This window comes from Artibeus jamaicensis, unplaced genomic scaffold (assembly GCF_021234435.1).
Source record: "Artibeus jamaicensis isolate MK-2021 breed Jamaican fruit bat unplaced genomic scaffold, CSHL_Jam_final contig_540, whole genome shotgun sequence".
In the NCBI taxonomy this organism is placed as follows: Eukaryota; Metazoa; Chordata; class Mammalia; order Chiroptera; family Phyllostomidae; genus Artibeus; species Artibeus jamaicensis.
The window spans coordinates 1,717,594-1,861,772 of NW_026521879.1; the positions used below are offsets into that span (position 1 = coordinate 1,717,594).

The 144,179-nt window shown below is 39.5% G+C and overlaps 3 protein-coding genes across 4 annotated transcripts; 2 read left to right on the top strand and 1 right to left on the bottom strand.

Annotated features, from left to right (window-relative positions):
* Positions 1 to 18,951: 18,951 nt before the first annotated feature.
* WNT16 (Wnt family member 16) lies at positions 18,952 to 29,128 on the top strand. The gene is made up of 4 exons (XM_037139675.2): positions 18,952 to 19,090; positions 19,284 to 19,525; positions 21,366 to 21,652; positions 28,380 to 29,128. Exons 1-4 carry the CDS (start codon positions 18,996 to 18,998, stop codon positions 28,842 to 28,844), a joined length of 1,089 nt encoding a protein of 362 aa, XP_036995570.1. The 5' UTR covers positions 18,952 to 18,995; the 3' UTR covers positions 28,845 to 29,128.
* An 8,497-nt stretch (positions 29,129 to 37,625) lies between these two features.
* FAM3C (FAM3 metabolism regulating signaling molecule C) lies at positions 37,626 to 91,106 on the bottom strand. 2 transcript variants are annotated; one of them, XM_037139678.2, is made up of 10 exons: positions 90,943 to 91,106; positions 78,089 to 78,142; positions 73,078 to 73,182; positions 64,540 to 64,569; positions 63,763 to 63,886; positions 54,818 to 54,876; positions 53,754 to 53,804; positions 52,509 to 52,593; positions 40,291 to 40,417; positions 37,626 to 39,711 (listed from the first exon to the last, which is right to left on the bottom strand). In XM_037139678.2, the coding sequence occupies exons 2-10, from the start codon at positions 78,099 to 78,101 to the stop codon at positions 39,622 to 39,624; spliced, it is 684 nt and encodes a 227-aa protein (XP_036995573.1). In that variant the 5' UTR covers positions 78,102 to 78,142; positions 90,943 to 91,106; the 3' UTR covers positions 37,626 to 39,621. The 2 variants fall into 2 exon arrangements, with proteins under 2 accessions (XP_036995573.1, XP_036995571.1); XM_037139676.2 differs by having other exon boundaries at positions 90,892 to 91,106.
* LOC119045055 (uncharacterized) lies at positions 89,818 to 97,148 on the top strand. The gene is made up of 4 exons (XM_053669971.1): positions 89,818 to 89,832; positions 90,519 to 90,810; positions 93,570 to 93,776; positions 94,825 to 97,148. The coding sequence occupies exons 1-4, from the start codon at positions 89,818 to 89,820 to the stop codon at positions 95,049 to 95,051; spliced, it is 741 nt and encodes a 246-aa protein (XP_053525946.1). The 3' UTR covers positions 95,052 to 97,148.
* Positions 97,149 to 144,179: the final 47,031 nt, after the last annotated feature.

Genomic DNA, 144,179 nt, shown 5'->3' on the forward strand with positions numbered 1-144,179 from the left:
ATAAATAAGAGAAGTACCCAATAGTTTTTAAAACCATTATGTTTCTTTCTTTAAAACACTCCTTCTTTTTGATTTATAGCAGTACGTAAAATCTTTTGAATAACAGGTTCTCTATCTCTGGATGCCTTAGCCAGGTGCTCGTCTGGACATGTGGGGAATGTGGTTGGAAGCCTCTGCCAAGCAGAGCCGTGAGGGCTGTGCTAGGGGAGGTGTCTGGCAGATACTTCTCTTGGGAGGTGACATGTAGCTGAACTGCCAGAAATCATCAGAATGAGAAGATGTTAGGGAAGGTTTGACTGCAGAGTCATAAGAGCTCCCACTATTAAAATTATAGAACTCAGGGAAAGAAAGAAGACTGGGCAGCTTTGCACCCTCATGACAATAAATAGACCAAGTAATGTGGGCATTACTCTTAGTAGGGGTGCCTGCCATACAGTCTGGCTCTTTGCCTTCCTCTCCACATCCCTGCTTTCCTGAGTGGCTCTGATCTCACTGGGCTTTCCCATTAACAACGAGTGACATGGTCAAGGAGTGAGAAGACATCGTTGGGTAAAAGACACTTGGCAAGGTCACAGTTCATCAACTTAGAAGGTTAAAATGCAACTAACCCTCCTCAAGTCAAATTTTTATTTAGCCTCCACTCCCTTGACCAGATTTTTTAAAAAGATTTTATTTATTTTTAGAGACGGGAAGGGAGGGAGAGAAACATCAGTGTGTGGTTGCCTTTTGGTTATTCCCTGCTGGGGACCTGGCCTGCAACCCAGGCAGATGCCCTGACTGAAAATCGAACCAGTGACCCCTTTGGTTCACAGGCCAGCACTCAATCTACTGAGCCACGCCAGCCATAGCCCCATTCACCAGATTTAACTCCCCTTTTTGTTACTTCCAGGTTCCCTGTATCCATCTATGTTATTGCACTACCCTATGTGAATCCTGAGGGGTAAGGAGGGATCCTGGTGGCTACCTGGGCCCAAATAAAACAAGCAACAACAAAGAAGCAGAGCTTAGCAACCATTTCTGTGCAAGAACCTCTCATGCAAACTGCACTTTTATGGAGAAGCCTCTGCACTAAACTGCCTGTCGCCATGCCACTAGACTGCCAGTCTCTGGGCTGCTAAACCACCTGCCTGCACCCTTCTGCCTTGTGAGCCAGCCCTTGTAGAAGAGTTCCTGGAGTCCTCTTTCAAACAAAAGGACTGAGGCATTCCTCGTAGGTCTGACCAATCAACATTGCTCTATTGTAACCAATCAGGGAACCCGGGGTGGGGATCTCTATTTTATTATATAAACCAGTTCCCTCTGGCTCAGGGAGTGGATTTTCCACCAAAGACCCAAGACTGCATCTCCCGGGCTAGAGCTGAAGTGCAGAAAACATCTTGCAGGCCCGTGCAAAACAGACCATCCCAGAGCAGAGCTGCCTAGCTGAAGAGGGCTGTGGCCCCAGGGTGCCACTGTAGCTGTTGACAGCCATGCTGTATTGCAGTCAAGAGGTTTGTACTAAATAAAGTTTGCTTCTTCACCACACCCCAAATGAGGGATTCCTGTTGGCACTGAATTTGTACCAACAGCCATGGGCAGACACCCATTATATAATAATTATCTCTAATCACCTCTTCATATCTTACCCCACTGACCTTAGCCCCTGTAGACCTAGAATTGACTCTTGCTCATCACTTTACCATGCAGCACCTAGTAGGAGCTCAGGAAATATTTGTTTCCTGTGATCTTTCCTTTACCTACTACTTTTCATTTTAGATGCCATCTCTTTTGACAGTCTTTCTCTGATTCCCCAGGTAATGGACAAAGTGTCCTCTCTTTGCCTCTCCTTAGCACTCTCTATTTACCCTATGCTTACCTGTATTTTCATCTGTTTAATAGTCTGCATTCCCTGGAATGGAAACACCATGATGAAGGAACAGAAACTTTTGGTTGCTTACTTGTTTTCATTTATTATTTTGATTGTTTTTTAGGTAAAATTGGCATACCATAAAGTTCACTAATTTCAAATGTACAATTCAATGGTTTTTAGTATATTTACACCCGTTGGCGACCTTCACCATAGTCTTTCAAACATTTGTGTCATGGCCAAAAGAAATATAGTCATTCTTCACCCTCCCCTTTCCCCCTTCAGCCTTAGGCAACCACCGATCTACTTGCTGTTTCTATACATTTACTTATCCTGGACAGTTCATATAAATGGGATCATATAATATGTGGGGTGTTTTACTTTTCAGCTGGCTTCTTTCACTTAGTATTTTAATCTTTGCATCCTTAGTTTAGAAATAAACTGCCTAGCATAGAAAGGACACTCAGTGCATTTTTATAAAATGAAAAATGACTACTCTAACATACACTAGCACTTCTGGAGTTAGAATCTGTGCTCAGAATAGAACTTGTCTAAGAGGCTTTGACAAGCATTATGTCAGAAATGGCATTATGTTTGAAATGGCATGATCGCTTTCAAAACTCTCTAGAGAGCACCAATTGTTTGTTCCTCTTGTGTCCCAAGGACTGAGATGGGCACAAAAAAGGTAGCTGGGGGAGGTGTGAGCCACACATGGGGTGGCCACCCTGACTCTGGGGAGGTTTCTGGGTACTGGGGGGGCTGCCAGCGAGGGGTTCCTGGCCCCGAGTCTTGCAGCACACACGGGTCTAAGCCGCTCCAGGCCTCTGCTTCACCACCCCACACTCATTGCTCATCGCAGTGGTGGCTGATGCTCTCTCTGTCCTTCCCCTGACAAAACTGAAAAGGGTGTGATGAAGTCACACCCAGGTCTAAACGAATCATCAGGCCTTACAATTCAAGGCCTCCCACAGGTACTAAAGTTTTAAGAAAGGACAAAATAAGACATTTTTTGTTGTGGAAATTTAGATAAAAGCTACCCAGAAATGGGGCAGTTGGAAAACTTAGGGAGCATCACATAACATCCAAAAGAGTCTTCCATTCCTGGGAACAGAGGAGACCACAGAGGAACTGTGCTGGTGACCCCATCTGGAGTCGTCCACTAACCAGATCCCGGAATGCGTGGGAAGGAGATGTCCACACGCGTCCTGTGTTTTGAGTGTGCATACCAATGGGTCATAGCTTCTGGTCTGTAGAAATATTTCATTAACTTTACTTTTCTACGATGCTATTGTCAAATGCAATATTAATGTAGCCTCGACATTCATCATTATTATGACATAAATCTTCCTTTAATTTTATGTATAATAGGTACTTACAGATGCAAATTATGCTTAAATGGAAACACATAATGTTAAAAGAAGTATTGGCCATATTGTAGTAATTTTGCAAACAGCTGTTTCAAGTTAACAGATGTGTATTCCCAGTCCTGTATATATGAGATACAAGTTAACGTCAACATACATTAACAATGCAACTGAATTTAATTATGGAATTGAAAATACTATAATTGGAGGGATCGCATTTTTACTGAAATGCATAGGTTGGAAGACATGTGTTTCTGGTGAGTTTCAAATAGGTACTCTCATCTTTTACATTCACCAATTCCCTAATTTTTTGCAACAGTGGATTAACTAGAATATTTCCCCCTGTATTTTTCCCTAAAATAAGATAGCAAATATATTCTTTAGCAATTTGATTTTGCAACTAATATTATACATGCCTTTTAAATGTGAATCTGGAAAGTGTTAAGAGGATTGTCTACAAACCATGGGAAAGATACTTTAACTTTTGCACAAAGTTATATCTGGAATTCAGAACAAAGGGAAAGCTTCCTTGTTTTGTTACCAGATGACTCCCCATTGTGTCCACAATTCTTTATTTTACTAGACTCTTCTGCTTGAAATCCTTTCAATTAGTGAAATCATAACATTAACCTCCAGGGTATCTGAAGGTGCTAATATTCTTGGAAGTTAAGGCTATTGCAGTATGAATGAATTTAATGACATTATTTTTCTCTCAACAGCTGGCTAAACTCAATGCAGTGAGTTAACAGAAGGATGGGCATAATTTTGAGGAAAACCCTGTTGCAAAGAGGATTCCTCTGAGAGAAAAGTAAGCCTAAGAAGCAGAGGAGCACTGGCTACCAGCGGGCCACCAGGACTGAGTTACAGGCTGTGCTAAATTCACCTCTAAAGGCTGGACTTTAAAAACACAGCTGAACAATGAACTTGGAATGTAATATCTCTCAGGAATTGCTAAAGAAATTGGAATTATTCACCTAGGGAGATGAAGAGTTTACAGATGACCTGATTAAGCTACTCAGATTACCCCATTGTCTTGCATTTTATCTGTCTGATTTAGTAAAAAATAAATAAATAAAAATAAACAGGACATTTCTGGCTGCCTGTTTGCTGGTTTTTTCACCACTACCCAAAGCAGCAAAAGTTTGTGCTGTATTGCATTTCACTTTTAAGCAGGAGCCCACTGCATCTAAACTCAAGCCACTTAAAGGGTCACCTTGGATGTAAAGCATTGTTAATGAGGAGACAATCAGTCACTGGCTTAACTTCTGATAGAAACTAAAAGTATGGATTTGCCTTTACTGTTTCCAGGATTTGAATAGAAGTGCAATCTGACTGCAATGCCAACTACCTCAAGGACTGCCAGGATCAATTTAACTGCTCTGGTGAGCTGAGTGACATTGCCATTATATCCATTCTCGTGGTTCCATGCAGGTGCATTTTTCGGGGGGGGGGCAGGGAAACATGGTTATTCCATCACATGTATGAGGATGGTGTTCTCATTCTAGAGCCTCCAAACTATTTGAGACCATTATATGAAAACCTATGTTCATTCAGCTTCTAAGACATGAACGGTCCCTGAATATTTAGAGGGAAAAAGAAAGCTGTGGTGAAATTCTCTCTGGTAAAGGTTTTTAAAGAATTTTTAAAATCTGATGAGATATGGTTATTGTCTCTGGCCTCCACAGAGGTAAGATACTTCAGTGGCCTGAGGGTAAACTATAAAATCTATCCTTCTGTCCTTTTCCTATAAATAAAAAACATGGCTATTACCTGAACAGATCATGCTCTTCTTTGCAATGTTTATTTCTGTGCTGTACTAAACAATCATCTCTGGCAAAGGTTTCTTTCAAGAACAGGATTAAAACACTTAAGTCACCTACTGATCCTAAGATTCCAGCAACATTAGCTATGGGGGCACAGGTTATGGAGCATCACCAATTGGGAAGGTGAGTTTTGTCCATCATGTTATGAAAGGAAAGAAAAAGTAGGAGGCAACAGAACATGAGAAAAAGAAGGGAAGGGAAGGAATGGGAACAAGAGGAATTAAGGGAAGAAAGAAAGGGAGGTTTAGAAAACCTAAGACGGGGGCAGATGTGATTTTATGTCATGCTTATTAGTCAATCAGATGGTCTAGAATTGAACCACAAATTCAGCAAGTAGATTTTAGAGGATATGCCTCAAAACAAGCAACAAAGGGTCGTTGTCTGCTGTTAAAAACTAAAAATTTTAATTATCTGGATCTGTTGGACTATACTGCCATTAAGTAACTACATTGCTGACAAAGATGCTCTTTATTAGAAAGGTGATAATTATAGTCACAAGAGGGAAATTTCTTATTTTATACTGATTAATTTTATTATTTTGGAACTGCCTTTTTAAAGCATATTTTATTGAGTATGCTATTACAGTTGTCCCAAATTCTCCCCCTTTCCTGCTTCTGTCCAGTACCCCCTTCTCTCCAGTAATCACACTTTTGTTCACATCCATGGGTCATGCATGTAACTTCTTTGGTTTCTCTATTTCTTGTTTTTTTCTTGACATCTCTCTGTCTATTTTGTACCTACCCAATTATGATTCCTAATCCTTGTGCCTTTTCCCCTATAATTCCCCTTCCCCTTCCCTGCTGATAACCCTCCAAATATTTAACATTTCATATAACAAGGGCTTGGTGATGATGTACTCTTATACTTTTGCCCTGTCAGGGAAACACTTTATCTGCCATTCAATTCTAAATGATTGCTTTGCTGAATGGAATAATCTTGGTTGTAGGTCATTGCTTTTCATCAGTTTGACTATTTCTTGACAGTCCCTTCTTGCCTGCAAAGTTTCTTTTAAGAAATCAGCTGACAGTCTTATGGGAACTCCTTTGTAGGTAATTCTCTCCTTTTTCTCTTGCTGCTTTTAAGATTCTCTCTTTATCTTTAACATTTGGCATTTTAATTATGATGTGTCTTGGTGTGGTCCTCTTTGGGTTCAACTTGTTTTGGATTCTCTGTGCTTCCTGTCTTTGTATGTTTATTTCCTTCATCAAATGAGGGGAGTTTTCTTCTATTATTTTTTCTAATAAGTTTTCAGTTTCTTGCTCTTCCTCTTCTCCTTCTGGCATTCATTCCTATGATTATACTGGCACTTTTGGAGATGTCCTAGAGTCTTCTCATTCTCTCCTCATTTTTTTTGAATTATCATTTCTTCGTTCTGTTCTGGTTGACTGTTTATTTCTTCCTTATGTTCCAAATCATTGATCTGAGCCCTGGCTGCCTTCCCTTCACTGTTGGTTCCCTGTGGATTTTTCTTTATTTCACTTGCTGTAGCCTTCATTTCTCCCTTCGTGCTTTTGCTGTATTCAGTGAGCTCTCTGAGCATTCTTATCACCTATGTGTTGAACTCTGCATCTGATAAATTGGCTATCTCCAGTTTGCTTAGTTCTTTTTCTGGGGCTTTGTTCTGTTCTTTCATTTTGACCATATTTCTTTTTCTCCTTGATTCAGCAGCATCCCTGTGTTTGTTTCTCTGTATTAGGCAGAGCTGCTTTGACTCCCTGTCTTAATGTACCTGTTAAGTTTTATGGGGCAGAGCCTTAGGTATTTGCCCGGGTGGAGAAACCCACTTCACCATTTTGAGGCTCTGTAGGTAGAGGAGGGCTTAGAGAGGGGACAATGCCACTGAGGCTTGCTCAGCACTTGCCCTGTTTTCAGTCACTTCATCACCATCCTGTATGAGACTGGTGCCCCTATAGCTGCTGCCCTGTGGTGGTTCCCAGAGTGGATGAGTTTATGTTCATCCTAGGACCATGTGGACCCTTTAGATGGCTTCTCCTGAGAGACCAGCAGTTTCTTCTGCCACCCCAACCCCCACTGGTTTTTATAGCCAGGAGTTATGAGGCTTTATTTCCTGATGCTGGAACCCTGGGCTGTGTAGTCTAGCCTGTGGTTGGGGTTGCTTGCTCTCCACTTATACTTCCCAATTTCATCCACCAAATGTGTTGTGGAACTGCCTGTTCTGCCAGCCACCTCACCACAACCGCCTCACTGCTGCCACACTACAGCTTCTCTGCCCCTCCTACCCATCTGTGTGAATATGGCTTCTTTAAATCCTTGGTTATCAGACTTCCTTACTGTTTGATCTTCTGGCAGTTCTGGGTGGTTTTTTTTTTTTTGTTTCGAGGTTAGTTGTGATCCTTCTTATGGTTGTGCAAGGAGGCAAAGCACATCTACCTACACCTCCATCTTGACCAGAAGTCCTTGAAACTGCCTTTTGGAAATGACTAATCCTTTTCTTAGCTAAGTTAGGAATCATGTGTATGTTCTTAGGTTAGGAATAAACCTAATGACTATAACTCACTTGCTAGTTGTGTATCTCACATTTCTCAGCACTACAATAAAAGTTGTCCTTTATTCTGATTCGAATATTGACCATGTCAAAATTAATCCTTTAAGTTATGCAGTTATGCCAGTGAGGACTACATTAGATTTTCATCCCAAGGCTGGCCTTTCTTTACAAAAAAGAAAAAGAAAGAATTATATGAGACAGTGAATGTTAAGACCTCTCAATCCCTCTTTTCTAGACTAAAGAGCTTTCACCAATATCATCAGAACAGGAGACTGACATATTCTTCTCTGGGGAACCTGGCCAGTATAAGAGACAAGACAAATATACTGATGTTGAAGATTAGCCAATAAAATGACCCATCAAAATTACCCTAAAGTAAAACCTGAAGTCAATTAGTCCTGCCCACATGCTCAGAATTTCTAATTGGTTCATAATTATGAGCCACAACTAAAGATGACCAGACATCTGAGGCAAGCTCCTAAAATGACAGAGACAAAGCAAACAAAATAAAGCAAATTGGAAGAAGCCAGGGGGAAAATTGCAAAAAAAAAGTTACTAATATACTATGTTAAACAGTGGCCCCCAAATATGTCCATATCTTTACTGGATTCCCAGGGCTATCATAACAAAGTACCACAAGTTTGGTTGCTTACAACAAGAGATTTATTCTCTAACAGTTCTGGAGGTCAGAAAACTGAAGTGTCAGCAGAGCTGCAAGCCCTCTGGAAGCTCTAAGGAATAAGTCGCCCTGGCCTCTTCCAGCTTCTGGTGGCTCCTGACATTCCTTGAGGCACCGCTCCAATGCCTGCCTCAGTTTTCATATGTTTTCTCTTCCTTCTCCATATCTTTATCTTCTCCTTTTCTATGTATCATAGGGACTCTTACATTCACTTTAAGACCCACCCAGATAATCCAGGATGATCTCCTTTAGAACCCTTAATTTAATTACATCTGCAAAGAAATATAACTAAGAAAAATACAAATGAGATCACATTCAAATAAGAACCAAAATAAGCATTCCAGGTATTAGGAAATAGACATGTAAAAGACAGACAACTTTTAGGGGACCATCACTTGACCCACCACAATGCCCTAACCCCAGAACTTAAAAATATGTTACATTAGATAGCAAAAATGGATTTTACAGATGTGATTAAAGATCTTGTGATGAAGAGATTTTTCTGGATTATCCACAAGATTTCAGTGTAACCACAAGAGTGTTTATGAGAGGGATGCAACAGGGTCCCAGTCAGCAAAGGAGATATGATAATAGAACAGAGGTCAGAGTGATGTGAGGAAAGCAACCACCAGCCAAGGAATGCAGGCAGCCTCTAAAGCTGGACATGGCCAAGTAAAAGATTTTTCTCCAGAGCTTCCAGAAGGGACCCAACCTTGGTGAACCATTGTACACTTCTGACCTCCAGAACTGTAATAGAATAATTGTTTGTTATTTCCAGTCACTAAAATTTGACAATGTTTATAGCAGTAATAAGAAGCTAATATATAATCAAAATGATGAGAAGATAAGTGATATACCTTAAAATTACCTGAAAAATTACAAGATTTTACTTAATTTAAAACAGGAATCTCCAGAGAACACTAAGAAAAATAGTCACAAACATACATACATACACATATACTAGCAGAAATGAAAAACTAAATAGAAACCAATAAAGAAATAATTGAGAAATAACACAGAAATTAGAAGAAAAATGTGGAAAATATGACAATAATTACAAAACTTATAGAATCAGAAAGTTGATTCAACAGTCACAAAATAGTTCTTGTAGAAGGGAGGAAAAAACAGAGGAGAGAAAATCATCAAATAAATATTTTGAAAAAAACTTTTCTACAAGTGGAAAACATGCATTTTCAGTGAGATGGCCTATTGAATATCTAGACCAATTGGTTAAAATATACCCATATGTAGCCACATCATCATGAAATTTCCAAAAATAATGGGGAGAGAGAATATCCTAAAATCTATCAAAGAAAAAAATAAATTTATATACAAAAGAATTGAAATTAGAGCACCAATTTTAATATTAACAATGGAAACTAGAAGACAATGGAGAAATGTCTTAAAAATTCTAAAAGAAAGTTACTCTTAAACTAGAATTTAATATGAAGCCAAAGCCCTAGAATAATATAAAGCTATTTATAAGATAGGCAAATGCTCATAAAATTATTTATGTACACTCTCTCTGAGGGAGCTATATGCTCCACTACAACAGGGGACCAAACCAAAAATGGGAAATATAATAAGACTCAGAAAATGAGGTTTCAACACAGACACAAGGAAAAAGTGACATTGGGGAAGATGGTGAAGCAGACTGCACGTGACACTGGGGCAGGAGACGTGGAAGCAACCATTCTGGACTACAACAGGGCAGGGGACGTCGGAAGATACCGTGTCAACAGATGAAATCGATAGAACTTCTGCTCACCTCAGATTCAGGAAATTGGTGCGGTTTGGGGTTGCATTCATGATAAATACATAGAAACCAAGCAAAGAAAGAAAGAACGCAAGTGAGGAAAAGGAAATCATGGTACACTAGCTTAGCATGAATAACTCTGTGTGTCATAATATAAAAACTGCAGGTCAAACTTTGGTTTTGAGATATCTACATTGGGAATACAAGATACAAAAGCCCATGTATGCAGAGGAAGATGGGAGAGAAACAAAGCAAATCCTCAACTTCCACAGTGGAAAGTCACATACAATGTCCAAAAATGTTAAAAGTTGAGAAGTGAAAGTATTACATTAAATAAATTGGAGCAAAATACCAAAAAAAAATCAGCTAAAAGTTATTACTTCTGGGGAGGGGTAAATGGCAAATGGGTAGGAGGGAATCTGCTGTGTGTGTTTTTTGTTATGATTTAATAGAATTAATTACTTCATACATATGATTTTTAAAAAAATTCTCACCCAAGTGTATGTTTACTGATTTTTAGAGAGAGAGAGGAAGAAAGAGAGAAGGATAGAGAGAGAAACATTGATGTGAGAGAGAAATGTTGATTATTAGCTGCCTCCTGTGTATACCCCAACCATAGATCCAACACACAACCTAGGCATGTGCCCTGACTGGGAATTGAACCCACAACCTTTTGGTGTATGGGACAGTGCTCCAATCAACTGAGCCACCAGGCCAGGGCCACGGCCACATATGTGATTTTTAAAACCTATACTATTGTGAGAATTTTAATGGGAGAAACTTTTGTTTTGCAAAGTTCCATTAATTTATTGTTTACTATGATTAGGTTACTGAAGGCTACAATTCAAATATAGGGAAAAGAAGCAGAGATTCCAAGACTTGCTACTGCATAAGACTAAGCCCAAAAGAGAAACACTGCTGCATGAGCTTCATCTTCCTAAGTGGTTCTTCTGTTTTCTCCAGCTGTGAAATATACTTATAACTTTCAACTCCTTTTTTTTGAATTCCAGGTCAAGACACACCTTAAAGTAAGCCATTAACAGAAATAATCCTCCATCATAAGTGTTAGCAAATGATTTAAAATAGCCTTCAAAATGTAGCATATTTCATTTTATGCAGTCACAAGCAGGGATAACATGTTCTGTCTAGTCTGAAAACATATGCAACCTATCTACAAATAATTATTTGCATACAAAATGAATCAAAATATTTATTCAGCATTTTATGAACATCTGTATTTCTATCAGTATTATAATACATTTCTCAAATTTTTCCTACTGATTGTGAGTCTCCTGTTGATAATCTATTCTGTAATTTATTCTCACATGCCTTTCTAACCTCATATTGATTATGCTGGGCCACCCACCATGTTTCTAGGCCACTTGCCTGAGATGACAACATGTGAGGGACCATGAATTCATTTTAATGTTTCCAAAGGAAACCACAAGCATAAAAATAAAGCAAATAATATGGTCTAAGGTGTAAAAAGTAGAGGAGGACATTATTCAGGAACACCGAATTTTGGTGTTCCTCTGTACCACTCAGGGTGTCTTACCACAGCTTCCAAGTGCATGATGACAAATGGCATCGTACCCTAAATTAACCACTTCCTCCACTAGTGCTAATTATCACCGCACCACTTGTCTTTTCTCAGAATGCAGTCTATAACATTTGCCTCATACTTATCCTTCCTATAGCTTCCATGAAGGCTCTTAATCTACCTGTCCCTCTATCTTCAGGGTTTACAACACCACATTAGCAGGACTGGTTAACTTTCCCTCTCTGGGCAAGGAAGTGAGGGTGCCCCTCTGAATTTCTGTACTCCTACTTCTGTCCTGCTTCTATTGTAAAGAACTCTTTATCTTATTCCCCACCTCATTGGTTCCTTCTTGTTTGTGGAGAAAGAGTGGCCAGCTGGTTAGTCCCTGTCCCCAGTGCATACTTGAAAAGCGAGATGACTCCAACTTCCCTCTTCATAGGCCTGAACATTCTTCATAGGCCTGAATAGAGTGAGCTCCCCTCTCCACTTCCTATTGCATCATCGTAGCCTCTTCCCTGAAGTTTAGCTTTTAAGCCTGAGACTGAGTTGATATATTGGACAGGCTTTGCTGTCTTCAGTTCACGGAGAAAAAAAAGGAAACTTCACTTTGCATAATCCAGCTCTACTAGGAAGACTTTCACTTAATAAAGCTGATACTTTGCCCAAACTGGTTCAGTTCTCTCTGTGCATGCTTTATTCATCAGAACCTCTGGGGCAGGGAGGGGTGGAGTATGAAGGGTAAGATTCCAGCACTGAACCCCACCCTGGACTGCCAACAATTACTATAAAATTAAGATATGCTGAAGGCCAAATCAGTTCCTGAAGGAAAACTCCTTTCAGCCGAAGCCTGCCATAACTCAGTTAACCTACAAGGCAAATATGAGTTCTCTCCCCAAAACAGCATTAAAAAGTGGCTCCGCTGTTATTTGTCTGGTGCTAGTTTCATGAATGTGCCCTGGGGATTCCAGACAATACACTGGTGCTCAAGTAGCAACTGGAATCTTTTACCAAGTCGGCTGGACTCAGGCTTTGTTCTGGCATGTGGCCCAGTATATCAATATTGTGGTTTTCAGCCCATTTTGGAAGCAGCTTCACGAAGCCATGTGACAACCCCAAAAGTTGGTCTGGCACCAGAAGTCTTCATCAGATTGCAAACTTGAGAGCCCTCAAGTTGGCTGTTTTTGTATTGATGCCTCCCTTCCCGTAATCATTAACAGAAGGTGAGAAGGCTGCAGCTGGAACACACCTCACACCTATTATGCAGTTTGTGTTTATGTCTCTGAACCCTCGTAAATCTCCTGGGCTCTGAGCACTTGCCTACTCAAATAAAAGCATTCTCTGGAGGGAACTCCAGTAAGAGTTTGAGTTATTAGCCTCGCTCAACAAACTTACCTGAAACGAGCCTGTGGCCCAGCTACAGATTTGTCAGAAAGATTTAAGAGTATCAGCTTATTTACTGATTGTAACATTAGCAGAAACTGAAGCTGTGAATACTAGGCATAGCCATCTGGTGGTCCCCTTGGAACTGGTGCAAATCATGTGGCACATACTAATGCAATGTACTAGCTACAAGTCATGGCGAATTTCCAATTGAAAAGTGGCCAATTAGTAGATTATGTCAATGCTGACAGCTCTCAACTTAATGCTTCATTGATTCCACTTTCAGGAGAGATTCCTTGTCTGTTAAAACAACAACCACACAATCATTATTGAATGCCTACTACACACTCAGTCTTGCTGTAAACAATGAGGGGAACATGTTCCAGGAGAATTACTCATACTCTTACATTTAAGGGTGTTTAAAATTGAATTGGTGAGAGAAAACAAAAAATCATTAAAGATTTCAATCAAGAAAGTAAAAAAAATAAGGTCAAGTTTAAATGTGATTCACTTTCATGTGATGACTGAGATATGAGTGAATACCAGCTGGTATTTGTTGCTTGGCTGGGCTCAACCAACTCCAGTTTGACATGCTATCCACCCAAAATGAGAACAGTAGCCAATAGTTAACCATATGAAGAACAACCCTGAATACAGAAGAAATTTCAGCAGAAAGAAAATTTCAGAAGAAATTTTGCTGATTTGGGACATTTTATTGGCAGAAGGACAATTATTATGTCACAATAATTAGGTCTAACTGTGCAGACCAACAGTTAGACTAAGAGGGGCACCATCAGTTCTCTCTAAATGACTTTTCCCTCAGAATTTTCTCCTTTAAAATTTCAGATTGTTCAATTTTTGTAAAAGATAAAAAAAGAGAAAACTTTTTTCCACTATAGACATCCCAGTGATTGCTCTATAAATAATACTCTAATAGAATATACATACTAGACTTTTAAAGTTGTTTTCTTGATAGCTTAATAAAATGGATAATAATTCATCAATTTTATGGAGTTGTTTTGTTTTACAACATTCAGAAAAATGTTTTTGAAAAGGACATGGGCGAGACTGAATACTCTCCCTGCATTTTCAGTTGTGTGTTTTTGCTGTGCCCTCGGGCACTGGTGACTGCTCTGGTTTGTAAAAAAGATTGTATACTCTGTAACAATACCACTAGATATAAACCATTTTATATTAACACTTTATGAGGCATTTTCAGTCTGAATTTCTTATATAAGTAAACAAAACAATTACACATTTGTAGCTGTGGAAATTTGAAAATCAAGCCAGCACCCTACTCCTGCCCTTTCTGTCACTGGTATCTCCTCTGTTGTTTCAAGACTGTCATCCCTTTGGGTTTTTCTGGCCGCCAAAGGACGGCATGACATCCAGAATGCATTCTCGCCTTTGCCTGAGAGCCAGTGACTACAAGCTTGTGCTCTGTCACACACTGGTAGCATCCAGGTGGAATTTAAAATAGAATGGATGGGGACCCAGTTATGTAAAAAGTCACCTCTGGTCTTCTGTTCTGTCATGGGAGTTAAGACCAGCTGGGGAGCTTCTGGTATCAGTTTCCAGTACATAAGTCTCTGTGATCTGCAGCAGAAATTCTTACAACAGGGCCTTTAGAAGTCTCGTCCTCTGATGGACTGCCAGAGGCAGAGTCCAAGGCATATCTGTGCAGACAGACTTTTTGCTGAGTTTCCCAGGGACTGAGAGAAAACTACCAGAAAGAACAGGCTCCTCTGAGTTCTACAGCTAACAATCTACAAATGTCCTGAGCAGGAAATATGATTTGTGGCTAGCCTGAACCATACTTACCTGGTTCACTTAGCCCAGCCAATCAGAGATGACCATTGTCATAGATTCAGTCCCTCAAGAGAGCTCCTTTGAGTGAAATTAATATGCGTGAAATCTGGCTCTCCTCCTCCTAAATATCCTTTTCTAGAATATAACTCAAAACACCTCACTTTTGCCAGAAAAACAAGCTCAAATACATGTTATCTTTGTGGAATCAAGAAGCTATAGATGCTTCAGCAACCTATAAAAATGTGGAGTCACATGCTGCTCCTTTAACAGAACCAATCAAGGTAGCTGGATTCATCATGCGATGCCATAATATCAGCTCTCATTTGTGAACAATTAATGTATGATTTCTGTAGCATTTTACAGGCATGGGCACCTGAAGTTTAGAAAGCTTGCACAGCACAGTAAACACCAGGTCATATTCTGTTAGCCAATTCATATTTTTGTCCTCTTTCCAAACTACAAAATCAAAAATGATAAATAGAAAATGAGTCTCTCACTTGTTGTGAAAGAAGTTAACAGTTTGAAATGTGTAGTTGTGTATATGTTTGGATATTACCGATTTTTAATTTCATTTCTTAACTCTAAATAAGGAGCATCACCTAGACTAATGCACTAGAGATGAATCACTTTATATTAAGAGAGTTCAATTCGATTATGAAAGAGCTCCTCACTTTCATATTCCAGGATAAATAAAATATCTGTAACATAACAATTTCTTTTGTCCCCTAAATAAAATTTCATATGACCTGACAATATTATATTTTAAATTTCAACCATTAAAAAAATTCTGCAATTAAAATAATTCATTTTAATGAAAGTCCAGAAGCAAAAGTAGAACTGAAGACAAGATGAGGGGCAGAAAATTCTATCCTGCACCACCCTGGAAACTGTCAATCAATACTTAGGGTTTCCTCTTCCTGGGAATGCAAATCCACTAGCAAATGAAATCCTCTCCACCACACACACACACACACACACACACACACACACACACACAATCAGTTCCCTCCCTCCAACTCTATGGGAACTCCAGTAAGAGATTCAGATCTGAAAGGAAGCTTTTGAAATTTGAGAAAACTAGGGCTCAAAGTTGAAATTAATAGCTGCCCAAGTCATCCCAGTGCTCTTCCCACTGATCCTCGCAGCCCACAGAAACCAGACAGCAAGACTGGGGAAATGGCAGGACGTGCTTGCAGACTGCCATGGACTTCAGGGAGACCTCCTCAGGTGACCCACCCAGGCTGTGACCTCCACTACCATTTAGCTCAGTGTTATCCCTCACTTTATAACTCATAATGGAGGCTCAATATATTTTTTTCAATAAAAAAATATATAGTTTTGGTTTAGCATCAGGGAACAGAACTCTGATGGAGATATCTGTGAACCATGGAATGCAGAAGAGAAATTTAGACCCCGAGGTCCATTGATCAGAGGTCCAATTAGATTAGGAAAAAATAAAGGATTTGAATTAAGTTATTAAGCAGTATGTTATGGTATAAAGAATAAGTCATCTAAAATAAGATTTTTTTTACTCTATTACTTATTAGCTGAGTGACCTTGAGCAAGTTTCTTAATCTCTCCACATTCATTTCCTTAAGTATAACATAAGTATCAATTGTATGAGCTGAAATGTTGCAAGGTGTGAGAGAGAGAAAGAGAGAGAGAGAAGGGAGGGACAGAGATAGAAAGAAAGAAAAAAACACTGGGGGCACATAGTGGGTTCTTGGCGCACAAAAGTTCACACACAAATTGGGCACTCAAATGTCTGTTCATTTAATGAAATGCCTAGTTCAGCTGGATCAGCTACTGGAAACCAGCTACAGCACCACTCAGGCCCTAAAATTGTAGCTTGTATTAGAAAATGGTTGACCTAGCATTCTTAAACTATAAGAACAGAATACTCCAGTTCTCCTCTAAATGCTTTATCCAAATACCTGCCTGGACAGTGCTGGGTCCCTAGAGAGATAATGAAGGCAACTTACCACCCCACTCCCAAACCAGATTAAGTAATCCTCCTATGTGGTTCGTGGCACACAATACTTCCCCCATTTATCACACTGTATTGTACTTGCCTATTCATTTTCAGTCTTGCCAATCAGGCCATGAACATTAGCTTAGTTTTACCCCTCACTTTTCAACTCATAATAGAAGTTCAATATACATTTTTCAATTAAAAATCCAACAACTTTCTTAAAACATCTACCACTAAAATCAGCGTAAAGTATTGATGTCCTCCACTCTCCCAGTTTTGAGATTGGTTTCTCCTGCCTCCTCCATTCCCCTGAAAAATGCAGTCACTTCTCTAGTTTCATCATTTAGCCACTTAGATATCTGCTCAGAATGTTCCTCATTATGTTAATTCACTCAATAAACTGCATTCTCTCCGAACCAGAATCTCATGTACTGGGCCCAGTGGTGGGGGCACAGCAATGCCTCCTGGAGTGGCTCACAGAATAGTGTCCTGGAGGAAGCCTCTGAGTTTCAGAAAGGCCACTAGCCATTCGCTGAAATCGCTGGACCAATAACTACACCCTATCAACTTGACTCTCTAAAAATTACAATGTGGCTTATAGTACAAGGTGTTCACTCAATAACGACTTGTTGAATAAAGGAGTGAATGCGATGATGAGAATCTCAGTGAGCTTTTATTGCTCTGGGCTAATATAGGAGATTTGCAATAAATCAAATCCTTTAGCTCGAGAATAAAGCAAATAATAAGATCTTTTATTTGAGTAAGTCTGGGTTTTGGCGTCCACTAAGCTGATTTGTGCACGTGAGAATCTACAAATATTTCTTAGGTCCTCTGAGGAGCAGTTGATGCCTCTCGGACACATTTCCTGTCACCAACTAGGTGTGCCAGGGCTTTCTGACAGCACAGCTAAGCCAGCCCCACTTGCCTTCAGAGCTCTCCCTGAGGTTGCAGAACACTAGTCAACTAACCTTAAACTGCCAGGCACCGTAACATTCTGCTTCCCAACTCTCTTTGGCTCTAACGAGTACCTGGCTGGATTCCATACTCTCCTTTACGGAGGACCTCACATTACTTTGTGTTAGACTCCTCTCCATGGCTGGTTTGTGTACTCCAGAGAAAGAATCTTGTCTTTATAATTCCTCACAGTACTGGCCATACAGTAAGTGTTTAATAAGTATGTTTTAAAAATCTGTCTTTAGTTGTAGCCTCTGCCAAAGTCTCCCTGCGAGACATAAGGTAGACTGGAAAGAAGGGTAAGGATAGAGCCCCCTCTATTCTAGAACTCTCTGGACAGCTGTCGCTCACATGCCTTTTCTGTGCTCCATCTTCTGACAGTGCTTTCGAGGATGAAGAATGTGACCCGAACTGGGAAAAGGAAATCACACAACATGATGTAAATATGGTAGGTTAGGTGCTAGGCTGGAACCTTCCATTTCGCTAAATATGAATGCTTGCACAGATGACGATGCCTCCAGCCTGACAGCGTTTCACCCGGCCTCTCAATCTTCCTGACACATGAGACCTCAAGCAGAGTGTTGAAAGGTCAACTTGTTTGGTACCAACTATGACTCAAAAAGATTATTCTCCTGTGAGGTGAAGGAGAGGAAAGAAATGGGGACGGTGAGATTTTCCAGCCACTCCACCCAGAGGGTAATTAATCCAAATGCAGCTCGGATGGGTGGAACTCAAACGTCTCCCATTCCCATTTGATCCTCGATTCCACCCAAGGTTACTAGGACAGAAGCGCCCCTATCAGTCTTAGGGTTGAGTCCCTTACTCTCGAGTAGAGACCCGCTCTGGAAACAGTGGCCGCAGGAAAGGTCATGAACACATCGGAGTCTGGAGGGGCTGGACCCAGCTGAGGACCCAGTGCCTCCCGTGGAGACCGCTCTCAGCCAATGAGATCCTGAGATCTGAGGATGATGAGTGCGGGGCAGCGTCTTGGCCAATCAGGCTCCAGGCGCGGCCAGGGGGAGGAGATGGGAGGAGAGGCCCGGGGCGATGGAGACACAGCTACATCAACAGAAGTTTCTCACCTTGGAGTGCGAGGGACTCTCCCGCATCTCCTGTACATCTTCTCCAGCTAGGCGCGGGAGAAGAGGCTCAAGCTATTTCCTCCACCTCCTCATACTGCTCCCTGCCAGCGATGGGAGGCCGCTGAGAACCCCTACCACTGCTGGCCTCCTTTTTATGTTGTCTGCAGTGAGGAAGAGAACGAGGGACATCTTAGTGCTGGGGAACTGACCTCTGGTCTGGCGGGCCTCTGGGCTGGGAGGGCAGAAGAGGAGTGGCTGGGGCTGGGGGAATCCATGCGGGGGCCATGGACAGAGCGGCGCTCCTGGGACTGTCCCGCTTGTGCGCTCTTTGGGCAGCCCTGCTCGCGCTGTTCCCTGGCGGAGCCCAAGGAAACTGGATGTGAGTATGGGGGCAGCGGAGACGCACGGGGTATGAGACGAACGAGGTACCCAGCCTCGGGGAACTTTAAACTAAGGAGGGAGGGGTACAGAGAGGGGACCCCAGGGCGGATAACCTAATCTTGGGGAAAACATTTGGGATTGGGAAGGACAGCAAGCGAGCGACGTGAGACAGGGTCGGCCGTGTCTTACAGGTGGTTGGGCATCGCCTCCTTCGGGGTTCCGGAGAAACTGGGCTGCGCCAACTTGCCGCTGACCAGCCGCCAGAAGGAGCTGTGCAAGAGGAAACCGTACCTGCTGCCCAGCGTCCGAGAGGGCGCCCGGCTGGGCATTCAGGAGTGCAGGAGCCAGTTCAGACACGAGAGATGGAACTGCCAGGTGGCCGCCGCCGCCCCGCCGGGCACCGGCCCGCTCTTTGGCTACGAGCTGAGCAGTGGTGAGTTCCGGGACCCGCGGGGCTGGCGCGGGACGGAGGACGAGGACTCCTCCAATCTCTGTACCTAAAATAGTGCTTGTGTAGTCCCGTCGCTCTCTAAATTCCAATAGAGGTAATTTCGTGGACAAGAATTGGGAGCTACGGACGCCAGACCCCGGGTGCAGGTGCGGTCCCGAGAGGGTGACTCCCCAGGTCCGGAGCCGGCGCTCGGGGACGCAGCTCCTCCTCCCGCCCGCTGTGCCCCGCTGAGTTGGGGAAAAACTCTGGTACTCCACCCCGCCGACCCCTCGGACCCGTAGGGCCCCCCCTACTTGGGTCGCCAGCTGGAGAAACATGATGTCGGCTGCAGGGAATCCTGCTGCCCCATCTGCTTTGATTTAAGCGGCTCCGCTGATCACCAAGCCCGGGACAAGTGGCTAAACGCAGCGAAGCCTCACCGTGTTTACTGGCTCCTCCGAGCACCAGGTACACGGAATAATGGTGACTTTTAAAAGGGGTTGTCCCGTGCAACCCACCGTGCGGCTAAGCGGGGCACGACCGCTTTGGTTGACCCTGGAGTCTCCTCTCTGCCCTGCTCTGCGCGCAGCCGAGGGCGGGAAGCTGCAATAAAACAAAGTTCCGCTTCCACGAGCCTAGTGACTCGGGAAGGTTAAAGGCACACAGACCCACGGTGGCTCCAGGAATCTTAGTAGACTCACAGAGTTTTAGGACCCGGGCTCTGGAAGATTCGTTGCTTTTCGCATTCATTTCCGTTCGCCCTCCACCTTTGACCCTTCCCCACCGGGTCTCTACGCGCACAGCCGCCAAAGCACCGCCTGGGGCCTGCTGGGTTTTGGCCCGCACACCCTTCCGAAGGAGCCCTGACCCCCCCACGGGGCGAGGGGCGTGGAGCGGGGAGGGATGTGTTCTTCACAGTTGCTGAAATGCAAAGACATCAGCTGTTGAAAAGGGTTATTGGACAACGGGCGTGAAATTGTTTCTACTCCAATCTAAACATCTCGAAAGAGAAAAAAGTCGCCTGCGGAGTCGATTCTAGTCCATTTTATTTATGCCTTAATGAGCCTTTAATTTTCCAATATTTTAGCTCAAACGCTATTGCAGGTGTGCTAAATACACATTCAATAATATTCCATAACATTTTTTGGTGACATTTCAATTATCTTTCATTTTAGTTATCTTTAAGACTGTAAAAGGATTAGCCAGTACTATATAAAAAATACCATGGTTTCATGTTATTCAATAATGTCAGGACTGTTTTTCACAATGTCCTACAAAAGAACAGTCTTTAACGTGAAACTAAATTATAATTTATCAACTGAGTGCTTTATGGTTGGTTTAATTTTAATTTGCTTTCTGGTATGTGTTATTTATGTGAACAAAAATTGCACCCAATTCTTCAGATTGTGTTTAGGGAAAGCACATTTTAAATTTAAAAACAAGTGTAATCTGGACTCTTTGGGAGCATTGTATACCATTTACAGTATCCACTCAAAAGGTTTTTTTTTTTTTAATTTGACATGTATTTATTGAGCTTTAATTGTCCATTAGGCACTGAACTAGATATTGACATACATTTTATATTAAATATTTTTAGGTATGAGAACAATGCTATCTAATATATGACAATCCCCTCAAGCAGGATACTCAAAATTAATGCTGCTTTTTTAAAAAGACTAGAACAATAGGAAATCATCCTTTCTAAATACATATTCATTAAAGCACCCATTGTAAGCAATTGAAAAAGTGCTTCCCTGGCAAGAGGATGAGTAGGAGGCTCTATTATAAATATAAACAGAGAGTAATACGGCTCTTTCATTTAGCGACTTATGTTTTATTCTAGGTACCAAGGAAACGGCATTCATTTATGCCGTGATGGCCGCGGGCCTGGTGCATTCAGTGACCAGGTCGTGCAGTGCAGGCAACATGACGGAGTGCTCCTGTGACACCACCTTGCAGAACGGTGGCTCAGCGAGCGAAGGCTGGCACTGGGGGGGCTGCTCCGACGATGTCCAGTACGGCATGTGGTTCAGCCGCAAGTTCCTAGATTCCCCCATCAGAAACACCACGGAAAAAGAAAGCAAAGTACTGTTAGCAATGAACCTTCATAACAATGAAGCTGGAAGGCAGGTACGTATTAGAAAATGAGAAAAAATCCAGTGCTTTTAGGTCAATAACATGAGGGTTACACTTGTGCATGAATCTGTTCAAGTAGTTTAAAAAAATACCTGCAGAAATATATGTGCATGTATGTATATACATATTATTATACATGTGTGTGTTCTATGTGTAACTGCATTTATATATTTTTTTCTTTCATGTGCCTGTACTGACCACATTGATTTAGTTTAAGTTCTCCATCTGACATGAGTTCAATCTTGTTATAGAATGTGTTTGTGACTGTACACTTCATATACCTAAAACATGAATAATAAAATAACCGATGTACAAGTACCTGTTGGGTTATTTGGTTCCACCCTCTTAGCTGGTTAGTGGCAGAGCCTAAATAAGATCGACAGTATCTGCCTTCCTAGTGGGACTGGGTCAAAGTTCATTTCCTTAAATTTGAACTTATTTTAAATGTATTTCTTAGTGGGCAATGTCACCTAGACATGTTATCAGTTTTGCCTTTCTCTAGCAAACATTCTTGAATACGTTCAGAATAGACAATATTTAACTAATTGTTTTCGTAAAACAAAGTCTTTTAAGGGAAATATATATTTTATTATAAAACTATGTAGGTTCATTGTAAAATTGATATAAATGAAAAGAAGCTATAAGTGTATTAAATATATGGTATTTAAAAGTGTAAAGATTCAGCAAGAGAAAATTTGAAATATCATCATCTAATTAACCTCTTTTATGGATACTGGCTTTTTATACTAAATTTTCTTAAAACTGAAAAATTTGTAACTTAATTTAACTTTTATATATTTATCTTAATGAATATTGACACAATAACATTTGACTTCTGTACTGTAGTTGAATTACTTGGTAATTCATAGTGACTTTCCTAAAACAGCCAAAACCTTTTTATGAATATATATTTTCTATCTTACAATCTTTTCAGAACAGGAATATCAGCACATATTATATATCACTGAACATGCCCAGTAACCTGTGAAAGTCCTAAAGTTGTCATTGCAATCTGTCACATCCTCCTGAAATAAAACAAGCTTCAGTATCTCCCAGGAATAGTTAAAGTGTACGTTGCATTTGTTTTACATTTTTTGGAAAATGAATAAATGGAACCTAATCAGAATAGTTGTGAGCTTAAGCCATTTTTTTTTACTTAACTATTTTGGCTTAAAATACAAAAACAGAAATCTCAATAACTATATCACTATAACACATGAAATTCAAATTTTACTCTTCAATTTGAATATTCAGTTAAAAGGTGCAAAATAGAAAAATAGTAAGTAACTATGTAAGCTTTTTATATTTTTGTTTAAAATTTTTTTAATTTATCTTTAAAATTGTATTGACTGTTTTTTTTTTTTATTTATTTTAGAGAAAGACAGGAAGGGCAGTTGGGGGGGAGAAAGAAACATTGATATGTTGTTCCACATATTCATGCATTGGTTACTTCTTGTATGTGCTCTGACCAGGGATGGAACTTGCAAACTTGGTATATTGGAACAATGCTTTAACCAACTGAGCTACCTGGATAGGGCTTGTTTAGAAATTTTAAAAGTTAATTTACATCACTAAAGTAACTTGCCTAACACTATAATTATGCATATGTATCTTCTCCTTAAAGTTTTACATTAAAATAATAAATAAATTAGTTTTTGCTTTAATTTAAATATTATCCAATAAAGGAATTTTAATGATTTCTAATATATAAATATAAAACAGATTAATTATAATTAACATATGTTCTTTAAAACTCCACAGTTAAGCAAGAAAAAGCACCAAGATGAGTGAAAATAATATATTTTTAAAATAAGAAAACAATTAAATGAATATTTATTATTAATTTTAACCTTATATCTTTTGTAAACATTCTTTAAATGTTTTGTGAGAAATTTTTAAATTTTTAACCAGGAAACAAAACTCAGAAACTCATATTATGATTCTCTTGAATGATGTCAACTTCAAACTTATGAAATGTCCTAAAGTCTTCTAAAATGTATTTTATTAATAATGGTAGGCAGCTATTTAGTTTTATTCTTGTTTGAATTTTTAATTAAATAACACTATTTGTCTTTGTAACTATTAACTTGTGTCTTAAACTATTATTTATATTCTAATTTTATTAAAAACAAACAATTACTCAGCATCAATATTAATCCATTGTTGGCAAAACACCATATCATTATATTCTCTGGTTTTTGCTATTATTCTAATTATGCAGAAAAATTAGCCTATACATTTATACACATTTTATGTAAAATTTAAGTTTTCTACTAAGATTTTAGATTCTTTAAAAGATTTTTGACTTAAATTTTTTTCTCACATGAGTCTAGATGATAACTTAAAATATTAAAAAATATTACCTGGGTATTTTGAGGTGTTTTATGGTTCTTTTCTTCTAAGTATTGCAAAGCAAAGCACTTTTGTATTTTTCTTTCTTTTGCTGGCCAAAAATATAAAAACCACCACCACAACAACAAACTAACCAAGTTTCCAGGTTATTATCTAACATGGGAGAATAATCAACTCCGTTTTTGATACTGGCAAATAGAATTTTAATTTAATGGGCATATTCTGAGCAAAGTTCAAGGTCTGCATTCAATTGATTTGATTTTCCCAGTCTCAAAATCCCAAACTCCAAATGTCGAAAAGCATTCAGAGAAATGTGGGTACTGGCGCTTAGTAGTGCTATGAGCAGGATAGATGATTTTCTAACCGCTGACCTTAAATTCCCACTTGGTTTCTGACACCATTCCTAAAGTTATGACTCCAAGAATAATGTTGCTGAATGGTGATTGGCTAACAGAATGATGTGATGTCTTCCAGGGGCAGAACTTCTGGGAATAATGTGACTTGGAATATTTATGGGTATTTCTTTTGGTGTGCTTAAAATATTTCCATTCTTCCCATGTCCACCTCATAAACTTTTAAGTTTTCCTACCCCATAATTTGTTTTATGATGACTAACTCAGAAAAGTGGGAAGGGCCCAACCCCAAATTTTCATTGACCTGTTTCAAGAATATTTATAAGTATTTGAACAACACATAAGTGTTTTTGCTTTTCAGCAGATTCAAATATATTTTTGGACTAAAAGGCACAAAATGGGTCAGAGGAATAGGAATTCCACATGTATCATCCAATCTTATGTCACAGTTTTCCTAAAAACTTAAACAAATCATCTGATAGTTGACAAAATGAAATGCTCATCACAAAATGTTTCACAACAGTGTTTTGGTCATTTCTGAAAAGTTTGGGTTGAATGACACACTGGAAAACAGTCTCTGCCTGCTGTGTTACCTAAGTCAAAGTTGTGGGACCGTCACTCCTTAGCCCACTTCTCAGTTTCCATTTTTTTACCTTTAAGTATTATGATTTGCCTTTCATATTTCACTTCATTAGAAATGCATCAAACCAAAATTTAACACAAAGGAGCCCAGTAGATTAAATGTTCCCCTCCTAATTGCTCTCCCATAGTTTGAAAATATTCCACCCAAATGGGCACATCTGTTTGCAATAGTTAACAAAACATTCCTCTGTTAATATCGTTATAAACCTTAACAACTCAACTAAAGTAGAGAAAGGAATTTTCTCATAACCACATACAACTCATTCAGTTGCTATTCTCTTACTTTTCCCGTCCCCCCAAAATGGCTGTGCTATCACTGGGGTTGGGAAAGGCTATTGAGCATTAATTAAGAATCCTAGCTAAAAATCTCCAGAATATACTTTTTTTGAAGTGTTCATGAAATTTTATTAAATATAGTAGCATTTTTCTCTTCTACTAAAATTATCCAGCTTCATATAAAGATTTTATGTCATGTAACACCAATTTTCCTTATGTATGACAAATGTCTTAGCCACACTGTTTATTTTTCTGTAAAACTGGAATAATAAGTACATGTTTATAACTACCTACATTTCTTCCTATAAAACTAAATTAAGTAAAATATTTATGCAAATGTACTCTGAGACCACTAAGCTCCATAGTTTGTGTATGTGTGTGTGTGTGTATCTGCCTTGAACTCTGAATTTCATCAAATTTTTGTAGAAGTCATTACATTGATTTATTTTAATTCCTGTCTGTCCAAGTTTTTTTCTTGGATATATCATTTAAATTGCAGGTCAAGTTATTCTCCTTGAAGTTGATTTGTCTTTCTACCTAAGAATAAGTGTATGTAAGATAAAAACACTCTTTCTTTTTTAATACTTATTGATAGAAACCAAAAAAGTAATAGAATTAAAAAGTAATCAAATGCAAGTTCTTTAAAATGTTAACCCTGAAAAGTTATAGTTAACTACAGATATTTAACAGGGCTAGCTTTCTAAGGCAGGAAAATCCCTTCAAAGTTTTGACAAATTCAGCAGATTATATCATTGAACTTGAAAGTCAGTCTCTCTTTATCTTTCAAACCTGTAAGGCAGTGTGTCACTCTTATGGACTCCCACTGTCAATCAAGTTCTTCCAATACCATTGGCTTGCCAGCAGTGACTCTTGTTTTATTACTTCTTCCCAATTCGGATTACCAATAGAGGTTGAGTTAAAACCATTTCAGAGAACTAGACTAATTATTCAATAAGTTTTTGGTGAGTATCTATTCTGCCTGCTACACTTTACAAGTTGGCAACAACCATACGTGATATTTGAACTAGTTCGTAAAAGAAAAAGTCAACTCTTCAATCATGATCCTGAGCTAAGGGCAGTGTTAAATCACTAGGTGATGGCTATAAGGAACGTTGATCAGATTTAAACACATAAATATACATCTTAGATTTGGGGTTTTCTTTGGGCAATTTGTTTTGTTATTACCTAGCATTGATTGAGCCCTTTTTCTCTTATGTTTCAGGCACTTAAAATCTGCACAGAAGTAGGCAAACTGCATTAATTTTAACATTTCTGTGCCTAGAGACATTTTAAACAATTGAAGGCTTTGTGAATGTCAAATGCACTATATTTAACCAAATAAGCCTGTGTGCCATACTTTATAAATTGCTTTCATATTATTGAAAGGTACCGTTTTGCCTGAGTTAATAAGAAGTACACATATCTATTAACTTCTCAGGTTTGTGAATTCAAAAAGCACATTCGCATATGTGCTGCCGTCTGTAAAGAACAGGGTTTAAATATTACTCTGTTTATTATTTTAAACACCAGTAAGAAGTATCGAATATTGCCTAAATCAATGCCATATGCTCTCATTCAGGTTGCAAATATTATAAACTGTTTGAAATATTCTGTCTAATTAGATGTTCAGAAACTTTGGTTAATTTGTTAGGAAATGTAACATCCCCAAACATGTCAATGTCAGGTTTGGTACAAAAGGAATAGCAAACTCTAAAGCTTGTCATGTTATCGTTTTGGTAAGAACTGTAAGTGGAATTTAGGCTGTGGGTTTTTTTCTTTATTTGGCGAGATTACACACACAATTTCCTAGTTACTGAATGGAGAGATCAATTTTTCACTTTACCCAGCATGCTGACAGACGTCAACTCTACAGTTAGCCCTGACGATTTATTGATCTGCTCTGCCATCCTCTGGAGGTTGCGGGAAGCTATGCTGACTAGCCTGGTATGCAAGCAATTAAGAGCCCCAAAACTTTTTAAATCTCCTTATTGTTTTTGCACTGTTTGCCCTATTTGAAGTTTATCTCCATTTTTACTGTACCTTCTTCAGAGAAAGGGGGCATTCATTTAGACCTTCATGTGTGCCAGGCAGTGGGCTTTTACAGATATTTGTAATCTCATTTAATTTCTCAGTCTACATAAACTAAACTCAGCACACAGAACTAAAAAAAAATACATAGATATTAGCCCCTTTCTGTGTTAGAATGGTGTTACTAATCCACTGAACACAGGACATATGTTTTGAAATAATTTTCCAGAGGAGGGGAAAAAATTTTCTGGAAAATCACACTCTTCAGCCCTTTTTTCTTTTTATCCAACTTAAGTTGATGAGTCAGGGTTTCTCATGGGATCTGTGACCAGGGAATAGCATCTCCCCCAATCTCCATGAATGTAACCGTCTGCTACAGTGGTCACACCTGAGAACTCTCGTTTCAGTCAGTAGGTCTCATCCCTTCGTGAGCATCAGAATCATCTGAGCAGCTTTGTAGAAATACCATTACCGACCCCCCACATCAGCTAATTAAATCAGAATCTCAGAGGCCTGAGCATTGTAAGTTCCCCCAAATGTTTTCATGTGCTATGTGAGTTGAGGATGACTCCTCTATCAGCGCTTCTCAAATTCTAATGTGCATATTGAAGTCCCCTGAGGATCTGATTAAAATGCAGATTCCGATTCTGAAAGTGCGCCTTTTCACGAGTGACGCTGTCATTGCTGGTCCCCTGAGCACACTCAGGAGCCAGGTGCTAAATGGTATCAGGAAATGGAGACATGCGTGAACATCCCCCCCACACCAAAAATTAGATGAGAGATTAGAAATAAAATAGTTTTTCTTTGTTATCTCAGATCATCTCTAATAACAATATTAGCCTGGTCTACTACCTTAAATTTGACATGGAAAGTTTTGCTTTAAAGGGTCAAGAGAAGGACAAAACATTTGAACCCTCAGCAATCTGAAAGACCCTTTATGTTCAAAATCATCATTTTTATACAGGAGGAAAAAGACCTAGAAAGATAAGTGATTAGATTAGTTTGCATCTGTTGTTGAGTAAAAGCCCTTTATGGGTGACATTTGACTCAATTCCTATTGTTTGTTTCAGGCTGTTGCCAAGCTGATGTCAGTGGACTGCCGCTGTCATGGGGTTTCCGGCTCCTGCGCTGTAAAAACATGCTGGAAAACCATGTCTTCTTTTGAAAAGATTGGACATTTGTTGAAAGATAAATATGAAAACAGCATTCAAGTCTCAGAGAAAATCAAGAGGAAAATGCGCAGGAGAGACAAAGACCAGAGGAAAGTACCCATCCACAAGGACGATCTGCTCTACGTTAACAAGTCTCCCAATTACTGTGTAGAGGATAAGAAGTTAGGGATCGCAGGGACACAAGGCAGAGAATGCAACCGCACGTCTGAGGGTGCGGATGGCTGCAACCTCCTCTGCTGCGGCCGTGGCTACAACACCCATGTGGTCAGACACGTGGAGAGGTGTGAGTGTAAGTTTATTTGGTGCTGCTATGTTCGCTGCAGGAGGTGTGAAAGCATGACTGATGTCCACACTTGCAAGTAACCACTCTATCCAGCCTTGGACAATACTCCTCAGTGACAACAGCAGAGTGCCGCTGTGCAGGGCTGGTGAAGCCCACTGCCCTCAGAATCCCCAAAGCCTTGACCCCCTCTCAGAGTTCCCTTTACCTTGTCCATGTCCAGTCAATCACACACTGAGCATGTGCATTCGGAGGGATTCTGCAAGGTTTAGGTTCATATTTGGGTGATCTGGAAAATATATATTGACATACAAGGAATTTGGCTCCTAACCAACAAAGAATCAGAAAGAACCTTTATGCAGAAAGACTGGTGCATCCTCAAGATAAGATCCTTGACTATGGAACTTAGTTATGGAACTCAGTAGTGGTGGGTGAATATCAGTCACTTCTAAAAGACGACTCTTATAGCAGCAAGGAGCAGTACACATGAATCTCATTTATTCTCTCAGTACTTTAGATGAAGAAATTATATTAAGTATTTGTACATAGAAACAGATGTTGAAAAGTTAACAGAAATAGTGGGTGCTTGCTTCCTCTTTCATGCACTGCAAAAGAAAGACAATTAAAATTAATTTTCACAAGTGATATAATATTCCTCAAAAGTGTTTGTTAGAGATATTTAGTGACAAAAGGAAAGAATTAAGATGTAAAAAAGTAAAATGTGTAATTTGGATTATAAGCAGCTTTTAAGTAGGACTGTTCCTTAGAAAAATCTCAAGAAGGTATACATACAATAGTAACCTTTGATCTTTGCCTTCATATTTTAATTGTAGACCAGTTTCCACTATTAAAAAACCCATCTCTGAATTACTGTGTGAAGAAGGGCTCCTGAAAGTATGTGGGAAAATCAGAGGTAAAGGACTTGCATCCATTATAAGGCAAAGTACCCATTAAAAGTGTAAAAACAGTATTTGTATAGTATTTCACTTTAAAAAGTTTTATGTTTTGTAAATACACTATTTAAGTTATGATATATATTAAACCTTAAGACATTTATTGCCAAAACAGAAAAGCTAAGGCAATGAAATTATCTCAGAAATAATATTAGCTCCTGTTTCTTTTCATACTATCAACTGACTTTTTTATATATTGAAAAAGAAGTTATTGAGTAGTTAGTTATATGGATGTGCATTTCTTGCCAAAATGACAGTTTTATAAGTGTTATAGATTAAAATATGCTGTAAAATATTGAGGATTGTGTTATTTCAGCAGTCAGATTAGTTGAACTCTGTTTTTAATTAGTTAATGCCTAACTTGTAAAATTATTATAATAAACTATATAAGAAGTATAAAAGTCTTAACTGGAGAAAAGAATCTAAATCAGAATAATGATCAATTTGTGGATTTGACTTCCTGGATATTTATTATGTTGTATGTAATGCTGCTTTTCCATGTGAATGTTGAATGGTATTCATGCATGTATATTCATCATATTTTACAAGGTTCCTAGTGTAAATTATAGGGCTATATTTAAGGTTGTATTTTAATGTAAATGCTTAGTTTTTTATGAATTGTTAAATATTTCAGTTTTATATAGAAAAATAGATTTCTAAGTTCAGAATGGACAAAGAAAGAATAGTCTTTTTTTTTTAAATAATAAGCTATAGAAATGTTTTCCTGTCCCCCAAGTCTCATTCTATTTCCTTTCAATCCCATTTCCCAAGGCAGAACAATAACTTATGAAAAAGCATAAACACATGGAAAATGTTTCAGCTCTAATATTAAAGTCAATGCTAAACTTTTAAATGTGACTCTTAAAGTTTAACAGAATTATTTGTTGAATGAGATACTCAGAAATGACAAATGGGTAAATATAAAGCTTATTTTAAAAAGTGGTTTACCATTGTTTGGCATCCACTGATTAGAATAATCTCGAAAGTAGACACTTACTCTCATGCCTTTTTTTGCAAAGTAAATCTGTTTTTCTGCATGGAAATACTTTTAAAGTTCCCGAGTACAAATTCGGGGGCCCAAATATTCGTATCTACTCTAGGCTATTTTGCCTACATAGTTCAGGTCTCTTTATGTTGCAAGTAACAGAAAATGCAACCCAGACTGACAAACATTAAAGGAAATGTATTGACTTAGTAACTGAAAGTCCAGAGCTCTGCCTGGTTAAAGTGAAGCTTGATCTTCTGTGGTGTCATCTTCTACGTGAGCCTCCCCCACTCCCACCCAGGAGCTCCAGGGTCTCTGTTTCTGTTTTTTATCATCGTGACTGCCACACTTCCGGACCTCAAATCCTTCTACCACTCATTCAGCAGTGAGAGGGGTTCCATTCTTTGGAAAGAGGGAAGGTCTTTTTTTTTTCCTTTGGCTGCTCATACAGGAGAGAAGAAAAAGTTATTTCTCAAGAATGCTTAGTGAAGGTCATCATTGGCCCTGATTGGTTAGTATGCTCATCCCTGAGCCAATCACAAAGGCCATTGGTTGTTGGCGTTGGGTGATACACTGATTTGATGCATGCAGGGGGGCTGGCACTGTGGTTTATTCCAACTAAACCCACATAGCTTGAGAATAGGAAAGCAGAAAGTCTGCAGAGAAAAACTAGGGTATTATTTTACTGTGAAAGGGTATCTCTACACTGGGAGGCACAGTTATTAGATGTCCACAGCTCTAGTGATGTGTTTAGGAAACAGCTTTCTATGGTATCTTAAAGGTCAGACTCACAGCCAAGACAAAGCACTGTGGGTACAAAGTTCCTCGATTTGTTTAAATGCCCTTTATGGTGTTAAAAGGGGAGAAGAGGTAGCCTAGTGTATTAATTTTTAACTTAGGAGCTTGACGTTTTTGTAAATTTGGAACTAAGAGGCAATGATCAGAGCCAATGATGACTCTTGAAATGAAAGCAAGACAAACATATGAGTGACATTATCTACAATCTCTGGTTCACTGATAGTAGTACTTTACAAAACATTAAAAACACTTAAATTTGTTTAAATATAAACAACTGCATTATTTCCTTATTCATGATCTAGATCGACAGTTGTGTTGTTTTTGTTTTTAAGGAAATGATGACAGTAAGAATAACAATGGATTTTTATTACATAAGTTAGATGCTGTGACTGTTTTACAGCTTTTGTAACCATGTAATATTCACAGTAAAGATTTTAGAAACACACTTTAATTTTCTGAAGAACTGTCAGTACTCATATGTTTGGTTTTACTCAGCTTCAAATGTGGAACCAGAAAAGCTTTCCATCAAAATATTTATTTATAGGCAATGTGGTGAGCTGTGGGTCGTGTTGCATCACCTCCCAGAGGCCATCAGAGGCTGAAGAATTAAACCGCTCATTTGGAGCCAGTTAGTTATTTATCCAGAACACTGTAATCCACTTAGCTGACTTGAGGAAAGAAAAATTAAAATCACATCTCCAGGAACCATGAATACTCTTCAAGACCAGCCTTTCTTAAGGAAAGTTGGCTAAGATGTCTTGATTAAAAAAAAAATTAGTTTCACTACAGACCAGATGTGATAAGTCATAACATTTCTTGGAGCAGGATGATGTGGTAAACTGAGAATGACAAATGCGTGTGGCACAGCATGAAAGGGGACACAGGGGTACCCTAAGGACTCATTTCCTTTGAAAAAGAAAATCATGTTAGTAAACACTTAGGTAGCACTTATTATGCACCAGGGATTGTTCTAATTATGTATACCTAGATATTTGATCTTCACAAAACCTCTGAAAATAGCCACCATTATTGGGTTCCACATTTCATACATGAGGAAACACAGTATTTGTGAGTTAGGCAGCTAACCCGCTTCACATGGGCTGGCTTCAGGGTCTGTGCCCTGGACTATCCTATCATTACGGTGCATCTGGCAGCATAAGATGGTCAGTACACTGAGTTTACAGTACATCATTTAAAAGAGTTTGAAGGATTTGTGAATGTAATGAAAATTGCAGGATGTTCCTTCATGGTTTGGTTTTATAAACTTGGCTGAGGAGGAGTAAAGGGATGGGAGAATGGAGATCTTAGAATGCTCCATGAAATATAATTAAAATACGCTGCCTCTCGATTTCTAAGCTCAAAGTGATTTCAACTGCCTGCTATTTTAGATCCCAGCGCGGCTCACAGTTGGATTCTGCAAGAGCCTAACAATCATTCCAAAAGGAAATGACTAGGGGTATAGATCAAGCTAATTTAATGCGACATTAAATAAATACTTACATCCTTTTTATTGTCGTGCTTACAGCCAATTGTTACATAAGGTGTTATTTTTAATAGATGGGTGAAATTTACCATTGGTAATGGTTTACATTCACATCCAAAGAAAAACCACGAGAGATGGTTTGCACGATTAAAAACTGAAACAAAGTCATGCTAGAAAAGGCAGCCTCTCCCCCTGGTTGTAAAGGGAGAGTAATAATGAATGTGGACCAAGTCAACACAAACTGAAGCTTTATATGTGACCTTTTAATTTTCAGAATGAGTGAAAGGATCTGATTTGTGGAGAATTGGGAAAGCAGAAAGAGGTGGATACTGGGTGGCCTGTTTCCCTCTGTCAGACTGCCAGTCTCCTCTCTCAGGGCTTCATGTCCATGGAGGCCAACAGCCTTCCCTTCTGCACATTAGTAACAACCAAATACCAGCCATGTTTACCCTAAGAAAAGGAAAGATGCCCCTGCAGCTTGATTACTCTTTGCTTAAAGACGAATTATCAGCAAATTGAACTCTATACATTTACACATACCTCAGACTCATCATGAACCAAGGAAAGGTGTAGCTATACAAAATGTACGTCAGTAATTACTATTACCTCTATATTTCTAATATATAATCCCTACTTTTAAAATAAGCTCTTTAAATTTTTCTGTCAGTTGTATTTTTTCAGTTTTGAGATATAATTAATATATAACATTGTGTAACTTTAAAGTTCTGTTCATTGTACTTGCTTCATCTCAAACTTCCTGCCAGACAACTAATATAGCTCACAAGGCTCTGTGCAAGGCAAGAAATAGCATGTCATACAACAGCAAAATGGGAAAACTTAAAAAATGAGAGTGATCAATCCTCATTAACATGCCCCCCCCCATTTAATAGGTGCAGGCTAAATAATTTTACACATTGAAAAAAACTTTCACTATTCAGAATGAGGAAGTCCTTCCTCTTCTGGATTGGACCCTTTTTCTTCCCCGCCCTCAGATGCCCAATTTATTATTTCTTGAGAAACTACACCCTAAAATTTGTTGACTCTAGGAATAACAACCTCAAAATTTCAATCACCACAACTCCTGTGACTGTGACTATGTACCACACACCCAGAGCTGTGATAAGGAATCTGCTCCAACAGAGTATTTCTATTGTAGAACTTTAATACCCCCTTGCAAGATGTTAACAGGTTCACAAGAATTGGCTTTCAACCTCATTCCTGAGTTAAAAGTTTCAAATTTCTGTAGCAGTCAAGGTAGAAACTCATTTACTGATCTTAAACCTCAGGTCCTCTCTCTAAAGGACAGCAGGAAGTTATTGGGGGGCAGCCTGCACTCCCCGTGGTAAGGGACACACAGGACTTAAGGCCTGGTGCTGCTCCTCACACCAAGGAAATTCTCACCTGTGCCCTTCCACGTCTTCCACCAGGGTCTGCCCACGAGAAGCACAACTCTCAGCGACTACCTACTGCCTTCTACACAAATGGAACCTATTTTGAACTATAGGGCTCAGCACTGTTTGCTTTTAAATCTCCCCTCTGTTCAGAGCTTGCACTTGCAAGACATTCTCCTTGAAGTTTATTTCTACGCTTGTCAAAAAATCAGTTTTTCTCTAATCAGGCTTCCCATCCAGAGGGGTATATAGAAGTTGGTTTCCAAACTGGCCATTGTACTCCACTGGTGACACAGAAGGCTCAGACTTGGCAGGGAACTGACTGGCCCGAGTTTGAGCTTATGAGCTTGTTCATCTGATCATGTCCCATTCAAGCAGTAATAACAGCACAGTGGACAAGGAGAACTGCATTTGAATGCATAATGCATTGCAAAAAATGTGCTTGAAAGTCAAATGTATAAATTTCAAATAAGACTTACTGTTGTGTTGATCCTAGAAAGCAAAAAACTCAAATTTCCCATTTAGGATTCCTCTCTTGCCCAGGCTGCCTAGGGTAAGAAACTTCGTAGGCCCTCAGTACAAGAAGCAAATGCTGGTGTGTGAGGGTGCTCAGTCCCTGCATCTCCTTTGACCTGATGGCTATCCCACCCATCTCCGAGCAGGAGTTGGGTGGGTAGTTAGATCATTAAGTGCAGGAATCAAGATCTATCGTTCTGTGCTCCCCTAGACTGGTACTTCAGCCCTGTTCCCCTATGAGGATCCTCAACTGGGATGGCCACAGGAAGAAATAGAAAAACACTGCCTGTTATATGGCCATGTGGTCATTGGAAATGTTAGCCACCTGAAGATACACAAAAACTTGAATTCTGCATGTGAAAGGTAGTTTGTGGTCAGTTTGCAGTGAGTGGAAGGGTAGGAAGTATATACTCTGAGGCCTGGAGGTCAAGAGGAACCTCAGGTGAGTAGCTGCATCTTCTATAACCTTAGTGCCCGAGTTATTAATGGTTCCCTTGAGGCTTGGTGTTTTAGTCCCTTCAGGCTGTTCTAACAAAACACCGTAGACTCAGTGCCTTATAAACATCACAAGTTTATTTTTCAGTTTTGGAGACAGGGAAGCCCAAGATCAAGGTGTCAGGAGATCCGGTTTCTGGCAAGGGCCTGCTTCCTGGTTGACAGACAGCAATCTTCTCGCTCTGTCCTGACATGGTGGAAGGGGCCAGAGAGCTCTCAGGTCTGGTTTATAAGGGCACTAAACTCCTTCACGAGGGCTCCATCCTCATGACCACATCACCTCTCAAAGGCCCCAGCAACTAACACCATCGCATCGGGGGTTAGGTTTCAACATATGGATTTCTGGGGGGACACAGCCCTTCAGACCGTAACACCCGGTATGATGGGGCTGGAAAGCTAGAGAAGCTGACTTTTCTCTTGGGCTAAACATTCCTAGTCTAACAAGTCATAGTGAATGGTCACAGAAATACAAGCAGTTGCGTTTCATGAGTAGTGCCTGCCAGACACTTTGGTCACCAAACAGTATTATTCCTCCTTACAGGTGAGAATATCGACTTTCTCAAGGTCCTCGTATGTGACAGTGGAACAGTCACGCTCAGGCAGGTCTGTACTCCTCACCAGTATGCTGTAGTGTCTCATTCCATAATTCTCGTTCAAATTTTAGGCACCTGTTTTTCTCTGGCTATCAAGTGAAACAAATATGGTCTGATTATATGGAACATTAGGAGCTTACAGGTTCATAAATCAATTTTTCCTAATGAAAGGCAGTATCTTCTAGCAATAGAGCCTCAGCTCATTCTTTAAATATTCACTGCACTCCAGTGGTAGGCATAATTTACATAGAGCTGAACAGTGAGTTTAGTAACAGCAGCAAGTGGTACCCCTGGACTCTCTGTGCTGGGGGGGGGGATTATCTTCCTTATGTTGATTGCTTATAAACTGCCTAAGGAACAAACCCAAGAGAAACCCCTCTCTTGTATGCAACAGAAAGGCTGGCCAATCTCTCTCCCTTTCTGAGCACTCCTGGAAGAGACATCCTGGTGTGGAAAGTGTTTCCTGAATGTAGCTGCCCTCCGGTGGTCTGGCCTTCCCCAGGATGGCGGAAGGCTCCGATTCCGGGATGGGCTCTCACCACGCTGCCTGCACTATCGTCTGCTGCTCCCTCCAAGCTGGCAAGCAACTGACTGACATTCCCGATCCACCAGGCCTGTCTGCTTTTCATACTATTGCACCTCAATTTGACTACAACTCAAAAAAGGGGATGGGGGACCGGGCGATAAGCTGTAGGAGAGGACAAGACCTACTTAAACTGAGGGAGCATTGAGGAAAATGGAGATTTAATTAGCCATTGACATGCGACCATGAAAATCTAAGTATATGACAGAAAAGTCATCCTGGGAAGAGACAGCAAAAGAATTATTCTTAGGAATGTTTAGAAAAGGTAAACTTGGGCACTTGATTCCACAACTCAGTTTCCCTGCCCTGACTGCTGCCGAAGGCCGGTCAAAGAGGCTACGGGGCAAATCTCTTCCCTGATGAACATGAGCAATTTTTCCTTTTATTTTTAAGGGTTCAAAATACATTCCGGTTTTAACTGCCACAGCAATACAATAATTTCTCATTCTTTCATTTACAAATGGGGAGTACTTCCCTGGCTGGTGGCTCGGGTGGTTGGAGTGTCATCCTGTCCAGTGAGAGGCTGTGGGTGTGAGCCCCAGGCTGGGCGCACATGGGCGGCAACCAGCCCACTGGTGTGTTTCTGTGTCCCGCTCCCTTCCTCTCCCCCTAAAATCAATACACGTATCCTTTGGGGATGATGAAACAATAAAAGTAAAAAATAAATAAAAATACGGAGTGTTAAACAAGCTGAATATAACTATCATCTTTTTTGGGGTGTCGAATTATTGATATGTATAAACTGTTAGTGTATAAAGTACAATACAGGCTGAATGCACTGAGCTTCATCTGACATAAAGTTATAAAATGTTAGCTGATTCGTTTAAAAACAGGTACAATAAAATATAGGAAGAACAATGATGAGTTTTGCTGTAAACAAATTAAAGTCAGGAATATAAAGACTGGCTCAATTTTTCTTTAATATCCCAAATTATCACTTACTGTCCTACTGTCTTTGTTCAGCATAAGTAGACGTAACACCCTTGGCTCTGGGAAAGCATCTATGATTACAAACAAAAACTATATTCATCCACAGGTCCTTAAACACAATTTCAAATACCAAAGTGTCCATGCCAAATTTCTGGTTTTAATAAAGAAAATTCTTAACATTAAATAAACATTGTTTCAGGTATAATGCTGATTTTTAAAAGGCATCTGAAAATGTAGTAAAATTATTGCTTCCAAAGTTAAACTGGCACAATTTACTCAAGATAGGATTGAAACAAAAGCAAAATGTACCAAAGCGATTACATAACTAATCTTTGTCCCTTCTTTCAACATTTTTTATACTCCTTTACAAAGCTATGCATCATTTTATAATCTTTATCTTGAAAGGGATGTCCTGCTACCTAGATAATTAAATTCTATACATGTTAGGATATATCCTGAGGATACTGGTGTGTTTTAACCCCAGGAATGAAATACATTTTACACGTTAAGCAGTACAATGAATACTTGGCAAACCTTAATATGAAGTTCTGTAGGCATATTATTTTGCTAGATAGTACAAAAAATTCACAATGGAAAACTGAAAGTATCTATGTTCATTATCTTCTTTTTAAAATGCAACATTTATTTCACAGTCTCTGGAACTGTAAAAAACTTTATAATTTACAGAATTAAGGGAAGTATTTTAAACGTCAAGATACACATGCTGAAGGTGATTTAGCATGTAAGCACCAAAGTCTGAAAAGTTTACAAAAGTTGTTGAACTTGTAAGGTGCATTTATTCATGAATTACACTCAGCTTGAAGGGAAGAAAAGTACCGCAACCTCATTAGTATTTAAGAAACAGCTGAATAGCTTTCAACTTGGTTTACAGCAAAATGAAAAATACTGCTTTCAGTTTTTTTTATACAAATCATTTGAAATTCAGACTCAATTTTAAGAGCTGCCTTTTAATGTGAACAACAGTTTGAACATTAAATCTGTTTATGTTCCAGTTTAAGATAGTTCTTACACAATAAGTACTTAATGGCCTAAAAAAATAATAAAAAACTTGAGTCAATTACTGAACATCTGAAGTTAACAAAAACATTAAATCTCTCTATTTTTATCTAGAATTGGGTATAAAGTCATTCTTGTATCAAATAAAATTATTTTATAAATGTTATCAGTCTATTCAGTAAGTAGGTTCTTTTCTCAATATGTCACTAAATTTATCTTCTGGCAAAAACTGCTATTGTGAAGTTAAGTGAAGTAAATGCAAAATTCATTTCTTGGTTTACAAATCACAATTATTGTGATATGAAAGCATGCCACTTTCCAAACCACTTTGTTGATGCCGATAATGATTAAATAAGGAAAATATATGCCAGTACTGCTCTCCACTGACAGGGCTCAGGGAGGGACTTGGGGGGGTCCCCCAGTTCTGTGGAGTTGCCACCTCCACCCTCTCTCTAAACAGCTTACCCCAAATCAAGTTATTCACATTGCTAAGCAAAATCCAGCAAGCTATAGTCCAGAAAGCCACCTACATTTATATATTTACTTTTTACTGTGTACATTAAAAAAAGAATTTTATTGTGCTTCTCACAGGTCTGCTACAAGTTTTCCCATCATTTTATTTCTAGGTTTCTTGGGGAGGAAGGGAAAGTCTAATATGAGATGTACAGCAAGAGAGCCAGACTGAAAGTAACACCGCACACGTGACCAGCCCAACATCTTTGTGATTTACAAGGTACTATCATGAAAGTCTCCCTCAAATCCAATCCGTACTATTCCATGATAGACTTTCACAGCAACCAGTATAGGTATCAATGTACCTTCCACAATCTGTTCAGTTATTGAGTATGCTTTCAGAATTAAAAGATGTCATTTCCATAGCAGTCTAAACATTGTACTATTTGAGAAATCTCTTAGAAATGGTACAGTGATTCACTCATTATGACGACTATTTACAATGGAATCTATTTACGTTAGCAATAAATAATCCTGATATCAAAAGAGAATGCTCATGCACACACCGAGATGGCTGCATGCTCCTGAAATATGTACATGTGGTTTCTCTGTTGTAGCTCTCTCAGGAAGAGTGACAGTGCATGTCCTTGAATTTTCTCCACATTAATCTTGCTTCTGGGGGACACACCCTTCCATTTCCACCACCTCCGGCCAGCCTTCGTATTTGTTCGTGTCCTTATTGTTCTTTATGTGCTGTGGGAACAGGATCACGGTACACAATTTAACAACCTCTGTTAATTCCTCATCTGTAATAACATACTTCAGTGCCCTCATTTCGATAACACTCCTGTCAACAAGGAGTCTGTATAAATTATTATTCGATATATCAAATGTGCGACCATTGGGCCTGGCACGTAGTGGCAGACCTTCAAATAACAGCTGGAAGAACTAAACACTGCGGATGTTTTTTAAAGAATCATCTGTTGGCCAAAAGGTAAAGTCTTATATCCTACTAAGTTCTAAAGTATTTCCAAACTTAGTTGATTTTTATATCAAAAGCTCAAATAAAATTTTTAATAACTGATGCTTCCTACAAGGTTTAAGGTAAAAGGAGTCATATGCGCTACCATGTAGGAAAAAACACATTCCCATGTAGAACTTGAATTCTTAAATTTTGAAATTAAATGGTACCATGGTTATTTCGAATAACTGATTACCAAGAACTTACAAAAATGACTGACCATATTAAATGTCTGCTCTAAGTTTCAAACAACTGTGCACTTCCACACAATTTACTTTTGTCCATTAATGATGAAAATCTGAGACACTTACTTGTTCAAAAGGGCTTTTTGTCTTAATGCCTTTCCCACCACAGAAGACCCAGTTGTCTCTAAAACCAAGACTGGTAATAGACGTGCTCCCCAGTTCGGCAATGAGCCTCCGTGCCTCATCGTTGAGTCTGGGAGAAGAAGCACAGTACGATAAACACGGTGCACTGCCATTATCTAAGTGACCCTGACTCGGCGAGGATATTTAACACGTAACACGAGATAAAATAGGTAAATGTAAGCTTAAATAAGAGAACGTAAAAAAGAATAAAGACTTTTTTAGAGTAACAGTCCTGTTTGAAGTTTCTTTTAGTTTAAGTATAGGTGGTATATGATGTTATATTAGTTATATTCATTTCAGGTGTATCATATAGCAACTGGACATTTTTATACCTTACATTGTGATCGCCCCATTAATTTCTGCTATTTGAATTCTTTAGTGACAAAAGACATGACATCTAGCAATTAATTTTATTTCATTAAGAAATGCCTTTCAGGGATCTTCATATCATAATAAAAATTAACTTTCATCTATGCCTGTCAAATAAGTAAGGAACACTACAGTGAGCAGATGCCTGTCCAGGCTGACCCAAGGCCTTCGGAAGCCAGTGTCTTTGTAAAATTAAACATCTCTTTGAATCTCCACTGAGTCCTTTGTAAATTGCATTTGAATAAAGGTAAATGCTGACGGAAATCTAGCTATTTCTAATTCTATATTTTCTTTACAATAAAATGAACTTTGAGAATTGGGATATATTATACTTCAGTGATATGTGCCACATGGTTATTTAATAAAAATGAAACTATTAACCACATAGCAGCCAGGAGAACAGACAGTGGCAAAAGCCAGCTGCCATGGAAACAGCTCATTGAAAGGTGTCGTTAGTGAGTTTTATGTAGGTTATTATCATCCTAATGTTGAGTGGTTCTCAATCTCCCCTTTGTCTTAAAGGGAGAAGAAATTCAGCAGCCACATGCCACTGTACAGGTAGGAGGAAAAGGAAAGAAAAGAAGACAACTAAAGGCCTCCTGTGCAGCTGTTTGCCAGGAAGTCCTTTATTCACCCAAAAGATGGCACTACGGTCAGTTTGAGAGGTTTGTTCTGTTAAAAATCTAATGTAAGTTTGTTGGAGGGAGGGTTGGGGCTAGGTAAATAGCTGGAAGGTCACTACCTGAAAATAGCGTAAGGGTCAGTAAGGAAGGTGTGCAGGTATCTTTGAAGCACCCCATGGCAATGCCAGTTAGCACTTTTAAGATATCAGTAAAAAATCCCAAAGTCCAATAGTTCTCATTTAAATAACAAAGATAAATGGGGTTTTATATATACATATAGAACAAGAAAGAACTACATATATCATTAGCGATTTATGCACCCCTCCACCGCCCCCGCCCAGCCAAGGCAGTGGAGCTGTTTTTAGCTACAGCCTGGGCGCTGGTGTCCTGGGGGGGGTCACTAGAATCAGTGACAAAATCAGCTGTTGCCCTGGAATATTTATCCTTTCAGACTGAAATTTACATAAAGTGAAGCATTTAAAACCAAGTGAAATCAAAATAAATGAAATGGATGTACCAAACAACCAGAGGAGTCCACGCCTTCTGAAATTTTAAGACCTTCACAAAGAACCTTGGGTACGTGCCCATGGCTTGCTCCCCTAAGCCAGTCTGGAGCCCTTTCCTGTGCCCATTCCTACTTCATGAATGAGCTATCACTTCTCATTTGCTAGCACATTTGATAAATAACTCTTGTTTTAGAGGGGCACTCCCTGGAAGTATTGCCTAAACCCTGTTTTCTTATTTGCAAGCAGTGTTAGCAAGTCTTAGATCTGGAAGACAGTCAAATTCCACTTGTTAGTTTACCCAGTTCTTCTATATTCTGGCTACTTCTCAGAACGTTTTACTCGCATCATGAGCACCAATAAGTGGATTCTCCCACTATGACTAGAATAAACAGTATGGAAGTGCAGAGGTTGGGCAGTCTCGGCTCACTGCCAGGCCTAGTGATGAGCTCCTTGCAGAGAGGCCTTGGTGCATGATTCACCATTACATCTCAGAAAAATCTCACGCTGGCACCTCACAGGCTTTAGGGCTACTCATAAATAGCTGAATGTCAAGTTCAGAAATGCTGAGGGATTGCTATGTACACAAAACACTGCTCACAAAGTAGGTGGTTATCCAACTGTGGGCCTGGCCCCCGCCAGAAATGATGTAAATTCTTTCTTAGCTAAGAATTTTATATCTCTTAAGAGATATATTGAGGGGCAGTCACTGTTACTTCTGACCTTCTGACTTCCAAGAGTGATCATTTTGATCTGTAGCCATAAACTACGCCAATTTAGCAAGAGATCTCGAAGCAACTTGAAAAGTTAGCTTTACATTTTGACTATGCTGATCTCTTTCCTTACTTTCCCATGAGAACACCCTTGAGCCTGGTGCCGAAAGGCATTAACGGAGCAGGCCTGAGTTGGCAAGGCTGGGGCTTGGCTGGAACCTGGAAACTCGAATTTCAACAGGCCTCTACCACTCCCAAAATAGTTTGCTGAAATGTAAAAAAAAAAAAAAAACCAAAACCCAGGATGCAGTTTATGATAAACACCAACTTTCTTTCTGGAAGCCTGGAATTCTGAGATGTGTCGGACAGCGGGTGCCTCCGTGAGTGACCAGCTTCCAATAAGAATCCTGGGCACTGAGTCTCTAGCAATGTTCCCTAGCAGACAGAGTCTCAGTGTTGTCACAGTGTGTTGCCGGAGGAATTGTGCACACTCTGTATGACTCCATTTGGAAGAGGAATCTTAGCAACGTGGGCCTGGTTCCCTCTAGGCTTCCCCCCATGCACCTTTGTCCTTGCAGATTCCTCCTTTCATCCTTTTGCTGTAACAAACTGTAGCCACATGTGTGCAGGTCTGTATGCTGGGTCCTGAAAGTCGTCCTAACAAATCTTCACACCTGGGGGTCATCCTGGGCATTCTTGCCACAGGTCCCTAACCACATCTATCTACCTAGTTTATAAAAAATAATCCTCACAATGACTTCTAAACTTTTCTGACCTGCCTATGTAGGATTGGTGATTTTATTATTCCCTTTGATATTTTCTATTCAACTAGATAAAAGAGGCCTTCATATTTCAAAACGAATTTTAAAACCACACAACATAGCTAATATTGAAAGCACTGGTTAATACACATAGGTGTGAAAATGTCCCATTTTTTAAAAAGCAAAGAGTAACTAATATAGTCATACATAGAATGAAGCTCAGAGATAAGCTTTTTATTCTACATAGGAACACCATGAGTTTATTACATGTGTTTTAATTGTTACCAATGGTCTTAATTAGCTGTACTGTTAAAAAATTTATATGAAATGTTATTTTAGTTAAGAATTTTCTTTAAAATAGTGTAATACATTATCTTATGACAAACAATAAGTAGACAGACAGGAATCGAGTGTTTCTGGAAAAGATTCTGAAGCCACACGGAGTGCTCGAGCAGAAAGAGAGAAAGTGGGACCACGGCGGGGCTCAGCTCTGCCACCCCCTCTGCGGGGACAGGCAGACCACCTGACCAAGCCCAGCTCCCTTTCTCCAGAAGTACGGAAAGCAAGGAGGAGCCCTGATATCCTGGGCTCAATTCTGACTACTGGAGAAGAAGCTGTCGGGAAGCAGAAGCGCCAGGAACTTTGGAAGAAAATCACCATGTTACCTCAGGAAGAATCGGAAGCTCTAGGCATAGGTAACCATTGTCCGAGACTTTAAATTTCATCATGTAATTGCTAATAATCTCAGGGAAGAAAAAGGAGGATAGTTTCTAAATTAGTAGTACGATTAGAGTGTTCTGTGATGCGCTTAAACTTAAAAAAATGAAGTGTGCAAAAATACAGGGCAAACCCTATTCTACTAATAACAACTGTACTAATGACAACTTTCACTACTACGACCTGGAAGGCCTACAGTGCTTAGAATGTGATGAGACTCATAAAGGCTTAAAGGCCACAGAAAGAACTCCTGCTACTGAGTATGAATAATGAAGTAAGCCACTGTTTCACAAGAATGATATAATATTGAGATCAAAGCACGTCTTTTACAGGGAGGCAAACACTCTTTGATCAATGAAAAGGGAATAGTGGTGCAAGAATGGCCATGTAAGCACTCAGGAGTAAGTCACACCTCCAGACCCATTCACACCACACACAGAAATTCTAAAGGAACTTGTTACTATAATCTTCAACGTAGTGTCAGTTATTTCAAAAGCATCATGGAAAATGGAGTTGCAAAGACATTAAAAGTTAATTGAACATTCCAGTTTTTTTTTAAAGGCAAGGAAAATTTTAGAAATAATGGTCCAATAAAACCAATTCCAATTCCTAGCAAAACTCTAGAATGAATTACAAGGAGATCATGTGAACATTAAAAAACAAGAAGGAGAAGGGGTAGTGGGAAAGAGGGAGGAACAGTCAAGTTAACGTCATCTCAGCTACTCTAGCTGTTGAAGAGGTTTTTGGGCAGTAGATCAGGGTACTGTAATTGGCACAGTTTATGATTTCCAAGTGAGCTTCTGAGAGTCTCAGAAAATAGCCTCCCTGAGTAAACTAATGACCCAACAGCTGGAAGGCACGGCTATTAGGGTCCACTGGCAGCTGTTTGAAAAGCAGTTTCTGCACTTGATTAATAGACAAATCCCTTGCAGGAGGCCTCCAGCAGGGTGGCACACTGCTCTGGGTAGGCAGCCTCATCAGTGACTTGGAGTTAGACACAAGAACAACTTCAAGAGAATACAAAGCCTAGAGCACAGAAACCTCATAGGACAAATGTGAGAATCAAGGCCAAGTGGGCCAAAAATCGGCAAAATTAAATTTAACGAGCATACTTACTTAAGGCCTTACATACTTAAAGGCCTTCATTTAGATGAAATTAAATCAAGTTCTAAGTGGGAAGAAAGACCTGACTTGGCAGTGATTAAAAGAGAAAAGTCTAGGATCAAATGAAAAGATCAGAAAATTGAACTTGACCAAAAATGCATGAGCCAAAAATGTGATGCGTTTAGAGAAAACTAATATAATACGAGTCTGCATGAATATTCAAAGAAATGTAATCTCCACAACATGGTAAGCTAGCATCTCCACAGTACCCGGGACAGGCCAGACCACATCTGGAACACACTATGCAGTGTGGGGCATTGGTTTAGGAGACAATAACCAACCACAGAACGTCTAGGAAACTCAGCCAGGAGGATAAACTGACCTAGAAAATTAACACGACTAACAGTTAAAAGAGCCTTACGTATTGAGCCTGGAAAAGAGAAAACTGAAAGAGAAATGCCATTTAGCTTCCAACACTCGAAGTATCACATGATTGGGGATAACATTTACTGTTTTGTTGTTTCATTTCCCCAAGCGAAGGACTGTCAGGTGGAATTTAGAGGGAAACAACCCTGAGAACATCACATTTACTTCAGGGTAGTTTTTGTTTTGTTTTATTTCAAACACAGAAATGACAAGGGTATTGGAGCCACCATGAGGCAAGCAGCTCAGCGGAGGAGTTCACGGAGAAGTTCCTAGGAGTCTGGCCTTAAAGAACCCTGACTTTGAGACATCTTAAATGGTTTACTTAGGCGTGATGCTGACAGGTCCTAGTGCATGCTTTCCAAAGGGAGAAATACAACAGCCAAATTTAGCTTGCTCACTCAAGCTATTATATTATTTACTAAAAAAAAAAAAGCAACTTATTCCAGAGGGGCATGATGTGGAAAGTAAGCACTCTTAGAGACCTGCACTCCCTAAAGTGTAAGTTTTTCTTGGACATAGGGGTTTTATTTCCGTTGTTTTTAAAATGTGCTTCCTGGTTGAAATCAAGAAACACTGGGATAAACAAAGGTGAGGAGGTTTCTTTAGGACAAAACTTCAGAACCTTTTATTGTAACCCCCTAAAAAAGTACAAAATACCAGGCATTATCCCCAGACTTATGTGTCTACCAGTTTTAAAGGACTAAGGTTCCACTGGAGACACCTGGGAGTGCTGTGATGGAGCCCAGTGCCGGCGAGTCTGTGAAGACAGGAGCACAGCCCAGGGGCTCGCAGTGCGTGGCAGACACTAGGATCAGAAAGGAACTATGGACAAATGAGTCCTGCCTTCCCTAATCAACACACATACCAACTCCCTATCTTAGAGAGAGCAGGCACATCCATTTTATCCTCTCCACTCCCTTCAGGTATAAGGGGGAGAACAAACCACTCTAGAGGGTAAAATTCAGCAGTCTTATGTAAGGAAAGGCCGCAACACAACAGAGCTTTTAATTCCCTTATAAAACTGGGCATACCACAACTGATGAGTCATTTCCAATGTTCAGACACCTACCAAGATACATGGTAATATTTAATAGAGGTAGATGGCCCTTCATAAGGATTGTTTGTCCATTTCCATATAAAGGACATGACGCTTACCAGTGTTTAAAAGAGGGAAATACTTGATACATGAACTACTGTTCCCCAGACTGAAAATGTATCCAGGTGGAATCCATTTAAATAGAACAGAAGTTGACAATACATTTACACAATGGAATACTACACAGCAGAAAGAAAGAACTCCTACCCTTTACGACAGCGTAGATGGATCTGCAGAGCATTATATTAAGTTAAATAAGCCAGGCAGTGAAAGACAAATACCATATGATCTCACCTATAAGTGTAATCTAATCAGCAAAACAAGCAAGCAAAATATAACCAGAGACGTTGAAATAAAAAACTGAAAATAACCAGAGTAGAGGGAGGGAGGAGATAATAGGGGAAGGACTATCAAGGAATATGTATAAAGAACACATGGACAAGATCAAAAGGGGTAGGTTCAAAGGTGGGAGGTGGAGATGGGTGGGGCAGGGAGCCGTGGTGGGGTGAAAATGGAGACAACTGTACTTGAACATCAATAAAAAAATCCACAGAAGTTGACCAAGTGTACAGATATCAAAGTTTAGATTTTTGCTTTTGCCTTATAGGTTGAGCCTTGGTGTGAGGCTGCTTTTGGTGCTTGTGATGAATGAACACCAGTATTAGCAGCTAAAGAGATAATATCATCCTTGCCTCTGTTCTTAGAGATGGCTACAATTTATTATTAGCAGAAGGGGAACAGGTCTGATGCATATCAGGTATAGTAATGAAGTAATCTGGTGAAAAGGATGTGTCTATTCAGAAAAGACCTAAATTTTTTTTTTAAACTTCAAATTATCCAAGTAATAGCCTCATCTCTGAGCAAAAGCAAATAGTAAGCTACTTGTTTATGATAAAGAAAGCCTATTATAGTCTATTTAGTTCTATGTAGGAAAATGGCAATGGTTGAATATGCCTGTTTTATTTAACCTTTGAACTATATGAGGAAAGACCCCCCAAAAAAAACCAGAATTATTTTCTAGAGGGCAGGCCCTTTGCAGTACAGACGTCCCCCACTAGGTCAGTGTTGTAGGAACCCATCTGTATCAGTGTACCAGCTGTTGTGAGAGGTTGCATTTGGCTTCCGTTGATTTTTTTTTGAAGACTCTTACAACACATTTGCCCATTTCATGACAGGTGATTCATGAGCATACCTGCCCACACTATGCTGAGTATTCAGCAGGTTTTGACCCCTGCTGGGTTTGGGTTTTTGACCCAAAAAAGGCATGACCTCCATACCCTATTTACTCGATCTCATCCCTAGCAACTTTTTTTTTTCCTGGATGAAAAAAGTCCTCAAAAAGAAATGTTTTACCAGTGTAGAAGCAGTGAAACAAACAAACAAACAACAACAACAAAAACGGCAGAAGAACTAAAAGGCATCAAAATCCACAAATTCAAAAACTGTTTCGAGTAGTGGAAATAAGGTCTCAATAGGTGTACTACATCGGATGGAGGGTATTTTGAAGGTGACTGAAATTTAAACATGTAAGAATAAATGCACAATTTTTTATAAATTCATTGTTTTTTTGGGGGGGTCCTTCTTTATAAGTTTAACACATCTTTAGTTGAACCAGATAAAAGGCATAATGTCAACGAATCTGAAACATTCATAAAATGGCACTGCTTTCTTAGTGAAAACTGGCAATAATGTAGCTACACATTAAATATATGTATAAAAAAATCAAAATGTAGAACAACATGCCATATTCCTACGTGGAACTTGTCATTGAAAGGCTTTTCCATTAAAACCTGTAAGAAATGTATTTTTACTCTCGACAAAAGTCATCCAAGAAAAGTATCATAGTAAAGGTTTTTGAGAAAGAAGACTATAAAATGGAAGTTTGCTCCACCAAAAAGGTATTAAGTGTACTATTTGTATTAAAGTTATTAAAAATATGATATTAATGAATTACTCTCAAAAAGTATCATGTCAATGTGTATTTCTACCAACAGTATATAAACAAATTCATTTTTGTACATCCTTGCCAATGTTGGCTTTTACCATTCTTCTTTATATCTGCCAATCTGAATGGCCAAACATTATATATTAATATCATTTTAGTAAGCATTTTCCTGAATATCAGTGAGGTTAGAAATCTTTTTATATTTTTACTAGCTGTTTGTATTTTTTTTCTAAAATAAAATGTATATATATATTTGCCTCAAAAAACTGAAATAGTATCTTATTGAATCAGGAATAAATAGATGAACAGAACTTCCAGAAATGAAGTCATATTGACATATGAAACAGTATCTCAACAGCAGCCAGGTCCCTGGCAACTCTCTGTGAATACATTCCTCCAATGAACAGGCATTGTAAGTCACTACTGAAAAGTCAGTTACAAGGGGATTTTTGAAAACACGTAAGAACAATGAAATCACTGGAAGAGAAAAATCTACTAAATATTGAATTTGGAGATGAAAAAAATACTTCTCAAGTATTGTATTAAAGTAGAGAAACTAATTCTTTATAATAGACTGATTTTTATATAGTCAAATCTGTGGGTTTTCCTTTTTTAGTTTCTATTCAATATAGTATTGGAAGTTTTAGCCACAGTGATCAGACAAGAAAAGGAAATAAAAGGCAACCAAATTGGAAAGAAGGAAACAAAACGGTTATTGTTTGCAGATGACATGATAGTGTACATGGAAAATCCTATAGACTCTACCCAAAAAACAGCTCAACCTAATAAATGAATTTGGCAAAACAGCAGAATATAAAGTCAATATCCAGAAATCAAAGGCATTTTTGTATACTAACAATGAATCAGCAAAAGCAGAAATCAAGAAAAACTTCCCATTTGATATAGCAAAAATAAAAATAAAATATCTGGGAATAAACCTAACCAAGGAGGTAAAAGACCTGTATTCAGAAAACTACACAGCACTGAAGAAAGAAATCAAGGAAGACACAAACAAATGGAAACATATACCTTGTTCATGGACTGGAAAAATTAACATCATCAAAATGTCCATACTACCCAAAGCAATTTACAGATTCAATGCAATACCTATTAAAGTACCAATGGCATACTTCACAGACACAGAACAAACACTTCAAAAATTTATATGAAGCCATAAACAACCCTGAATAGCAGCTGCAATTTTGAGAAAGAAGAGCAAAGTAGGAGGGATCATAATACCTGATACCAAACTGTATTAAAAAGCCACTGTAATCAAAACAGCCCGGTACTGGCATAAAAACAGGCACATAGACCAATGGAACACAACAGAGAGCCCAGAAATAAACCAAAGGCTCTACAGTCAATTAATATTCAACAAAGGGGGCAGCAACATAAAATGGAGTAAAAATAGCCTCTTCAGCAAATGATGTTGGAAGAACTGGACAGCTACATGCAAAAAAATGAAACTTGAGCACCGACTTATACCATACATCAAAATAAATTCAAGGTGGATAAAAGACTTGAATATAAGCCATGACACCATTAAAGTCCTAGAGGAGAACATAGGCAGAAAAATCTCAGATATTTCACACAGCAACATTTTTACTGATATGTCCCCTAGAGCAAGGGACATAAAGGAAAGAATAAACAAATGGGATCTCATCAAAATAAAAAGCTTCTGTGTGGCTAAAGAAAACAGTATTAAAATAAAAAGACAACTAACTGTATGGGAAAACATATTGACCAATGATACCTCAGACAAAGGTTCAAAGTCCAAAATATACAAAGAACTTACACGACTCTACTCTAAGAAGATAAACAACCCAATTAAAAAATGGAAAAAGGACTTGAACAGACACTTCTTCAGGGAGGACATACAGAGGATCCAGAGACACATAAAAAGATGCTCAATATCATTAGCCATCAGAGAGATGCAAATTAAAACCACAATGAGATACCACTTTACACCACTCACAATGGCCATCATAAACAAAGCAACAAACAACGAATGTTGGAGAGGTTGTGGGGAAAAGGGGACCTTAGTTCACTGTTGGTGGGATTGCAGACTGGTACAACCACTATGGAAAACAGTATGGAATTTTCTCAGAAAACTAAAAATGGACCTGCCTTTTGACCCAGCAATTCCACTGTTAGGATTATATCCTAAGAACCCTGAAACACCAATCCAAAAGAACGTATGCACCCCAATGTTCATAGCAGCACAATTTACAATAGTCAAAAGCTGGAAGCAACCTAGGTGCCCAGCAGTAAATAAATGGATCCAAAAACTATGGCACACTTACACAATGGAATTTTATGAAGCAGAAAAAGAACGAGCTACTACCCTTTACAACAGCATGGATGGAACTGGAAAGCATTATATTGAGTGAAATAAGCCAGGTGTTGAAAGACAAATGCCATATGATCTCACCTTTAACAGGAAGCTAAACAACAAAATAAATAAGCAAGCAAAATATAACCAAAGACACTGTAATAGAGAACAGGCTGACAGGGACGAGAGGGGAGAGGGGAGGGAATTTCAGGGGAAAGGGGAAGGATTCACAGGAACAAGTATAAAGGACACATGGACAACAACTAAGGGGGGTGGAAATGGGAGGGAGGTGGGGAGCACTGGGGGGATGGGCTGGGATGGGAGTAAAAGACAGAAAACTGCACTTGAACAATAATTAGATAAATAAATAAAAGAATCAGTCTAAACATCTAAATGTCAAAACAGTATAAATTCATAAAATCAAAAGCAAATAATGTGCAAAATACTACATTTTAATATAAGAAATAGTTAATACCCTTAATATAGGAAAGGCTCTTATAAATAAGTGAGAATCAACCTGAATGATGAAAAAACTATTTATAAGATAAAGACCTAAAAATATGAAAAAAATATAATCTTACCAATAACCAAAGAAAGGCATGTTAAAATAAAACTCCTTTCTAAAGCTTCTAGAATTGGAAGTTTTAAAAAATTAACAGTGTCATGGAATTTCTGAAAGACACACAAAACTGGTCCAAACTTTGAAAATCTTTTTAAAAATTGTGCTCATCCTTTAATTCAACAACCTTACTTCAAGAATATTTGTCTTAAAGAAAAAAAGATTGTTCAAAAAATTTTAAGACAGTATATTTTTGCTAAATATGAATTTGGGATAGAGCCTAAAAGTTCAGCAGTAGGTATTTTAGTAAAGACATTTTGAATGACACATTTAAAATCTATACTAGACATTTCAAAAAAAATGGTACCATTCCAAATGTTTAAGAAAATCCGTGTATTAAAAAATCTGGAAGTGGAAACTAAGATATTATCAACAATTATATTTGAGTGGTGAGACGAACTGTATCTTCTTTGTGCTTTTCTGTATTTTCTGAATTTTCACAAAATATAGTGCACCATTTTAAGTAAAAGTTACAAATTACCATCTATTAAACTTTATGAAAATATACTGCAATTATTATTTCACAATCCCACTTCTAGGTATTTCGTCTAAGGACATAACTAAAGGTAAAAAAATCATGTAAAAGGGTATTTATCACAACATTATTTATAATACAAAAACTTGGCAATAACAGGGAGCTTTTAAATAAAGGTGGGTCAACTGTGGATGAACCATAATAGAATACTATCAAAAATATTAACATCAATGAAAACAATTTAAAGTTCTTAAAACAGAGAATGTAAAAGAGAACAAACTTTATGGCCAATGGGATCTCACTTACCAATATACGCATAATGAATACACAGAAACACAGAAAGAAACAAACTAGAAAATGTTAATAGTGTTTATCTGGAACTCCGTTCTATTTCAGAATTTTTTTCAATGGAAATGTATGACTTTCATAGATACAAATTACACTCAGAAAGGCTGTGCAGCCTTTTAAGTTTACGTACTTGGTTGCTCCATCATCGTATGTTGCCATTAAGACTATCGTTCCATCCTGTATGGACTTCAGAAACTCAATCAATGGGGCCACATCTGAAAAAAAGATTGAAGTTGTTGTTTTTAATGACTGGGTAACCATCATGAAAATCTGCAAAGTTAATAATATAAAATACTAAATTTGTGCCCTGGCTGATGTGGTTGAATGTATTGAGCACCCACCTGTAAAACAAAGGGTCACTGGTTCAATTCCCGTCAGGGCACATGGCTGGGTTGTGGGCCAGGTCACTGGTTGGGGGTGTGGTGTGAGATGGGACCGGGTGGTACATCTCTCACACATCAAAGTTTCTTTCCCTCTCCTTTTCCCTTCCTTCCTATCTCTCTAAAAATGAATAAACTCTTTAAAAATACATATTATTATTAAAAATACTAAATTTACAAATAAGTTCTAATGTAGAGTAGTTAAATGAGAAAAATCTTATGAACACGTTAATTAAGTTTGCTTCTTAACGTGATGCCACCGTGACTTAAAATTTCCCACTCTGATTCATTCTGTCTTTTTTATAGACATTCAAGGGGCCAAATGAAAACCCCACGGGAAAGTCATTACTTATAATTTAAAGTAAGGCGCGCAGGGGGCAGGAGAAACGCTCATGGGCTCCCTCAGTATGTGTAAATATGTTTGTATCGGGATTTTTCTAAAAAGAGGATACATAAATTTTATACAATTCACAACAAGATCTGTAACTTTAAAAAAATATATAAATGTGTATACTGATTTAAGGGATCTTCTGGGCAAAGTTACTTATTATAAACTAAGGGAAAGAATGTAGGCGAGTTAGGTGATTTGTTTTTGAGATAAAAAATCATATGTAAATGAGTCATTTTAGTCAGTCCGAAGTGCTTGGTTATACCCATCTTCAAATTACTTATCCTTTTTTTACAATTTCAGACAGAAACCTAAAGGAGCCAAAGCTCTGAAGTAGTTGTCCTACAGAAAAGAGAACTCAGATTTTTTAAGCTCCCAATTCCTGTACCACTATTCTTAATTATATACCACAAACCATTTTTATTAAAACGTATATATACAATGTGACTGATACATATACAAAATGAAACACAGCTGGACATTTAGTGAAAAGAGAAACAAAGGGACCACAAGAATGAAGCCACGCGGCTGCCATCAATGGGCCACGTTACACCGAGGGGGTGACGTCAGTGCCGGCAGCAGAACTGCACTGACCACTCACACTTACCTCCTCCCCACATGTCAAAGTATTTAGTGTCTAATACTTCTCCTGTTTTTCCTGAAAGAGATTGAATTCATATTACATTATGCAACTGAAATATACTCCACACTGCATAAAACAAATATTCTTAAAGACTCATGTAAGTTATCTTGAGAACGACTTCAATTCTGAACTTTACCATGTGAATTATTTATTTCTAAAGGGTAATATTTGGATAGTCTCACTAGTCTTGTAAGCCCGAAAGCAGCACACAGAATTCACAAGTGACTGCAGAGAATTAATTCTAATGCAAAGTTAGACACTTTAGACATCCTTTTATAAAACTTACATTTACTTCCCTTTGTAAAGCTTTTTATAATTAACAAATAAATAGACAAATAGGTATTGGTCCTTTTACCTAAGAAACTGAAGAAAGTAGAAACACAAAATTTTACTTCTTATTTTGAAAGAAGTAAAAAATATTCCCCTACATTATGGACCAGGAAAGCCAGCTGTGTTTTAGTTCCCTGATACAGCTTTACCGAGGTGTTGCTGCAGCAGGGAGAAGGGACCAGCGTGCAGGACGCCTCGCTTCACAGATTCGTATTTTTAGATTTGATTCAGGGTTCATAAACTGATTTACTCTAATGAACTTATCAGAAGAATGTGGACAAATATTGAAAAGTTACAATTAATTCTTGTTTTCATTCCTCTCCCACCCCATCCAACAGTGCATCAACCTTTGTCCCCGACACCCTCTCATTCGTATCAATTTCTCTTCACATGTTAGGGTTCCAACACTGGCAGCAGGAAGTCATGGATTTAATATGAGATGGCATGTACCCTAACAATCCCATGGGAAGTTCTCCACATGTTGCCACAGAAGCCGAATGCTTCCAGGAAAGCATGAGATAAATCCTCGGACATGAAGTCTCCACCTAGAGCTGGAGGTAGTCAGGAAGGCGGGTGGGGCTTTATTGTCAAGAGGGGCACCTTCTGCCCTGACCCCTCGGTATTGTTAGAGTAGCTTTTACTTTGGAGCATATGAATACCCACCCAGTCCACCCGTCAGCTAAAATAATTATCCTTACCATTTACCAAGGCAACATTGATCCCTCTTCCAACATTATTCTTAACGCCGCTCATTAAACTGAAGGGGGAAATATCAAGACCAACAGAGAATTAGATATTGCACAAACATATGTCAAAGAAAAAATCTTCCAAAAAAATTAAAGGTTAGGAGTTTTATATATAATTGTTTAGTACTTCAGAGATTAAAAGGTCTCTACTATGAGAAAACAGCCCAATAATACCTTTAAAGTAATGTCCTTAAATAAAATTTTACAATGTCCTTAAATATGTATTTCACAAATAGAAATATATATTAGCAAGAATTAAGGCAAAATATCAAGACTTTCTTGCTGTTCTGCATCAGATTATGAAATACCATTTCAGAAAATCCTTGAAACACGGGCATTATGCTCATGTTCTGTACCACCCTCCTACACTTTCTGCAGTATCAGATGTGACATGAAAACAGAAGTGAGATGGATGCGCCCCACATCTTTCACAATCCGAGAACAGAAAGAGTGGGGAGCACTGTTCGTGAGGGTTTCACTTAACTGTGAATGGCTCAGTGTGAAGTCTCCCTATACTCAGAAGTAGTAATGCTGTGTTCACATAATGCCTGCATCTCACTGCAGTCACACCTGCAGGGATCGCAGCCATGGCAGCTCTCACACCATCGCATACAATGTCACTGAAGCATTAGTGAAAGCAACAATACCAGTGCAGTTTGTTCAACTAGAGTTGCTACACTAGAATCATGGGTACCGTTAATTTTAGAAATTAAAGGTAATAGTAATACTCCCAGTGGTGTGTGGTTCAATGGTGATCAGCTAGTTTGAGGTCCAGTGTAGGGGAAAAGTATACAAGTATGAATACACACAAGTATCCAGATATTTAGACTTCTATACATATATATATATATATATATATATATGTATATAAATTTACTGTGAACTTTACTGATATAAAGTATGTGTGGCACATAATTTCACAAATAATAAGGTCTACAACACTTTATTGTAATTCCACAGAGCCAACTGATTCCCACTGAATGTGTTAGCTGGTTTTCCTAGAACTCGTAGTTACAGTGTGGTTGCAACCAATGAAGGAGTGCAGTACTAACTCTTAAACCTCAGCAGCAAAAACCAGAGCATCCAAACAAAATGGAAAAGTGATATGAACAGTCATTTCACTGAAGAGGACATACAGGTGGCAAAAAAAAAATAGGAGATGTTCAATATTACTAAACAGAAGGAAAAGAAAATTAATTGAGGTATCACACTACAACAAACCTATTAGGTTTGTTCTCAAGTATACAAAGAAACTGTCTCTCTCAAATGTGCCAGTGGAAATGTAAAATGGCACACTCACTCTGGGAAATACTCAGCAGTTCCTTATAAAATCAAACACATGTTGACCACCCAACCCAGGATTCCTGGGAACTTTATGGAAGAGAAGTAAAAGTGTATGTCCACATAAAAACCTGTAGTTCACAGTAGTTTTACTGGTTACAGCCAAACATAGGAAACAACTAGAACTGTTTGGTTGAAGACAACAGGTGGTGGACACATCCACACCAAATAGCAATGCTCAGCAGTGAAAAAGAGAGGGATCAGATTATTAACGTGCACCAGCATTTCAAGAGCATTACGCCAAGTGAAAAAAGCCAGTCTCGACTGTCACATACCGTGTGAGTCTATTTCTACGACATTCCCAACATCACCATCACAGAAATGATAAACAGGTTGGTGGTCGCCAGGGGTCAGTGATGATAGGGGTGACTTATAACAGGGTGGTAAGAAAGAGACCTTTATGAGGATGAAATAATTCTGTATCCTAACTGCTGTGTTGGTCACATGGGTCTACACATTTGTAGCACAGGACTGAACGTACACACTGTGCCAATGACAATTCCGTGCTGCTGATACTGTACTATAATGACATCAGAATGACCTGCATGGAGAGTATGCAGGACCTTCCTGCATCATTTTTGCAACTTCTTGTGATTTCTATAACTATTTCAAAACAAAAAATTAGAAAAGACTCTACTACAATGTCCATTTAAAAAGTATTAAGAAATAAAAAAGTATAAAGATTGATTTTCTAAAACTTAGTAGCATTTAACTATCTATCTACCCATACTGGTTGCCTATCTGCCTTCAAGATTTCACTTGTCATTTTCTAAAATTTACACGTAATAAAGCACAGAATTTTTTTATCTATGTCCAAGACCAGTTCTGAGGTGGGCCCAACGATTCTGCTCAACAAAAGAGGGAGTTTCAAAATGCCTCTGTTCTGCTCCTTTCAGATATATATAAGTGAACACTATTATTAATATTAATAGGCAACAGCTGTGATTAATAACTGTCACAGTGTCTTCTCCAAACATTCACCATTTCAGAGTCTGCTGCGGGGTCTATCACAGAGCAAAGAAAAAGGCAACAAAGAAGCGCTGTAACATGGGCTTTCCACAAGAGGGCAGCAGCTCACCAATTGTTGAAACTCAATTCAACCAGGGAAATCTGTAACTGAAGATTTTAAATGTATCAAGCTTAGTCGTCACTCTTACTAACAAAAGCTGAAATATTTTCTTTTATCCTTCATGAGTATGAAGGTTCCCACTCCCATACCACTCCTTATCTCCAGGCAAAAATCTAAAGAAAATGATCATATGATCATAAAATCTATAGATAGAGTCCATTCATCTTCAACTACAATTGACTCAAACACCTACTATGTGTTTTAGGTACTACTTCTGTAGACGATTAGTTCAGAAGAAGGTTTAACAAAGTACAGCTCATGGGACAAATCTAGCTACCCGAGGAGTTTGGGTGTGTGTGTGTGTGTGTGTGTGCGCGCGTGTGTTCATGTGTGTGTTTTAGTTTACTATTTGTAAGTTTAAAATGGTCTTTACACTTTCAAATGGCCACATGTTAAATAACGATATAGGTACTTGCATAATATTATTGATTTTACTTCTTGGCCCTCACAACCAAAAATATTATCTGACCCCAGGAAAAAAATAAAAGCCTCTTAAAACAATTGGCTATATATTCCTATACCAAATATGCAGATTACATAATAAAAGGTAAAGTACTATGCCTAAAATCAGCTGTTATAAACTAAAATCAAATGAGTATATGTCCACAATAAAAGCTACGTCCTGAACATAAGTAAGTTCTATGGGTTCTCCATATAAAAGAAAAAGCTACAATTTTGTTGTGTGACACCTTATATTTATACCCAGAAGTTTGTGTTTCTAACTAATGAAATGTATCTTAATCTCTATGACATATATCTTGACTGCATGTACTTATCCTTAAAACCACAACCATGACCCTAATCGTAACTATTGTCTGTATTAGGGTTTCTAGAACTCGGTCGATGCTATTATGGGCCCGACAATCCGTGTGGAGGGGCTCTACGGCCCCTCCCCCCAAGTACACCGCCACAGCTGTGGCAAGCCCAGATGTCTCCAGATTCTGACAAATGTTCCCTGGGGAGCAAAATCACCCCTCCTGAGAAGCACTAATAGTTTCTGAAATGAGCTGCATGTACTCAGAACACACATAGGAAAATATTAAAATACCTACTTATACATTTTTAGTATCTACTTACATATTTTAGTGAGTAACATGTAAAGTCTGTTGCCAATGGGGGGGACAGGGAGGGCAAAGTCAAAGGGCGGTGGCAGCCCTTGGCCAGGCCTTCCAATCGCTTCCCTACCCCACTTCTCTAATCACTCTACACAGCAGTCAGTGTAGCGGTCACTGTTTTTCAACAAAAGTGAAATCATGTCATGGCCGAGTTTGAAAACCATCCATATCTTCTCATTTTACTCAGAAAAATACCCCAAGTCCTTACCAGCAAGGCCTACAAGTTTCTACTGGCCTGGTTCTTTATTTTTTCTTTCAACTGTATTTTTGTATCAATTTTCAACCTTTTTTATCCTATGGTACACACGAACTAAGTATTGAAATTCTGCAGCACACAAAAATATATTTTTTGCCAATGTGAAAAAAAATAGGTATAATTTTGATTTACAAAAAATAATAGTAGTGATTAATTACCTACCCTTTTTGATCCAAAGTGACTTTTATTTAAATTGGGTGCCTATACTTGTATATGGGGAATTCTTTTTTTCTTTTTTTAATTTCTTTTTTAACACATTTTTTATTGATTATGCCACTACATTTGTTCTATTCCCCCCCTCCATTCCCCTCCACCCTGCACATCCTTTCCCCACCATCCCCCCCTTTAGTTCATGAACACCTGTCTCAAGTTCTTTAGATTCTACATTTCCCCTACTATTCTTACCCTACGCCCTATTTTCTACCTACTGTCTATGCTACTTATTTTCTGAACCTTCTCCCCCCTTCTCCTTCTCCCACTCCCCTGTTGCTAATCCTCCATGTGATCTTCATTTCTATGGTTCACTCCTGATCTAGCTGTCCTTTTAGTTTGCTTTTGTTTTAGGTGTGGTTGTTGATAACTGTGAGTTTGCTGTCCTGTAACTGTTCATCTTTTTTATCTTCTTTTTCTTAGGTAAGTCCCTTTAACATTTCATATAATAAGGGCTTGGTGATGATGAACTCCTTGAATTTGGTCTTATCTGAGAAGCACTTTATCTGTCCTTCCATTCTAAATGAAAACTTTGCTGGATAGAGCAATCTTGCTTGTAGGTCTTTGGTTTTCATGACTTGGAATACCTCTTTCCAGCCCCTTCTTGCCTGGAAGGTCTCTTTTGAGAAATCCGCTGACAGTCTGATGGGAACTCCTTTCTAGGTGACAGTCCCCTTGTCTCTTGCTGCTTCTAGGACTCTGTCCTTCATTTTAATCTTGGCTAATGTAATGATGGTGTGCCTTGGTGTGTTCCTTCTTGAGTCCAACTTGTTTGGGACTCTCTGAGCTTCCTGGATTTCCTGGAAGTCTATTTCCTTTGCCAGAATGGGGAAGTTCTCCTTTATTATTTGTTCAAATAAGGTTTCCACTGGTGGCTGTTCCTCTTCCCCTTCTGGTACCCCTATAATTCGAATGTTGGAACGAACATTCAAAGATGTCCTGGAGGTTCCTAAGCCTCTCCTCATTTTTTTGAATTCTTGTTTCTTCATATTTTCTGTTTGGTCATTTTTTCCTTCCTTCTGGTCTACTCCCTTGATTTGAGTCCCAGTCTCCTTTCCATTACTATTGGTTTCCTGTGCATTACCATTCATTTCAATTAGTTTAGCCTTCATATGTTCCTCTAATTTGCGACTAAAATCAACCAGTTCTATGAGGATCCTGATCACCAGTGTTTTGAACTGTGCATCTGAAAGTTTAGCTATTTCTTCATCGCTTAGATTTATTGGCTCTGGGGCTCTGAGTTCTTCTTGAGCCATGTTTTTATTTATCTGTTTGTGCCTATTATGCATGAGGAGTGGAGCCTTAGTTGTTTACCAGGGCGGGGCCACCCTTGTTGCTGGTTTGTGACGCTGTATGTGGGGGCGGGGTCAGAGAGGGAGCCATGGCGGTCCTCTCCGCTCCCCCAGTCCGTCCCACCGCTCACCCCGCTTGTTTATCTGAGCGGAAATGTGTGAGCCCCCCCCAGGCCGTGCGGTCTCAACGCTCACCTCTTCACTGGTTTATCTGCATACGAATGCTTGACTGACCACAGACAGCCAGCCGAGCCTCTTCCCTGTGTCCGCCTGTTGCCAGCCCGCACCTGGGATCCGAGCCTTCGGCTGCTTGCGCACCACCCTGGTCGGGGATCTTTTTGGCCAACCCGCTCCGCTGCTGGCTTCACCCCTTTTACCGCTTTAGCTGAGCACTTCGTTGTTTTGGGACTCCGTATTGTTGATTTTCTGTGTGGCTTGGGTGCGTTCATTGTTGTTAAAACTTTGTTGTTTTTGGATTTGGTTGTGCGCAGAAGCAAGTTGTTTCTACCTACGCCTCCATCTTGGCGGAAGTCCTATATGGGGATTTCTGATACCAAAAACCAATCAGATGCAACTCTAGTATATGAGATATATTTCAGGTTCAAGATAGGGCATTCACACTGGACAGCTATGGTTGTGCTGGCTGTTTTCTTTTTTAAAAATTTTTTAAGTCCTCACTTGAGGACGTATTTATTTTAGAGAGGGAGGGAGGAAGGGAGGGAGGTAAAGAGAGGGATAGCGGTAGGGGACAGAGAGAAAGAGAGAAACATCAAAGTGAAAGAGAAAGCTCAGCCGGTTGCGTCCCATATGCATCCAAGCAGAGATGGAACCCACAGCCTTTTGGTGTATGGGAAGATGCTCCAGCCAACTGGGCCGCCCAGCCAGGGCTGTTGTCAGTTTTTTATTTGACAATTTAAGGGAAAAGAGGTTGGTGCTCCTGAATAAACAGTCAGGTATTGAATGTTTTAAAAATTCCCGCAGCACACTGGCTGAAAATTGCTGGTGTAAGGTGTATGCTCAGTGGTTAGACAATCGTATATGAGTAAATACACAGTATTCCCTTGATATTTTCAGTACCCACCAGGCACTATAGAGTTATTGTGATATTATTGACTGTATTTCCTATATTTTACTTATATCCTCCTAACTATTTTGTAACTACCAGTTTGTATTTCTTAATCTCTTCACTTCTGGCCTGGCTCTTACTCCTTTCCAGCTCTTTCCCACCTTAGAGCCTTTGAGTATGTCTTCCTTGTGTCCAGAATGTTCTTTCCCTACTTTTCACTTGGCTGTCTTCCTTCTTACCCTTCAGTTCTCAGGCCAAACACGATCCCATTGGAGAAATTATCCCTCAACTCAATCTAAAGCAGGACGCCTCAACCTCATCTGGGTCCTGCACCCACACACCCTGCAACTGCACAGCTCGTGATGTGTCTCATCACCGCCCCTACCAACTGTGAGTCCCATGGCACCAGGCACGATGTTCAATAATCACTTGATGAGTAAGTGAATAAATTATGCTAAGAAAACTCACTCTAATCTTTTTCTTGGAAAAATTTTCAGTACAGAGACAGAGAGTATTGGAAGAAGTACAGGTCCCTGAAGTTTTTCCACTGGGGATATCTGGCTAGTCTTTTACCAGGGACTCGATTTCATGACCAAGGCATTGCTATAAAATCCCATCAATTACTCAAATGGCAGGACAATTACCAAAATAAAGACGAATAGGTGGCCTGCCTCAACTTTACAGCAAGAGAAACTAAAACACAAATTCTACATGACATTCCCACACACTAGAAAGCAAATTCCCTGGCTCTGAGCCCAGTATTTATTTTATCAGACTTCACTGCCTACATATTCTCTCTCTTTTTTTCTTTATGGCCTATATAATCTGCATGTAGAAAACCTGCTAGTAAATAGTTTGATCTCTCTTCTTTGCATTAAAACTTACACACTTCAGGCAAGTACAGGAAATCTGCAAAGGCAATCCCATGGGCCAAGAATGATAAGAAAACTTTTTTCCTCTTATTTAGAATCAAACTTGCAGCCTGTCTAGCAAAATGAAATAAGACAAGAAAATGGGAACATTCTAAGTTAATAGGAAGAGTATTATTTAATGTAAGATCTACAAACTAAAATCCAAGTGCTTTTTTACATAATTCAGTAAAACAGGATTATTATAATGAGGAATCAGAAGACAAGGAACTAACAATGGATTATTAATAGCATGAGGGAAAAAAAGCAAATGAGTTGGGACTTTAAAGATCAACTAGCTCAAGCCTTTAATTTTATAAGAGAAGTATTATTATTACAAGAGGCTATGGAACCTAGCTGTAGCTAACTGGGAAAGGGGCTGAGGTAAATATTTAAAAGCTTCTCTATTAAAAAGAAAAGACAAGTGAAATTCTCAGAGAAACAGCCTAGTTCCCTCCCCTCTACCTATAAAATTCCCTCATTCTTTATTTTCATAATTAATGGCATATTTCTTATTTTACATGAAGCCTAAATAAGCTCATACATCTAATTTTCTAGGCAAGAGCAGACTAAAAGCAACCAGCCAAAGAAGGTTTTGTGACTTCAGAAGCAGCAACTTGAACAAGTGACAGCTGACACTGAGGTGGGAGATTGCAAAAATCTGAAAACTGTACTTTGCAGAGCATCTCGATACAGGGAACCACTCAGCTTAGCGATGCTGCCCTGTGCCACGATGGGCTTGCGGCGATTACTGGATCATTTCGCACTTCAAGGAGAACTCAAACATTGAGAATGAAAGGTGCTGGTTTGTAAGATAAACTGCTCATTATCGAGGGCACAGCTATCAAAGAGGACAGCAATTTTCAACCAGAGTGTAAGAATTTTTAAAACATATACTACCTGACTGACTATTTGGTCAGGAGACTGTCGAATGGAAACATGCCAACAGCCAACACAATGGAGATCCAGTGTGAGTGAATCAACATTGTACCTATTTTTTTGGTCAGATAGGCAAAAAATGTGTTTTTTGGTGTGTCACAAAATGTTAGTAATTAGTTTACGTGTGCCATGAGGTGAAAAGGGTTGAAAATCGCTGAAACAGGACTTTGCAGGGATGGAAACATTCTCTCTCCTCACTGCTCCAGCCCACGGCTCAGGCCACATGTGGCTACTGGCACCTGAAGTGTGGCCAGTGTGACCAAGGAACTGAAGTTTCGATTTCAATTGATGTCAATGAATTATCCTTCTCCTGTGAGTTAACAATCCTTCTCCTGTGATTTCATAATCAAAGCATGGGTCTATGGCTACCATATAAGAGGGACAGCACAGAGAATTCACTCAGAAAACCCCTCATCTCTCCATGAAACTGGATGAACACTGCTCTTATGTCACTCTTCAGTATGAAATCCAAGCACTTTCCCGACTCCTTAAAGGCCTGGGAAAAACTGTACTATGAAAATGAAATCACTTTTCTTTAATAAAAGCATGCCCAATACATATTCAAGTGATCTACTACATTCAGGTTCAATTTGCTGTAACTTTATAGCACATCTTACACTTCCAAATAGATAAATACTCACATATTGTCCTCTAAGCAGATTTTGGGTCCCACGACATTGGCTGCTCCACTTGCCATTTTAAAAGCAAAATGCTTCTCAGGACAAGCTTTAGAGATCCCACACTTGTATCTGGGAGGTTTTGTAGCTTTGGAAAAGAAAGCAGTTTTTTTTTTTTTAAAGAAAAGAATGTTAACAGACTCTATAATCAGTTTATTTCAAATCTCTAACCACAAGGGAATTATGTAAATCACCAAGATCTACATATCATAAAACACACTCCAGGATGGGGGGCCCGGGGTAGGGGGTACAAAAAGCCTCAAAACAAAAGAAAAAGCACTGAGGGACCAAGCTTATAATTGACATTAATGAACCAAATAATATGATCTTGATGAGGGTAAATATATTTGATCTAATTATTTTTGTTTACTTACTGAATTCAGGAAGGGTGGTAGGTTTTGAATTGTTACTTTGCATTTTCAGTGCATAAATGCAGAACAAATGGCTGCAAACTAAAAAGCCTAATGCATCACTGACTAATCTGTTCACATACTAGTTCTTTTTACACGCTTTCTGTACTTATCATTCTGAAGTTAAAAACACTAATGAAACAAAACATTCATTATGAGTACATACCAAGAATACTGGGCTATCCGATCAAATAACATCCTTGTACCTTCAGAAAGCAATGTCTACATCAGTTGTGCTCACACTATCTTTAGTATTGGAAGGTGAGTTCTCATTTGCCTAGGGGGGAAAGCAGAATACACCATCTGCAAATTACTGGGATGAAATACTTACAGCGTGCAGCTGTGTCCAATGCAGACCTTGCTGAGGAAAAAAAAGTTATCTCTGTTAGAAGGAATAAGGCTATTAGCAAGTATCCACTTTTAAAACATATTTAGAGCTAACAGACCTTAAAAAGAAAAGTGTTTGAATACTGCTCAGTATATAATAAATAAAACATGAATATCACTTTAGAAAAACAGTGAGAAAGTAACATTAGGCTACATAACTCAGTATAATCAATTAAGCAAAGAAAACTATGGCTGGTAGTATTTTATTACAGATAGACCATTTTATGTTTACATTTTGATTTTATTTTTAGTTACTATACACTTAATTCCCAGTCAGAAAGCTACCATTATTATTCTACAAACTTACCATTATTTTAATTTTTTAATATTTATTTATTTTCTCTGAGAGAGGAGAAGGAAGAGGGAAAGAGAAGGAGAAAAACATCAATGTGAAAGAGAAACATCAATCAGTTGCCTCTCGTACATGCCGTGACTGGGGACTGAACCCACAATTCAGGCTTGTACTGAACCAACCATCTTTCACTTTGCAGGACAATGCTTAACCAACTGAACCACACAGGTCACAGCAACTTACCATTATTTTTTTAATTTGTTTTTCACCTTTATTGAGATATAACAGACACTTAAAGGTGTGCAAGTTTAAGGAGTACAACACGCTCCTTTGCTACATTTATAAACTGCAAAACGATTATCTCAATAGTATCAGCTACTACCTCCACCACATCACATAATCACCATTTCTTCTCTGTGGGAAGAATATTTAAGATCTACTCTCTTGGCAACATTTATGATAAAGTATTAATAGCTGCAAACACCAAGCCCTATATGACATTCCCCAACCTGTTAACCTTGTGGCTGGAAGTTGTGCCCTTTGAGCAATGCCCTCCCCTGCCCCCACCCCTGATGACCACCACGCTACTGTTAGTCTCTGAGTTTGTTCTTCTCAGATTCCACATTTAAGTTATATCATATGTATTTCCAGCTTCCTTTTAAATATATAGTTGTTTAGACTATTAGAGTGTTTAGAAGTTGTTGCTGCTTTATGGTGTTATGTACATATGCACATAAAGCCCTGGAATATATACATAAACCTACCTCAGTGCTTAGGCTAGGAGATTTGGAGAGTGGGAAGAACACAAGAAGGATGGTTTGTCTCAAAAACAGAAACAAATACAGTATAATAAAAAAAATAATGGTTATTACTGAGAGTTTTATAATTTATCAGTTCAAGGAAGCCAGAATCTTCTTATCAAATCTTAACTTGAATTCAGCAGACCTTAATCTGATCATCTACACTTAGAGATTCTTAAAAGCACTACTGTCTGACCCTCACCCAGGGATTACAGCTCAGATCATCAGCAGTGCTGTGGACAGTGATTTCCTAAGGTGGCTCCGAGGTATGCAGTGTCATAAATGTTTGCCAGCTGTTTGACTACAAATAGTTACTTAGTTTTTACCTCTGTACTATTTTGGATAATTGTGAATTTCCTATATCTAAGTCCAGTACTCAAACCAGGGAACAGAAAGTTAAAGCTTAAAAATATTGTATAAATGTTTAAAAAGAGAAAAATAACCAAGTAATTAAAGACTCATTAACTCTATAGAACGCTCAGAATATTATGTAGGACTTAAGTTGTAAAGGTACTGTAGAAACATAGGAAATGTTAATGCATTTGGAATAAAGCAGAAAGCAAACTTTATCTGTATTAAAAATATTCATGGATAAAAACAAAGACCTGAAGGAAACAAAAAATGATCGGTTAGTAAATTAGGGTACTGGGGCTTGTTCTTTCAATTTTGTTAATTATGTCATTTTCTCTTAATTATGTAACAAATGTGAGGGAAGAAAACTAGAGAGATCACCTGGTCTAGTGTATTCACTTTTGAAAATGAGAACACCCATAGAGTTATTAGCAACCAGTGACTAACAACAAGAGAACTAGAAATTGTCCATTTTACTTTGTCCCGAACAAACACGTTTATCATGAGGCTCTGGTTTTAAGCTGCTTACAGGAGAATGTTGTTCAAATCAGGAATTCTGGTCTTCCTAACTTGAGGTAGCAAGATCAGAGGAAGATGGCGGGGTCAGGACAGGGTAATATAATGTAGCTCACTCACACAGGCTGGGCACTCTATCAGTATTTCTAGAACTCGACACCCCACAGGAAATGGGGGGAGGGGCCTGAACTGCGCATGCATGACTGGAGACTTCGCCCCCTTGCTAAAAACGTAGTGGCCTGAAGCAGGCAAAAGTAAACATGGCCAACACTGGCTTTCACTGGTTGGAAGGCTGGACATTCCCACTCGCTTTTGGTGCATGGGATTCTGGGAGAGGACTCTGGAAACAGAGCATACTGGAAAGCAAAAAGGTAGTTGGTTCTTTCCCCTCCCCTGCCGGTGTGAACGGTCACCAGCAGGCCTATGCCCAGACACCTAGGGGCGCACACTTCAAAAGATGCCTAGACCTGGACAGCAACTGCAAACCAGCTAAACCGCCTACATTCATGATACTTTTGGGTGGGAAAAGAGGTTCCTGGTGCAACCCTGAACTGAGCTGGCAGAGGGTGACGGTGATTTTTTCTGTGGGTGTCTTAGAGAGAACAGGCTCTGAGGCAGAAACTTGCCATTATTTCCAAAGACTTTTGTGATACCAGTCAGCACTGTGAACAGATTTTTGTTCTTGCGTTTTCAATTCTTGAACCCACGTAGTAATTATAATGACCAACTCTGACTTTTCCTTTCCCTTACTTTTGTTACTCAGGTATTTTAGGGAGCAGCTTGCCATTAAATTAAATAGTCTTTTCTTTTCCAATGAACTCCATTTTTGGAGATTTGTCTGGTAGGTGGTGAGCCGCTGGACCCCCCCCCCATTGTTTGGGTTCTGTAACACTTTTGCATATATTATTTATTTGAGCATCACCTGTGTTTTAAAGAGAAAAAAATGGGAACAGAGAGGTTTACAAACTTGATTTGTTCTAAATCATAATTAGTAACTGTCAGAGCTAATTTCCAAAGCCGTATCTTATTCTAGCACCCAAACTCATGTTGCACCATCCCAGAAATGAGAATGTCTGGGGCCTTATGATCGCACATGTAAAAACTGCTAGTAATGCTAGGAGTAGAAAGCCAACACATGGAGTTTTCACAACAAGCTTTCTGACTTTCAAGTGCAGGACAGACTGTACAGAGTTTAAGACCTGAGACGAAAAGTCCACATGGATGCTGCTGAAGTAATCCAGATGGAAAAGGGTTGTAGCCCAAACAAAGGCCGTGAAGGTGGCGTTGAAAGAAGTAGGCAGGTCCAGAACAACTAAGGAAGCGACACTGACGGGACTTGGAAATAGACCAGATGGAGGGGTCATGGAAAGAGAGGAATCAAGTTTGTACCCGAGACATTTAGCTTCAGAAGCATTTGTTTATTCATTGATATGAGCCAAAAATAAATACATACAAACATACATACATACACTACCATCTCTGAATTCAAGATGTTTATAATGTAGTGAGGAGATGGGAGTGGGGGAGGGACAGTAAGTTCTGTGTTGATCTTAATTTTAAACACTTGAAGAAGATCCAAGTGGCAAAGTCTACAGGCCTAGGACACCGATATAACTAGAAAATTAGCCAGTGACTGGGTGGTGCCACCCAAAGACAGAGTATAAAGTGAAAAGAGGGCTGAGGAGAGAATGTTAGAGACACCAACAATCACTTCGTGCTCAGAAGAGACTGGCTGAAGAAAGGGAGGTAGAAGGAAAACCAGGGATGAGCCTCAAAAATGGTCAAATTAGTTTGCTTATAAAACTTAAATGTAAAAAGAGTAAATGCTCCTCAGTTCAAGAAATTTTACTGGGATACATACAACTTTGGAAAAAGCAGTTTCTTAATCATCAGGCTTTTAAGGAAGTAACACTACCTCCATTTAATTTCTACATACATAAGGGGAGATGCTTAAAGATAAAGAAACACGTGAAAGATGTTTCTTTCCAGATGAAAACTATTTTTATACAATATTTATCAACACTGAAAGCCCTTACTATCCCTGTAGTTCTTAGAATTTTAACACCTAGAAGCCAACAGGTTAATTTTCATAAATAAAACAGGCTTATTTTCCACATGTAGCACATGAGCATAACACACAAACACAAACCCTACCTTTTCTGCAATTTTTATTCCTCAAACTATCTTGATAGCTTTAATTCTTAATTTCTTTTAACACACATAACTTTTCACTTTAAAGAACATTAACAATAAACATTTCTAATTTGGTTTCATCAATGAATGTCTTTCAACAAGTCAGGCTAAAGAAATCAGACAATTCTTTTATACTTTAGTTTTTAGTAATGTGAAGTAATTTATGTATATACTGTTTCAATGCTAAGTCTGAAAGGGTAAAAATAAATCAATTCAATATAACATTAAGTACTTACTGCAGTAATATGCAAAAAATAACTTGGACTGTGATCATTACATTCAGTAGATGTTAAGCATCCACGCTGAACACTGACACCACTAAAACCACACTAAATCGCAGTCGTAACTGAGACTGTCAGACTGCGCCCGTGCTGACGGCCTGGCCGTGACACTGTCGTCTAGTTTTATGCGATGTTACTGAAAAACGGAGTAAAGAGTGTACACAATCTCTGTGTGTTATTTCTTACAAATGCTTGGGAATCTACAGAATAAAAAGTTTTATTAAAAACATTTTTAAAAAAATCACAATCTACTTTGATAATTTCAACTACTAATTGTAGGCAAAATATTTCATTCTTCCGTTCTGGAAATAAGTTCATTTTGTTTTTCTAAAGCAGTACTATAAAATATACCTGAATCTAAATTCATGAAACTATTAAGATATTATATCAACAACATGAAAAAATGGAAATATTTACCACCAAAAGAACTATATTATTGGATTTACCAGGGTGAATAAGTTATATATGTCTAATCATTTATATGTATACATGTTGTATACTTGAAGCTAATTAAATATTTTATGTTGACTGTACTTTAAAAATTTTTAATTAAAAAAAAGACACATAGTTAATCTCATGTTCCCCTGAGATACTGACTTTATCAACAATCCTAATGTCCAGTTAAACTTGCTACCCTTTGGTAAACTGTCAGATGTTAAACAAATGGCAAAACTACCATATCTCTCTCCATCTGTGCTCCATGATTCTGAAATGAGAGGTAAAATATAACCATACAAATTAAATTTTAGCCAGTCCAATAGACTGGAATCCAATATTGGATTGTGGATATGGTGTATGACTTAAGTTGTAACAACATCAACCCCTTGCCCTAAGAATGCCTCAATGAAACAGCTCAAACACACACTATGAGACCCTGCAGGTTCCAACACCAGGAAAACTCAAAATGAAGAGAAACAACTCTCCTAGTTCAAGGAGCTCAGCATTTGCTCATAGCTGATGACCAGCGGCTTTTCAACTAACACAGCTTTAAATGAATCCCACTTTGGAAATACTCTTTTTCCATATAAAAATCCTAATTCCCAACTACCTACATTCATTTCCCATTCAGTGAGCGTTTATTATTTATGGGCCTAGCAGTAGATACTGGGTGATGCATCAAGGTATTATTGCCCTCAAGATTTATTACCTGGTAAGGGAAGACAAATACATAAAAAAAGATAAAAGAAAAGAAACTATAATATGAAGCAGAATAAAACCAGTGTCCAATTGAGATATAACTACTATGCATTAGAACAAACAGTTCAGAAACAGGAGGTTCTAATAGGGAAAATTGAGGTTCAAGTACAACTCCTCTCAATAAGGGGACATTTGTGTAGTTTTGAAAATGGACGAGATTAACAGATGAAGGGAGACAAGAAAGAAGTGCAAGCACAAGCAGAGGCTGGGGAATGAAAGGGTGGGATTGTGGGTGGGATTGTGTCCCTAGATCACGTGCAGATTGGCAAAGTGAGCACGAGGCAAGGGGGGGAGGGGCAGAGAACGGGTGAGAGAAGCAGAGGCAGGTTGGGGGGTGTGAATGCCATTGTGAGTAGGCAGTGTAGATTTCATCCTTTGGTAATTGGCAGTACTAAAGGTTCACGAGTTTTAGTAACTCTGGCACTGGTGAGACAGGCAAATATCAAAGAGGAAAAACCCTTTTGATGGTGACAGAAAGGGTCCAGACTCAAAAGGAAGATCCAGACTAGGTTAAACACTGGCTTCATCCAGACTCTTCTCTCTGAAGACACTGCGCCTTTTCCCAAAAGTTCTGTTTGTACCAGTGGTCCAGTTGCCTCCCTTCTCTCAAAAATCCTGCTTTTCTTGCCTGTCAATCTCCACCGATCTGTAATTCACTGAATCTTTGTCCAAGGCCTCTAGACAAGTGGAAGTCTCTCCATGACTTCAAAAAAGAAAAAAATGTTCAACTTGCTCCTGCCTCAAACTACCATCCAATAATCCTCCTCCTTAACCGTCAGCCTTTCTGAGAAGAATTACTTATACACACTGTTCCCTCCGCAACACTGACCAAGTCCTCCGTGCCTTCAGTGTTTCCACCCCATCAAGCAACTGAAACCAGCTGCACCCTCCAAGGCCACCAGACAGGGCCTTTGTAGTAACAGAAATACCGTATACCGAAGAAGTCAGTCAAGGCTCACTAACTTCGCAATAAATACTCTACGTTCAATCTATGTTGAATACTTCATTTAAGACCTGTGCTGAAAAACAGACAGTTCAGAAGAATAATCACTACATTAACAGAAGTGATTGAAAGGGAAGCTTCCTTAACTTGGTAAGATAAAAACTTAATATAAAAAGATGACCTGAAGGAGTATGACTACAATGTAACTATTTGCAACATCGTTAATGTGGAAGAGAACTCCAGCAGGTAGAAGGAAGTCAATTGCTATTATTTACCTGGGAGTATAAAAGGCAGAATTTAGTACAACAGAAGGAAGTACACTTAGTCATTGTAAGAAATTCACCTCAAAATGTTTATACAGAAATTGATGACTACACGTCTGAATTGTCTAAAACCTTGATACTCGGAATGTGGTCCATGCATAGGAACCTCAGGTCCACCTGGGAGCTTGTTAGAAATTCAGACTCCCAGGCCCCACCCCAGACAATCAATCGGAACCTGCATTTGCCAAGACTCCTGGGCAAGTCCTTTGACAGCAAAGCTTGAGAAGCAGTGGTTTAAGGGAGTCTTCTTGTAGTTGCTGTTGTCTTACATTAACTTCAAAATAGGTTTATTACTAAATATTTATTTTTTCATGGTAGCCTCAATGATTTTTTTTGGTGTTTATCAAATATTGTTATTTTCCTTTTCTTATCTTTTTCAAAACTAAGTTTTAGATATATTGAAAGAATGTTGAAAAGACTTTTATAAAAGTTTGCTGTAATTAAACAGACTTGTAATTTCATGTATATTTTTTAGGATTATAGAATGGTATAGATGCAGAATATATGTTTGTTTGTTTGTTTTTCAGTTTTCTATCTTTGTACTTCTTTGTTTGCCCAAAGCATCTTGTGCAAACATTAAATCAGATAAAGAAATGCAACAAGTAATTTATCAATCATCTATAATCGCACTCCCACATTTGTTTCTAGATGGTTTTTTTTGCTTTTAATTTTAAAGAAATAAAACATAAAGCTCAAGTCTCCTCATCTACTACCCACGTCCCACAGATAACTGAGGAATTTGGTGCTGAGCCTCCCTGTTAGTGTTTTTTTAATTTAAATATTTTATTGCTTATGCTATTGCAGTTCTCCCAATTTTCCCTCCTTACATCTGAAGCCAGATGTAAGGGGAAGTGAATTAGGTCTTGTGGTTTCCTTCCAAATACTAATTTATGAAAAACAAAATTCATTATTCCAGAGATCTGAAAGCTGTTTCATCTGCTTTCTGCCTACTAGGTCAAAATACTGTTAATTGGTTTCACAGCCTCACCTTTCGAGCATAGTTTTTTAATACCTTAAGCGACTGCCAGAACTTAAACATTTCAAATGTCAATTTAGTCTTATTAATGCAGATGTTTTGTTAAAAACTGAGTTAAGGTAGCTTATAGTGGTGTGTTTACAATATAGCATTAAACAAAATGGTAAAAAGAAAAATGCTGCGGAAGGAAAATAAGGTAAAAAAGCAAATTAGATTTCTATGGCTGGTGATTAAAATGCATTACCATGACTCCTAACCACTTTTTAACTGAGGGTTAGGTTTGGTTCCAAGTGTTCTAGCGGCCAACTCAAACAGTGTGTGGTATCTTCTAGAATGCGCATTTAGAATGCAATGAATAACGACCCTAAGCATGTATGGAATAGATTCCATTAAATGTATTCAGAATGTTGAATGGAAGATTTATGCTTTATACTGAATTAATTTTGACTTTCTATTGTGTATTTTATAATATTTTAATGAATCATGCCTGCTGGTATAATTACGTTTTCTTTTCTAAACAGACTAAACAACAGTCACTCGATGTGGATAAGTAGTAAAGAAACAATCACATCAAAATCAAGATTTAAGAAAGGGAAAATATGGAACTTACCAAATAGACTTCCTAAACTTGCATCCATTTTTATTTCAAATACTTGAGAAATAACGTAAAATGTCAGTAAAAATACTGCCACAGCTATCACCAACTTCGCAGCACCTAGGAAAAGGGCAGAAATAAGCTTATGGGCCCACAAAACTTTTATCATATAACATTTCAATAAAGACTATAGGTTTATAGAAAAAGCTTTAAGACTAATCAATTTTTACTTTTTATCTATTGAACTTAATTTCACTTGAGTTACGACAAAAATTGTACCAAATATCCATCAAGATAAAGGATTTTCCTGATCAAAGAATCATGAGATTGGCTAGCAATCCGCACAAAGCACTGCTGGAGTCACCTGCCTGCTTTTACGTACAAAGGCCTGACCCACCAGCAGTGCTGGCTGACGACACAGAGGGGCATGGCTGGCGGAAGACTGCCCTAAGGTATACTGGTGAACCCATCCCTAATTCTTTTCAACTATAAGGCCAATAGTACCATCCAGGATGACACCGAAACACTGAACCTTCTGCAGACACTAACACAACAGAGCAAGCTGTCCCCTAACGGGGAGTTCTCAAGTGAAAAGTCCTATCACCAACTGACCTATCTTTTGAGGTGCATGCATGCTCCTGGCATGGTGAACAAAGAAGTATCAAGTGTCCTCCTCACACTTGATACCTAGCTCAAGACAGGCCTTTCTCACTCCTACACAGCTTCATCCAGCTCCTACCGTAGGTGGTTCACAATGTAGTTACAGGGTAAGCTCCATGCAGGCAGACTCTTAGTCTTCCATACTTTTATATCTTTAACCATTTCTGAGTGCCTTACAAATAGTTAGCATTCCTATGAACTAATTAAGTGCTTAATATTAATCACCATATGTTCTTTTTCTCCAAAATATGTAAATCTAGGAAAGTAAAAGGAAAAGGCAGGAAAGGAAATGGAAAGTGACAGAGAGGAAACATCTTCCTCTGACCCTACAGATTTCAGAGCCAGAATCTCATTAGGTTACTCAGGAACGATATGAGTATTTCCCTGTCCAATCTCCATCACCCTCTCTTACCTAAAGTTTAATGTATATTTCTATAAAGGAGGTAGCCCTGGTCAGCATGGTTCAGTTGGTTGAAGTATTGTGCTGTAAACTGAAGGGTCTCAGGTTCGATTCCCACCCAGGGTACATGCCCAAGTTGCAGGTTTGATCCCTGATCGGGGTGCACAGGCAGGCAACTGATTGATGTTGCTCTCCCTTCCTCCCCCTCTCTCTAAAATCACTAAGCAGGTCCTCAGATAAGGACTAAAGAAAAACAAAAGAGGTAGAAAATAACATCAGTTACCTCATTCTCCTCAAGGAAACAAAGGTCCAGAGGTGAGGCCGCTGGCCCAGACTACAGATGCTGCAGCGGCAGCACAGGGACCAGGAGGCGGAGGCCCCGCCACAGCTCAGCGCAACACTGATCCTAACCCCGAGTTCCTACCTTCCCCCCCAAACTACTCAAGCTGAACCTACTGGGTGAGGAAGAGTGAAAAAGCACTATACTCCTCTAACTCCATAAACCTAAAGATATGAGGACGATGCCCTCCAGAGGAGGGAATGACCTGAGGATGCTCCAAAAGGCTGAGGACGCTGAGAGGCAGCAGTTTCTCCGAGCCGCTCATTTCTGCTGAGAAACGTTCTAAATATAGAAATGAGGTGGCGATAAGAAAACTTAACTACTAAACTTATCAACCACAACCCACTTCCGTTTCCTATCTCCTCCCCTCCCAAAACTGAGCTTCCCAGTTTCAAGAGCAACTACAAGTTGCCTATATTTTTAGTACATAAGACAGTGAAGTTCCACAAGGCTTTGAAATCTCCTCCCCAGGGGATCTAGAGGGGTACCTGGCATACAGTACCGCCCTCGACAAGTCTCCTAAATAGAGGAATGGCAATAAGTGGCATATTCCTTCTTGATAATTTAAGACCCCTTGGTATGAAGATTACGTATTTTCATGATAGGTTAATATCTCATTTTCTATCCAGCATGGGCCAGTGCAACTAGAGATTACCTTTCCCTGTCCTCTAAAGCAAAGAGATGAAACCCTTGCTGTTCAAGATTGAAATATTAAAATAACAAGTTTATAAAATATAGAAGCTCTAGGCTAGATTCAATACCAAGCTGTACCTGAACCTATACTAAACACACTATATACATCACATATATACATAAGAAGGTCTGTCCGAAAAAAGTCCAGGCATTTTTAATATAAGAATGGTTTGTGTGTGATCAATGCAATCTGGCAGCCAAGGAGAGTGGACTGGAAGGTGCATGTGTGAACAATGACAACTTCACTGTACTAGTCAGGGGAGGCAGCAGATGCCTTTGAGTGAGCATGTGTTCTTTGTGGCCATCGTGTTCAAAATGACTGAGTGAGTAGAGCAACAAATCTGCATCAAAGTTTGAATTAAGCTTGAACATTCCTCCACAGAAACTATTCAGATGATTCAAAAGGCCAGAGGTATGGGCAACTGGTGATTTGCAGCTTCATCATGACAGCGTGCCTCCTTATGCATCAGGTCTTCTGCAGAGTGTTTTGGTGAAACATCGAATCACCCAGGTGACTCAGCCCACCTAGAGCCCAGATTTGGTGCCCTGTGACTTCTGGCTTTTCCCAAAACTAAAATCATCTTTGAAAGGGAAGAGATTTCAGGCCGTCAGTGAGATTCAGGAAAATGTGACAGGGAAGCTGATGGCGATTGGGAGAATTCTGTGAGGTCCTAAGGTGCCTACTTTGAAAGGGGCATCATTGTCCTATGTAAAATGTTTCTTGTACTTTGTATCTTCTTCAGTAAATTTTTCATATAATATGTCTGGATACCTTCTGGACAAACATATACATACCATACACACATACACATATGCAGTATTTTTTTAGTGCTTACTGCAGAGTTACATGCTTTATAAGCATAATCTCTCTTCTCAGCTTTTCAAGATAGTTATTTTCACTCGACAAATAAGAGAAACAAGGCTAAAAATTTAGACCACTTGCCAAAGTTCACACGACTCTTCAGTAGTAGCACTGAGTCTTAAACCAAGGCATAGTCACTTATATTGGACCATCAGAGGAACTAGGAGGACACAAAACTCCAAGGAAAAGTTAGAAGTGGAGAAACCAACTGGTAACAGAACAAGCAGATGTTCCTTAAGAGAAGTAGGCAGGTGAAGACTAGCAGAGACTCCATAACATCAGAGTTCTGAAATGTCCGTTACAGAGGGTCTCTTCCAGAGCTGATCATCATCCAATTCTGAACTTGAATGGGCCTACGAATGCCACACCATGGTTCTCATTCATAACTTCCCACGAGGTCCCCTATTCCTTCCAGCCACGAACTGCACTAATCTGAGTACACCCTATTTTTCACCAACCAAAAAGCATAAACTTTACACAGCGATGCCTCAATATAGGAATGACCATAAACACATTTCAAAGCAACAAGGATTTTTTTTAACTAGAAAGAATTACTTTGAAAGAAATAAATGAATAGCTAATCCTCCTTACTCACTCACTAAAACCAATCCCTTGAAGAACTATACTAGGAACAGTGCCAAACATAAAATAAGCACTCAGTGAATAATTACTCATTAATTAACCTTAGTATTAACTGTCAGAATCAGGGAAATGGACTAGCTGACAAAGTTAATTTCAACTAGAGTGAATGTACAACTATACGAGAAAGGGAAACTTGCTTTGATTATTTCAAATAACTATGTTTAATTAAATAATGTATTTTTAAAATCATCTGGAAATATGTAATCATAGTCCAGCTGTATCCAAAGATAATATTTTTGTTAAAAAACATGAGACATTAGATTTTTTTTTAAGCCACAAACTCTTGGTTTCTGGAAATATTCTTGTTTAGTAATTGTACAGTTACTCAAAACATAATGTTTTTGTAAGTCTACGACCAAGTCAAATTTCTACAAAAGCATTAGTAAACACCCCTCAGTTATCTTTGTTTAATAATCATGATTTTAATCACCTGTGGAAAGACTTATTTGCCCTACCACCTTGATTTTAGGTTCTTCTAAGAGATGCTCCCATAGGAAAATACTTTGTTTGCTGGTGAGAGGATAATAAAAGAAAGACTAACTTGATTTTGAGGATTTACAGGTTATCTTCTATGTGGGACACACACTTAGCAGAGATTGCTACATAAAGTGTATACTGCCTTGAGGACAACACTTATTTTCACTTGGAAGAGGCAAATCATCAGCCCCTCTAGTTATTTATGGATCTATTCTTCTTAAGTTCAAGGATAACTACATTAATACTAGGAACAACAAGTGGTACTTTTCAATGTCCTCAGTATGCTGCCTAAGGAACAGAAGTCTCTGTGCATAATCTCATTTAGGAAGATTGAACTTGAATTAGTAAATACAGGGTGGGGCAGAAGTACATTTACAGTTGTACATATGGAAAATAATACAATAATTAATAAAGAATAATATAAGAATAAACTCTGTTTTGTGTCCTCGCCATTGTAAACCTATTTCTGCCCCACCCTGTACACAGTCATTTAAGCAAAAACATATTATCAAATCCTTTGCTTACACTAGTTTTAATTTATGTATATCCAAAGGGAAAATTTAAGCTTTTAAACTTTACAGCTCCTTTTCCTTAACAAGCTAGAACTTATCAAAAACAAAAGTCAGTCCCTCAAGTTTGTCAAATTGTTCTTCATGTGGACATTATATATTATTAGGCAAATAAACTAAATGTATCAGAACATGAACACTGAAACCATAACAAACTATTTAGCATAAATAATTTCAATGAAAGCACCCCCACTTATGTAACACTCACTAAATGTCCAATTTATGATTTGTCAACTACAAAAAAGTAAAGTGTCTAAATAATGATTTAGCTTGTTATATTTCAGCTTTGCATCTGACCCAGGAAAAGATTATTTACCCTTTCCAAATGAACAGGTTACACAAGAAGCAAAATTATTTCTACTGAATGGACATATTTATCTTACCTGCTACCCTCATGTTTGGTTTTTCAGCCTTTGGCACTTTTCATTAAATAGCTCCTAAAATCAAAAGAAAAGGCAAACAGCATTAGGTCTAGAAAGAACATTCCTTCTCAGATTGAATCTGAAGTGTATTTATTAAACCAAGAGTCATGACATTCTAAGCATTCTAAAAATATAGACATCTAATGAAAAAACTCTCATGACTGGGTGTGTCCCCTGCTGCTGAACCATGAAAGCTACTGAGGGGAGAGTCCTGTCCTTCACTGTGTCCCCCAGCTCCCAGCTGAATGAACAAGTGAGGGGAAACCAGCCATCAGGTTGGTGAAGAGGAGCTAATGCCTTATTACCGTCAGTGATTATGCATCCATTAAGGAACTTTGTATATTTAGTCCAAACTTTCAATTTGCAATTGAAGGTCAAAGAGGTTAAGTGGCTTATCCAGTCAGTCAAGGAACAAATTAATTGCAGAAGGGCCTAGGGTTTAAAGGTCTGCCGCTCCTGCTGCAGGGCTCACTCCACCGAAGGGTGCCCCTCACCTTTACTGTGACATAATTCAGGTGTCATTAGGACAAGCACTCATAGAAAACCCTTCTGATTTTAATACCAGGCTTCTCTTTCTCTTCATGTTTTCAATTTAAGTTTATAAAAAAATACATTCACCTGGCTGGTATAGCTCAGTGGATTGAGCACTGGCCTGCGAACCAGACAATCGCGGTTCGATTCCCAGTCAGGGCACATACCGGGGTTGCAGGCTGGTTCCCTGCAGGCCAGTTCCCAGCAGGGGGTGCATGAAAGGCAACCATACATTGATGTTTCTCTCCCTCTCTCCTTCCCTTCCCCTCTAAAGATAAATAAATAAAATATTTAAAAAAATACATTCACAAGCGCAGAATTAAAATTTTAAATACTGCAGCAATTATTGACAGTATATGTTAACCATCAGTGAAGAAATTATCCTTTGGTATTATCCGAATAACAACAAATAGATATTGGAAAAAATCTGGGTATGTATATTTCCCTCCTAAGAAATAACTCAGGTAAAATTTTAAAAAGCAGGTAAAATTTTAAAAAGCAAATGGAAAAGCAATTAAATGTGATTAACAGGAAATTCATGCCCAAGTTTGGCCAGACAGCTCCTGTAGTCTACTCAATCTATTGTACAGGAAAGGAATTCAAAAGGAAATTCTGATTAATGATGAATCACATTAATCAAAAGTGCATCTTGCTCCAGCTGGTGTGACTCAGTGGATTGAGCTCTGGCCTGCAAACTGAAAGGTCACCAGTTCAATTCCCAGTCAGGGCACATGCCTGGGTCACAGGCCAGGTTCCCAGTTGACAACCCATCAATTTATCTCTCGCACATAGACATTTCTCTCCCTCTCTCCTTCCCTTCCCCTCTCTCTAAATATAAATTAAAAAAATCTAAAAACATACATCCTTATTCAGACTATATTTGCATACTGGTGTTTGACGAAGTCTGATCTAATGATACACAGATTCTGCTTCAAATAAAAACAATGCCCCACCCCTGAAGGGCACTGAAGGAAATAAGACCTGCAGTTTCCTTCTTTACCCACAAGGAGTTAGTGGGGGTGGGGAGCATCCAAAGTGTCAATGCCCTTTACTGGAACTTCTTTATTCTGCCTAATCTGCCCTGAAGAACATACCAACATTTGACCTAATACTGAATTGAGCATTATTGATAAATGTTCCTTTGTTAGGTATCTGAACATCTTCCGCATAACAGGGAAAAGTCAATGTTCTATATCTACTTAAACTATCTACTTAGCCACAGGCTTGGAAAATGCCAAAAGGAAAGAAGAGATTCTGAAGTATCCACAAACTATCATATAAAAGCAGAAAAAAAAAATCCTCAGCTTTTCAAATGAAAACTCCAAGTGCTTATAAACCCTGTTTTGACTTGTAGAAAAAATGAACATTATGTTTATAACATCCACATGCTTTTCCTCCCAGCTAATGTTCCAAAATGACCCACCCTTTATCTGAGTGTGACCTAGGAAAATTTCTTTGAAAGTGTGATAAGCAGCTGGGGAGACAGTGGTCATGTGATTTCGCTGTTCCATTGTTTCCCGAGGGGGCCACACTTGCGCAGTTAAAGCCACTGCCTCACACACCTGCTGCCTCTTTGTGCTGCCTAACAAGTTTGCTTCTAAACTGATCACTAGTTAAGACCGTGATATAAGCAACTACAATTGTCTGGCTATATTGATGTTTTCCATTAAATTTTTCAGAGAATAATAACACTTAGTAAAATCTCTAAATTAAATTCTCATCATATTTCAGATCTAACACATTTTAATCAGTTTGCTTAAGAAGCTAATTAGTTTGGTAAGAGTGTAAATCAGCATATGGGAAGATTACTGAATATAGCTGAGAGCAAATCAAGGCACATCAGTTTACAATGTGCTAATTCCAACTCCTCTTCTTAGGAGGAAGGACATTTAAAAACAAGAAAAATCATTACACATGATCATCTTAGGGGGGAAAGTAACACAATGGGATCTTGTGTAAACTGGAGGCTGAAACTCCAACAATCAGGGAGGGACAAGCCTGGTCCAGAGAACCTGACACCACAATAAAACGGTACAGAGGCCTCTGCTAGAAACGCAGATCTCATTCATCCAGAAGCGACAGGTGAAAGAGTTTATCATTGTTCTTATATGTTCATTAAAAGGTAGAAATGTAGATCCACTTACTGAAACTGGAATACTGATGGTAAGGGAAACTATTTTTAGGGCAAATTGAAACAAAAACACAAAAAACAACTCTGAGAGTACACTTGTGAAATTCATCAAGACCAAAATAACAAGTTTCACTGTTTTAGATAAATGACTGAATCAGACTGGGTGGCTAACAGGTAAAGTGCACAGTCACCTGAGAATTCACTGCAAGGAGGGTCAGTGAGACACTGTCCTGGACAAACACTAATTAAGAATGTGACCCAGACCCAGCCTGAAGAAGAGCCTAAATCAGGGTCTCAAAGCGACACACCGGATTGCTTTGATTGTCTTATAATTTAAACACTTCCTTCAGCCCAATGATCTACTTTAGTGTAATTTAGGGAAGTTGTGAGAAAATCAGGCCCAATGAGCAGGTATCGTCCTGGAATCAATCAACAGCAGAAAAAAAAAACCAGATAAATGCACAGGTTGATCCTTTCATTCTTTCCTTGACAAATAGACTCCAGCTACATCATTTGAATTACAAGACCACGATTCTATATAAACAAAATAAATCATAAAAATAATCATTTGCCAAGGAGGGGAAGGTCTTGGCAGTCCACATAAACCAGACAAGAATACACAGCACAGAGCAATTCACACACCTTATTTTATGCAATCTTCCCAACAGCCCTCTCGGTACGGGGTGTTAGCATGGCATTATAGACAAAGTCAAGGGATTTGTCTAAGGTCGTATGAAGGATAAGTAAGAAGCTGATACTACAAACAAATCCACATCTCTTTCACCCCCAAAGCTCAATGACATACTCTAATATAATGAACTTGTTGACAAAATTCCATGCCAATCAATCTGGCTTTGGCAATTGCTCTGGGAATTGCTAATCTCTGCTGCCAACCCCACTCCAGAGATGTGACAAAATGACTAAGTATGTGTATTTGGACCTTCCTCAAAGACAGGAGAAAGTGAAGCACACAAACACATCTGTTGATATATTTCATGGTAATGGTAACAATCAAACCAGAAAAAATACTACAAATTAAACTTCACAAATATAAAGAAACTATGCTGGCCAAATGCAATTTTAAATGAATCACCTGAGTGAAATGTGTATGATTCACTTAATATTCACGTGAACTGGGGCTTTTCAAGAGGACTAAGAAAAAAAAAAGGTCAAAGCACAAGCAGATAGACTTAAAGTATATTTAGGTCCAGAAGTGGCTAATTATGTGTCAACCTGACTGGGCCATGGAGTGTCCAGATATCTGGTTAAACAGTATTCTGTATGTCTGGGAAGGTGTTCCTAGATAAAATCAGAGCATGGAAGTCTGCTCTCCTCAGTGTGAGTGGTCCTGGAAGACTAGACAGAACGGAAAAGTCTGAGGAAGGGAGAATGGGCCTTGCCTACTGTCTTTGAGCTGGGACACGGTTTCACCCACCTTCCGACTTAGACTGAAACTCACGCCATCCGTTCCCCTGGTTCTCTGGCCTTTGGATCCGGATCAGAACTCCACCACTGGCTCTCCTGCTTGCTGACTGCAGATCCTTTGATCTCTGTGTCCACAACTGCATGAGCCGATTCCTTACGCTATCTACCTGCTGTCCCTGTCTCTCTCCTCTTCCCCTCTCTCTTACTGCTTCTGTTTCCTTCGAGAGCACAGACTACACAAGCCTCCTCAAAATCAAAATGTAAAAGATTGCCCTGGCTGGTGTAGCTCAGTGGATTGAGCACGGGCCTGAGAACCAAACAATCGCGGTTCGATTCCCAGTCAGGGCACATGCCTGGGTTGCAGACCAGTTCCTTGCAGACCAATTCCCAGCAGGGGACGCATGAAAGGCAACCATACATTGATGTTTCTCTCCCTCTCTCCTTCCCTTCCCCTCTAAAGATAAATAAATAAAATCTTTAAAAAAAATGTAAAAGATTAAATTTTCATTCCAGAACAGTACAGGAAAAAGTAGTAATACTGAAATCAAAAAAGGGTAATGCAACTAAGTCACTCAGTTTTTCTGATTTTACGTAGAAACAAAAGTAAGTTTTCCAACCTGCTGGGCTGCTCAGGACTCAGTAGTCTCGACTCAATTGACTGCCTGCAGCTTAACTGAAACTCTCTCCCACCTCCCACAATGGACACCTGGCACCAGCCACAAAGGCAGCGGTCAGACCTACTGTCCTGTACCTGGGAACAGCCCGTCCTTTACCTAACCCTGAGGCACCTGCCCAGAAGAGCAAGAGACTAACCCTTCCCCCACCCCCTCAGAAACCCCCTGCTTTTTCTTTAAAAAAAAACCCATTCCTGCCTTCCCCCACCCCCAGGGCTGCAGTCAGTCCAGACTTAGTGTGCAAGCGCAGAATCAAGTAAAGGCACTTGGATCAGATCATCCGGTTCCTCCTGCCTCTATTTCTCATGCATTCCTAACAATACCTTTATTTATGTGAATAAAATAGAGCAACTGTTGGCAAACTTTTTCTGTAAAGGAGCCAGGTGGTCAGTATTTTAGGCCACCCTCTGCACTGCAGCTGGACAGCAGTCGTAAACCACACACAAATGCAGGGCCCAGGTGTGTTGTGATTAGATTTTATTTACGGATACTGAATTTGAATTTCATGAAATTGTCACACTACGAAATATCATTCTTCCTTTGATTTTTAAAAAATCACTTAAAAATGTAAAAACTAATCTTGGCTGTGGGTCATACAGAGCTCATGGGTTGTAATTTTGCCAATTTGAGATAGAGGAATAAACAATAAAATTTAAATTAAAAAATATTCTTAAAATAAAGGAACTTACTTTGCCGACCAGACCAGCAGCACCAGGTGGAGACATGTCCACAGTCCTGGAGCTGACGGGGCTCTTTTACACTACCAGTTTGGGGAAGAAAGATGGAAGTCATTCTGAAAGAACTTACACTGACTACAGCTAAAGGGGGTGGGAGAAGGTGAGGTGCAGCTAGTTCAGGGATAGGTGCAGAGTCCCTAAGGAAGAAGGGTTTGTTCTTTAGCATCGGTGGTAGGCAACAATCAGATCACCTCTAAGCAGAAAGAACAGCACCTGGTGGTAGCCTGCTGGACAATGCTCTCTAGGTAACTGGGGAAAGAGCCACCTGGCAGTTAATTCAAAATGTCAACACATGGTCAGGGATGAGCTGTCTTCTGTTGCTACTGCCCTGCAGCTAGTTGTTAACTGATCAACGCGTCTTATCTCCTTCTACCCAGCGGCCTGCTGTAATTTAATTTAGGACACCTCAGAATTTTGTTCTTGTCATAACCAAACCTGACCACACACACTACAAATCTGGAAGCAAAAGTACTTCAACATTTTTCATCTCAGCATCAAGAATTCCACAGTTACGGCTCCCTCATTCAATGTGAATTAGCTAGACACCTCAAGTTCTTACCTCTTCAGAAAACTGAGGTATCAGATTTCCAAAATATTTCAGTTAATCAACAAGCACTTAACTATGTATATACTTCCAGTGATTAAAAACTAAATGGGTATGTGCTCTGCTTCACCTCTGTAAGCTAATATGGCTAAGCAACTTTTTCTTGACCAAGTTATTTTCATTTTCCAAGATGATGCAAGGAAGGGAATATCATGGCAGGTAGGGTGGTGCTTCACTGAATCTTCACCAGCACAGATTTGTTTTCCCCTGCAGATGTCTCTCCTCCCACACCCAACCTGCCACAACAGCACTCTTCCAGCTGGTAGCCAGAGTTCAGGTTTACTCTGACATAGATTTGGTGCTTAACTCTGATTATCACCACTATATCCTAAAACTACTCAAAAGAGGACAGTACATGGCTGGTATATATGCTTATAAATTGCTAGCTGGCCTTAATGAGGGTTAGGGGGATGATAAAGGTAAAAATAAAATGATCAAGCCACACCCAGTGCCAAAGTAACATTAAGTTATTCCAGGGGACTGGAACTACAAATGAAATGTACTACAGGACAAAGAAACTAGAAAGAAAACTTCTGAACTAGACCATCAACCCGTAAATGACTGGAAATGGATAGGAAAAAAGTAACATGGGCCAAACCGGAGTGCCTTGTAGCCTACAATGTAGCTAAACTGCATTTTAAAACAGTCACTAGTACAATCATCATTACAAATAAAGGTCAAGTAAGGATACCTTGTATTAAAGTTTATTATAAACAAATATGTACATAGTAAAAGGTCTGAAGAAATGTTGCACTATAATTCTTTTATTTCACTGCTTCTATGCTTCCTAATAACCTGTGATCATAACAAAGAGGGGCCTGTGGTTCACTATTTTACTGATTCTACAGCGCACATTACTCCCCTCATTTAACATGTCTTAAGTCAGGGCCAGGCCTACATTTTTTTCCTTAGTGTATAAAATATGGTGTACCTCACCAACATCTTAGATTCAATGAAACATCAAATCTGTTTTTTTGAAGCCCTAACTGCAATGTCACCCACAGCAGGAACCCCACAACTGCGGGCTTTTTTTAACAGACTCCTCAGCCCAGAATCCCCAGGAGTAAAGATGAAAGCTCCTGCCTGGTTCGGACGCTCTGCAGCTGACTCTCAAGCTCAGATCTGAGAACTTCAGATCCACATCGATCCAAACACAGACAAATGGAGGGGAATTATACAAAAATGAGGCAGATCTAGGCCAAAAAAGCCTGAAGGTAAAATTCACATGATGAGAACTTTCATTCTTTCCTTTACAATGAGTGGCAATGAGCCTGACTCTGGGCCAGGTACCCTATGGGGGTGAGGAGGGAGAGGCCTCAGTTGAATAAATCTGGAAAGAAGATGCTGAGAAAATTCCTGTTTGCTATGGTTACAAGAGTGTTAGGTAAAAATTACCCAGATGTTTGCTTGTTTCTTCATCTACCAAACCAGAATTTTACTTAAAATGTCATAATCCAGTTAAAGTAATGAAATGATGATAGATTTCTATAACCAAGACCACAAAACATCTCCAAACCAGAAAACAAGACAAAAATGACGTTTAGTTCTACCTGCTCCTTCAGAGTTCTACAACTGTTGGTTAAACAGTTGTAACTCAAACTAATTTAATCTTACACTAGGCCATCCATCTAGGAGAAGGAAGATGAAAGGACAGAAATAAATAAATATTACAGACAATGACAAAAATAAAACTAAATACATTTCAACTATAAGTTGAACATAAGTAGGGTAAAGAAGTGTTCAGTTAATACATTGTCACAAGGAAGAGAACAGAAAGAGGCACAAATTTCCATACAGTATAACTACCTTCGTCTCATGGAACTATTTTACATTATATGAGAAGTTACAGGTTCCTATTCTGAATGAATGTTTAAGAATCGCCTACAAATCCACTGCACTTTAGTACTTTAAGTAGTCGGAGAACTGCAAGAGCAAACATAATTCTGCCAGTCAGACCTTCTATGTGAACAAATGTAGAAGAGTGGCTGCAGTTGCCCAAGAGACCTGGACAGCTCACCAATTCTTATTAGAAAAAAAAAGTACACCTGGTACCATGATACTACCTTTACAAAACCTGTAGAACTTAGGATGAAAATCCAGGAACTGACTCACTGCTGTGGACATCCACATGACTCTTCCTCACAAGCCCACAAAAACTCCCCAGGGTTCACCGATGGATGAATGGCTAAACAAAACGCAGCATGTATCCGCAGTGGAATATTATTCAGCTATAAAAAGGAAGCCCTCCTACACACAACATGGGTAAACCCGTAAAACATAATGCTAAGTGAAATAAGCCAGAAACAAATGACCACACATTGCATGACTCCATTTACATGAAAAATGCAGAACAGGTAAATCCATAAAGACAGAAAGTGGACTAGTGGTTGCCAGGGGCTAGAGGAAAGTGGCGGGGTGGGGGGAATAACGGCTTAATGGGCATGAGCTTCCTTTTGGGGTGACGAAAATGTTTACAACTGAACAGAAGTGATGACCACACAACTCTGTGAATGTACTAAATGTCACTGAATTAATTGTAAATGACAAATGTTATGTTACATGAGTTAAACTTAATTTTTTAAAAAAATGAAATGGAAAAAGAAAAATTCAACAGAGTACAACTAGAAAAATCATGAACAGAAGCAAAAATTTGATTAGAAATAAGGAAAATGTAAGTAATATAAGAACAGTTTCAACCAAGAATACTGATGGAGCTGTGCAAATCCAGAGGGAATGGACCACTTAATTTCCTCCTCTAAAAGAAATTCAGCTGACTATATTTTAGGAGCTGAATAAAAATCATAAAACATTTATTTATTCATTTTTCTTTTATTGATTCCAGAGATAGGGTAGGAGTAACATCCATGTGAGAAAGTAACATCAATCAGTTGCTTCTTCCACAAGCCCCGACTGGGGACCGAACCCTCAACCCAGGCAAGTGTCCAGATCGGAATGGAGCCCGTGATCTATGGTTTCTAGGAGAACACCCAACCAAAAGAGCCACACCAGCCAGGGCAACCATAAAGCCTTTTCAAGTTTTAAGATCTTGAGAACTTTGCCCAATCTCCCCAATCAGATTAAGAGAACAAGGCATGCCTGATATGAAATAGTTTGGCCAATCCTGTTCATGAAATAACAACACGCAGAGGTACTGTTTAAAACCCAGATCATCTGATCCCAAAGAAAAGGATCCTTCGGGACTAAGTTCAAGATAATTTTTTGAGACAAATTTTTGCTATTGTATTAAGCTCTAAGCTAGATGGATTTTTGTGAGATCTAAGACCAAAATCTTTTGCTTCTTGGGTCTTATAGCTTTCAGCTTCAGGAAATAAGTACAAAATGAAGAAACAGAGACTCTTACTGCCTCAGACAAAGTAAAGGAGCTTTGTGAGGGCCCAGGCTTCTTATTCATAGCCACTGGGGTAAGAGCAAGAATTGCTGGTGCACAGCAGGCACTTTCACGATTTTAAATGAATATAAAAAATTTTAAATACTGAGACTCACCATTTAAGACCTAAAATATGTGGTGAAAATATTAGACTCTCGTGATCCCCAACAATGAACACTACTTTTTTTGTTGCCATTTAATAATCTCTTAGCCCAACTGTGTTTTCCTTTTTAATGTATCTTCATTAATCATGAAGACACTGATGAGTTGACAATGCTTAAGGTAGCAGTCTACATTAAAATTCTGTTAAAACATCCATTGCGTTTATTTTTAAGTCAGTTTAACCCAGTGGTGCTTTATTCTTAACTCCCTTTATTTATTTTTAAATTTCATTTACTGATTTAAGAGAGAGAGAGAAGGGAGAGAGAGAGGGTGCCAAGAGAAAAACCAACTGTTGTTCTACTCATGCACTCATTGGTTAATTCTTGCATGTGCCCAAACCAGGGAACAAACCTGCAACCTTGGTGTATCAGGACAACATGCTAACCACCTGAACTATCTGGCCAGGGCCAATTTAACTCCCTTTTAAACAGAAGCCCCCCTACAGCAGGGACTTGAGGGGAACCTGGCCTGTGTCCTTTTCAAAAAGTTCACACAGTGACAGATGAATACTAACATTAGTGGGGTGATCACATGTAAGTTATAAAAATATCAAGTCATGCTATTACATACCTAAAACTAATATACCCAATATAAATAAGATGGTATACCAACTACACTTTAAAAAATAAATAAAATGCCTCATTTGTGGACGATTCTGAAAGGTTCACAGATTGAGAATCACCACATTGAACTTTTTTATTTAAAACAAAATGCTAGTCTTTGATATGCCAAGAAAACATTACACAGAATTTGTGAAACAAAGCTTCTAACACCTGTATAAAACTGAAAAGAAATGTGACTTAATTAGTAAATAGAACTCCTCCGGGCAGAGACTGGGCAGCCTTTAAAAGAGGTACAGTGAATACGCCCAAAGCCGGACACTGACTCTGCTGATTTTTTGCTGAATGGCCTAAGTCATTAAGTTTTATTTTCTAAGTTAAGTGGAGATCCCTTGGTACTGTGCAAAACCCTCTGTGAATAGTCACATGCCACTTAATGATGGGAACATGTTTTGAGAAACGTGTCATTATGCAATTTTGTCCTTGTGCCAACATCCCAGAGTGCACTTACACAAACCTAGGCTGGTCTGGCCTACTGTATGCCTCGGCTGTGTGGTATACAGCCTGTTATCCCTAAGCTACAAAGGTATGCAGCATATTACTGCACAAGCCAACAAATGAAGCACAAGTTAAAATGATGCAATCAAGAGATGAGGCTGAGCCCTGGCTGGGTCTCAGGGGGTTAGAGCATTGCCCAAAAGGTCAGGGTCAGGTTTGATCTCCTGTCAGGGCACATAACAAGAAGCAACCAATGAATGCACAAGGGGAACAACAAATTGATGTTTCTTTCTCTCTCACTCTCTCTGTCCTTCCTCTCTAAAAGTCAATGTTAAAAAGAGAGATAAGGTGAACATGAGATATATGAGGCTACTATTTTACAGCATACCTTTTTTAGTAAGTTACAAGAGTACACGCTAAAATAATAAAAAGTATAGGGCATTAAATACATAAACCAGGAACATAGTCCTTTATTATCATTATCAAATACAATAGTATGTACTATACATACAGTGGACCATTGAACAGGGGTTTGAACTGTGAAGGTCCTGTTGTAAGTGGATTTTTTTTCAATAAATACAGTAGACTCTTCACATCTGGGTATCCAACCAACTATGGATCAAAACAGTATACATGGACTGAAACAGTATATTTGATCCACAGTTGCGATTCTGCGGTTGGGAATGTGAAAATACTTTTTTCAATCCAGTTAGTGAAATCTAGGGTGGGAAAGCTGACTGTGGAAGTCACGATTTACACCTGGATTTTCAACTGGGCAGGAATGGGAGCTCCTAACCCTGGTTGTTCATGGGTCAACTGTATGTGCACCACTCTTACACTGCTGGCCACACAAGGCCTATTTACACCAGCATCACCTCAAGCATGTGAGTAATGCCATGCAGTATGTCACTGGATGATAGGAAATTTTCAGCTCCATCATACTCCTCTGGGACGTGGATCTAGCTGACGGAAGCGTCATTATGCAGCACAAGACTGTAAGTCGTGTTTCCCCGAACTTGAAAAAAGTGATAGAATACCACCAATGCCCCCAAGGTGGCCAAGGGATCTGAGACCTACTGTGAGTATCTACTGCCAGGGGAGTTCATATTTTCTCTATAAAACTGGGAAAGATAGATAAAAGGATCTAGTCTTTGGGTTGTAAGAAACAAATGTGCCTATGAAACCACTTGGCACAGTTCCTAGTAAGCAATCTAATAGTATCTAGTTTATAGTATCCATATATATTTTTTATTCCACAGCAGCCATCTTTCCTGATGTATCCATGCATTTTTTGATAAGTAAAAAGAAACAAAGAAAAGCTTCTGTCCACTAAACAGTGGTTCCATATCACACGAAAACAAATTTTTAAGGTAGAGAATAAAAACAAAAATCACAGCTGGATATATAAATATCAAATCGTCAACCCATTCCTAATATTGTTTGGATCCAGGGTCACTCATCCTCATACATGGTACAAAGAGTGGGGACAGGCAACAAATGGGGTGAAGGAAAAAGAAACAACAGCCCATTTATCAATGACACCCAACAACAGTAGGCTGGATAGTTTTAAAAATGAAAGTACGTCCAGTTTAAAAGACATTAAAACTTTACTACAAGTGAGCCAAGACGGCCCTCCACAGTGTTCCAATGCAACATCAACTCCATCCCCGCTTCTTCGGAGCACTCAGCCCTGATTTCCCAGCCGGTGCCCCTCCTGGATCCCGCGACCCAGGTGGCAGCCCCAGTGCAGAGCCTGAGCGCAAGGTGCCTCACAGCCCCGCCCTCCAGCGAGACCCGGGAGGGGACACCTGGAGGGAGACACGGCGCAGGGGCGGCAGCCCGGACCCCCAGCAACTGCGCCCTGGCAGCCCTGGTCCTGCCCTTATCCTCCCCTGGTCGAGACGCACCGGGAGAACCAGGGCACGCCCTGCAACTGGCCCCGGCGTCGGGGTCGGCAGAGGATGAAGGTGAAGGTAGGTTCCCGGCTGCCCGCAGCCGCTCTCTATCCTCCCCACCCGGGGCCGAGGCTCCTTCCGCCTCCCCGACCGTCTCACCGGCCTCCCGCCCGCCTCTCCACCAGGCTCGCCCGGCGCAGTCAGTCTTGCCGGAGGCCGACGGGAGCAGCCGCCACCGCCTCCCGCTCGTTTCTCCGCTTCCTTCCGAGCTCCTCCGGCTTCCCTTCACCCCTGCGAGTGGCCGGAGGAAGCCAGCTCGCTGCTGGGCCTCCTCCCCTGCTTCCCGCCACGACCAATGGGCCCCTGACACTGGGTGCCGCGCCCGCCCCCTGGCGGTGGAGGACCGAGCGAAACAGGCGGGGGGAAGGGCCTGAGAGCCCGGGAAGGCTTCCGAGACGGGTCGGCTGCCCAGGTCCGGTGCTGCGCAGTGTGAGTTTGCCACGTGGGAACCGGGGCTGCGCGGGGCTGGCCAGTAGACAACGAGCCACGCCCTCCTTTCCCCGCCCCCAGCCTGCGGACCGGCACTTTTTTATGCAGATCTTCCGGCAGAAACTTTAAACCAACCAGGCCCAGTCTAAAGGTTACTGGCTAGTGAGAGTGAGATGGCCGTAACAAGCAACCATGTTAGTTACTTTTGACTCCTTAAGAGCTAGCTATCCTATCGTGAAAATACCACCTGGCCTCAGCACTAGAATGCTGGTAACCTTCAATATTGTACTCAAGAAAAAAGTGGTGCTTGTGTTTTGCACGTTAGTTTGTTTCAATTATTTAGCAATACAACAGTTGGAAATGTTTTTCTCCTCTACACACATTCTTTCCACTATTGTATTGATAAATGGGTACTCTGTCCAAACCCCACTGTACAAAACCTGACCCTAGAATAAAAAATTGTTTCATAATTCATATTCATATTGTGGAAAAATTAATAACTATGAACTGTCATTAAGTAGAATACCAGGACACTATGAGGTTGTCAAAATTAAGTGGCATTAAAAAAATAATAAGGTTTGAACGTAGGAAGTACTGTAAAACTTAGCTTTTCTTTGAGAAATATAAAGTGCAGAACTTAAAGAATAGCTGTGTATTTTGGAGTTTGTGTTCCATGTACCAGAAGGAAGCAACAAATGCCTTCTGAGAGCCTTCTTGGTGCCAGTTTGCTGGACACATGCCGGGCCTTTGGGTGTGTGTTCTCATTCAGTGGTCACAACACAACCAAAGTAGGTATTATCTGTGTAATCCTTTAAGAGGAATGGGGGGGGGGGAATGGGAGGGAGGGGGAGACGGGGCAGGGGGGTGGGATGGGAGAAATAGATAAAAAAAAATGTACTTGAAAAGTAACTAAATAAAATTTATTATAAAAAAAAGAAATAAAAAAACCGAGACTTCAAAACTAAATTTAAATAACTTGCTTCAAAATACAGTATAGTAAGTTGTGAAGTTGAAATTTTAGCCTAGCTCCATTTATCTCCAAAAAGCACTTTGTTTCTTATCAAGAAACACATTTACTCTGCACATACCTCCTCAAGCTCCTCCTATCCCAGGGAAGGAATTAGTGAAGCCTCTTGAGTAGGCAGGTCAGGCCATATTTGTCAAAGAGCCTTTTGTTCCATAATGGAATTGGCCTGTATGAAAATGACGTATGACATATTCTTATAGCACACTTGAAACAATTTCTGGGTTGAAAGTGTGTTTACTGTCCTAATTCATCAATGACCATAATAAATAACTTGGAACTCTTCGGTAGGTAATTAAGTTAATAATAGTAAGTCAAATGAAATAGTTGTTGTTTCACCGAAGTAGGAGAAAATCAGAGTTCATAAGCACAACTTGAGGATAAGTACTGTTTCATGAACCATTTGTAAGTATTAGGTATGAAAGAGTGTCTGGCTTACAGTGTAAACTATATTTCTTAATATGGATTTCAATGTTTAAAAGTTGGTAAATCACTTTTTTAGAACACTTTGTAATCAAACAATGGTTTCACCTACCTACTTGGCAAGAAGTGTGGGAGGCAGTAGAAATAATCAGGGTGAAGGACTAGCTTTAGTAACACTACATGTCTTTGCAGCTCATGAGTTTTAGTTCAAAACAGGTGCTGCTGCATTACATAATAGATACTGATAATTTATATTTTAAAGCCAATATTTATTGCACATTTATAGTCACCAGGCTCTCATCCAAGTACTTTACATATATTTAATGTTAAAGTAACTATAAATACAGAGGAGAAAAGTATGAGACTAAAAGGGAAGTTGCCCAAGGTGCTATTGCTAGTATCTGGCAGAGCCAAGATTCAAACTGACATGCCCACCCAGCCTCAAAGCCCATGCCCTGTGAGTATTTGAAAAGAAAACTTAGGCCCTGGCTGGTGTAGCTCAGTGGATTGCAAACCGACCTGCGAACCAGACAATCGCAGTTCGATTCCCAGTTAGGGCACATGCCTGGGTTGCAGGCGGTTCCCTTCAGGCCAGTTCCCAGCAGGAGACACACGAAAGGCAACGATACATTGATGTTTCTCTCCCTCTCTCCTTCCCTTCCCCTCTAAAGATAAATAAATAAAATCTTTAAAAAAAAAAAAAGAAAATTTATTCTCTCTTCAATAGGTGCAGAGTTTTATATAAAACAATAACATACTGCATGATTTTTCATTGAAGGATTATCTAATATTGTTAAATATAAAACTTGATGAAAAGTGAAAAGCCTTAGAATTTTTTTATCCTCATCCTCACCCAAGAATATGTTTATTGATTATTTATTAATTTACTTTTCCCTCACAGGAGAACTTCCCACCCCCGCCTTTTTTTCTTTTGGGGAGAGAGAATTGGAGAGAGGGACAGACAGACAGACATTGGTTGTCTCTCCTATGCACCCAGACCAAGGACCTCTCATATGCCTCCCCACCAAGGACCAGATCCACAACCCAACGTTGTGTGTTGAGTGGGAAATTGAGCCCAAGACCTTTGGGTTTACAGATGATGCTCCAGGTGAGTTACACCAGCCAGGTCAAGTCTCAGAACTTGAATTGGACCCATTCACGAGTAGGATATGAAATTTGGCATCACATTTCTGTATATTAAGTAGTAGATTGTCTGCAAATATGGTCACCAACAATCCGTCCCATTCCTGTAAATGCATGCCAACCTTTACCATGAAAAGGTGGGGTCTGTACTCCTTCCTCCTGAACCGAGGCTGGCCCTGGAGTTACTTTACCCATAAAACTCTGTGGAAGTAATGCTGTGTGACTTCTGGGCTTTGCAGTTTCATTTCACTGTCTTGGGATCTAGTCGCCATGGAATGCTGACTAGTTGACTGAATGAGGGGAAACTACGTGAAGGGAAAAAGAGAGACCTACTTAGGCCCCAACCATTCCAGCCACCCCAGCTGAGGTGTGAGTGAAGCCATCCTGCATGTTCCAGCCCCAGCTGAGCCCCTCGCTGAGCACAGCACATGAGTGACTCCAAACAACTGCAAGTGGGGACTGCCCAGTGAAGACCAGCCAGCCTGTGGAACCTTGAGACATAATTAAGTTGCTACATTTTCTAGTATCTTTTTATAAAGCAATGAATAACTTAAACTTGGAGGAAAAGGTTTGGGGTGGGAGTGGGGGGAAGATGACCAAGTCTGGGAGTAGGGTGTAGGAATATTTTAATATATTTAAGCATGTTTATATCAGGTTATAAAGTCAAGCCTATAGAGAGATGGTCTGCAATGTGCCTAGCTTTTAAGGAATAGCGGGGTGGGGGCGGGGAAGAGAGGTAGAATAATTAAAGCAAGAGTAAAAGTGTCAAATCTGATACCTATACTAGATTAAATATCTTACCCAGGTATGGTTTTAAAATTATTGTTCAGAATGTTCACAAAAATATGCATTCAGACCTCTCAAACTTCATTCAGCCTGTTGGGACAATAAGCCATGGGACAATGACTCCTCTCTTCCTACCAGTTCCTCTCCTGCCAAGCCAGGCCAGTCATCAGACTGAATCCTAGGTGTGTATGTAGACTCCAAAATTCCCTACTTCTGTTTCTTTACAGCTTGTGTTGGCCTACTGAACCAGCTGGACTTTTACCTAAAGGCCTCACCCCAAATTTCCCTCCTTCCATCTCATCTTCATTTTTGTCAGGGAGCAGCCCAGCACCCAGGTCCATGCCCCTGGCCTTTCTCTGTTCTTGCTGTTTTTTGTGTTGGAGTCTCAACCTCTGTCTCACGTTACTCAAGTTGTTTCGGAAAGTCCGATGGATCCGAAGAAAACCCCTGGTGACGTCCAAGTTGAGTACCTGCACTCAGACTCAAGTAGGCAATGAAGTGCCCCTGAGACTACCATACAACATTTTCTGTGTCGTAAACAACAGAATCTGTGCAGAGATACTGAGTACGCCAGTGAAAGAGAAGGTTGAAGTTTATGATGGACTACGTCTTTGGTGGAAAAACACTCCTCACTCCCTTCAGTGTCAGCACTGTAACCGAAGGCAGTCAGGGAGCCCTGGGAGTCTCCCACACTAGCCAGGATGCTACAGAAGGAGGTTCTTACACTGGGTGCACCAAAAGCTAGAAAGATGAATGGACAGGGCCCCAATGCACCAAAACCTAGCAAGGTGAATGGGTTGGACCGGAGCACACCGAGGGCGAGCAAGATGATTGGATAGGTTAAAAAGCCCTCCCTTCTCCTTCCTATGAGAACCACAGGCTTGAGCAGGAAGGGGAGATGGTCTTTTGGTGCAGGGAGTCCACCATTCTCCCAGGTGGGCACCTAAATAAACCTTTTTCCTTCTGCATCAATACCTGCCTCATCAGTCTGTCTTTTCTTGCAGCAGCCGGCTGAGACTGCATTTCGGTTACAGCATCCACAAATCAGCTTTGGAACCATTTGGGAGTGTTCTTGGCTTTAGGGTCACCATAACCCATTTTAACCTGCTTTTTGGGGGGTTAGCTATATACATAAACTATTTTGTTTGTTAATAGTTGTATGTAAGGGCAAAGTAGTATGGTTTAAACTGAAATAACCAGATTTCAGGGCACATTGGATACATTTAAAAAAGGCAAAAGACATATAATCTGAAGAGGAATCAGAGTATGATACATTTAGCATTTTAACATAAATCTTATCATTTCAACCATTTCAAGTGTACAGTCTAGCAGTACTGAGCACATTCATGCTGACGCGCTTCCAGCACTGCCATCCATCTCTAGGACTCTTCGTCTTAACAGACTGAAATTCCGAACCTGTTAGACAAAGACTCCCAATTTCTCTGGCCCTCCACCCTGTGGAAACTACAATTCCACTTTCTGTTTCTATGAATATGACCACTTTAGATGCCCTAAATAAACAACATAGTATAACTTAAGAGCTGGAATGCCCACAGTTTTCATAACAGTGTATCGATATTTGATACATAAGCAACACAGTCTATACAAAATAAGTGGTTTAATTTACACTGAAATATATCTAAGATACAATGAAATCATAACAAATGTATCTTTGCGTGAAGAAGCACTCTAGTTTTCCATCCATCACTACATTTGAAGCCATATACAAAATAATTCTGGACACCATAAAAGACTGAATTTTTCAATGATATCTTTGATTCTACTCTTTAGAAGATACTGTGTTGGATTATCTCTTTTAATAGACCTTGCAGTGTGGGGCCATTTGGCTTTTTGTCTTGGTTATAAATCATAGTAAAGGACACACTGAATATGGTAACCCACATCTAAATTATGTATTAGAATCATGGCTATGGAAGAACTTACCTTTCCCTAAAACTGTACAAGTGCGTATTAAATAGTTGTTACGTGGTTTCTTTAGAAGAATAGTTTATATTTTTACTTTAAAATATTACCTCCTAGAAATATTTCCAACTCAGTATTCTCATCTAAAAATGTTTTTTGAAGTTTTTTATGATAATGTTGCCTGTTTCTATGCCAAGCAAAGATGTAGAAGCCATGGATCAGCCTAAACACACACACACACACACACACAGCATATATAGAATATACACATAGTCTATACAGTATTTTAAAGTACAGGGGTCCGGCAGAAGTAACTTCTGCTTGAGTGTGGTTGGTCGAGTAATAATATGGGTATAATAATTTATAATTTGAACATTTCACCTAAAATGTCACATGGTGTGCTTGAGTGTGATATTGTTATGTTACAGAATTACATGCTTATGACTTTGTAATAAAAGATTTTATAATAAGCCCTGGCTGGTGTAGCATAGTGGATTGAGCACGGGCCTGCGAATCAAAGGATCGCAGTTCGGTTCCCAGTCAGGGCACATGCCTGGGTTGCAGGCCAGTTCCCAGCAGGGGACACATGAGAGGCAACCATACATCGATATTTCTCTCCCTCTCTCCTTCCCTTCCCCTTTAAAGATAAACAAATAAAATCTTTTTTAAAAGATTTTATAATAAAAAAGAGGCATTATTTGTGTCAGACCCTGTATATATTTGTAAGACCTCAAGAGAAAATACTTTTTTTATTGCCACAGAGCAAATGGGAAAATGTGACTACACCCCCAACATTCAAGGGATTCTAAGTGAATGCTTGAAAAAGCTTCCCATTAAGTCATCCAAAAGCACCAGAACACTCTGAGAGGAAGCAACTGAACAAAGTTTGTTTTCCTAAACCGTAATTGCTTCAGCCTGTAACTTCAATTCTTGTTTAAGAACTGAATATGGAAACCCTTTAGTCTAAGTTCCAAACGATTTACTGACAATGTGGTATTTTTATTAAACGTTAAGACCTCCATTATGTTAAATCAAAATGAATCATTTGCTTTGAAAGGTAAAGCAATAGGAATATGGGTAACAAAATAGTATCTAATTGCTGGTATTGTATTAAGACCTGTACTGTAGTGGGTTTCATACTCACTAAACTGTAATTCACCAGAGCTCCAGGAGGCCAAAATCCTATGTGGTTACAGCTGGCCTAAGAAATATACAAGCAGCAAAACAAACAAAACAAAGCAAAACAATCTCCATGCATCGTTGCCATCTTTGTGTGCTCTTTTCGGGTAGTTTTATACGCAGTCTTAAATTTGTTCAAACTTTTCCTAAATATGACTAATTTCAACACCTGTTCAGGGAATTCAGTGGATACATTGGAATCCCAGAAAACTCCATTGACTTTCCGATCTAACAGGCTTTATGATTTGTGCAAGGCTGCATGATTTGCTCAAGGCTGTGTGTACCAAATGTCTTTCTTGATACTCCTGTGACCTAGATGAGAAGGATGGATCAGCATACGTATCCAAATTTGTCTCAGTGACTGGTTGTCAATTTCTATTGGTGTCTCTTCACTACCCCTTCCCCAAAAGTTACCACATCCGAGCTACTCTGACCTTGTATCGTGATCAGATATGAAAAGATATTTATGAGCCTCTGAGCTTTTCGTTCTTTGCACTTTTATTTTGAAACATTTCTTGTAGAACTGCTGTGGCCTCACTGAGGTTTGGTACATATTTTTAAGTGTAATTTATTTACCCAGAGAAGTGCTGCTCAAATATAGCATCTGGTATTTTGTAGAGTTCTATCCAATAGTCAAATTTTCCATCTCTATTCATGAAGCAAGAGCCAGGGAAATTGCTCACTTCACTTTACAAAATAAGGAGTAGAAAATTTAACCTTCAGTTTCTATAGATTCCAAAATGATGTCGCCTTTCCAAATTCCCCTTGTCTTTACCTCCAGGGGTAGACCCCATCGTTGGGGATCTCCTGACCCCATTGTTGTTTAACTCACTAAAAAGCCTGAGATGGGAGAGTTGGGTTGGATTTGGTGTCAGACAGATGAATTTAGACCCCATGTCTACCTATTACCTGCTGCTAAGTGACCTCAGACGAATTGCTGAGTCTGCCTAAGCCAGTTTTCTCCCTGTGAATGGGAACAGTAACAATTCCCTCACAGACTTTTTTCAGTCATTGTTTTTTTTCCAACCATTTTCTTTTTGTAGTAGTAGTAGAGAATTGGCCCCAGAGAATTACTAAATATTCTTACCCACTTTCCCCTTGATCTGCATGCAAAACCTTGGTGAAATATCTGTTTACCAGTGTAGGCCAGTGGTTGTCCTGGCACTTTGCATGGTGTTTGTTTAGGGTTCTCTAAAACGAACTCATTTTGAAGGGCTTTATTATTCGGCTATTTTCTGTGCTACCTTTTGTACACAGCTTGTGCCCGTTGGTCGGAACTGACACCTCACGGCTCCTCAGCCCCCTCGCAGCCTCCAGCCCAACAGAACTATGGTGTCTCCATCACTAGTGGTATACCGCCTACTATCGATGGTGCAAAATTAGTTCTTGTGGTGTCACAAGGAAAAGAATTTCCTGAGACCAGCACAGGATAATGGGGCTATGTGGTAACCTTTACTGATTATGTAAAACTAAGAGGGTTCCTCTCCTGATTTCACATAGTTCCGTCTCTGTCTGTCCTGCCATGGGAAAAGTCCATCTTGTCTTCAGTAGGGCTAGGGTAAAGGCCACTGCCCAGAGTTTCTGCTCCATATTAAAGTACAGTACAGTCTAGCAACCAGGTAGCTTAGTGTGTGTTTCCAGCTGCAGTCCATTGCTGTGTTGCAGAATTCGAGCTCCCTTCTGGAGCCTGCATGCGGAGTCCCCACAGCCACAGGTCACATGGCTGCTAAGGCCACATGGCTCGGAGAGAACAGGTGAGTGCACCATGAGTCTGTCTTGAGAGAGAGAGAGAGACAGAGAGAGAGAGAGAGAGAGAGAGAGTTTATTCCCCTAGGATTATATTCACTTGGGCTTGGAACAAACCAGGCGCTTTTTCAAAAGAACCAATCAACTTCCCAAGCTTTTGCCAGCTTTGGATGGGTCCAGGCCTCCTAGTGAGGCTGACAGGCCTCTATGGTTCAATACCTCCCCCTGTGCTGCCCAACAGTTTGGGGGAGGGGAAGGGAAGAGTGTTAATCTCCTTGAAAGAACACTGCTATAAACCCCTGGGGTGTGAAACGTGCAGCTTCCTGGTGAAGCAGACGGGCTTATGCTCCCCAGTTTATTAAGCTCAATGTCCAATTTCCCTGTTCTCCCCTTTCCTATCAATAATCAGCTAAATACCAACATAATACTAGGAGCTCAAGTTCATTGTTGGACTCTTTACCCTCTTCCAGAAATCCAGAGGCCACATGGCTTATCATTTACTGTCTGTACCTATATCTTAAACTGTTTACTCTCTCAGATCCCTAACTCACATGCCAAATTCCCTCAGTTTCTCACAGCTTAATGGAGACAGAACTTTCCTTTTTTCTTACAGAAACGCCCCTCCATCACCCCCTCCATTTTTATTTGTTTGTTTGTTTTTATTATTGTTATTCAGTCAGATCCTATCTCTCTTGGAGCCTCCCATACATGGTGGGTACTTTTTCCCACCAAAGGGATTAACATACAGTTCAATTTTAGAGGCTTCTCACTTGCTGTCTTGGTGCATTTGCTGAGGCAGAGATTGAGTATTCCCAGAATCTAAGTAGTGTCAGGGACACGAAAGGTTTCCCCAAATGTTCATTGAATGAAAAAATTAATTTTCCATATAGGACAACTTTAAGACCCCTGAAAAAATTTAAATATATTCCAGTTTCAAGAGAACATACACCCCCTAGCAATCACCAACCGGGTATCCATCTCTGAAATTTTGTCATTTCAAGGAGGTCATATAAACAGAATCATATGGTATGTAACACGTTGGGATTGACGTATTTCACTTATTCAACTAAACACACACAAGTAAGTATAATTAAAACTGAGGAAATCTGAATAAGATTGTTGAATTGCATCTATTTTAATACCCTGCTTATGATGTTGCAGTATAGTTTTGCATTACATTACCATTTGGGGAAACTGGGTAAAATGTACACTAGATTTTCCTTCATTTCTTATGAGTGTGTTGAATCTACAATGATCTCAGAATGAAAAAGTTATTATTTTTTATACACAGAATATTTTTGACTAAGAATTCTTGAGAGTCATGGAATTTGAATGTCAGACTTTGAAAGAACATGGATTTTTCATCAGCTGTTTTAAAGAATTAAAATAAGTACCTATTATGCAGAAGCCTAGGGCTGTTGTCTCTTTAGCCTCTAAGATAAAAATGGTTCTACTATTGTGACAGAACAGAGGTCCAAGGGGGAGAAATATTTGGCCCACCCAGGGACACCAAAAATTGTTGCAGAACAGGCACACCGGGCGGACTCCGGAGGATGGTACACTAACACCGTCCGGACCCCCTACTGGGCCCGATGGTCCGTCCCCAACTGGGAAGACATCTCTCAATGCCAGAGATTTGTGAAAAGGAAATGAAATGTTTATTTAATGCTATAAGGACCTAACGTAGTAACCTAATGTCTTCATTAAAATATCGAAGTCCTTTAGGATATCCACCTACTTTGTCACACAGTGCCCTAATTCAGGGTACCATAACTCAGGAAGAGCACATGTCTGTTTTTCCAGGCCGCTGGCACTGTCAGCTGTGTTGCTGTCCAGGCAGGATCTCCAATTAATCCAAAGTCATGTGGCACCTTCTCACGGTCCACTGGCAAGAGTTCTTTGTACCCATTTTTCCAGGCAAAGCCTCTCCTGCTTCCCAGGCCACGCGGCCAAAGGGAGCACCCTAAAGCCACGTTGGCCTCTTCTACCAAAGCTGCAGGAGTCTGCACTCCGCCAAAAGTGCATGGCTTTCTTCTTCAACTGGCTGCAGGGGTCCCCACTCTGACAAAGCATGTGGTTCTCCTTCACCTGGCCAAGAAGGGTTCCTCACTCTGCTAAAACCGCATGGCTCCCTCTCAATGGCTGCTGTGTCTGTGTTTAAATTCCCATGCCAATCTTCCTGTGTACCTTTATTTCTGACTCTTCCCACAATCAGTTACACCTGCCAGTATTTCTGTATTATTGTAAGTTTACTGGGCTGCCATCGTTAGTTTGGGCAGGTATGGCCCCATGTCCTAGAGCCAATCTTCTCCAAGCTCCCACACAAGTGCTGTAACTCTGGGGACCTGCCCCTCAGTTACATCTTGGGGGGAAGTGACTTCATCCCCCTGGCTCCAAGCCTGGCCACAGCCATCTAACAAATCCAAGTGACCCGCCAAAGGCTATAGATATGTTAAATGACCATGCCATGGATTAGCTGCAAGGCTGTGGCTGTACAAAACAGCCCTGCATGTTCCTGCTCCATGTGACCCTTCCCCCAACTCACACCTGTGGGGGGAAGGGGTTAGGACATCTTATATGTCTCTTCAATATTCCTATATACCTTGAGTTCTGGACACCATTCCAAATCCCTTTTTGGGGCCCCCCTCTTGGCTGCACCCTGTATCACTCTTATATCCAGATGTGATGGAGACTAATTTCTACAAACTGCCCAAGGGAACGAATGGTGGATGTATTAGTTTCCCAGGGCCGTCCATAACAAATCACTACAATGTAGATGGATTAAACAACAGAAGTTTATTCTTTCACAGTTCTGGAGGCCAGGATTCTAAAATGAAGGTTTCAGTACTGCTGTGCTCCTCTGGAGACACTAAGGCAAAATTCTTCCTTCCCTCCTCCAGCTTCTGGGAGCTCCAGGGGCTCCTGGGATGGTGGATGCGTCACTCCAGTGTGTCTGTCTTCACCTGTCTTCCTCTTCTCTTTTGCATATTATAAGGACGCTTGTCACTGGGAAACCCAGATCTCATTTTAATATCCTTAATTTAAGCACAACTACAAGAAACCATTTTCCAAATAAGGTCACCTGTACAAGTACCAGGGGTTGAACATGTGAACATATCTTTTGGGCGGCACCATTCAATCTACCATAATGAGCAATAATTAATCCATCCATTCACTATTTCATGAAGGATGCCTTTATCTCCTAATAGGGACATGATACTATCTTAGGAAAGAAGATCCAAGAATCGTGGCATCTGCAAAAGCTTGTAATCACCTTGTGGGGAAAAATACATGCCAAAGCATAATGACAATCGATACAAGGAATGCATACATACAAATGAAGGCAGCGGTCAAGGGCAGGACATCTGGGAAGGCTGGTCCTTTGTAAACTGACTGTAGCTGGATTTCTCATGGGTTTTATGAAAGAAAAAATAGTTTGAGGTGTTCTTAAAGGATGGTGGGTTTCATTTCAGGCTTGATTAATAATATGGCCCAAAGTATTGTAGCGGAAATGACCACTGTGCTCAAATAAGTCTGCAAGGAATAAAACTGACTATGGCAAGTGGCTGATATGGAGGCATATGACTAGAAAATGTACATGAGGGCTCAAGCCCAATGGGTCATGAATGTAGATAAGAAAGTTTAGGATATAGAAAAGCCATGGAGTGCTTCTTCACAGAGGCTAGCACTAACTGATTGCATTTGCAGGACTCTCACAGGGAAGTGCCCAACGGAGAGATTAGCTAGGTAGCTCTGACACACAGCTGGCAAGAAGAAAGTTTGGAGCTCGTCTGGCAATAGTGGCAATTAGAAGAAATTGAAGCACGTGGGAGAACCCAAAAGCAAGCTGTATAAGGCAAGTGCTCAGTCATATACGGCCTACATTAGTCAGGGTTCTCTACAGAAGTAGAACCAGTAGGATAATATAAATAATCAGCTCATGCTGTTAGGGAGGTTGACAAGTCCCAAGGCCTGCAAATTGAATTGGCAAGCCGGAGACCTAGAAGAGTAGTTCTTCACTCAGTCTACTAATTTAAATGTTAATTTAAACACCCTCACAATGGCACACAGAATAATATTTGACCATATATCTATGCAGTCTGTGGCCAAGTAATTACCACAGACAGTCAGAGAGTGCTGGGGAGTCTCCCCCCATGGGCCAAGATGGCACAGGGGGAGGTTCTTACACTGAGATAGAAAGATGATAGGGCCTAGTGCATCAAAAACTAGCAACATAATTAGATAGAAAAAAATTCCTCTCCTCCCTACCCCTATAAGAACCATGGGCTTGAGCAAGAAGGAGAGATGGTCTTTGAGATGGGAATTTATCATTCTCCTAGGTCACAGCACCTAAATAATTATCTTTCCTTTTGCACTAGCACTTGTCGCAAAAGTTTGACTTTTGTTGCAGCAGGCAGCTAAACCTGCATTTCAGTTACAGTTTTTTGGCAGCTCTGCTAGACAGCATGGACCTCAGTAAGTCCTGAAGGACTCTGGCTGGGGTCCCAGCTGCCTGTGGGGGGCTGACCCTATGCAAGGAACTGTGAGGACTTCCCAGAAGCTACCAAGAGCTTTCCTTGGGGGATTTCCCTGCATTCTTTCTCAAGGCATCAGCCACCTGAAATGCTTGGCTTGTGAAATAAAACAGGTTTCTTGGGAAAAGATGGGCCCCAAGACTGGGTAAGTTGAACCATCATTCACTCCAAGGGTTCTATATTTATACTGCTTTGGCTTTGTGCCACTTGGGTTCAATTAAGACTATTTGTGGTACCCTTTGGTAGGCTATGCCTGCTGGCATATGGGCTTTGTGCCACTTGGATTTCATGCCATTCGGGTCTGGTCTGGAACACTTGTGATTTCAGTTGGCATGAGAGAAGATGCTAGGGCATGTTTGTGAGCTCTCATTTGGACCAAAAAATTATGAATACAAGTTTTGTTCATATGTTCCCACTTAGGGGTCTTTTTATGGCTATGGTTTTGGGTTTGTACTTTTATGCCGTCAGGGGTTGTTCAGTTTTGACTCTGGAAAAAAAGTCCACTAGACCGAATTTTAGCAGATTGGCCCATGTACAGCTGTAATCCAGTGACTAAGAACAAATTTGTTTTCTATTGTAATGCTGTTTGGTATATGTATATTTTAGACTACAGAGAAAAATGGCCCCTAAATGGTTCCCTAAATGACCATATCATTATACAGTTGGAACTGTTTTGCCAGTGGTCAGGGAATCCCTTATGTCCAGGCATTTATGTCTTTACACAATAGGGATTTGGCAAAGAAAAGAAACAACCAAATAATACAGAGAAAGGAATTGGCTTCAAAATCCCTCCCTAATAGTAAGACACAGGAAGAAAAGGAAAATGAGGAGGTGGGCCTCTTTAAGGGCCTGAACCCAAGAACCCAGGGTTAGCAGAAGAAGGATTTTCCCTGCCACCACCTCTGCCATTAGGTACCCCTCTAATAGGGCCTAGAGAGGTGACAGTCCAATCCTTGTGTAATGAAGGAATGGTCTCCCCCATGATAGACCACTCAGAGCATGCAATCTGTCCAGGGACCATCCCTATTGAGATGGGACAGTTTCTTTGAGGCAATACCTTGTAGGTGGAATAAACCAGGACAGTCAACCTGCTGGCCACTACTGAGCTCACACTCTGTTATCTACTTCAGGTTTACTGAATGGGAAGAATTCATATTGGGAGGATCATCAGTAAATGACAGATCTTATCACCTCCATTTTTTTCACTCACCATCTAAACTTGGGATATGTACAGGCTCTTCTTAACATCCTACTAATGGCAGATGAAAGGCAGCTAGTTATAAATAAGGTTAACAAAGAGGCTCATTGCTTTCATCAAAAGAATCCCAATGGGAGCACCAACCTAGCTGGGATGATTCCCTTGACAGAGCTAAACTGGGAACCAAGTGGGGGCAACCTAGTCTTCCTAGAGCATTGCAAAAGGTGCGTGTTGGAAGGTCTTAAAAAAGGGCTGCTTAAACAAACGAGACTGAATATGATACAGGTCACTCAAAAGAAACCAAAAGAAGATCCTTCTGAATTTTTAGAAAGAATCTATCAAACCCATTGAATGCATACCCATAGGCACCAGAAAATGTCCAAATAAAAACATAACTTTTATTGGGCAAAGTATCCTGGATTTCAGAAGGAAAATCCAATGTTTAGATGGGATGTTAGGAATGAATCCCTCCCAGTTATTGAACATGGCCTTTAAAGTTTACCAGGCCACTGTTTTCTCAGAAACAGTGTTGGGAAACCAAGAGGAGAGGTGGGACCTGAAAAGAAAAAGGAAAGACCCAGTAGTGTCCAATCGATCAATCAATGTGCCAATTGCAGAGGAAGGATGTTGGAGAAAAGACTGACTGGAACTCAGAAAGAAAAATAAAGAGGATAGAAACCCCTGTTGAGAAATGTTAGAAATGGATGATTAATCTGATGATGAATGAGGAAGCCCAGTGTCTCCCCTAGATACTCCCCAGCCTGTTACTATTTTCCCACAAGAGCCCCAGGTACAACTGACAGTAAGAAACATGCTAATTTACTTCCTTGTAGGTACAGGAGCTACATACTCAGTGCTAAATACAAACCAACCAAAAAAAGTTCAGCTGCAGTGATGGTTACTGGAGTGACTGCTGGGGAATTATAAAAACAGGCATTTCTTCAACTTCTAGAATGCCAGCTTGGGAATCAAAAATTCTTGCATAGTTTTTTTCTATTTACAGGACTGGCTCATTCCATTGTTGGGCTGATATCTACTTTGCAAGTTGCACACACAACTAACTTTTTCCTCTGAGAGCAGCAATTATGTTTAGGAGTTTCAATAGAAAATGCTCTTTACCTCCAGGTGCTCCTGACTTGCCCAGAAAGACCCAGAGTGAAATCTTCCCATCTGAGATCTATGAGCAGTCTCCTGAGCTGTTTGGGAAGATGAAACCCCAGACTGAATTTGTTGGTCCAGTTGCCAACAAAACATGACTGAGAATTATATGCAGATGGGAGCAACTTCATAGAGAATGGTCAATGACAAGCTGAGTACACTGTAATCACCGTAAACAAGGTAACAGAAGGCCAGGGCCTTGCTATAGGAATCTAAACACAAAAGGCTGAACTGATAGCCCTTCCCAGAGCCTTAGGAAAAGAATATTAACATCTACACTTACTCTAAATATTCCTTCATGGTAGTCCATGGTCATGGAGCAATATGAAAAGAAAGAAGTCTCTTAACCTTAGAAAATAGGACATCAAACATGCAAAAGGTATTTTACAATTGCTATAGGCAGTGAATCTACCAAACTAGATTGCCATAATGCACTGCCCATAACACAAGAGGGATGGTGCCAAACAAGCCAGGAAAACCAAACTGGCGATAAAGCAGCAAGACAAGCTGTCCAGGGCCACCACATCTTGGGGCTTTTATTCCACACCTGGACTTGTCAGAATTTAAACCCCATACACAGAACAAGGTGAAGTATGATCCTGTAAATTGGGTTTCTGTAACACTGGCCCTAATTCTATACATCAGATCAATACTCATCATATGATCTTACTCCTTGAAGCTCTAGTACATCCCATCCTCAAACACCTACATGAAAATACTCATTGTAGAAGGCACGCTTTAATGTACCTCATTAGACCACATTTGAAGAGCCCTCATTTACAAAGAATCATTCAGAAAATTATCCACACCTGTTGGATATGTATCAAAATCAATCCTAAGGCAGAACATGACCCAACAGGAAAAGGAGTGCAATAGAAAAGGATATCCCCATTTGAGGACTGGCAAGTTCACTATACACTGATGCCTAAAACCCTAGAGAACTTTAAATTTTTAATAGTTTTTGTTGCCACTTTTTCTGGATGGGTAGAGGCATACCCCGCTAGACCCGAGAGGGAAAGTGAGGTAGTAAAACTTCTGCTCCAAGAAATGATTTCTAGGTTTGGACTTTCTTAAAGCGTTCAAAGCAGCAATGGACCATCATTTACTTCAGAAATCTCTCAGAAGATAGTACAGTCACTACAGATTCAATGGAAAGTACATGCATTTTGGAGACCCCAGTCAATAGGAAAGACTGAGAAAATGAACCACAAAATAAGGAAAACCATGGTGAAAATGTGCCAGGAAACATTTGAAATGGGACTAGGCACTCCCTACTGCCTTGCTCCAGATGAAGGTAATGCCCCAAAGGGGGTTTAAATTAAGCCTCTTTTGAAATAGTTTATGGGAGATGTTTCCAAGTTTCTGTTTTAGGAAAGCCCCTCCTTTAGATTTAGAGCATGGATCAAAAATCAAACAATATGTACAACATTTAGAGCAAACACAACTTTGTACAAGTTTGCTCATTGTAGGTCCATCAACCCATCTGATGAGCCCTTATACTCATTCCAGCCAGGAGACCGAGTCTTACTGAAGACCTGGAAGACTCAAGGTCCTGGACAGCAGTTAGCCAAGCAATGGACTGGTCCTAATGTCATCCTGCTGACAACACACTCTAAAGCTCACAGGAATCAAGTCTTGGATCCACGACACACGTTTAAAGTGAGCACTGCCTGAGCAGGACTTGGACCTTGCTGCTGCTGTTGATAATGTAAAAGAAAGCTGGACCTGCACTCCTGAAGGAGATTTAAAATTTCTCTTTCAGAAAGGAACAGAGGCTCCCAAAGACAAGTGACAATGTTAGTGTTTATTTTATTACTATTTTTCAACAGTTGCTATACTTTATGCCCATGCTTTGTCTGCATATTCCAGATACTGGCTTTCTCAGCAAACTTATCCCACAGCCCCGCTCAGGATTAGGTTGTGGGGCATCCTGTAGTCTCTCCAGTTTCTGATTTCACTTACAATTCCCTCTGCACAAGTAGGCATACCCCTCACTATATACTTGATTGCTTGTCTACACATTAGATCTCACTTTGGGAGCTCATCTGCAACACCGTCTCGTGAAATATGAAACAGTCTAGCAGCTTCACTTGTTCAGCAGTGCCATCCTCTAGATACTGTGTATGTCGCCTTATGAAGACAGACATCCTTCTTCCTTGCATAAAGGCTTCCCTTCATTTTTGGCCCCCTTCTTCCTTTAGTAGATAGCGAGAATCTCTGGACCTCAGGATAGGTCAGACTATGCCTCTCAATAGCAGAAAGATTCTGCAGAAGATTTACCCTTGTAAGATTACAAAGGTGCGGAGTTTTGAAGGGGAGAATTGTTACTGTAGACAGGGAGCCAGAGCTGTCTCCCCCATTGACAAACATGGCACAGAGTGATGTTATTACTCTGAGCACTGCCGAAAGCTAGAAAGAGGAATGGATAGGGCCCCTGCACATGAAAAGCAAGAAAAACGAATGAACAGGGCCTGAGCACACAAAAACTAGAAAGATGAACGGACAAGGCCTGTCAAAAGCTAGCAAGATGATCAGGTAGAAAAAAGTGTTCCCCTCCCTACTCATTAAGAATCCTGGGCTTCAGAGGGAAGGAGAGACGCTCTTTGAAATGAGAGTCTACCATTCTCCTTAATGGGGCACCTGAATAAAATTCTTTCCTTTTGCACCAGCACCTGTCTCACAGTTTGGCCTTCTCTGAGGTAGGCAGCCGAACCTGCATTTCGGTTACACTACTACCCCCACCCCCAACCCCTCAAAATTGTGATTTAATTACTATGAGATGAAACCTGGGTGCTGGGAACGTTAAAAGCTCCCCAGATTTTTCAGTATCCCACATTTAATATTTAATATTTGGGAACCACCTGCATTTGGTTGATACAATGCTAAATTAATAAAGTGAGATGGCTTAGGTTTTCCATAGTCTATTTCTTGCAATGGTTGGGCCTACAGCAATGTGGTCAGGATTGGAAGGCACTTTTACTGCACAGTCTGGCTTCTTACTCTGGCTTTGTGTTTTCTGGCTCTATGTATGGACTCAGACTGACCAATTAATATTTTTTTTTAGTTTTTGTCTTCTCATTTATGTGGTGAAGACAACATGCCTACATCATAGGGTTGTTCTAAGGATTAGATAAATTTGTAAAGTTTGGGAAATGGCTTGGCACAAAGTCTGATAACCAGAACCTGATACATTGTAGTCATCCGTATATTTTGTTAAAATTTTGAATCTGTTTCTTGTTTATAAGAAAAAAATTTCTTTAATCTTTGATCCTGAGAAAGTTACCATAGGCTTTCCTTTACTTATTATCTAAAGATTTCATAATAAATATATTTCTTTTTGTCACAAAATTAATTTTTGAAAAAGAGAAAAGATGCCTTTCTTTCACTGCTGAGATTCTTGTCCTCATTCCCCCTTTATTTCTTCTTCTCTTCCAATGTCCTATAAAATGGGAGTGATTTTATGATGCACTGTACAATAACAATCACACACTAGTGTCTAATTTAATGGCCATTACAGAATTTTTATAAACCTTGGTAAAAATCAACGAACAGAAAATTTAAGCAATTTTATTAATCTCCTAAAAGCAGAGATACCTTCTATATTTCATGCTTTGCTTGGCTTTTGATAAGATATGCAACTCAAGTCACCTGGATGAGAGCTTATACGTACTTCTGATGGTTGATTAAATCCCAGTTTTGAAGGTCAACAATTTTACTGCTGATCTCTCATAGCAAATCTGCCTCTAAAATTATTATGAATATGCAGTTATCTTCCTCTAATGAATAGTGAAATGCAGTTTTCCTCTGTTATTTTGTTTTCATTTTTAAAAATCATTAAACCAATGTAAAATGAAAATTACATATGCTCGGCTCACCTTGAGCCAAATTCAGATTTTTGGACTGTGAAGGGAGGTAGAGAGATAGGTGTGCTGATTTGGAAGCAGTTTAGGCAACTCTTGTACCAAACTCTCTGCTGCACCCCAAGGCTTCCCTACTGGCATACCTCAGTGTTGAACCAAGACATGAAATACTGGTCCCATCAGCCTGCAGGGCTCCTACCACTGTTGGGTTTGTTGCTTCTGGGTGACAGTGACTTTGACAGCTTATTTCTGCATGCCACATAAATATTTTTATTTTTCATATATGTCATAATGTGAAAAAGAGGGGAAGCACTACTTACATAACACTATTTCTTTCAGTGAATTTTAAATATTTTAATTGATTTTAGAGAGAGAAAGGAAGGGGAAGAGAGAGAAAGACAGACAGACATTGATGTTTGCTGTTCCCCTTATTTACGCATTCATTGCTTGATTCTAGTATGTGCCTTGACCAGGGATCGATCCTGCAACAGTGGCACATCAGGATGACACCCCAACCAACTAATCTACCTGGTCAGGGCCAGATTCTATAGTACAATTAAAGTTTCTTTGGACATAGACTTGTATAATTCTAATATTCAAAGAGTAAAAATGGATAATTCTTAACTGTTTTCAAAAAGTCATCTAATTTTAAGTCAGTCTTTGTTCATTATGAAAGAAAATAAAAACAGGGTTTGTTGTCTAAATTACATGACAGAGAGATGCTTTTGCAGTACATTATGGTACCAAAACCCTGGGCTTTCTCAGCTTGGGAGAGCTATTATCATCATATCATCATAATGGTTGGATGATTCATTTAGGTCAAAAAATCCCATTTCAGAATATCCTTGAAAAAATACAATTAATATCACTTCACTCATGGATTTGGGAGCATTTAGTATGTTTCTAGCTCTGAATAATGACTTCTACACCAAAAAGTAAATTATGTCCTTGTTTTTCTCTTCTAGGTTTATATGTGTTTGGTTTCACTTGAAGTTTACTTCAACCTTGAAAATAAACTGGGAGGAAGAAAGATGCTTAGATTTAAGACTAAGATAAGTAATGTAGAATTCTCAATCAGGTTAAAGTAAAATAATTCAATGGCTTGGGAACAGAATGTGGTATAAATAAAAAAGACTATGGAAATATTGTCTAGAAACCAGAATCTGGGTGCTAGTTAAAATTTTAGAACTGGAAACAACCTTAGAAATATTAAATGAGAAAACTAAGGACCATAAAAGATTTTAGATTACATTTTAAGAATAGAGTTAAATTATGTGTTTTAGCAACAGTACTTTCACCAGACAAATTGCCCCACACTCAATTCTGGGTAAGTCTCTCCAATATAAATCCTGCTACTGAGATGGGATTTCACAGACATCTGGAAACATCAATATTCCAATCTGGCACCAAAGGTCTGACTACTTCCAAACATTTCCCCTTGTTGTCTACAACCACGGCCCCAGCTGTCTCATCTCCATCTCCTTCCCTTGACTTCTTTTTCAAAAATACTTCTCCCCTTGTGCTTTTAAAGATATAGATTGCTTTTTTTTAAAGATTGAAAAAATTTATGAAGCAAGACTTAGATCTTAATCTCTGTATTTTAGGATTACAACATAACACTTTGAACCTACTAGTTGATTATTAAATATTTGTTAAGTAAACAAAAAAAATGACAAAGAGAAAAGATCTGGAACCAATCCTAAACTAGAGAAAACTCAAAACAAGTAAATTAACTTATATATCACTCTCACTGGGCCTGGGGAAAATTGCAGTGGCAAACACCTGCAGACTGGGTCTCTGCCAGCACCCAGCTTCGATCTCCATCCTCTCTGAAGCATTAGCGGTTACTCTATCATAGGTGGGTTCACAGGGCTTTCCAGAGCCACCTGAGTAAGAGCATCCTAGCCCTTGCCATCTTGTTCATGACAACAACTAGCATACATAAAGTCTTGCTGTAATCATTTCTTTCTCATCATCATTTTTTCCTCTTCTTAGGTATTTTGGTTTGTTCTCATCATAAAAGTAGTTTAACGATGATGGATTGACCAAGCACATTTATCTCCCAACCAAGCACATTTATCTCCCAAGTAAAACTGCACTGAAATTATGGTAAAGGAAATAATATATTCAAAGGACCAAAGACAAAAATGAAAACAAGAGAGAGGGCATGAGTCGCTGGGAAATTTGGTAGAGGTTTAACAGAGGGGACAGCATGGTGCAGTGGTAACTGAATGAAGGGCAGAGGAAACTGCTTAGGGGAAAGGAGTGCACACTTGTTCCAAAGAAGTGCCACAAGGCCAAGGGCCACTGGAGGTGGGAGAGTGTTGGTGTAGAATGGGGGGTGGATTGAAAGACCTGTGTACTAAAGGGTGGTCCACCTCTCCCTCTGCCACCTTCCCCAGCTCTGAAGCTGGAGGGTTGCTCAGCATCTCTAGCTGCCTGCTTCCTGACAGGAGTGCCAGTGCTTCTGCTCTGGAGAGGTGGAATGGAAGCATATATAAGAACTACTGCTCTACTCTCCACTCAGTGGCAACCCACTCAGACCACTAACAAACATGGATGTCACAAGAGAGATTCTCTGTCCCAACAGTTTAAAGAAAAAAATCTGAAATCACATCCTATTAGATACATTTGGGTTACTTGTTGTTTCTGAACCAATCACAGCAGCCAGAGGAAATTAATGCTCTCGTAACTAGGCCTGGGTATATGGTTGGGTCAGGGATGATTCCACCCAAAAAAAAGGAGCTGTGTTATTTTAAAAAATAAAGAAAAAAGAAATGGATTCTGAGGAAAAAACAACCTTTTCCTCTATATCACTCCAAGTATAAAGTTGGAGTCGGTCTCATAGTAGTCACTGGTCAGGCTCTTTGTGGCTTGATATGAGCCAGAACCAGTCTCTGGGCCAGCTGGGACCAGATTTGCACATATTCTGATACAAAATATGGGAATATCTGCATAATGAGCTATATCTGACTATCTCCCTCAGAAAGAGACAGTGACCAGAAAACATTTCACATGGAAACTTTTCTGCTTTATAATAGTTCCAGAAAATATTAAACTTCCTTAATAGCCTGCTCTAGCACAGTCACCATTGTCAGAAATTTTTTTGTGCTGTTAATTTGATGTAATTCTTCTAGTCTGTCCACAGCATCTCTCTCCTAATGTAGCTAGATATAATTCTCTGTGTAATATAAATGCTTATGCTTGAAGATAATTGTAAAATTTTCTCCCTGGATGAATGACTTTCATTTTTAACCATGATATTGTATTTCTCAAACCCTTCATCATCTTTGTGGGTCTCCTCTGAAGTGTCTCCAAATTTCCTGTACTTGTCTCAAGCTGTAGAGTCAAATACTGAATGTAATAATCTAAGGATCTCCACAACAAAGTAAAGGCATCTTCTTAGGAACACAGAAAGGATATTTTATTTTTGCAAAGCACTTCATAGTTTGAAAAAGACCTTCCCAGGCATTATTATGTTATTTGAGGTATAAGTGTCGCTCTATCCTCTGCCTAAACTGGTGGTTGATGTGGGTCTGTACTGAGTCCGGTCCAGATTGGGAAAGCTCAGCGCTCCAGTTTGGGGTCAGTTTGAAGTCCAAGTGGGTTCTGGGTTCTGGGGCTGCATCACAAGTTCACATTTCTTTACACTTCTCTTGGGCCAGAAACAATCTTGAGGATAAGATAAATCACAGGGGTTTTCCAAGGTCTGGACCAGCAGCCTGCAGTAGAACATTCTGTCACGGTGAAATGTTCTATATCTGTGCTGTCCAAAATGCTGGCTACTAGTCACATGTGTTAAGTACTGGAAATGTGCCTAGTACAACCAAAAAACAGAATGTTTACTTTTTAAAAACTTTAAGTATATACGTTCAAATTTTAATAGTTATATGTGACTACTAGAACAAGCTCTGGACCATCCTTATGTCTGGTTCTAAGCTGATTTGGCTTCTGAGACAGAGCATTATGGTGCTTGGTTAGATCTTCATATTCTAGAAAGAATCTGATGGGTGAGACATGCCTTAGTGGAATCCCATTGTTTTCCCACTACATTCCTTTTTTTTATTTTAAAAGTTATTTATTTATCTTTAGAGGGGAAGGGAAGGAGAGAGGGAGAGGAACATCAATGTATGGTTGCCTCTAGTGCATCCCCTGCAGGGAACCGGCCTGCAGGGAACCGGCCTGCAGGGAACCTGCCTGCCTGCAACCCAGTCATGTGCCCAGACTGGGAATCGAACTGCGATCCTCTGGTTCACAGGCCCGTGCTCAATCCACTGAGCTACACCAGCCAGGGATCCACTATATTCCTTTTTATTAATCTCAGTGTTGTTTGATTAAATATATTTTTCATTAAGAATGCTAGCATTGTGTGACTTATTAATGGCTTTTCTACAGAAATAGATTAATATAGATACTTAGCTCTTTGCCTGGGATGGTAGATACATTCTCACATAAATTTACATGGGCACAGTAACAAATGCATGGGGTACCTGGAAGGTGCATAAGCATGTTCTGGTGCAGGAAATAAAGTCTTAAGGGGGGCTAAATTCTAGCTACATATCTGAGACTGAGATTGGGACTGCTAAGCCATGGACAGTGTAGGATTTCATGTATGTTTGATGCATGTGTTAGCTTGAAAAGATTATATTAAAGGACATGCATAATATGCAACTTGATCAATTCAATTCAACTTCTGACTTATATTTGGGGTCCATTTTTATTGAGTTTAGTGTTTAAAGCATCTTAATAGCCAGAAGCAGTTAGTAGACCGGCAAGGATGTGAGTAAGGAGTCATTCCTCTATTCTTACAGATAGAAACTCTCCAAATTATGAATTTGTAGAGCTTTGGCCTGTGTGCCTCTCCTCTATCCATGGGCCTTTGATAATCATAAGTATTTATAGTTTTATTTTCTTTTAAAAGTACAGGAACTTTATTTATAGATATGTTTGTTGACTTTATCATCTCTTTCTTCCTTTGACTATCCTTTCTTATAGTTTTGCTTTATTCTTTGAAGTAATTTTATATTTCAAACAATCCTTCTACTCTTTATTTTTAACTGATGACCTTTATTTTGATTTTGCTGAGAAAACAGAAGCTGTTAGGAAAGGAGTTTTCTTCCTTCTAACATTGGGTCTACTAAAGTACTTGCATCTCCACCCAGTTTTTTATTCCTCTATGTCCCTTTCAAATGGATGAACTGTTCATGCTATGAACTAAGGGCAAGCTCTTACGTATGCACTAGAATCCTTCTGTACCCAGCTGTTGATGGGTGTTGCTTTGGAAATTATTGTCTTACTCATGATCCATCCAAGTTGCTTTTTCAGTTCAATTTTCCCATCCTCATAATATACTTGCTTTAAAATCACTCTTCTTCCAACAACAACAATCACAGCAAAGCTTCTTTTCCTGACATCTCTAGCTACTGATTCATATCTGTACTTCATTATACAGCAAAAAATCCACAGAAGAGTTCTCTATTTTCAGTGACTTTACTTTTTAATTTTTTTTTGGAAAAAAAATGTATACTTTTTTTTCATTTTTGGGGAACAATTTTTTTAAGCACAAAATGGGCAAGTATCATAATGACTGTCTTTTGGTTTTTGGATCAACTTATAACTGGAAGTAATTGTTTCCAATTAAAAGATGTTAAAGACAAAGTTATGAAAACAGAAAGAAAAAAACCACAAGCATTCTACACAGGGTGTGGCAATGTTTTATCATCCAACACAACAGGTAAATTATGTCTGTCTGTCTGTCTGTCTATATAGGAGGCATAACAATGCTGCTCCCAGCCCATAATGCTCAGAAAACAAAAGATTCTCTTCTCTGTGCCCCATATTGGACTCCTTCTAGTAGTTTGTGTTCCTTCTTGCTTCAGAGTCTTTACCGAAGAGTTTAGGTCAGTATTCTTGATCAAAGTTATTTTTTCTGTAATGACTGAAATTTAGTGAACTTTCCATGTGCTTTGCTATCTGTTTCTCTGCCCATCACTCCCCACCTCTCTTGTTAAGTAACTAAAATATCCTTGTGGGTATTTTTTCAGAAATTTCTTCATACTCATATAATAAGCAGGTATAAATAGACTGTAGACTGGGGCTTGTTCTTACACTGGGATCATTTCATATCTATCTCTCTGCATTGTGATATTCTCACTTATGTGGAAATATAACAGAAACTGACATGCTTCTAATTCAATCTTTTAATGACTAAATAATATCACATGGTATGGGTATAACATAGTATTTTGAATCATTACCTAAATGGTGCACATTCTCTTTGTTTCAAAGTTTGTAAAACCCCGAAGAGTGTTACAGTGAACATCCAACTGTGATAGTGAACATCTCATTAACTCCAGTTAGTGAGATGTCTCCATGCCTCTGACTAACTCCAGTTTGGGTTTTATACATTTGAATGGTAGGTTTTAGGAACAAATGCATTGTGTAATACTGTCATAAATTTTTGGTGGGCTTTCCCTTTAGTTTTGGTATAATTTTCTACTGGCAACTACTGCCATCTTTGAAAGTCTTCTTCTTTCAGCCTAAGCAGTGGTTCTCTGTAAGTGATCTTTTTAATAGCTTTGAAAATTTTCTCTTTATCCTTTTATGGATCTGCAGTTACATTAGAAAATGTCTAGGGGTAGATTTATTTTGATTTTTATTTCTTTGACATTCAGAGAATACTTTTAATCTCATTCATCCTTTTCCTCAGATTAGGAAAATTCTTAGCCATCTCTTCACATATTACTTCTCTGCTATTTTCTTCTCTTTTTCCATAACACCTATCAGGCAGATTTGGAAGCATTTTAAGTTCTAATCCATCTCTTTTAAGTTAAAAAAATTTCTTTTTGTCTCTGTGTTCTGTGGTATGAGTGAATTCTTCAATGTAATCTTTCAATTCACTGTTATCTCTCCATTGTAGTTTTCCCTAACTCTCAAGGTTTCCATTTCCATAATTCTATTGTCTTCATTTCCAATATTTTAAATTTTTATAGCTTTTCAGTTCTCATATCTTTTGTGCTTATTTTTGTTATAAAATTTTTATATTACATCTATTACCTTCATAAAATAAATATTTTAGATTAGTATATGACAAACAAAAGGTAAACCGTACCTCTAATCCTGACATTTGGATGCAACTTTGGATCAGAGAATGCTTCCTATTTAATTGGAGCCCACCTCCAAGGGTACCGAACCCTTTCAATACAGCCTTGAAATCCTCAGAAATCCGTCTCCTGGGTAATATAGCACTTTCTATTACAGATCTTTCTATTGAGTCATTATTTTGTTCATCTTGTACATTCTAAAATTTTTAGCCAAGTTTAAAACGGAAACTTATCACATAAATTGATGAAACATTTCTCAATTCACAAATCTACACTTTTTCTTAGAATGTTTTATGCTCACATATTGCAAATTTTTGCTGCTGTCATATTTCTTCAATGTTACTTAATTCTCCAATTTTTAGTTCTGCCTTCTCATAATATCACTTAATATTTAACTAATGTGATTTATTAATGACAAATGGCCATTTTATGCATTACACACAAATATCTCACTTTTTTAACAAACATATTAGAACTACATTCCAAGTAATAGAATTATGCTGCCTCCCATGAAGAACAGTTTTGGATCTAACCTTGGATCTATCCTTGATGAGGACACAACTGAGCAGTGAAAATAGTGTGGTGAGGTTGCTCTCCCAAAACTAAGAGGCTATCACTTGAGAAACCCATGTTAGCCCAGGGGCTCTATACATTATTTCATCACTGAGATGAAAAGATGTTCAGGAGATTGTTTTTCCTTGGCTGTGGTAATACAGACCAAGAGTCTGTATTACCCTTTCTGATGAGAGTAACAAGTAATCTGATATAATTTGAAAAATCTAGTCAGTTTGCCTCAAAAGCTGTTCAACTTTCCAGAGTCTCTGGAAAACATTACTTGGATTCTGAAAAACAAAGTAACTAGAATGGGAGTATCTCAGGGTTTGATCACTCAGATTACTGAGCACTGGAAAAACCCAAATTCCTGCTTTCAATAATGCAAAGATTATTGAAAGATAGTGTTTTCTGATGTTTCCACATTCTTAAGAATCAAAGGTCATATATATATATTTTATATATATGTTATATATATAACAAAGGTCATATATACATATTTTATCATATATATACATATTTTATCATATATATATGATAAAAATAAATGACTGAAGGCTTTTGGTTTGTGTGTGTATGTGTGTATTTTTAACTTTTGAACTTTGAAAAGAGCCACTTGGAAAGCCTAAAACACAAATAAGCATATTAATAAATGGAATTCGGCAAAATGGAAGATTCTATATAGTTATTCTGTATACAACACTCAAGGAAATGAAAGCATTTGTTAAAAAATGACTTGAGCCATGCAAAGAGTTTTGTTAATAATTTAACAAGATGAGTAGGTGCTCAGAGGTCTGACTTTCCTAGAAATTTTGTACTGGGGAAAGGGAGAGAAATCAGAAGGACTCTTTGCCAAGACAAGCTTCTAATTTAGTTTTCTATTCTTTACAATGTATTCCTTCACTCACCAACTATACCATCAATTGTCACAAAGGTGTTCATGGATACCCACAGCAAGTATATATTAATAATAAAACAATTAACACATTTATATAATTTTTTCCTCTGGAAAAGTGATTTACCTACACAATGATATTGCATTGTACAGGAACAGATTTACTCTTCCTTGGTGGAAATGTCAATATTGACACTGCATGTTTGACACCAGGTTTCCCAAAGTAAGATACACTGAGTTAACTGATAGTAAGCCCCATGCTTTTGAAAGTTACTAAGTAAATAATTACTTCCATGGTAATTAGGTAAAGGAAAGTATTTAAAGATCATATATGTTAATGACTAAGGTTTGAGATTCTTCTTTTAACTGACTTTATTGGGGTGATGCTGGTTCGCAAAACCATACAGGCTTCCAGTGTACAACTCAACAAAACATCATCTGTACACTGTGTGGTGTGTCCATTGCCCCAAGCAAAGTTTCTTTCCATCTCCATCCTTCTCCACTTTGCCCTTCCAACTACCCCTATCCTCCTTCCCCTCTGACTATCACCACACTGTTTGTTGTCTATATCTATGTGTTATGTGCATATGGTTTTTGGTTAATCTGCTTAAGGTATTTTTAAATAATAAAAGATGATTTCTGTGGAGGAAAAAAAGACCACACTAGGACTTTGACCAGACATTTTAAAAGAATGGATTTCAGAGAAGGCACAAGAGAGATGTATTAGGAATACTGGCAGAGGGTTAGCCAAATATGACTAGGGTTCTTTTACACAAAATCCACTCTTGAAGCCACTGGCTTATGGTAAAAATAAGTCCCAAGTTCATTTGGAACAAAGAGCAAGAAGCATAGCTCATCTAAGGGTTGAGTTAGTTTGAAACTCAACTTTCAGTGAGGTTAGCAAGAGAGAGAAAAATGTGCCAAGGCAGAAAGCAGAGACTCCCAGAGTTGGGAATAGAGATATCCAAGTAGGTCAACAGAAGGCGCAAAGGGTCAGTGCCATGGATGAAACCAAAAAGGAGTTTCTGAGAGTCATCACAGACAGTGCCTTTCTTTCCCAAGGATCTGTACATGAAGTCAGGGCCCATCGAAAGTGGCTCACTGAGGGTGGGAGCAGCCCCCATGCCCATGCTATCATACTGTGGGGCTGCTGCTCTATGATAATATAAAGCAGACCAAATTTAGTTGTGTTTATTATTGTTTTCAAATTCTCTGAGAACCGTGGTCTCCCTGGATGGAAGGCTGCCACCGCCTGTGTGCTTACACACCTGCAGAGTGTCACTATGACCATGGAACTACAGGACAAGATATGTCTAGGTCTGAGGACATTCATTATCATGTCTTGAAGGTCAACTGAAAAGCACAGCTCTCTTTGGAAGAGATCTATGTGGAGGTGCGGCCTGAGTAACTTGTATTCCCCCTCAATCCAGGTAAACCAGGATTATTTCTGGTAGGCCAGCTAGAGGGATTACCAGACAGGAACCAGCTGATGAGGAGTTTGAAGAGGGAAGACCAGAGAGATAATAAGTGAGGTATATGCCAAATTAAGGGAGATACAGAAGGAAATACTGAATTATTGGTAAGCCTCTTACAGTTCCCTGGATTTATCTTTGAAGTGCATCTTTCTCCTCTTGATTCTGGAACTCAGAAGCAGAGTCTGCAGCATCCTGCTCTACCAGCTAAGAATCAGAGGTCCTGTGACAGTTGGCACTGCTCCAACTCCTTTCCTGCCCCTGATTCTAAGTGGGCCTAAGTGACACTGAGTAGATGTAGAACCTTTATTTAAGATGAAGAATTACTGGATTTTATTTTTCTCTTTAGCCAGGTGAATTGATCAGAAATTCTACTGGAGGAATTTTGGCAGAGAACCCAAAGTGAGTTTAACATAGAAAACTTGATAGACAATAAGAAAGACCTCAGTCCAGAATTGGAGATGGCTTCAGGGAGAACAACCATGCCCTCCCACCAAAATGCCCCCATGGTCACACCTGTGCTGACTGCTCTCTGGGTGCAGATTAGCAAGGCAGAGTGTTAAATTTTCAATGCTAGAAAATAATCTTCTAGGTCAAAACTTTAAAAAACACACCAATAAGCTGTTATCCTCTCTATTAGCTTTCTGTGGGAAGAATAATGCATGGCATTGGTTTTTGCTTCCTTTAGTGCCTTGGGTTTCCTTACAAATACATCATTTGTGTTGCGGTGGGGGTGGGGGAAATGGTGTGGATGGAGCAGTGAGGGAGAGGAGAGAATAATAACCACAGAGCCTTTCATTTGCACATATTGCCAGTGTTCCTGATGATTAACATCTTAAGTGGTTATCTGAGCATTCTATATCTGCTGTCTCTGTTAACACTCACTTCTGGTAGAGATAACATTTATTTTCCATGTTGGCAGCTGTCTGCAATATTAATTTACCTTCCTGATCCTGGTTCTCAGTTTTCCCTGAAGCTCTGATGACTGAAAAAGTGAAAGGATCTTCAGATTACAATTTACATCAACTACATGGCCCATTTGAGAGTAAAAACACTCACAAATCTTTTGTTGCACTTTCTTGAGGGATGGTAATACTAAACTGGAGTGATGCTCACTCCTCTTATTTTATAGCCAGGGGATACCTGCTCACCTTTCAGGTAGCCTGCACTTTCCCTCGATCCCACAGTATTGCTTGGAATTTTAGCTGCTTTGACTTTTATTTTTTTTAATCTGGTGTTATTGCTTCTTGATACCTGTTCCTGTCTTTCGCTCAGTTAATTGGGCACCACAGAAACCAGGCCAACAGAAAAATGACTAATCCTCCTGTAATGTGATTAGTTAGACCTAGGTAGGAGAAGGGAAGCCACGTAATTTTACTGTCCGAAAGGTGTGATGACAACTGTAAACCATCAGTCAGTCAGAGTAAGGCTGTACTGAAAAACTACCAATGTCTCTTGTCAATCCAGGGAAAATATCTGTCAAGATTCATATACTTAAAACTCAAAAACTTTTAAAAAATTTATTTATTTAATCATTGTTAAAGTACAGTTTTCTGTCTTTCTTCCCATTCCAGCCCACCCCACCAGTGTTCCCCACCTCCCTCCCATTTCCACCCCCCTTAGTTTTGTCCATGTGTTCTTTATACTAGTTCCTGTAAACCCTCCCCCTAAAGACTATTTTTCAAGTCTCAGCCATTTCATGTATAAATATCTTCATGTAAATTGTCATTGAAAGCTGTTGAACCATAGGACCTAGACATATCATGATCTTCAATTTGAGAATAATCATCAAAAGGCCTAGAGTATAAATTGAACATCTTCCTGAGACATTCCAGCATAATGGATCTCACTAATAGGGAAGGTGACACCTTTGCAGGTAGTAGGTCTCTCATTTTAGGAGTTATTCAAGCACAGTCTGAGATGTCGAAGATGTAAAGTAAGGCCTGAATTGTTATGTTAGTTTCCTAGGACTGCTGGTAGTAAGTACCAAACAACAATGCCTTACAATAATAGATGTCTAGTCTCTCACAGTTCTGAAGGCCCAAGTCCACAGTCAAAGGTGTCAGCAGGACCACGTACCTTCTGAGACTCTAGAGAGAATCTTCCATGGTTCTTCCTAACTTCTGGTGCTGACTGTCAATCCTTGGCCTTCCTGGACTTGTAGCTACATGACTCATCTCTGCCTCTGTGGTCACGTGGCATTTCCCTGTGTGTCTGTTTCTGCCTTGTTTCTTCTTATAAGGACATCAGATATTTGGGAGTAGGGCCCACTCTAATTCACTGTGACCTCATCTTAACTTGATTACATCTGCAAGGACCCGGTTTTCAAATGAGGTCACATGCATAGATATCAAGTGTGGGGGCAACTTTGCCCACAAGTTCCCCCATCTGCCACAGATGAAAATGAAACTACCAAGACATGATCTGCTTGGGGAGGAAAGGTGGTCAATCTCTCACAGGAAAAGGACCAAGAGCCCCTTCCTCAAGGGCTTTTATTAGGTTTGTAACATGCAGGAATACAGGTAAAGCTCATCAATCAATGTCAGGTGGCAAGGATCAAACAGTAGATAACATTTCAAAGAAATCTGAGGGCTTAGTCTGAGTCTGTCAGGTAAGGGGGGTTGCAAAAACTTTGGGAGACATACTCATTTCCTTCTCGGACCCTTACATGAATGAAAGCACTCTTAGCAAAGCAGGCGTCATAGTACTTTACAAACTCTTTCTTATGCCCAATCACCCTTTAACCCACTCTAGCTGGCAAAGGGCTGCACTGCCTTCCTGGTCATAGGTTTCTAGGCTTAAGTGGATTAGAGCCAGGAAGCACTTCTCCCAGATGAAAATGGGGACCCAGGCTATGTCAGAATAGATGGGGGGTGAGGGTCCATCACTCCCTCTTTGTTGCAGCCCCCTGAGTCCTTCCTTGAGGGCCTCCCAAGTGATTGTGTCTGGCTTAGGCTGCCCCCCCCCCCAGGGGTCGTTCCCATCTTTGACTAACTGACCAAGAGTTGGGGGGGCGGGCAGAGATGGATGAAGCAGAAGCAGCACTGCTGCCAGGGAAATAAGCTTTGTCTCCTAGTGACTCAGAGTCCGAAGGTCAGTCACTCAGGCTTATCCATGGTGGGCAGTTTACAACTCCTGAAACCAGGCAGAGCAGTTCCCAACAATTGAGAGTTAGGACTTCAACATATTTTGGGAGCAATACGATTCAACTTACAAGGGTCATGGTACTAGTAATGTCCCTGTGAACATTAAGATTTCATGATTCTCACAGTGGGGTAACATGGTTTCATATACTTTAAGTAAATGCTTGGGTATTATATCCCTAATTGTTTCCTTCAGAGGAAGTATATTAAAGGAATGCATATTAAGGAATGAAGGTTATGTCCCCAGATTTCAGACTATAGACAAGTCTCCTAAAATGATTAAGTGTTTGGTTTGCAGCCATAAAACCTTTTCTATAGAGGTACTTCCCATGTCATATAAGGTAATTAGGTTTCTCACCAAGAAATCTGTAGCCAAAAATTCATTCAACATATGTTAGTTGAATACATTCTCTTTGTCATACACTGCACTAGATGCTTGACATGCAAAGATGAATAAAATAATTTCCCCCTTAGTCTAGTGGAGAAAAAGGCTTGCAAGCAAAAAATTTACAATGTGAGATGTACTAAAACATAAACTTAGGCAAAGAACTTTGGAACCATAAGGACTATGGGATCACAGGAGCTAGATTTGTTAGGAAGGGAATGGGTGTCCTGAAAGGGTATTTGAGCTGGAAAATACATGGTGTTATGTGGCAGGCAAGGCAGGAAATCATGTTCAAGGCAGAGAAAGGAGCAGATGCTGGGCACAGACATGTTAAACATCAGGTAATGTGACCAGGTTGGAAATGAATGGAGGACATAACCTGACGTTATGTAGGAAAAGTATAATCAAATCAGGAAGGTCATAGGAATTCCTGTCTACAGAACTCAGAATTCATGAAAAGCTTTTAAAATATTTGAAGCCAAGCTGCAACCAGAAAGAAATGTTTCATAGCTGTATTTCAGGAAGAGAACCACGGTGGTGTGGAAGGTAAAGCAGAGTCTAGGGCCACAAGACTATGTAAAAGTTTCCAGCAGTCATCCAGGTAGGACATGAAGAAGGTCTGTATTCAAAGAGGGGCAGCAGTTATGAAGAGTAGCATATGAATTCAATCAACAGTCAGATGGGAGAAATTAAAGGACTTGGTGGCAATTTGGAGAGAAAGGGGAGGAGGGGATGAACAATTCCAAGCATCTAGATTTTTTTACCTTCATCATCCTAAAACAGATAAAACATAAAGAAAAACTTACATTTTTATCAGGGCAAGAATATTAATTCATTTAGAGACAGTGATGGGAAAAACAGAGTAAGAGGTCAAAGAGAGATCAAATCTAAACTCCAGACCAATAAAGGACTTAGAAATATGTGTCAGATTAGACCCAGGTTATGATTCAATTACTAACAAAGTAATTCGAGTTATATGTTACTTAGCAACGTTTCAGATCTCCCACCCCCACCTCACCTGATCTGCAAAAATGGTAGAACAAATTGTATTCTACACATGACTTCAAAAGCACTTGCCTACCAACTGGAAGTTCAGTCATTTTCTTTTGTTGTTTAGGTTCAGCTAGAGTGCTTTCACCATCTAAAGATTTACAGATGGCAAATTAGAAACTCAAGAAAGTAATTTTTAGCAACTCTACGTAAATAATACATTAAATGATCTCTTAGGGATGTGAGATGTGTCTTCCAAAGTGTTCAAGTTTTATCCTGAATTTAAGCAAAATGGAAGAAGCTTAATGGGACTATATTGTTATATTTCCTCAGAGGAACATATTTTATCTTTCTGAGAGTGTAAGTGCCTTGAAGGGAGAAACTATGTCTTCTTTTCACTAGCTGTCCCTGTAACAGGTTGCTAGATGAAGACTCTATTCCAGCTGAAGTTCTAAAGACTGAAAAACAAAATACCAAGCACTTCCATATTGTAAAGTGAGGGGTTAGACCATTTATGCAGGACAAACTGAGAGGTTGTGGTTTCCTGTGGCTTCTGTGGGAATTTGAGCAATGCGTGTGTGTGCCTTCTCTTCCTCCCTGCTCCACTACCAACCCTAATAAAACCAGGACACACCCTGGAGGTCTCCAGAGAGAAGAGGACTATAAAAGTTTCTGACGAGTAAAATGGTCACCTTTGAACATCCAACCCACTCACTAACACAGCTGGATAAAACGGTACCCTTTCCCTGGATCTCCTCTCACTCAGTGTCTGCCTTTGGAGGAATGAGTAACCCAGCCAAGAACTGGAGAGGAGACAGAGCCAGGAAAAGAGAACAGGCCCCTCATATCCCTTTTCCTCTACTGAAGGCTTCTAATCCCAATATAGGCTCAGGCTGTGAAAGAAGAGAAATTTCCAGCTGCATAAGATCTGGGATATTTGACCAATACACTGAGCTTTGCTGATTGTTCCAGGAGGAACAAAATTGTTAGAACACAATGGTTTTTAAATACCAAAACAAAAAGACTAGTTTTTTATTCTAAGAATGTTAGGACACTACCCTAGGTTTCTTTTAGGAGTAGACAGATCTTGTCCATGGAGATGTTTTGTGTAGACTTAAAAAATAAGATATATGAGGTTTCTTAAGAGAATATATAAAATAAATCATGTAAAAAATACAAATAAGTTTAAAGACTGAAGTAGAGACAGAATACAGACTAGAAAAATACATAGGGGAAATTAGGGCACTAAAATATGTACCATGAAGCCCTGCATAACTACTAAAGCTTGGCTGCAAATTCGGTTCTGGTTTTATATGACCCAGTTTCCTACAAAATCTAGTCACATAGCATAATCAAGTCAATGAATGAAAGGATAAAGGGGGTCAGTCAGACAATTGCTGTTAAAAATCTGATAAAATCTGACTAAACAAATAAGTAAAGTACTCTGCCAATTATTAGCGGAGGCAGAAGAAAAAGAAGGAGTTGGTACTGTGGTGAATCAAAACCTCGTGCAAACAAAAGTGATAAGGAGCAGTATTAGAAATTAGCAGAGGCGGCAGGCCAGGAGGGAGAGGAGAATGAAGCAGGAGTCCAGAGAGATGTGTAAGTGGATTGCGGACAGAGCCCACAAACTGCAGAAGCAAAAGCAAGCAAAGCTCACTCCGCAGGATGTCTTCAATCTGATGGCTCTTCAGTGAACTTTCCATTCACACAAACCCTTACAATAATTCCTTTTACTTAAATTTACTTAAATCAGACACTTTTTCCTTGCAACAAACAAATCCAACAGAGACAAATGCCAAGGACATACTCCCCAAAGCTTTTCATGACATTGTCTTTTTAACTTCATCTACAAACTTACAAGTTTGTTATAATTACTGCCAACTTAGAATATGGAAATAAAACAAACTTAGAAAATGTATTCAAATTTATATAGCCAGTGCTTGTCACAGCTGAAATTCAAAGCCCGAGTGGTCTGGCTTCAAAGTGCTAAAGTTCATTTCATTATTTTGATCTTTAAAAATAAGGTAGAAACAAACAAACAAAAAAAAACCCCTTTGTTTTCTCAACTTTAAAGTTGAGAGATATCATGTGTGTCATATATGCCAAGATAGTGTATTCAGGTAAAATTTAATGGGTAGGAGCCTAAGTTAAAAAATAAAAACAAAAAAGATAATGTCCTTAGCTTTGATTCAAATTATTTTAAAAAGCCAAGTATTTCAATAAGAAAAATGCATTTAACTAATTTATGTTTTTTGAAGAGTGGTTTTGATGGTAAAGTGGAATTGCATGATTTTAGAGATAGACATGACATATAGAAAACAATTTAGAAACCATGATTGTCCTATAAAGACAATTTTAGAAAACACTATAACTGATCTGACTTTTGGCCAGGATGGAGGTGTAGGTAGACACACTGTGCCTCCTGGAACAACCAAAAGAAGGACAACAACAAATTTAAAAACACAAAGTAACCAGAACTGCCAGAAAATTGAACCGTATGGAAGTTCAACAACCAAGGAGTTAAAGAAGAAACATTCACCCAGACAGGTAGGAGGGTGGGTACAGGCTGCTTGGGGAAGAGGCTGTGCAGCGAGACTGGTGGAGCAGGCAGCCCCACATTTACTTGCAGATAAACTGGGAGGAGCAACTGAGAAATGAGACAGACTACACAACCCAGGGGTCCAGTATGGGGAAATAAAGCCTCAAAACCTCTGACTGAAAAATCTCTGGTGGTTGTAGTGGTGGAAGAAACTCCCAGCTTCACAGGAGAGTTTATTGGAGAGATCCACAGGGTCCTAGAATATACACAAAACCATCCACCAGTGAATCAACACCAGAAGGGCCCAACTTGCTTGTGGATAGTGGAGGAAGTGACAGAAAGCCAGTGGAGAGCTGAACAAGAGGCATTGTTCCTTCTCAGACCACCACCACCCCATACAGCAATACAATACAGTGATGTGGGTTTCCCTGCCCTAATGAATACCTAAGGCTGGGCCCTTATTACATAACAGGCATGCCGAGACAAAATATGGCCCAAATGAAAGAACAGATCAAAGAACCAGAAAAATACAACTAAACGATGAAGAGATAGCCAACCTATCAGATGCAGTTCAAAACCCTGGTAATCAGTATGCTCACAGAACTGCTTGAATATGGTTGCAAATTAGATTAAAAAATGAAGGCTACACTAAGTGAAATAAAGGAAAATGTACAGGGAACCAACAGTGAAGGGAAGGAAATTGGGACTCAAATCAACAGTGTGGACTAGAAGAAAGAAAGAAACATTCAGCCAGAAAAGAATGAAGAAAGATAATTTTAAAAAATGAGGAAAGTCTTAGGAACGTCTGGGACATCTTTAAATGTTCCAGTATCCAAATTATAGGACTGAAAGAAAGAGAAGAGGAAGAACAAGAAATTGAAAATTTATTTGAAAACAATGAGAGAAATTCCCTAATCTGGCAAAGGAAATAGACTTCCAGGAAGCCCAGGAAGCTCAGAGAGTCCAGAAAAAGTTTGGCCCAAGGAAGTACACACCAAGGAACATCATAATTAAATTACCCAGGATTAAAGATAAGGAGAGAATCTTAAAAGCAGCAAGAGAAAGGGAGACAGTTACCTACAAAGTAGTTCTTATAATACTATCAGCTAATTTCTCAAAAGAAACCTTGCAGGCAAGTAAGGGATGAAAAGAAGTATTCCAAGTCATGAAAGGTAAGGACCTACATCCAAGATTGCTCTATCCAGCAAAGCTTTCATTTAGAATGGAAGAGCAGATAAAGTGCCTCCCAGATAAGGTCAAGTTAAAGAAGTTCATCATCACCAAGCCCTTATTATATGAAATGTTAAAGGGACTTATCTAAGAAAAAGAAGATAAAAAATATGAACAGTAAAATGAAAACAAGTTCACATCTATCAACAACCAACCTGAAAAAAAGAAAAATGAACTAAGCAAACAACTAGAACAGGAACAGATTCACAGAAATGGAGGGTTATCAGTGGTGAGGGAGAAGAGGGAGAATGGGGAAAATGTATAGGGAATAAGATGCACAAATTGTAGGTACAAATAGACAGGGGGCGGTTGAGAATAGCATGGGAAACGGAGAGGCAAAAGAACTTATATGTGTGATCCATGAACATGAACTAAGGTGAGGGAATGCTGTTGGGATGAGGGGGTACAGGGCAGAGGGGATTAAAGTGGAGGAAAAAATGGGACAACTGTAATAGCATTACGAATAAAATATTTTTAAAAGACTATAACTGACCCTATCACTTGAATGCTGAGGAAACCCATCAATTTTGGCAGAATGTGTCAACCTCCTGCCTTGCCAGAGATAGAGCCACATGAATTATGTTGTAGGGGAATGTGAACTTAGAAGTCAGTCTTGGAATAAACTCTTACTGCATTATTTTCTAGCTGTGTAGGACACTGATAAGAGCAAAATTCTGAGATGTCCTAAATTGAATTACAGGAGGCTTTAGGGTGGAAGGAGGATATAAGATAGGTTGATCAGTTAACAACTAGCTGCAGAGCAACAGCAACAGAAGACAGTTTATCCCTGACTGTGTGTTGATACTTCGAATTAACTGCCAGGTGGCTCTTTCCCCAGTTACTTAGACAGCCTTGTCCAGCATGACACCACCAGGTGCTGTTCTTTCTGCTTAGAAGTGGTCTGATTGTTGCCTACCACCAATGCTAAAGAACAAACCCTTCTTCTTTAGGGACTCTGCACCTAACCCAGAACTAGCTGCACCTCACCTTCTCTTGTTATAGAACAAACTCAGGGGGGGGGGGGGTGAAATATATACTGTTACTGAATGGACCCACTCTTGTGCTCTGGGGATCCCCCACACTAGGTTTGCCTTGCCTGCTGCCAGGGAAAGACATCTCTCAGTGCCAGAGATTGGTGAAAAGGAAAGGGATTATTTATTTAAAAAGTTATACAGACTTAAAGTAATGACTTAATGTCTCAATTGAAAATACTAAAGTCCTTTAGAATACCCACAACACAGTGTTTCCTTCTCTCCTTTGCCCAGTCCAGGTACCATATCTCAGGAAAAGAAGTAGAAGTCCATGGTTCAGACAGCCCCTACATTCTGGCACCATCAGCTGTGTCACTGCCAAGATCTCCAGTCAATCCAAAATCATGTGGCACCTTCTCATGGCCCACTCCTTTTCTTCCAGGCAAAGTCTCTCCTGCTTCCTGTTACATGGCAAAAAGGATGCACCCCAAAGCCGCATGGTCCCAAATAGCCCCCAAACCCAGGTTTGGATAGCTGCCACACCTGGGTTTAAATCCCAGTGCCAATCTTCTTCTGCAGCACCATTTCCAACTCTTCCCACAGTCAGTTACACCTGCCAGCATTTCCGTATTCTTCCAGTTTTACTGGGCTGCCAGAGTAAGTCTGAGCAGGTGTGGCCCCATGGCATAGAGCCAATCATCTCCAAGCTCTTGTGCAGTTGCCGTACCCAGAGGGAGTTGCCTCTTAGTTACATCATAGGTTGAAGTCACTCCCATCCCCCTGGCTCAAAACATGGCCACAGCTATTTAGTGTATCTATGAAATGAGTTAAAGGTTATAGATATGTTAAATGACCATTCCAGAGTTTATCTGCAAAACTGTTGCTGTTCAAAGCAACTCGCAATGGCCCTGCCCCAGCGCAGACTTCTGGGGGTGAGGACATCATACACACACACACACATACACTCACACACACATTTTTCTAATATTTCCTGGATACCCTGAGTTCTAGACCCCAGTGCAAATCCCCATTTGGGCCCCCCCATTGGCTGTACCCTGTTACACTCCTACCCCCTTTAGCCAGTGTAAGTTCTTTCCAAATGACTTCTATCTTTCTTCCCCAAAATGGTAGCAAAAAAAGAGCCCCATCAACTCCAGGACTGTAGACTGTCTTCTCTGCCTGTTGCTGCTGCTGATGGCTCAGGCTTCTTGACCTGGTCCTTTCTCTGACTAGCATATAACTCAATAAACCTCTCTTTTAGAACGGCTTTCAGCTCTGAAACTTTTTTGTTTAAAAACATTAAGAAAGTTTCTTTAGCTTCTGATTTGGCATTTCTAATTTATAAAAATTGTCATTATGATATTACAGAACCTATCTCAAAAGCTTTTCATGAGAGAACAATTAGAGAAAAACTATTTAGTGACACAATCAACTCTCTGTTAGCAGCAGCTTCCTTGTTTGTTTTTTTCTTTAAAGATTTAAAAGCCTTAGGCTAGGAAATTTATACACACTTTATTGTCTATAGGAGTAAAGTTTTTCCTCATGCTTGAAAAATCAAAGAAACTTTTATGGTGGTTTTACCATGTAATGGAGAGTGCTTTCAACTCTGTGACCTTTCTAAATAATGTAGAATTAAAACCAGTAAAGAAAGGTGAATGTAAAGTAGTTTTTATCAAGTTCTTGTCTGCAAATATTATTTATTGCTAAATCTCTTCTTAAAAAAGGAGAAAAGAAGGTGACACGACTGTGGGCAAGAGATGTTACCACCTTTTTGGAAGGTAGAAAGACAGAGGAGTAGCTGCTGATGGTGACATAAGAGAAAGCTGTCACAGGGCACACAGGAAGAGTGCCAGCAGGAAGCAAGACCCAGAAAATCTCAGCATTTGGGGCACCAGGCAGTATGTGGGATTGGGGAAAGGAGGAGCTAAAATATTGTATTTACATGGCCACAACTATGTGAATAGTTTCATTATTTATTTGGCTCTATGTTTTTTTTTTTTTTTTTTTTATTTTTTTTAAAGATTTTTTTTTTTTTTTTTTCCCCCCCCCCGCCCCCCCCCCCCCCCCCCCCCCCTCTCTTTTTTCTTCCTCAATCCTCCTCCCCCCTCTTTTTCCTTTCCTCTCCCCCTCCCTTCCTTTTTTATATAATAGTGGTCCCATTCATTCATCCAATAGTTATTGAGCATTTACTATATGAAGATACTAAGTAAGCTAGGAGTTGGCAATACACAAATGAAAAGGAGATAGTAAATATATCCCTCTCTTTCTCCTATCTCTAGGGATCTCAAAGTTTAATGGCAGAGATAGACATATATAAAAAATGTATAATCTCATTAGGGCAGAAGCATAAGCTGCAGTGCTGGGCAAAGAGGAGAGACCACCGCTGCCTAACTGGGCCAACAGCAACTGTCATTAGGATGGAATACTCCAGCTTGGAATGATGACCTCCAGCTTCCAAGAAAAATAATTGGAATATTCCTGTTTCCTAAAGCAGGGAAGACATAATTTTCATTAAAAATAGTCAAAATAAAAAATGTTTTTAGACTTAGGTGTTCTTAGGAAGATGGTTAATCAGAAATATTCCAAGGGCTATCCACTAGTGAAATAGGCTGGTCAGTTGAAATCTGCATTCAGGGTTGGAGGATGATAAAATATAGAACGCAGCCCATCTAAGCTTAGATGGTAGGATAAGAACTCAGTGAAGGGCCTTTGGCTATAACCCCAGTGTGTGTCTGAAAAGAATAGTTGAAAGCTTTAATCCAATGGCAAGGAGAAAATTTCTTTCTGTAATATACCTCATCAGTCCACAGTTTATAGTTTGAGTTTTCTGCACACTGTGGTGCACTTAATCTAACTGTGTATACAGAGGCAGGGAAAGGTTATCAACAAAATTAAAGCCAAAATGGGTAAGAAAAGTGAGATGAGTTTGTGGAAGAATGTTTCTTATTACACTACCAAAGATTAAGAATGAAACAATACACCACGTGTTCTGATGAGAGGAGTGAGGTGTAATTAGCACACATATTTTTACCTCCATTTACTTTGAAGACCCCATTATGATGAGTGCAGAAAAGTTTTCAAGAACTCATAAAGCCGCAAGAACAGATAATTTATGTGATAGGAGACAGCAGGAACAAAACTTGGGAAGTTAGGAAGCAGTCCATAGTCAGTGGTCAGTGACTTAGCAGATCCAAGAAAGCTGAATGCTAAGTCAGCAGAGGGGATGATGGGTAAAAAACAATTAGCTACAGAAGCCTCTCGATGTTTAATAAGTGGGCAAATGAAAAGAAAAGGATTGGCTGAAAGTCTGCTTCAGAGCCCCGAGTTCCCCAAATCTTCTCAATCATACACAGCTTGGGGAATGAATCTTCCTACCAGAGGTTTATCTCCTGGGGAGAGTAAAACAGAGGTCCAGTTAAGAACAAGGATACCAAGTTTCATTTTTTGCACATAGCTGTCCTATTCTCCCAACACCATTTGTTGAAGAGGCTATTTTTACTCTATTTTATGTTACTGCCCCCTTTGTTGAATATTAATTGACTGTAGAGGGTTGGACTTATTTCTGGGCTCTCTGTTCTGTTCCATTGGTCTATGTGCCTGTTTTTATGCCAGTACCAGGCTGTTTTTATTACAGTGGCCTTGTAATACAGTTTGATATCAGGTATTGTAATCCCTCCTACTTTGTTCTTTTTTTCTCAAAGTTGCAGCTGCTATTCGGGGTCATTTATGGTCCCATATAAATTTTTGAAGTGTTTGTTCTATGTCTGTGAAATATGCCATTGGTACTTTAATGGTTATTGCATTGAATCTGTAAATTGCTTTGGGTAATATGGACATTTTGATGATGTTAATTCTTCCAATCCATGAACAATGTATATGTTTCTATTTGTTTGTGTCTTCCTTGATTTCTTTCTTCAGTGCTGTGTAGTTTTCTGCCTCCTTGGTTAGGTTTTTTTACAGGTCTTTTACCTCCTTGGTTAGGTTTATTCTTAGATATTTTATTTTTGTTTTTGCTATATCGAATGAAATTTTTTTCTTGATTTCTGCTGACTCATTGTTAGTATAAAAAATGCCTTTGATTTCTGGATATTGACTTTGAGCACCAACTTACACCATACACCAAAATAAATTCAAGGTGGATAAAAGACTTAAATATAAGCCATGACACCATCAAAGTCCTAGAGGAGAACATTGGCAGAAAAATCTCAGATATTTCACACAGCAACATTTTTACTGATATGTCCCCTAGACCAAGGGACAAAAAGGAAAGAATGAACAAATGGGATCTCATCGAAATAAAAAGTTTCTCTGTGGCTAAAGAAAACAGTATTAAAATAAAAAGACAACAAAGTGTATGGGAAAACATATTTGCCAATGATACTTCAGACAAAGGTTTAATCTCCAAAATATACAAAGAACTCACACTACTTCACTCTAAGAAGAAAACTAACTTAATTAAAAAATGGGAAAAGGACTTGAACAGACACTTCACCAAGGAGGACATACAGAGGATCCAGAGACACATAAAAAGATGCTCAATATTGCTAGCCATCAGAGAGATGCAAATTAAAACCACAATGAGATACCTCTTTACACCAGTCAGAATGGCTATCATAAACAAAGCAACAAACAACAAATGTTGGAAAGGTTGTGGGGAAAAGGGGACCCTAGTTCACTGCTGGTAGGATTGCAGACTGGTACAACCATTATGAAAAACAGTATAGAATTTTCTCAGAAAAATAAAAATCGACCTGCCTTTTGACCCAGCAATTCCACTGCTGGGATTATATCCTAAGAACTCTAAAAAAAAACAATCCAAAAGAACCTATGCACCCCAATGTTCATAGCAGCACAATTTACAATAGCCAAGAGCTGGAAGCAACCTAGGTGCCCATCAGTAAATGAATGGATCCAAAAATTATCGTACATATACACAATGGAATTCTATGCAGCAGAGAGAAAGAAGGAGCTCCTACCCTTTGCAACAACATGGATGGAACTGGAAAGCGTTATGCTGAGTGAAATAGGCCAGGTGTTGAAAGACAAATACCATATGATCTCACCTTGAACAGGAAGCTAAACAACAAAACAAACAAGCAAGCAGAATAAAAACAAAGACACTGAAATAGAGAACAAGGGGACAGTGACCAGAGGGGAGAGGGAAGGGAATTTAAAGGGAAAAAAGGGGAGGGATTTGGAGGAACAAGTATGAAGGACACAGGGACGAGAACTAAGGGGGGTGAAAATGGGAGGCAGGTGGGGAGCAGTGGGGGGATGGGCTGGGATGGGATTAAAAGACAGAAAACTGTACTTGAAAAATAATTAAGTAAAAAAGAAAATAATACAATAATGAATAAATAATATACCAGAATAAAAAAAAGAACAAGGATACCAGATTGAACACAGGGAGATTAAGTGAAAGTTTACATCCTGACTGTTGAGGTACTCAGCTCTCTTCCCCCTACTAATTCCTAGATCAATAGCAGTAGGGCTCTAGGTAGAAGATAAAAACTCATTTTTAGGTTAATTTGATCAGTCCCAGAAGAAAGAAACTGACCTGAGATGGCCCCTTACAGTGAAGTTCACTGTCAACAAGCCCTGTTTGTGGGCACAGAGTTTCTGATCAGCTTCTCAGTGTTTCTCCCTTAAATTCAAACAGTCAGGCAGAGATCAGTGACTACCTCTCAGGTGGAGGTGTTAACCTTGCCCAGGTGCAGGACACATCTCCTACTGAAACTGTTGTGAAAGAGAATAGCATATGTTCAAAGGAAAATAATGGAGGAAGCAGGAAGATGGAGGAATTTAGCCTTAGTTGTCTTTTTGAAGTAGGAAGTAAAATCATTTGAAGAAGGCAGAAGATAACAACAGTACCAGAACAGGTGTTTGGGAGTGTGGGGACGTTGGCCACTGTAAACATTGGAACTGGAGGAGTTTATCTCAGCTTTGATTACCACATGTGTGTCAATGACTCCCAGATTGATGTTTCTGGCCCAGACCCCGCCTCTGAGCTGCAAACTACCTACTTGACACATTGGACATGTTCAAAATCTCTTAAACTTTATGTGTCGCTGACAGAAGTCATGATTTCCCCTCCTGCCCAATCACTCCTAGACCTCGGCCATTTCTAGTATTTCCTATATCAGTGGAGTTAGGCAAGTCTTGACTCCCACCCTCCCCCTGCTGCATTATCCAAATGGATTCTTTGGAATCCAAACTAGCAATATGACCAAACTATCAACCTGTTCTAGACACTCAAAAATACCTCTTAATTATTGCTTAAGTATCTCAGTTTTCCTTCACTTTTAAAGTGTTGTAGTCCGATAGTTTCCTCTTTGTGTCTAAGTTCCTCTCACATTGTGGGTTTCTCCCCATTCTCTAAACACCTGCCCTGATGGTAACCCTCATCATAATTTTCTCTCTGCTTGGAATGGTTTTCCTTATTTCCTCATTTAACTCCTATCTGTCCTTCAAATCTGAGCCCAAGTGGAACTTTCTTTAGGAAAATTGTATCACTCAAGGTTTTTCTTTATAAGCAACAAAAGCTTTTCTGAACTAATCAGGAAAGAAGTGTTAAAAGATATTTTTGTAATTCACAGATGGGGTGCTTGTGCAGATTGGAAAACTAAGCTTCAGCATCCAAGAATAACGTGCCAACCACCCCTCAGAAACTGATCTGAGGAAAAGCCCTCTCCCATAGTCTTGAGGCACAGTGTGCTAGAGTTTGTAATGCTGCCATGTCTGCATGGGGCAGTTATCTTAGAGAAACCACAACTGCTACAACCATTGGAGAGAGGGGCAGACAGGGGGGTGGGAAGCCTGTGCATGCTAGCCAGAAGAAGCTAGGAAAACAAGTATCTGACAGTTTTAGCTATGGTAGAAGGCGTTTTCTGACTCTAACCAAGGCTTATAATGCAAATCCTATAAATATTGGAAGGGAGCTCAGATGTTGGATACTGAAAAAGTATACATCTTCATTATAGGTTTCCCTGATCTTGATTAGTGAAATTTCATTACCAACTCTCATGGCAACTTGTACTTCTTATAAGAACTAGTAACAGGTGGAATTTTACATTTATAAGTATGATCTTGTTGAGGTCCAAAACATGTTGAAAAGGGACAATCCCGAATGAGCCCTGGATAAAGTTAGGCTGACCAGGAACTAAAGTTAGGCTGACCAGGAGCAGGGAAATTTTTACTTCCTAAAAGGGCTAACCGCCAATTTCCCTAATAAGCCAATGGCAATCAGCTGTTTAGAGCTAGCCAATAGCTAACAGCCGCATCTGCTTCTGTTCAAAGCTTGCTTGCATACCCCTATATAAGGACATAGCTGTAAGCGCCGGGGAGTGGCTCTCATCTGCAGCTCTCCTGAGCATAGTGTCCTCGGACACTCAGAGAGCTCGGCCCTGCACAGGTAAAACTTGGCCAAGAAAGTAACATCTTGAAAATTCTGAAAGTCTCCGAACCTCTGTTTCTCGTGACGGCGGATGCAACAATCTCAATTTGCCATGTGCTTACTCTTTATTTCCTCTGATAGTCTGCCAATTCCCCAAGAGAGAGGCACTGTGCCTATTTTTGCTCACCTGCATATTCCCAACATTTAATACATTGTATGTGCTTGTTCATGAGGTCAAAGAGTTGGGGGAATTTGACTAGTAATAAATGACAAAGATTTATTCAGGGGTCTTAGGATTTGTAAACCAAAACAAAACTAGGCAATGCCCAAAATGTTCCAAAGAAAAAAGAAAAGCCGAGAGTTCTCATAAGGAAAAGTATATTCTTTTTTAAAAATATTTTATTTATTTTATTTTTAGACAGAGGGGAAGGGAGGGATAAAGAAAGGGGGAGAAACATCAATGTGTGGTTGCATCTCAAGTACCCCACAACAGGAAACCTGGCCCCCATCTAGGCATATACCCTGACTGGGAATCGAGCCAGCAACCCTCTGCTTTCCAGGAGGACACTCAATCCACTGAACCACACCAGGCAGAGCATCAACAAATATTTTTAAAAGAAGGATTTACCCTATAAAATTTTATTTCTACTTATGTAGAGTAGATAAGCATATAAATTCCTCTTATTTGGTGAACATATTTTGTGCCCAATGAGAGAAAGTACCTTCCTACTGTCCTATGTTGAGAGAAACAGAAATTATTTAGTTTGTAGTCACTCCTTCACAGGGAATAGCCATTTGGAAGAATTTTTAAATGCCTTTCCCAGTGAGTCAGGACATATAAAGGTTTGTTCAATCTCTAAAGTAAATATGGTAGTAACTCAAGGATTAAGAGACTTTAATGCAAAACTACATTGTGTTCCTGGTACGTTTTTCTTTGATTCTCAATTGGTGAGTGTTTTTTTGCTTCATTCATTGTGCTTGAGGGTGTAACAGCTACACTCACTCCTAATTCTGTCAGTGGTAGCAGACAGAAAATGAGAAAGTCCTCACCAGACTCGACTAGTGAAGTTAAGGCAGTTCCAGAAAAGAAATGTTCATATCAAGAGAGCTTTCAGTGATTTTTTAAAAGGCTGAATAGCATTTAGACTCTAGGGGCTTTTTCAGAACTTGCATTAAGGTTTAAAATGTAAATAGTCCTAGAAAGATAATAAATCCCATAGGATACACATCCTGGAGGCATTATTATAGTATAAATTTTTCCATGGAAATATACTCTATTAGCTTGCTAGTGCTGCTGTAATAAAATACCATAAAGTAAGTGGCTAAAACAAGAAATTTGTCTCTCAGTTCTGAAGGCCAAAAGTCCAACATCAAGACGTTGGCAGGATTGGATTCTTCTGAGGCCTGTTCCTCTCTTAGCTTCTGGTGGTCTCAGGCACTGCTTGCATATAGCTGGCACTCTCCCTGGGTTTTCACTTCTTTTCTCTGTACTTGTCTGTGTGTGAGTCCAAATTTCCCCTTTTTGTAAGAACATCATACTGTATTAGGGCTCACCCCAATGATTTCATTTCAACTTGATTATTTCTGTAAAGCTATCTCTAAATAAAGGTGCGGTCTGTGGTATTGGGGGATTAGGATCCCAATATTTATTTCTTGGCAATACAGAATTCAACCTTTAGCACTCTAATCTGGGAACCCCAGCAGCAGACGGCTTACTCTTTGGAGGATATGTATGAGGGTCCTAATCGTGCAAGCAAAGGCAGAGGGCAGTGGCTGACAGACTAAGAAAGAGCACCGCAGACAGGATAGGCTCAGCTACCAACAGCACGGTCCCCAATAAAGGGAATATTGTACCTAGGAAAGGATTTAGCCTCCCCTTGGGGCTTCTCAGTTTCGCTCATGCCCTCAGATAGCAGCACCAAGAATGTGCTGACTTTCAGAAATAAGGGACAAACCATTGATCTAATCTTGTACAGTTTTCAAAATCAAATTAATTATTAATTAAGGAATTAAACATTATATAGTGGCTGTGTGAAATTCCATATAATTTAGCTTTTTTTTCTAATTTTATTTAGTTATTTTTCAAGTACAGTTTTCTGTCTATTTCTCCTATCCCAGCCCACCCCGCCCCGTGCTCCCCACCTCCCTCCCATTTCCACCCCCCTTAGTTCTCGTCCCTGTGTCCTTCATACTTGTTCCTCCAAATCCCTCCCCTTTTTTTCCTTTAAATTCCCTTCCCTCTCCCCTCGGGTCACTGTCCCCTCTGGTCACTGTCCCCTTGTCCCCATATTTCAGTGTCTTTGTTTTTATTCTGCTTGCTTGTTTGTTTTGTTGTTTAGCTTCCTGTTCAAGGTGAGATCATATGGTATTTGTCTTTCAACACCTGGCCTATTTCACTCAGAATAATGCTTTCCAGTTCATTCCATGTTGTTGCAAAGGGTAGGAGCTCCTTCTTTCTCTCTGCTGCATAGAATTCCATTGTGTATATGTACGATAATTTTTGGATCCATTCATTTACTGATGGGCACCTAGGTTGCTTCCAACTCTTGGCTATTGTAAATTGTGCTGCTATGAACATTGGGGTGCATAGGTTCTTTTGGATTGTTTTTTTTAGGGTTCTTAGGATTTAATCCCAGCAGTGGAATTGCTGGGTCAAAAGGCAGGTTGATTTTTATTTTTCTGAGAAAATTCTATACTGTTTTTCATAATGGTTGTACCAGTCTGCAATCCTACCAGCAGTGAACTAGGGGACGTCCCCTTTTCCCCACAACCTCTCCAACATTTGTTGTTTGTTGCTTTGTTTAGGATAGCGATCCTGACTGGTGTAAAGTGGTATCTCATTGTGGTTTTAATTTCCATCTCTCTGATAGCTAATTTAGCTATTTTCTTACAGAAGAGCATAATAAAATGGAGTTGCATCTTCTGGGTCATCCTGGGGACTGCACATGACATTGTGCTGACAGGTTGGACGACCCATTGTATTCTCTCATAGCCCAAGTTAACCTTATTGCAGAGGCCCTGTCGAAGATTAAATTTTATATTAGTTTACAGGATTTTTGGATTCATGTTTGTCTGCCCCACTAGAATGCTACCTCAATGCATTTTTGTTGTTTTGCTGCTTTTAAATTCTTATCAATGACATAGAATTGCCTCAGTAAATGCTTATTTATTATGAAGGAACAATGAAGTAGTATTTGGATAGACTCATTTGTTACTGAGGCAAGTACTGCATTATTCATTCATCCAATCATTCACAAGAAGAAAGAAAAGCTGAGAGTTCTCATAGGTTTAAGTGAGGGAGGTCATTTAGGAAGTTAGTACATGAGACCAGTGCAGGCCAGTGTTGACCAAATAGGGGTGCTCCAGTTTCTGTGGAGCCTGAAGTAGCTTACACAGTTGGACACTAAAGTAATACAAAATCAAATATTAAAGTGAACACTTATTTAAAGGGAAAAATCATATACTTTAAAAAGCTAATAAATACCATAAATATGAAAATCCAGAAAAATATCGAACTTTTATTTTTTATTTAACATTTTATTTATTTTTATTGTATTTTTCATTACCATTTATCCCCCATCAAACTTTTAAAATAAAGCTGACATATATTCTTAACATGTCATTTTCTTACATTTTTAGCTGCATATTTATCTCTTATGATGACAATAGTATTGTAACCTAATTTTCTGTAGAGAGCACAGTTGATTTTGCATTTTATGTGACATGATAAATCAGAGTTTAAAAACATTATTGATAAGTTGAGAAAGTTTCTTCCAATTTTCTAACTTGCTACTGATAATGTCACACTAAGATGGATTCTAGTATTATGTAACACATGAAACACAAAATGGCCCAGAGACACACGTGCTTTCACTTCATATACAGGAAACCTACTGATTTTACTTCAAAAATTACCTTAGGAAAAGAAAAACCTGTGCATTTCTGAGTGTAACTCTGTGTGTTGAATTATTGAGTATATTCTTGACAAGATGGAACTTGTTTTGGCTGAGAGGTGATGAGAACCAAATTCTCCACCTGTAACTGTAGATAGCTAATGATTGAATTTCCCCCACATTAGTTTCAGGCTCTGTACCTTTCAAATCTTGTGTCTCAGCCCTAATTCTGCTAGTACTGTAAGCCTGAGAACACTTTCATATCAAGATATGACCTCTGCTCTGTGTTGGAATGCTAGCTGAGTCAGCATAGTAGTAATCATGTAAGTGGAAATCATTCCTATGCCTGAGTAACTAGGAATAAAGTGGCCATACAAGGTATTTCCTTGTACCATAGCACAAGGAACTATGGGTATGAACCATTTAACACATCAAGCTAAATATGCTTCAAATAACCTCCAATTTTATTTCTTCTTTTCTGTATTACAAAATTTCCATGATCATTCTGATGCCCCTCCCAGCATCGGGGGATGGGTACTGCTGGGGAGAGTGAAGGAAGGGATGTTGAAATAAAAAGAGATAATGGTCTTAATCAGTTGCAGTTAAATGTTTTATCTTTGTAGATTTTATAAAAATATATGACTCATATTGTTAGGCTCTTACGGCAGGCATACTTTAAAACGGCCCCACGGGTCCCCCATCTGCTGGTATTTATACCCCAGTGTAGTCCTTTCCCCTTGAGTGCAGGCTGGCCTAGTGACATGCTTCTAAACAAGGGAATGTGACAAAGGCAATGGTATTAAGTTATGAAGGTAGTCACTGCCATCTTGCTAGAAGACTCTCTCCCTCACTGGCTTTTATAAAGCGAGGTGCCACTTGGAGAAGTTGTGAGACTGTCGTCTGGCAAATGGCCGGTTAGGAACTGAAACAGAAGGCTGTGAGTGACCTTCGAGGAACTGAAAATCTGTCCTTGACCACATGAGTCTGGGTATTCATCCTTTTCAGGTTGAGCCTTTAGGTTAAATTCCAGCTCCGGCCAACTCCTTGACTGAAGCCTTATGAGAAACCTTGAGTCAGAGGACCCAGCTAAGCCATGCCTTGATTCCTGAATGAACGAAGCTGTGAGGTAAAATGTGTGGTGTTTTAAGCTGCTAAATTACAGATTCACTGTTACAAAGCAAGAGAAAACGAACACAGGTTTCTGCTAGGGGCTTGCAATTGGTACAAATAAAGGGCCTCGAAATGGAATTTATTTGCTTCATGCTAACTCTGCCTTTGAATACAGACCTAAACCAGAGTTGTGGCCATGGGAACAGCACAGTACAATTTCACACAATCAAATTTTATACTTTGTCATGATTTGCAGCATTTTATTTCTGGGAAAGCAGTATGACTTTTGTGCTAGTGATCTTTCAACTCAATAAAAGATAAATCATCTGCCAAAGGTAAGAGGTAAAGGGGTTTAAGGAGAGGTGTTTCTGTAAACCACTTTTGAGAATTAGGACATCAACAAGAAATGGTAAACACAAATTAGGGAGAGCAGAGCAGGCATCCAATTAGGCAGCACACATTTAACAATCTCACAGGCATACTTTTCTTACCTTCTTCAGTGACTGGCAGCTTTGGTGTGGAAGCTGATTAAGAGAAAGGTGAGAGTTACCTAATGGTGGTGATTTGTGATGTGATGAAGGGATTCTGGCTCAGCTGGATGGCAAGTGAAGTTAGAACAATGTGATGTAGTTCAATACTAAGACAACACATAGGGCCTGGTAGTCACAGAAGGTGAGGAAAGAGTTTCAGTAGATATATATATAATAAAGGAAGAAGAGAAGAGGAAGAATTACATGGGAAGTAAAGGCATTTTGACTTGGGGAGCTTGGAGGTGGAATACTTTGAAGGAAGATGATGAGTTGGGTTTGTCCATATAAATGTGTGACTGAAATGGAGACAAAAGAAAATTCATTGGAATTATGACATCAAGGGTCTCAAAATTGCCATCACTAATTTTTGAAGTTATTAAAGAAGGCTACAGGGGACACGATATTCAAAGATGACTGAGCTACATATTTTCCATCGGTGTGATCCTGTCTATTTTTCACTTCTGAAAAGATACTTTTAATGTGGCATATCTAAATCCAAACACATCCTATCATTCTATCAATAATGAGAATCTATAACAAAGGAAATTATAACCTATATGGTGAATCATTTTAATTTTAAGAAATACAAATAATATTTTCCTAACTTAATAGCATATACTTCCTTTAGCAGATTAATAGATGCTGTGGACAGTATGTAAACAATTTTATGTGAAATTATTTATCAGTAGGGACATAGAGTCAGAATTCCTGACCTAACTTTATCTCTTGATCGTATTGAGACTGTCAGTGAGCACAGTTGTTCTGGCCAGTGAGCACACCCTTCTGGATGACGGAGTAAAGATTTCACCTAGAGTTAAGGAAAATAAGATTTCAAAGTGGAGTGTTGAAAGGAGAATGGAGATTAATAAGTCACAGCAGTGAGTCTGAACTGGTCTATAATAATGTAGTTGTAATTTTAAAAGCCAACCATAATCTTTGTGAGACTGTTCAGTGTTTGAGGAAATGCCCACAAAATGGGTCCTGCCTCTTCACCGCTCCACTTCCCACTTGCCAGCAGACAAAATGCAGGCACTGGGCCGAGGCTATGTCTATCAGAAGTAACCGAAAGGCATTGTCCTTGAGAAGAGGTTCCATTTTGGCTTGGGCCTGTGGCAATGGATGCATTGAACTTCAGCCTTGGCAGTGGCAGGGGCAGCTGGCCAGAGGGTCCAAAGCAGAGTTCCTGGCACAGAAGTAGCATGGAGGGGGCAGCAGCTGCCAAGTTTCCCCCAGTGCTCAGTGGTGAGGGAGGCAGCGGTGGCAGCAGGTTTTTTCATCAGGCCAATTCTCTTGTGAGGTTTTGGCCTTCATTCCTGAGAATTAGCCTGAAGTCTGGTTCCCCAGCCTTCCCAGCAATTTTGAGATTTTTTTGAATAGGCTTTGAATAAACTCCTTTTCTTTGCTTAATAAGTCAGAATTATCACTGTTGGTTGCAGCTATGAACCCTGGTGAGCATTTCATTTTAGGGTGGGAATATTATGGGACCCTCAGATGGAATTTCTAAGCAAACACTTATGTCTGACGGTTTTCAGTGTTCATTTCCCACTGGTGGGGGAGGTAAGGAGGGTGGTTTCATGTAAATGACTGGAGATGGGTCAACAACCTCTTGGTTCCAATGACTGCTGCTCCAGGATAGATATTACATAAAGCCTACTAAAAGACTATGGTCATTTATGAGCACATTTATTCAACATATTGCTTACTGAAGGATTACTATGTGCCAGACCATTGCTATACTCTGGAAATAAAAATGCAGAGAAAAGTGACTTGGAGA

Coding starts and splice junctions, on each gene's coding strand:
- WNT16 (XM_037139675.2), top strand. CDS start 18,996: ATGGACAGAGCGGCGCTCCTGGGACTGTCCCGCTTGTGCGCTCTTTGG. Junction 19,526..21,365: donor TGGCTACGAGCTGAGCAGTG/GTGAGTTCCGGG, acceptor GTTTTATTCTAG/GTACCAAGGAAACGGCATTC. Junction 21,653..28,379: donor ACAATGAAGCTGGAAGGCAG/GTACGTATTAGA, acceptor TGTTTGTTTCAG/GCTGTTGCCAAGCTGATGTC.
- FAM3C (XM_037139678.2), bottom strand. Junction 53,805..54,817: donor CAATGTTGCCTTGGTAAATG/GTAAGGATAATT, acceptor AATCTCTTTCAG/GAAAAACAGGAGAAGTATTA. Junction 40,418..52,508: donor TACGATGATGGAGCAACCAA/GTACGTAAACTT, acceptor TTCTTCTCCCAG/ACTCAACGATGAGGCACGGA.
- LOC119045055 (XM_053669971.1), top strand. Junction 90,811..93,569: donor GGCAGAGGATGAAGGTGAAG/GTAGGTTCCCGG, acceptor TTTCCCTCACAG/GAGAACTTCCCACCCCCGCC. Junction 93,777..94,824: donor GTTTACAGATGATGCTCCAG/GTGAGTTACACC, acceptor GTTTCTTTACAG/CTTGTGTTGGCCTACTGAAC.